General features: G+C 38.2%; 1 protein-coding gene across 1 annotated transcript; it reads left to right on the top strand.

Moving 5' to 3' along the window:
* The first annotated feature begins 408 nt into the window (after positions 1-408).
* Positions 409-91,995, top strand: LOC5575887 (scavenger receptor class B member 1). Its single transcript, XM_021854215.1, has 9 exons — positions 409-880; positions 20,993-21,137; positions 85,478-85,569; positions 85,647-86,153; positions 86,337-86,611; positions 86,674-86,954; positions 87,023-87,141; positions 87,205-87,327; positions 91,374-91,995. The coding sequence occupies exons 2-9, from the start codon at positions 21,095-21,097 to the stop codon at positions 91,665-91,667; spliced, it is 1,734 nt and encodes a 577-aa protein (XP_021709907.1). The 5' UTR covers positions 409-880; positions 20,993-21,094; the 3' UTR covers positions 91,668-91,995.
* The last annotated feature ends 52,184 nt before the right edge of the window (positions 91,996-144,179 follow it).

Raw genomic sequence — 144,179 nt, forward strand, 5'->3', positions numbered from 1 at the left:
TTTATTTAACAGAATAAGATTCATTGGAGACGGGCCGTTGTTATTCATTGATTGGAGTTTACTGGCCTGCCATCTCAATCTCAATGCGTGCGTAGTGGATTGCTTACCTTAGTTACATCTCGTAGGCACTCTGTCTTCTAAGAATATTTTACCTGGCCCGGTGGCGCTCAACTCTCTCTTGCTCTCGCGGTGCGGCTTGTCTGAAAAGCGTTGATCGCGTGCCGGGGTCGGAAGTCGTTCTCGTTGCTGGTCAGGAGATGACGCTTACCACGCCGACGATGATCTTACCTTACTGTGTAGCGTAATATACCGCGATTTGTGTGTTTTTTTTTGCTCGCTGCCGTTTGTAGATACTCGTATTCCTAGTAGTAACGACGATGCAGACGGAGCCTTCATATATAAGCACTGAGCTTAGTGATGCTGTGCTCCTATTTTATCGGGTACTTCCATTGACGAGGATCTCGCAGATGCTCGCGGTTCCGCGTTCTTCCGTTCTGTATATCCTGATTTGTAAGGTTCGATCGGTTTGTGTAGTGAGAATGATTATTGTTTAATTGATAGTGCTTTCTATTTTGAAAATGCAAATTTGCGCCGAAGATATTTTATAATGTTGATTATTTTCTTCGAGTGAAATGAAGAACACAAAGTGATCAAGTTGTGCTGGCTCTGGCTGAATAGTGAATAAAAGATAGCGATTTGAAATTCAACAGATGGAAGTGGAATGTGAAGAATCTCACGGTTTTGATTTGATTAAATCAATTGTATTCTTTACATAAACGAAACGTTGCGTACTAGTGGTTATCGATTAATAATAGGATAAGACAGTAGCAACCGGACAACGTACATGTGATAGGAATAGGAGCATTGTTTCTTCATTTGGGTAAGTAAAATCAGTTTACAATCAGATTTTTGTACGCTGTCACTCGGTGTGCACGCTCAAAAAAGAATTCTGGAAAACGTGAACTGTCAAAAATACACCATGAACTACCACAAATGGTCACATAAACATGATCTAGTTCACGGTGTATTTTTGTTGTTGACGAGTTCACGTCTGCTGTTCACGGATACGAGAACGGATTTTTTTCTGTGTGCTGAAACACACATATTATCGAACTTGCATGAACCTCCGATCTTTTTTCACTAAAAGTTAGCCTTGGTAGTCAAAAAAAGTGTGCATATTAAAAAATCTTTCATCGGCAAAAATTTGAAAAAAGTCGATTTTTGTATTTTTGCCCTTTCCCCGGGTTCATAGGAGAATATTAGAGTTACACTAATTTTGATGAATTTGTAACGGTTAAAGACCATTCTGACATATCTTGAACACGAATCAATTATCAGATGTTTCAAATTGAGCATCATATCTACCTGCGCTCACGCAATATGACCAGCCCAAAGTAGTATTCCGTTTTAAACGACTTCACTGATTGACATAACCTTATATAAATTTAAAGTAAACACACTACAATTCATCAATATAATCTAGGCCTATCTAATCTTTTAGGATCATTTTAGACATACATGGTTGATGCGTTCGCAATAATAGTCCGACCAGAGAAGTTATTACATTTAATGAAAGCTTGGTATTATGTCTGATTAATCCATGTATAAAAAATCGACATCAAACTCTTCGCTAGTGATGCAGATAAGTCGAGAAATTAGTGCGGCCCACGGGCCGGATTGATTGTTGCCTCCATCGCTAGCAAAGAGTTTATTTAAAATGTATATAATCAGATATGATACGATCATGTCGAAAAAGAATCGAAAAGGTTGGTCAGAAAAACTATTAATTGAACTTTCACACTTCACATCAAATTACTAGTAAGGCGAGCAAATACCTTCAAACTCTAAAATGTTTCTTATCATGACAGATAGGCCTATTTCGTCTGCGACTTAAAGACTTTTTCAGAGTCGAGTGCTCGACTTTGGGCAGGCATGATCTAACCAATGTTCCCAATTCTACTGAATAATTGGAATCATTGGAAAATATAATTAAACATGAAGCTTTCTCAAGATAGTTGAAATGTCAATAAAATTTAACAATTACACATTGTTGTTCCCTTAGTTGTGGGTGTTCCTATAATTGCGGTAGTGCCGTTTTCACTGATTTTATTACATTAACCACAGAACCGACGTATTGGCTTGTTGATACGCAGAATAGTTGAAAAAAGCTTTCAAGTTGCTTAAAAACTGATGAACTATCACTAAAATTGCCAAAACTTTACTTGCTTGTACCAATAGTTGCGTTAAAGTGTTCCTATAGTGGAGGATCCCATAAGAAACAACGAATACCACAACTATAGAAACACAAATTAAAAATATACCGCAACTAAAGGAACAGTGTACCGATAGTGGAGGTATTATTTTTCACTGACATGCTGTGGACTACTGCGATGAAATCATTTTTTCTCATTAAGTCAATGGTCGTTACCTGAGACGAGACTCGCGAAGACGGTCTTCTTTTTCTGTGATTGCTGAGTTTTTTTCTTATTCCACTTTGTGTTTATACTAATTATGCGCATGCTGTTCAAAACTTCACATGAACCTCTCAGCAAAAAATGATTGAGTTTGCATCGCATCGAATCATAAATAGCCGTTTGAGTGAAATTTCACGCCAGCAAACGTAGCAGACATTAGAAATAATTAATCTTCTGCTTAGATGTATCTGCAACTTTGGAAAAAACTGCTCCGCCGACTGAGGCTTTTAATAACAGTTTACTTTGAACACAATACTTTTCACTTTTTCAGCCATAAAAACGGTGGGCTGCATTTGACGTTTCGTGAGAGGGGAATCTGGGCTGCATATGACGTTGATATTTTTCCTCTTCGCGAGTCTCTCTCAGGTCGTTACTACCCGTTACAACATTAACATGTAGATTAATTGTGCATCTTGAATTGGGGCGTTTAAATGAAGTTCAATTGTGCTTAGTACCTCCACTATTGGTACATCTACCCTACAGCCAGAAAAATAAACAGATATACAAATATATAGCTCTGTTTCGATTTGGTATGACAGTTTTTTAAAGACACCCACACGTTAATGCTCCCATTGGGCATTTTGCCCTTTGAAGGAAGCACCACACTAGACAACGGACAAGCATGCAACGCCCAATGGTACAGTCGGACAACATTTCTCACGAAAAGTTTTCGGCCTGCAGCGGGAATCGAACCCACACTCCTTAGCACGATGCGGCTAAATGCCTGGTGACACTAACCGCACGGCTACGAAGCCCACAAAAATTATAAATTTGGCTAAAGTATAAATATCTAGCAATAGAATGAATGCAGAAATATACAAGTGATGCTGATCTGGATGCTGTTTCTCGTTTGAGTACTTTGTTTCCAGATCGGGAGTATCAACGCACATGAGAGGGGAATTACTGTTCGTCTGATTACTTTTTTGATGACATGTCATTGATATTAGATTAGAAACGGGTGTTGAGTGGCTCACCATGAGTTCGGTACATTAAAAGATAGTGAGCGGGACTTCCCTTCGGCGCAGTTTCACTCCTACTAGTCTTGTTTTTTTTTTTTTTTTTTTTTTTTTTTTTTTTTTTTTTTTTTTTTTTTTTTTTTTTTTTTTTTTTTTTTTTTTGGTAGGAGGGTGCTCTGCTGTTGGTCCAATCGATTTCCATAAGCCATAGTCCATTGCTCTCGCGGTGGTTCGTTTTGCCGTGTTCCTGAGTCGTTTGAGGCTAGCTGCCTGCGAAGTTTGTCTCAGTCACCATCTGATACTGACGGAGGATGGATGTGCTCCCCTCCTAAGCACGGTCCTCCGTGCGGCGTCTTCTGGTGGCTGGACGGGTTATTTTTTGGAGGGGCTGGGAATTGAATCCATGACCTTCCGCTTATGAAGCGAAAGCGTAACCTCAAGGCTACGGACCCCCCTCTACTAGCCTTGTTATACACAATTATTTTGAAAGAGTGAAAAATAGAGGAAGATATTTACGCTGAGCTCTATACGGTATGTCTACATTCAAAACTAGAGCTTATACAAATATTGCAAAATATCTTTACATGTACAGCACATTTAAGGGTTTTATGCAGAAAAATTAGAGTTTCAAAACAAAAAATCCCTAAAAGCCTTACATTTCATGTAAGTGTAATAATATTATTTGATATTTGTGAAGTGTTTATGCAGAATTGTATTGAAATCTTGCAGCCGCTCGTATCCTTAGTTCCATTCACCTATTTAAAACTAAATACTTAAATTTATGTTTTCATGTCTTACTCTATTATTCAAACCTCGATATTGAAAAGGTCATCGATTAAGGGAGGTATTGAGTTACAGAACACAAAACCAGTGCAAATGCAATCCAAGGGACCATCCAGGTAGCCATAAAATCTAACTTTCAGTATGGTTCTCAAACTCGACATCTTGATACGAAATATCAAGTAAGGGAGAGTTGACTATAATAGCTATTGAAATTTTTATGTCTGTTTTGCAAACTATCCCCTCCATGAGTTCGAAGTCGTAAATCAAAGTGCGGGAGTACGTTGGTTCCTATTCTAATTGGAAAACTCTGCCGCATACGTCAATATACAAGTACTGATTTGATTAAGCTATTATGATCAACTTCTTAGGTATGGGAACAATGTAGACACCTGATAGAAAAGAACTTGCTTAAGCTCACAGTCTTTGTCCAAGTTGGAACGTTTTTCCAGAATGAAGAATACATAGCGTTCGCATGAATAGTTAGCTATCCAGAAAAAATAATGATTTTTTATTATATTAAATGCGGCATACCACCATGGGCTGCTCATATTGTAAGAGTGTATGTGGGAAATGATGCTTAATTTGAAACATCTGATAATTAATTCGTGTACGATGTATGTCAAATTGGTCGTTAACCGTTAAAAATTCATTAAAATTAGTGTCACTCTAATATTCTCCTATAAACCCTTATATGAGGAAAAATCAAAAATACAAAAATCGACTTTTTTCAAATTTTTGCCGATGAAAGATTTTTCAATATGCCTCAAAGACTTTGAGGCTACAAACACTAACTTTTAGAGAAAAAAGATCGGAGGTTCATGCAAGTTCGATAATATGTGAGTTTCAGCACACCGTGTGTCATTGGTGATAAATTACTTCCCGCATGAGAAATATGTACGATCTGACGAACCGAGTTTGAACTTTGTGTTTGGAGTGGTAGAGTAAGGTGGTACAGTTTTTTTTTTCAAGTTTTCAATATTATAAATGCCATGGTAGTTCAAAAGTTATTTGAGTCAGAGCCTATAGTTTTAAAATGCAAAGAAATCGATTGAGATTTGAGAAAATCGTGGTTGTTTGTTGGGTAAAAAATAAATGAAAATAGTAATTTCAGATCAAACTTTTAATGCATAAAACTAAATAAAATATAAATCTAATTTGATTTTTGATGTTATGCTTTTCAACGAAAATCAAATCAGGTCCATTAGAACAGTGATGCATTTGAACGCGTTCAGTTCGCGTTCCAGTTCATATTTTAGAACGGAGTGATCAAGTAGGCTTGCTCATTGTTCAGTTCAAAAATTTGAACTCTAATGAGCCAAAATTTGAACGCAGATTGTTCTGACAGATTTCACGGCATCTTATCGTGCCAAAATTGTTTATGAGGTAAACAAAGCAAGACATAACATATTTATTTATGATTGAATTGATTTTATTATTGATTCAAGACATATTTTCTAAGTGGATACCTAAATCTATGCTTCAATTACCATTGTAGTGCATTGCGATCTGAACGGGGCGTTCAAGAGCAGCGACAGGCTCCGGCTCGCGAGTTCACTGTCTACTGCGTTCTCGTGCAAAATTTGAACTTGCTCCGTTCAGTTTTGGCTCGCGTTCAGTTCAAAATGCATCACTGCATTAGAAGGCAGCATTGATGTGTCATCATTTTTTAATTAGAGTAAAATGGTACAAAAGTTCAAGTGGGGCAAACGTTTTTTTTTTTTTTTTTTGAATTTGATAGCTCAATTGAAAACTAATGTTTTAAATATATTGGTCATCCAAATGCATTTCAAGTAACAGACTTTCACTCCAAGTATTATAGAAATCGATTGAGATTTGGAAACATAATAACCATTTGTAGGTGTTAGACGTAAAAAATGTATTTTTTGTTCGAACTTCCGTTGCATGAAACAATATAAATATATAACCTTGTTCGAATTTTTATGTGAGGGTGTTGCTAGGCCTATTGTTAGGATGTTTTGAGGTGTTTAAGCTATTGTATATAGCGAAATATGCCAGATCATGCGGACGTAGTCACTAAAATTTCACGCCTTAATTTTGCAAAAAAAAATCTTATCTCTTTGGGTACTAGAATAGGGTTCTGAAGCCTTGTCTCAAACGCTTGAGCTTATTTGTTTACTCAATTCTCTAATATTTTGTATCGGTTTTAGTCCAAACAACAAACTGTTTTATGTTCTGAGTTTATGCCACACCCCTCGATTTGGGTGAATTATGTTTATTGTGTATCCTTTGAAATGTCAGATAGGAACAACTCCAGTGTTGAAAAGCAAAACCATAGTGAATTTTTGTGAGAGAAGTAAACGTCAAACACGATCAAATATGTGAAGGTTGAAATTTCAACGTATTTTTTCTCAAATTAAGGTGAAGATGAATCGAAGCCAAAGTACAAATTTTCCAGACCACGGATCTGGAGAACCAAACATCCGTTTAAGCTGAAAACTTAATCGATTGGTCACTAGCTGGTGATGACCAATCGATTAGGTTTTCAGCTTAAACGGATGTTTGGTTCTCCAGATCCGTGCTCTGGAAAATTTGAACTTTGGCTTCGATTCATCTTCACCTTAAAGTTTCACGATGAATTTGTTTTAAATTGTCCATTTCCCATTTTTTTCGGCCGTTTGCTTGTCTCGGGATTCGAGACAAAAATCGATGCTTGTCCCAACATTTTCAATAAAACTAGTATTTTTGATGAACTAGAATTAAAATTTCAATTATAAAATTCAAAAATGAAATATGAAGAGAAAACAGTTAATAAATAATTAAACATTGATTGCACCATATTGTATTTAATTTATAGCTTTTTATTCTGATGGAGTTAATATTAAAACAATTTGCTTCAGACAAGTCATCAAAACTTCGAAGAACAAAAATAACATTTTAAGGTTATTGAAGGTATTACAGCAGTTTCTTGATTTTATCACTGTTCAGTTTCATCGCGCTTCTTTGTGCTTCTTGTTTAAGCACGGTTTTCTGTTTGATCATGTCACGCCATGATAATTTTATGATTTTCGTTTTCATTTTACATTAAATGATAATCCTAAAGAAACTCATATTTCTAATTTGATCCATTCGTTGTGACCTTTTGTCATTCGATTCGCTCGATTTCTGTTAAAGTTCAGTCATATATTAATGAAAATTGTATGGCAAGTTCACACTGTTCCATCACACCACGCTTCAGTATATCACATAAGTTTTTTTTGGATCCGTGATATAATCGAGAACTTACAGTATCATAATAGAAGTTAATTAATTAGAGAGAAGTTTAGGTGTACTTCAGGGTTGACTTTCTTATGTTGATTTTGCCTACTTAATGTTTATAAAAATGTTGAAAAGATATTTCTTCTATTCACAGAAAAAATCCGTTCTCGTATCCGTGAATAGCAGGCGTGAACTCGTCAACAAGCAAAAATACACCGTGAACTAGATCATGTATACGAGAACATTCATGGTAGTCTAGTGATGTTCAACAAATTTTACATTCATTTCGGGAATCCCGGAAAACGGTAAATCCTGAAATTTATCAAATCCCTGGATTGACTCTGACCCGGGATCCCGGGGTGGACACTTTAATTTGATGTTATTTGAGCAGGAAAAATTGTCAACAAAGTTGCAAGAACATGCTCTTTCGAAATGTTTAATAAAAACAAGATTCCATTAAAAATTTAAGTACCTCATTAATATAGTTTTGATCAAATTTCTGATCATTATTTTGTGTGTATATATCTGCAATCATCAGTTTATGGATGGTAGAAGATATTCCTGTCACAAAAGTATAGATATTTTGTGTTTTAATCAGTTTACTTTTGCCTCACACTTGTTTCGAAAGTTCGTCTTAGACAATCAATTTGGAAACTGTTATAACTAAACATGAATAAATATAATGAGACAAGTTTGTTTAGCAAATTAGTAGCCAATATGTTGAAGATTAACTGTGATGTACTTTTGCCTCACGTCCAGTTTTGTACCTTAATTTTGCAAAATCTGATATTTTTTGGCTACATTACAATTAATTGTCATTATGCCAATGATTCGACAAAAAATAGTTTTCATTTTTGAATGAAACGACTTTCAATGGTTTTGTCCATTTAAAAGTTGTACGATTCCCAAAGTTGGTTGCCAAAGCTTCAATATATCCGTCCTTTGCTTTGTAAATTCCAGATGGAATGATTATCTGATTAATTTTTAGATTCTTCTGTACTAGAACATCGTCGTTTGGCAATAATACAGGAATTTTTATGAATTTTGCAGAGTGAGCGTTAATGGTTTCTTCCGGTGGTCCATATTTTCGTATTTCGATATCAACAGTTTTATTAGGCAGAACAAGTTTTTTATTCAACAAATCTATGGATAGTTTCAATTCAGACATTGATTCGTAACCAAGAATTCCATCAAAGAACTTAAGGAATTTAAAAAGATAAAATGGAATCATTTGCTTCGTATTAAAAATATCGATCATATATTTCTGATTAGCTCTGTGATTATCCTTGATGTTTGAGATAAGTATAGGTTTGCATGGAATTTTCTTCAAGTCGGGAATCTTATCTAGTGAAATGAAGTTTTTGTTTGAACCAGTATCTATCAAAAGCTTTGCTTTGATTCCATTGTGTAATTTTATTCTAATAAATGGTAATCCATTTATTGCGTTTACCTCACATCGTTGTCGGTTTGAGAAACCTGAAAATTTACTTCCTCCTCAAAATGAAATTCATTGTGTACTTCAGTATCTTCATTTTCATCATCGTTAGAATTAGAGTGTCCATCCCGGGACATCCCGGGACAATAAAACCCGGGATTTGACAAAATTCGGGATTTCCCGTTTCCCGGGATTTTATTTGTGACATCCCGGGAATCTCGGGATTCCCGAAATGTACGTAGAATTTGATGAAAACCACTAAATTTCAATGAAAAACAATGACATTTTTCCCCACTATCAACCTTATTTGATAAAGTAGAAAGGCGTAATGAAAAAGGGAATAAACGTGTAACTATTTTCATGAAAAGATCAATTAAACCAGTAAGAAACACATTTTTCAATTTTTCTAGTTACAAAGATTTAATGCTTTAGCCGTTTTAATAAGCCCATGATGGGATAACAAATTTGAAAGTACACCTAAACTGCCACAAATCGCAAGTCAGTTCATTCTGTAAAAAGTAGGCATTGAGAAAATTGACTGAGAAGTTTTCAATCTCGTTTTCCATACAAATATTCAAAAAATTCCAGGAGCTTGGAACATGCGTCTTTTTTTTTAAGGCACTCCGTGCTCGTGGCCACTACTGTGCCGGAATCAGTTTATCTGTATCTTCCTTACCGATACAGTTCTATTTTTAACTAATCTATATTTACATCTGCTTTCACTCTCTTCTGCTCTTTTGCTCTCACACCGAGCAGGTAGGAGAGTGCTCTGCTGTTGGTCCAATCGATTTCCATAAGCCATTGTCCATTGCTCTTGCGGTGGTTCGTTTTGCCGTGTTCCTGAGTCGTTTGAGGCTAGCTACCTGCGAAGTGGGTCAGTTTGTCTCAGTCACCATCTGATACTGACGGAGGATGGATGTGCTCCCCAAAGCACGGTCCTCCGTGCGGCGTCTTCTGGTAGCTGGACGGGTTTTTTGTGGAGGGGCTGGAAATTGATCCCATGACCTTCCGCTTATGAAGCGAAAGCGTTACCTCAAGGTTACCGACCTTCCTTGGAACATGTTTCGATCTCAATGAAACTTTCATAATTTGCTTTTCACTCCGTTATCTTTCCAAGAAAAATATAAAGATGTCCAAATAACGATTCATTTTTGTGTTACACGATGCGAAAATCTGCAGTGGGACTGACGAGTGTCATGCTTTACTTTTCATTATGGGACAATTCGACTTGGTGTTTTCCCCAATTTTTCTGAACAAAAACTGATTTCTCATTAGTGCAGTTGAATGATCATTAGAAGATATAATAAAAACTGATATCAACTCAATTTTGACCAAAATGCAGATGGGACTGACTTGCGATTCACGGCACTGAACTTCAGTCAATAATTTTCAGTAAATAACTTTCAGCATGATCTACAATACCTTTGATGATCTTTAATAGTTTTCTTTGTTCTAAAGTTTTAATGTATGAAACAAATTGGTCTAAAACTATGACTTAAGTTTTTATCATACTTCCTTCATAAGTGTTATAGAGAACATGAGAAGGTTCATGGCAAACCCGTAATTAGTCAAGCTAAGTTTTGATTTTTGTTAGGTTACTTCATCAAAATAAGAAAGTCTTATCTAAAATGTGATATGCTATGATAAGCATATTATTTTGAAAAGTTACATTATCTGTTGATGCCATTGAAAAAAATGTCTTGTTAAATTTCTAGAAAGATTCGCGAAATAGGCGAAACTGACAAAATGTACACAATTTAGGAAACTATAGCGGTGAAATTGTAGCTTGATTTTCTATTCACTGCACTTGAACTTTTCCCCTTTCGATAATTTAACTATTCAAAAAATGCAAATTTGTAGAAGACGAAACTTCACCTCATGCAAAACCACACACTGTATTGATTACGCCTGTGTTTTTGTTTATCAAAGTGATGGGCGCATCTGAAATCGAAATCAAAACACGGCGAGATTAAACGGCGACACTGCAAACAAAACATAAACAAGGCGTACATGGCGGGCTTAATTGAAACCAGAATGAAAACACGGCGCAAAAGTAATAGGCGACACTGAAAATAATATCGATTACAGGCTCATAACATTGGGCGATATTGGCATTCTTGAGTGCGTTTAAGGCGAAACTTTATAATATGTTTTTATTACGAAATAGCTAGGAAAATTGAAGGAGATGTGTGTGGTGTTGATGGGGATTTTGGAAATAGGTTTATGAAATGTGTATTAAAGTGAAATAGTTAAAGTTGGAGTATATTTTCTCCAATTGGGATTAAAAATTGCACATGAAAATTTCATTGGTTATTTTCTCATTGTTATTGATTTGTCAGATAGGCCCTTATCGCGAATCCCTCTCGATTTATACTTCCATTTCAATCGAAATGCTAGTTTTTTGAAAATTTGATAAATCCCGGGATCCCGGGATTTCCCGGGATAAGCATAGATTTTTGTCCCGAGTCCCGGGACGAGCAAAATGGCCGGGAAATGGACACTAGACTGGCCCTTAAACAAAAAAGTTGTAAAACTTGACGGGGCACCCCCTAGATATGAGCCTTAGGGTAAGAAAAACCCTCTCTCAAAATTTCAACTCAATTGGTTGCTCCACCAGCTGGCGCAATCGATATGAAATTTGTATGGGATATTCGTCTCAAATATATTGAAAATTGATTCTATGTTACTGTTTCGTTCCGTATACTAATTGTTCGCGTTCAAATAAGCCCAGAATGACAAATACACTAGTTGATACCCTAATGAACATAATTGCAGAAGGTTGTATCTGGATTGAATCTCATTTTCATTACTCTTTCAGTTGTTGTAAGTTAGACTTAGATTAGCACTCCCGTACAGTCACTTATATGCATGCGACATGTGCTTCAGCTCGCCCAGCGTCATAGGTGGCTATGATGCGCTTAGTGGCTACCTCCAAGCTATGTTGAAGAAATACATGCAATATTGCATGATATACTTCATATGGTTAAAACACCAACTTTATTAATTTTGATCATGGTACAATCTTCTACAATATTCTTCGCTATTACATCAAGTAGTGTGTTTGACATTCTGGGTCCAATTGAACTCATCAATTTTCCTGAACCAAACAGTAGATGATGTGCTGTTGCTCATATGTTTGAGCTGAAAATCCAATATTAACTTCAATTCAAATGCGCCAGCTCATAGAACGACCAAATGAGCTGAATTTTTCAGAAAGGCTTCCTCTAACCCCAAGGAATAATCCTGGGGGGTGCCCCGTGGAATCATACAACTTTATTTTTCTCCCATACTGAGCTGGGCCAGTCTAATGGACACTCTATTTAGAATCTTCCACGGTGTCATGATTATTTATTTTGTTTCTATGGTTCGAACGTAAGGAGGGATCAATCTCCATTGAGGAAACTGTTTGTCTATCTGATTGTGGTTTCGTAAATTTTGGAGAAGAATTGGGTTGGTATTTTGTTTCAACTCTTTCAGTTTTGTTATTATTTTTAAAATTTCCAAATGTCAAACACAATCACTTTTTGTAAAGAACCTCACTGTCCTAGATCTAAACTATCACTGACTGATTTTCCCTAACTAGTCACCTAGTAACCTACCTAGCTCTACGGTCAGCTGGGAACCATCGATGACGGCGAGATGTTTCCCATGCGATCGTCACGTTCGGGAAGCTGAGGTCAGCTGGGAATCGTTGGCGCGCGATGTCTCCCATCCAATTGTCATGTACAGGATCGGATGTCCGTTGTTGTTGTTTTGCCTGCCGCTAACTCTGGCGTGGGAACTATGCTGTGTGGAAGAACTTGTAGAATGATAGTTTGGCAGGTTGGGACATAACTCTATCTCGCTTGAATGTTTGATCATCAAGACATATTTTATATCCTATTGCTAAAACACACAAAACATTTCAAAATGTGGAAATATTCAAATTAATACATACGGTAAAACAGGGCACTACAATAGTCATAATTGGTACAAATAACGTAGTTATATTTTCATGTAGTTTTCGAGTCACATCAGAGAAAAATGGGCTTAATGCTTTGTCTAAGCAAATGTCCTTTTTTTATTTCTTTATTAGTATCATTCCGAACAATACATTCATTTCTTATATCTAGGTGTTATGTGTTATTAGACAACACTATCATCCTAATTTGGTAAAACAAATTTAAGATATTATTAACATTTTGTTAACAACATATTACATTTCACTTGCCGTAGCAGTTCAGATTTTTACAGGTGAGTTTATTTCACCTGCTTACAAGAGAAACAAAAAAAAACACGTTTTCAATTTACTGAACGTAACTTAACCTAAATATATAACGCATTAATCGTGGCAATAGAAGATTGAATTCTCTGCAAAGCTTTCTTCCTGGTATTACAACAGCTAGTCCATATTGGTACAGCATACAACATGGCTGGCCTGAAAATTTGTTTGAATATCAAAAGCTTGTTCTTAAGACAAAGTTTTGATTTTCTATTAATAAGGGGATAGAGACATACATTTGGCTTGAATGCCCTCAATGTGATTTATGAAAGTTAAATTCTTATCTAGCATGAGCCCTAGATACTTAACTTCATCTGACCAATTTATTGGAACCCCTTTCATCGTGACAACATGTTTACTTGAAGGTTTCAAATTAAGAGCTTTTGGTTTATGTGGAAATATTATTAGTTGAGTTTTGGAAGCATTAGGAGAAATCTTCCATTTTTGCAAGTATGAAGAAAAAATATCCAAACTTTTTTGGAATCGACTACAGATGCCACGCAGACTTTGTCCTTTGTCAAAGAGGCCTGTGTCATCCGCAAACAAAGATTTTTGACATCCCTGAGGTAACTCAGGTAAGTCAGATGTGAAAATATTGTATAATATTGGTCCCAAAATGCTGCCTTGGGGAACATTAGCTCTAACAGGAAGTTTTTCAGATCTGGAGTTCTGATAATTAACCTGAAGTGTACGATTTGACAGATAACTTTGAATTATTCTAGCAATGTATGTTGGAAAATTAAAGTTTTTTAATTTTACGATCAAACCTTCATGTCAAACACTGTCGAATGCTTTTTCTATGTCTAGAAAAGCAACACCAGTAGAATAGTCTTCAGATTTGTTGGAACGGATCAAATTTGTTACACGTAAAAGATGTCCATGGCGAAATCCGAACTGTTCATTGGCAAAAAATGAATTTTCGTTGATGTGGGCCATCATTCTGTTCAAAATGACCTTTTCAAAAAGATTACTGATGGAGGAAAGCAAACTGATTGGACGATAGCTAGAAGCTTCTGCAGGATTTTTGTCTGGTTTTAAAATTGGAACAACCTTAGCATTTTTCCATTTGCCAGGAAAATATGCTAATTGAAAACATTTGTTAAATATATCAACTAAAATTGATAAGCTACTTTCTGGAAGTTTCTTGATGAGGATGTAGAAAATTCCATCATCGCCAGGAGCTTTCATATTTTTGAATTTTTTAATAATAGTTCTCACTTCTTCCAAATCAGTCTCCCAGGCATTTTCGAAAACGTTCACTTGATTTAGAATATTTTACGAAATCCTGAGTAACTTGATTTTCAATTGGACTAGTAAGTCCTAAATTAAAATTGTGCGCACTTTCAAACTGCATAGCAAGTTTTTGAGCTTTTTCCCAATTAGTTAGTAATAATTTGTTTTCCTCTTTCAATGCCGGTATTGGCTTCTTAGGTTTTTTTCAAAATTTTAGATAATTTCCAAAAGGGCTAAGAGCCAGGGTCCAATTGAGAAATCTCATTTTTAAAATTTTTGTCTCCTAATTGTGCAAAACGTTTCTTGGTACCTGCAAATCCTGCCATATAATTTTCATCGCAGGATCGCGAGTGCGTTGAAATTGCCTTCTCCTCACGTTTTTAAGGCTGATCAAGAGTTTAAGATCATCGTCTATAATCACGGATTCAAATTTTACTTCACATTTTTGAATTGCAATGCTCCTGGCTTCAACAATGCAATTTGTTAAAGTTTCAAGAGCATTGTCAATATCGAGTTTTGTTTGTAAAGAAATGTCAACATCAAGATTAGAGTCAATATCTTCTTCTTCTTTCTGGCATAACGTCCCCACTGGTACAGAGCCTGCTTCTAAGCTTAGTGTTCTTATGAGCATTAACTTGCTGTCCAGAGCATTCAAAAGGCAAATAGGCAGCTATGAAAGTAGGGGGAAGTCCTCTATGCCCTAACACTTTTTGTTTTTTGGTAATATTTCAAAATCTACATTAGTTTTACCGTTAATTTTTGTACAATATTAAAAATTCACATGGTTTTAAGTAAAAACTCACATGAAAACAAAAATAAACCTTTACAATTCATTTTTATATATGTAATCCAATTATGTCCCTAAAGTTTCAAAAACTTTAGTTTCAAATGACGAAAACAGTTGATGTTTTATACGCCTATGAATGATGATTGCAACTTCCCCACATCCCCCATCAATACGATCATTACGAAAAACAAAAAAAGTTAGGATCTCTTTTGAGTTTAGATCCAGGTTTTAAATAAGTTTCGGTAATAACTACTATATTAACTTAAGAAAATTAAACAGCTCGTCCTTTTTACCAATCAAAGAACGAGCATTCCAATTTCAAATATTTAAATTATTATTTGGATCCATTAGAAAAACGTAATCCAATAACAAATTGTTTTGTAAATTTAACACCTACTTGGACTGCGTCAGTCATAGTGGTGGCTTTGGCATCAATCATTAGATTCAATTGTTCAGTTAGAAAATTAAAATCAGAGGTAGACATATCACTTGAAGTGGGTACATTTGATGATTTACCGTCAGAATTTTCCATAGACGAAGAGGCGGTGTAGATGTTACCTGTGGCGGCAGCATTTTTTCCATTTGATTTGAAAGAATGGGTACTCATAGTACGAATAGGGGAGGAGTTCATATTACCTGCTATGATATCGGCAAAGAATTTTCCGTGGGTAGATACATTCGAAATTAAAAGATTCGAACGGCTACCCGACGGATTAAAATTAGTATATGAATGATCATGATTATGATCTTCCTGATGGGTATGATTCCTAATCGAGCGATCGTTAACTGAAAATGAGTATTGTTCGGCAAATTTTGGAAACGACCGTTATCGTAACGGATATTATCTTTCATCTGCCTGGCACGAGCCTCGACAACTCTCCTTCGCGAAGGGCAAGCCCAAAAAATTGACTTATGATTGCCACCGCAATTCGACCATATAAACTTGGTGGTATCTTCCTTCACTGGACAGACGTCCTTAGCGTGAGAAGAACCTCCGCAAATCATGCATTTAGCATCCATGCGGCAATTTTTTGTACCATGACCCCACTTTTGGCACTGGGTGGGGATCTGGTAATTTTCTCCAGGTTTCTGGAAATGTACCCCCGTCACACGGACATCAAACATAAGTTTTGCTTTTTCAAAAGCTTCAATATTATTTAGATCTTTTTTGTCAAAGCGAACTTAATACCATTCTTGAAAAAACCATTTCCGAACAATGCCAGATTGGGTTTTCTTTTTCATAATGATTACTTGGACTGGGGAAAATCCAAGTAAATCATTTATTCCATTTTTGATCTCTTTAGGTGACTTAAAGTCATTTGAGAGACCTTTCAAGACGACTTTGAACAAACGTTCAGTTTTGTCGTCATAAGTAAAAAATTTGTGCTTCTTTTCTTCAAGATGTTTGAGAATAAGTTCGCGATATTTAAGAGTTTCCGGCAAAACGCGACAGTCTTCTTTCTTTGCGATTTGGAAGGAAACCTTGATTCCCCTAATGGAGTTCAAGATCTCCTGCCCAAATCCCCCAAATTCGGAACAACTGACCACGATAGGCGACACCCTTAGCTTCCTCACTTGAAACAAAGAGCCTGGCCTTGAAGCTGCTTCGATTTGATGTTCGGAAAATTTGTCTAGAGTATCGAACTGATTGTTCATTTCGATGCAATTACCAACATTATTCATTTCACCCTTGGAAGAAAGTTCGCATTCCGGAGAAATGTCCTTTCTTCCATTCTTGCCAAGTTTAGTGACAGTTTTAAATCCCACTTTTTTGGAAGGAAGTTGTGAATTCAGAGATTCACCCTTCCTTTTGTTTGTAGTTGCAACCATGTTTAGTGAATAAACGAAAGAAGACGAGACCTCCTAAAAGGTTTTTTCCCAAGACGGTGTCCAAGAAGGATTACCACCGCTAGTTTTCGCCAACGGGTCCAACGAAAAATCGAAGGCACGGGTCTAAACAAGGATCGTAGAGGAATCAATAGTAGAAAAAAAAGTACTGTTAAAGAAGCACTGAAAAGCACCGTTTTTAATTTTAGCACTAAAAAGCACTGTTTTTGTTGCACTGAAAAGCACTGTTCTATTGCTTTCTGTGGTTTTTTAAGAAAACTTCCAAGAGCAGAGCGAATTCGTGTACGCACAGCACGAAGGTACGATGCGTACTGAAGCAAATGTCCTTGTTTACAAATAATACAGCATTTAAATTGTGTGACTCCATTTGAAATCCGAACTTTTCGACACGCGTGAATAGATCAAATAAATTCAATTAAACTTGTGAAATAAGTTTTTGTTAGCAACGACCTTATAGATTTAGATTTAATTTTTAAATAGTTGATTCTAACCTGACATGTTTGCTTTCTTTGATTTATTTTTCATTTCAGTACATATAGGGCTTTCAATATGCCAAATACTTTCTCTTACTCTGGTTAAAAGCGGTGCTTCTATCCTTTCAAATCAAATTTTTGAGATGTTTTAAACATTCCAAAAACAAGTTATGGATTTGGTATATGCAAACTCTATGAAGCAAACCGAGTTTTAATAAGAGCAAAATGCCCGCTTTGAGAGTTGGATGAGTTGCACAGCGTTCCATCGTCCTTGTTCACCAAGCAAAGGAACGGAGGAGGCGCATGATTCCTAATAGGTCAATGTACTAGAAACATAGCGTGATGGCTTAAATCCCTTGTGCCATGAATTAGGGTAACCAATATTGTGTATGTCTTTCACTACACTTGCATCAAACGTCTCTGCGTGGAAAATGTCTTTATTTTGACTGAAACTTATTAAATTCAATTGGTTCATCCATGCAGTCTTCTTCTTCTTTCTGGCATTACGTCCCCACTGGGACAAAGCCTGCTTCTCAGCTTAGTGTTCTTATGAGCACTTCCACAGTTATTAACTGAGAGCTTACTATGCCAATGACCATTTTTGCATGCGTATATCGTGTGGCAGGTACGAAGATACTCTATGCCCTGGGAAGTCGAGAAAATTTCCAGCCCGAAAAGATCCTCGACTGGTGGGATTCGAACCCACGACCCTCAGCTTGGTCTTGCTGAATAGCTGCGCGTTTACCGCTACGGCTATCTGGGCCCCATGCATCCATGCAGTCGTTACACACAAAAACATTTCGAGTGTAAACAAAAACTTGATTCAAATGTCTTGGTCCAAAACTGTAAAATTCAATCGGTTTTCCATTGTTGATCGAGCGATTGGACTATGCGCAAACATGTTAAACAATCAATCTTAAGCTTTGTCTCCAACCAAATGTAAATGCCGGTGGGCCAAAATATACGCTTTGAGGGGTCCATCCATGTAGAAAACATATTGAATATAATGGAATAATTGAAAAGTATTCTGCTCACGTGGGGCGTTTTGAGGCCCTTTCTTCTACAGTCTAAAAAAGGATCAAGTCTTTCTAGTTTATTCAATCAAAGTAGATATTTTATTGCCTCTCAATGGCAACGCAAAAGTACTAGGTGAAGGATACGGGGTTTTTGATCTTTGCTTGCATAGGTTTTTTTTTTAGATTTGTGGATTATTCCCAACATATTACTTAATTGTTCTCGTTTGCATCTACAGTACCTAGGCAGCGTAATTTGATTGCCTCTGTGAGATTATGTGACCAGCGTTCCTTTGCTTTAACCCTTCGTCATGCAGCAAATACGTTCGTCGTTGCTCTTTTTGCCTTTAGAGAACAAAAACCAAACTGGATTCAGTTTTATGAGGTTTTTTTTTCAGATCAGTTACAGTTCGGGGCGATACATTTATTACATAAGAAAATTTACAGGATGTTAAAACTTTAACAGTTAGAATTGTTGTAGAGAAATTAGAAATAAATTGCTGAATTGCTGAAATGTGAAGAGGCGAAATAGGGTTGATCTACTTTGTCATCATAAATAAATCCTTTGATCAACAGTTAGTTAGTACAGTTCGAAAATATTTGCTCCCCTGCAAGTAATCTTTAGCGAACTGTTATTCTTTCAGCTCTAATGTAATCGTATGGAAGTCAAGATTAATCAAGACTTTGAGAAGTTTTGGAAATGTTCAATGATTCGGAGTTATTCCGGTGAGTCACTAGGTAATCAATATGTCCCAAATTTGTCATATCTTTCACCTACATCAACTTGCTTTTGTCCACTTCAGGAACTGGAATTTGTACGACGCCAAACTAATTTATCTGCGTCATTTCACTAAGTTGCGTCGTTTGAGAATCGCGTCATTACATTGGACATCCTAATCATTAAAATCATGCGATCAAAGTGTTCAAATATTTACCTAAAAAAATGACCGCAATCAACGCATGTATTCATGAGATGCCTGATATGAGACCATGCATCGTGACGTGGATCTTTACTCCATAGTTTTTTGTCAATTTTCGAGAAAGCTATTGAACTAAACTTTCATTCATAAAGCTCTTTTTTTACGTCCGCCAATATGCCAACACACTTGTTCCAAATTACTGTGATTGCATCTAATAATGGGGTTCAAATATACTCCCCAAGGTAGTAGTATAAGATATTTCGGATATATTCAGCTAGCGCAAATAGGTAAATTCTGACACGATTAGTCTCATCAATTGTTCTTGGTATTGACAATCAGAAGTTTATATCAAAGCTGTGCCCGGCCACGTGTGATTTTGAATTCATTGTACAAATCCTTTGGCACGCGAGCCGTGCACGTTGAGTATCGTGTGCTATTCAAATACTGCTCTATTCTAGCTCAATCGTGTGTGCATCAGGATCGATGTTTTAATTCATAGCATTTAGAAATCCCAGTGCGTGTTTCACTCGATTGCATGTCTTTTAATCTCACATAGAATTTCGATTGTTTTGTAACGGTAAAGAATTTCTCAGAAGGGTGCGATGCTTTTTTTTGTGTTTCATACGATTTGCATGCTGCTTCGATACATTTCAGAGTTCAACTTTCAGTTTGCAATGGTAATACAACCTCAAATTATATAGTACTAACGTAATCGCAGCCTGGAATTGTGCTAAATTGCCTTAATGCATTCTGTTTATAAAAATTTTAGTTCTTTTCGTTTTTTTTTTAACTCTGTATATATTTAGGTGTTCTGTGCTAAAAAACTCCATCATCATAATTTCGTAAAACTAAATTAAGTTCATATTAACATTTGTTAAGGCCGCACGGGACGTCATCATAATCACCCTATCCATTTCAAGATTCAAATCCCAAGAACCCCTCCATATATCGATGCGAAAAAGTATCACTATGATTCTATATATGTAGTGCACAACCCGATAAATTTTCATCATCATCGGTTCACTAAAATTCGAGATTTGCTTCCACAAAGTTTTGATGATTATTGTTAGAATGAGATGAAAGATAGGGAAAATAACACGGTCTCCCGTGTCCCCTTAACAACACTCTTCTTCTTCTTTCTGGCGTTAAGTCTCAACTGGAACAAAGCCTGCTTCTTGGTTTTCATTGCTAACTCTATGGTCCCTTGAATTGCAGTTGCACTGGTTTTGTGGTCTGTAAGTCGATATCTCCCTAACTCGATGAGCCCTTCAATATCGAGCTAGGGAGAATATAAACATGTCGGTTCTTTGATTTGTATATTTAGGTTGTTGGTAGTGATAGTGATTCACACGAATGACACTTGTCAAGTATAGTATTTAGCAAATATGCACATCTAGTAAAAACTTACATGCCAATTCAAGCTACTTGAATTGCTCTTGTTTGCACGAAACCATTGAAGATCGTGTAAATGGCAGTCGTTTGTAGTTCCAGTAGTCAACGGAATTCAGTACTGCAGTTACTAATCACCGAGTCAAGTACTTTATGCAATACAGTCCTATTGATAATGTTTACTTTTTGTTTGCCTTCCCACAGGAGTCACATGGAAATGGTTGCCTAAGTGAATAATTAGTTGTGTTAAGTGCGCAGCTACTAGGACAAATCCGGCACTTCATTTAACAATAAAAAAAGTTCGAGATGACTACTACTCCCGTAATTCCGCTAGATGCAGGACGAAAACGTAAGTACTATTTGAGCTTGTTATGAATACACACACAGGCATTGCAGAATTCACTCTCATTTGAGTATTAAGCACGATCAAAGCAAGCAAAGAAAAACATCCCATCTGTTGTGGTCCACGATCGTCAATGTATTGCAAGTTGTAACAAGTCTGATAAATAGAAGCAGCGAGCGAGAGCCCCAAAGAGAGAGCGATGATAAAATCCATTTTTCTCGCTTGTTTACCGTTGGGGATAGGTGTTTTTCTTTACTGGCACGATAAACAATCCACGAACTTCAAATAACAATAGTGTCCCCTAGGATTGGAGCATGTTTAGAGGGGTTTTATCATGCACTACTATCTCCCCAATCTGATCAAAGTTGTAGCAGTATACGATAAACAGTCTCTCATAATGTGCAGCATGTTATGATAGTTACAGAGAGCGATACGTGAGAGATTCTCTCAATTTTCTCAGGATTCAATCCCTGTGTGTATTATAGAGTTCTGCAAAGATCATGATTCAAATATTTCCTATTGATTTTTTGTTCATATTTCAAGCGCATTTGATCTTGATGTTTATATTTTGATTTTAGCTTTATTTAAACTTTTATTATGAAAAGTAACAAGAATCTGAAAATTTGGCAACATTTGAGAATTTTGGAGTTACAGTCAACTCTCCCTTACTCGATATTCCGTATCTAGATATCAAGTTTGAGAACCTTAGTAAAAGTTGGTTTTCATGACTAATTCGAAGGTTCGTTGGATCGCAGTTGCATTGGTTTTGTGTTCAGTAAATCGATTCCTTCCTAACTCGATGATCCCTTCAATGTCGAGTTATGGAAAGTTGATCGTTATTACAGAAATTCATGTAAATATGATCAATGACTGTTCAGCAAGACTATGCTGAGAATTTTGTGTTCGAATCCTACCGGTCGGGAATCTTCTCGTAATATATCTTCGTGCCATTCCATACCAAGTGTCCACATAAATGTACGGACGTGGTATCGACCACCATCGATTCCAACCAAATTTTAGTCATATGTTCTTTCACTAGGTATGTGTTAAAACCAAATTTCGTGACCAATCCACGTGATTGTAAATTTGACAAAACCAATGATTTTGTTTACATTCTTCATTCCATATCTAAAATTTTCATTTTGCAAGAAAGCTAAACCTATTTATTTATATGTCCTTTTGTGAAAACCTATTTATTTATACAGTCGAAGCTCGTTATAATCACATTGTTGGGAATCGTCATCGTTGGCGCAATAAACCAATTATTGAGAGCAGCCTTCGTGATAGCAGCTTCAATGCTGTAATTCATTTTTTTTATCATTAAACTAATTTAGAACTTAAGATTATACATACAATTTGGTTTTTATTTCAAGCTTCCAAGATACGGCCTCCCAACATTTCGAGTACACATTTCACTACTAATATCTCTATTGTACAGTGTTGCCAGTTTCACTAAAAATGCCTCCACAACATACCCCCACCCGTGAAACTGGTAACCGGTCTGAACAGTGGTTGCTGTATTCACATGGAATAGCGATCATCTGGAAACAACACAACAGCGCTGCCGTTCATTGTTCTTTCTCCGTCCGCTTGCTCATACAATTGCCACCGGGATCAAATACAACGCACACGACGGCTACTGTTGAAATTTTAGCATATTTTAATCGACACTTGTTGTACATTCCGTGAAGTGCAGATCCAATAATTCTTCGCTTTGTTGGAATACATTCTACCCCTTTGGATTTATGTATCTTCTGATTAGCTTCTCTCACCAGCACACAGTCATAAACGCTGATCATTTTGTGATGAGCGAATGATGATATCTCTAGGAATATTCGTGTCGACGAAAGAACGATAACATCTTTTTCGTGGTTGCGATTTCGAATACATTTCATTTGTTTCGTACCTCTGTCTCTTGGTTCTACTGGAACGTCGGATAGACACAATTGAGACTTAGAATGAGATGCTGTTTTTTTTTTTTTTTTTTTTTTTTTTTTTTTTTTTTTTTTTCTTCTAAGCAATGGGGGGATAATCTGCTCAACAGACGCCGTGTGGGGTTAGGGACCATTTACTACATGCAAGCAGTAAACAGGACTACACCCCCGACCCACTAAACCATTTCCATTGCCGCCAAACCCTTCGTCTCTCCGGGACCACCAAGAAGGCATTGCTTCGGAGAGGGGCTATTGCACATCGCATCCTCCAGGTTAGCTGCGTAGCCATGCAGCAACGAACATCGATGACACGCTTAGGGGGGTCCACCAAGGTAGCATGCTGGCGCTTTGCCAGCTTCCCAGGTGGTCCTCACCTCCCGTTGTCCGCTGAAAGCGGGCAGGGTCGACCACTACGCCCGCGCCCAGCTGCACCGCAGGTATCAAGAACTGATACTGCGGGCTTCGCAATTTGACCTACTGAAGGCTCAGGCCCTATCAGCTAGCACCAGCTGGGATTGCTGACGAAGGGGCCTCCACCTGCCCCGAACAACCAGAGGCTCGTATCCACCCAGTAGGCCGGCGCCACGACAGCAGCGCTACCAGGATGTTCTCCCCACGGCCACTTAATCGCTGTAAGGGTCGATTTCGACCGTAGGGCACCGGTATGACCTACGTAGCCGACTGCGAACCCTTGGACCACCTGTTGTTTAGCGTCTGCACTAGCCACTCCTCGAGTCCACTCGCCACCTCCTTTGCAGTTCCGAGACGATGTGGGTGATAGCCGATGAAACGGCATTCCAGCCAAACTCGTCTTCACACATCCTCTGGACCAAATTGTCCGGAGTCGTGTCCCGACCGCATGTGGCTAACATGCGGTCACGCATTGTGCGGAAACGCGGGCACACGAACAAAACGTGTTCCGCCGTTTCCTCTAAACCTGCACAAACTGGACATTCGGGAGAACCCGCATGACCGAAACGGTGTAGATACTGTCTAAAGCAACCATGGCCCGAAAGGACCTGTGTCAGGTGGAATGTTAGTTCCCCATGGCGCCTATTGACCCAGATATCTAACCTCGGAATCAACCTGTGAGTCCACACTCCCTTGGTGGAACTGTCCCACGCACGCTGCCATTTGACCATGGAGGCCAGTCTGGCAGTCCTGCGTATGCCTCTTGTGCCGCGCATTTCGAAGCACTCTATGTCTTCCATGATAAGGATACCAATAGGCACCATACCGGTGATGACGCAGAGTGCATCGTGTGACACGGTACGGTACGCGCTCGCAACCCTCAGGCACATTAGCCTATAAGTACTCTCTAGCTTGCTACGGTAGCTCTTGGTACTTAAGGCCGTGCCCCAAGCCGGGCCACCATACCTCAGTATGGACGAGGCGACACTGGCCAGAAGCTTTCGCTTGCTGGCGTACACCGCAGAGCTATTGGACATCATCCGGGACAGTGCCACAATAGCTGTGGAGGCTCTCTTGCAGGCATAATCGACGTGGCTACCGAAGGTAAGCTTATCGTCGATCATCACCCCCAAGTGTTTGACGGAGTGCTTCGAAGTGATCGTGCAGTCGCCTACACTGATCACCGCTTGCTGCACCGACTTTCGGTTGTTGACAACAACCGCCTCAGTTTTGTGGTGAGCCAATTCCAGTTTCCTGGAGCTCATCCACTCCTCCACAATTGCGATCGAGTGGGCTGCAGTCAATTCCACTTCTTCGATCGATTCACCGTAGACCTCCAGCGTAATATCGTCGGCAAAGCCAACGATGACCACACCCGCCGGGAATTTTAATCTCAACTCCTCGTCGTACATGACATTCCATAACACCGGGCCCAGGATGGAACCTTGCGGGACTCCTGAGGTTATGTGAAAGCACTTCCGACCCACCTCTGTGTCATAGACTAATACCCGATTCTGGAAGTAACTTCCGAGAATCTTGTACAGGTACTCGGGTATCCCCAGACGCAGGAGCGCATCGGCAATAGCCGCCCAACTGGCACTATTAAATGCGTTCCTTACATCCAGAGTCACTACTGCGCAGTAGCGAATCCCCCTCCTCTTACGCTGGAGTGCTATCTCAGCGGTTTTCTTAACCGTCAGAATAGCGTCTACGGTGGACTTCCCTTTCCGGAAGCCGAACTGGTTGCTTGAGAGACCATTTACACTCTCAGTGTACCTCAACAGTCTGTTGAGGATGATTTTCTCGAGCACCTTCCCCGCCGTGTCAATCAAGCATATTGGTCTATACGCCGACGGGTCACCAGGTGGTTTCCCCGCCTTTGGCAATAGTACCAGGCTCTGCCTCTTCCACGCATCTGGAAATACTCCCTCGTCCAGGCATATCTGCATAGCAGATCTGAACATACCGGGAGCCTCCAAGATTGCGACTTTGAGGGCCAGGTTTGGAACTCCGTCCGGACCTGGTGCCTTCCCCATGCTTAGGGATTTTGCAATCCCTACAAGTTCCTCATCGGTTACTCTATCCTCATCGCCAGCCCCAATCCCCGGCTGTCCTTCAAAAGGAGGCCATGGGCTAGGGTTGTGGCGCGGAAAGAGCCCCTCGATGATCCCCTCCAGCATCTGTGGAGATTGCTCCGTAGGAGCAATTGCACCTCTTGTCTTCGCCATAACGATCCTGTAGGCATCACCCCACGGGTTCACGTTGGCACTCTGACAGAGTCTCTCAAAACAGGCCTTTTTGCTTGCCCTTATCTCGGACTTCAGCGCGACTTTGGCAGCGGTGAACACCGCCCGTCGTTCTTCACGCTCCTGCTCGGTACGTGCTCGCTGCATCCGCCTCCTGGCCCGTAGGCAGGCACGGCGCAGGTTCGCAATTGCTTGAGTCCACCAGTACGTCGGTGGTCTCCCATTTCTAGGGTGGACTCTCCTAGGCATGGTCGCATCGCACGCACGCGAAAGCACCGCTACCAGTTCGTCCCCGCTTAGGCCGAGTAGGTTACGCTCACGACGGAGCGCCTCCCTAAGTACTTCGTCATTGAAGTACGATGTCTTCCACCTACGAGTGCTTGGCCGTGACCTAGCCGCTTCCTCTACGCGCTGCCTGCTGTTGTTGTAGTCGATACTGTAGCGAACCGCCAGGTGGTCGCTGTGAGTGTAGGCATTGTCTACCCTCCAGTTCGAACTACTCGTTAGGCCAGGACTACAAAAAGTAACGTCGATAATCGACTCCGCTCCGTTTCGGCTGAAGGTACTTTTGGTACCAACATTAGCCAGATCGACATCTAGCACGGCCAGTGCCTCTAGCAGGATTTGACCTCGCTGGTTCGTGATGCGGCTTCCCCATTCCACGGCCCAGGCATTGAAGTCACCCGCTATTACTACTGGCCTTCGCCCTGTCAACACGGTCGTCATGCAGTCCAGCATCTGCGTGAACCGCTCGGTCGACCAACTCGGAGGCGCATAGCAGCTACAAAAGAGGACCCCGTTTACCTTGGCGATCACGAAGCCCTCGTAGGTAGTAGACACCAACTCCTGGACGGGGTATTTACCCGTCGTCCATATCGCCGCCATTTTTCCGGATCCATCCACGACCCAGTTGCCGTTGCCGGCGGGTACTCGGTATGGGTCCGATATGATGGCGATGTCCGTCCCCCACTCAGCAACTGCCTGGTACAGCAGTTGCTGAGCTGCATCACAGTGGTTCAGGTTCAGCTGCGTTACCTGCACTGTGACTTTTCGTTAATGGCTCGTTTGAAGGTCGGGCACCTTGAGCCTCCCGTTGGATGATTGTTGTTCACGGACTTGCCGGAACAAATCAAGCACTTAGGAGGGTTCTTGCAGCCTAGTGCCTTATGACCTTCCTCACCACAACGCCTACACAACTTGGTCCTATCAGGGCCTTTACAGCCCCAGGACTTGTGTCCTGGTTCCCTACACCTAAAGCAGATCACCGGTTGCTCATGTATGTTCAGTGAGCATACTGACCAACCAACCTTGATCTTGCCTACCTTAGCGGACTTATTTGCGTCCGCCACAGGTAGGTGTACTAAGGCCACCTGAGTACCTGCCGGACCTTTCCGTAGCTGAACGGCAGCGGTGGGCACCTGAATCTCGCACTGTTGCCGCAGTGCTGTGACGAGCTCTTCTGCGTTGGTGATCTCGTCAAGGTTCATCACCTTCAGAGTCACTGACTGCGTCAGAGCCCTCACTTCGACACCCTCGCCAAGGACCTCTTCCGCCAAACTTTTGTAGGCGGCGCCCTTGCGCTCCTTGTCGCGCTTAAGCTCGAGAATCATTTCACCTGTACGAGTGCGTCTGACACTGCGTACGTCGGCTCCAAGATCTGCGAGCTTCGCGTCACTGCGCATCGCCTTCAGGACTTCCGAGTACTTGGACTCTTCCGTCTTGATGATGATCGCATCACCCTTTTCGCGCTTGGCACCTACCCTCCTACTTTTCTTAGGCCTGGTATCCCTGCGCTCCTGAACTTCCTGCTTCTCCTTCTTCTTCTTTCTCACTACGGTTGTCCAGGGGGCGTCCCCCCCCTGATCCGCCCTAACCTGTGGTGATTGAGGACCTCTCAAAGGTCGCAACCCCCTGTTCCCATCACTCCGTGAGGGGCCAGCCTTTTCGGGCCCACCCTTCTCGGCTTTCCGGGACGCCTGGCTGGGGTCCGATTTTCCGGCACTTCTGCCGGTTTTCGGGGTTAATATCCGCCTGGCCTTGCGAGCGCCGCCGGGTAGCTCCTCCCCTGACGGCTGCCTCGCGCGCTTCTGCGATTGCTTGTTGTAAGCATTCGCTTCCGCACTTTTGGGGCTACCCGCGAAGACGAAGGGCTCCGTCTGGGTAGACTTCGGCACCTTCAATTTCACGGGTTCTGCCGCAGCCACAGTCGCCATGGGTTCAGCATGGTTCTGCTTGGCCGCGAACATCGACTTACGAAGTCTGAACAGGGCCTGCTTGAGGTCCTTGCTGATGTTAGACTTCGAGGACGCAAAGTCAATTATGGAGTCGAGCTGCTGTGCAGCCACTTCCATCGCAGAGAGCCCATCTCTACTTTTATTGATGGCCCTCATCAACCACGCTCCATCCATAACCTCACCCGATGCGTTAGCCGGGGATGAAATATGGGTTCCAGCACTGGCACTACGTGCACTGCTGCCTCCTCCTGCTTCCGCTCTCCTCAACGGAGACCTAGCTAACCCACTTCTTGCGAAGGGGTTCGCTTCCCTACTACTGCTACTACCTGCACTACTACTATTATTTTGATTTTGGTTTAAATTTGTATTCATGATTGGATCCCACGAGTAGCACGGGAAAAGAGGTCCACCACGCCAGAGCCCTGCATTAACGCGGTAAGGGACAAAATACTGTGAGGGGTGCCCAGGTGCCCCACAGGCTCCGTTAACGGCCGAACATCTTTTTCACCCCTTCGACCATTCATTCCTCAGCACGGTTTTTCGCATCACACCTTGAATTGGGGTTACCCCGTTTGGTGGACTCTTACCACCGGAACAGGTCGTCCGTAGTTCTATTCTATACGCCGGAACTACACGGCTAAATGAGATGCTGTTTGCGGCGATACATCTATACCACAATATTCATTTTTCAACGCTTCTTTTTTGGCATGAAATTCCAACTGAATTTTTCTCGCCGCTTCCTTGTACTTCGCCTCGATCTCGGCAAGTCCTCTGGCGTATTCTTCCACGACAGAACCTTATTCACGGCGGCGTTGTTGTTCTTGAAATTTTCCCAACTCTGATAGAATTTGCTGTCCTTGTGCAATTCCATTCCCAGTGCTTCCGTGTTCGCCTCGAAGACTCGATTTGCATCGGCTATGGTGACTTCGACTCGCTTCCTTAGTCTTTCCGGAGCCCGATAGACTCGAGCCGAAATGCCTTGACTGTCGATTTCCTGCCTCACGGCTTTCGTGGCTTCCGAAATTCCCTTGAAAGCACCCGTCTTTCCCAGCTCTTGACCCTTCTCGGCTATCGTTTCTCCCATTCCCCGAGCGGTCTTTCCCAACTCCTCGCCAATCTTCCCGGCCTTTTTGGCAATATCTGTCTTGGAAGCTTCGTCCAGCACTTCCGTAACCTTCCCCCGAATTTTGTCCAAGTTGCCCTTCAGCACTTCACTGCTCTTGGAGGCTTCCGATTCCACGGTGTTGAACTTTTGTCTCGCGGCCTTCAGCGCGTCGGACTCCTCCAGCTTCTGCGCTTCCTCTCGGAACTTTTTCAAATTTTCCTTCATCTCCTTGAGCCTTCGTATAGTGGACTCCATATTGCCCTCGTCGCATTGAATTTTACCTCAAATTCATTGAAGTTTGTTGGGAATCGTCATCGTTGGCGCAATAAACCAATTATTGAGAGCAGCCTTCGTGATAGCAGCTTCAATGCTGTAATTCATTTTTTTTATCATTAAACTAATTTAGAACTTAAGATTATACATACAATTTGGTTTTTATTTCAAGCTTCCAAGATACGGCCTCTCAACATTTCGAGTACACATTTCACTACTAATATCTCTATTGTACAGTGTTGCCAGTTTCACTAAAAATGCCTCCACAACACACATCTTTTATTGCGACAAAAGCTCTCTATAACGACATTTTTCGGACTCTTGAAGTATATTTCAGTGTTATAATCATTATCTATAACGACTTTTCTCTATTACGACTATACACTCTTGCGATGTCGTTATAGCAAGCTTCGACTGTATGCCCTTTTGATGTGATAAAAAGATGAAATTAGACACATCGACTAAAAATGCATCTTGTCATTTTTATCGAAATTATACGTTTTATTCTCCAATTTCCAACCTTTTATTAGTCCAATCTACAAGTACCGTACAAAGTGTGCGACTTATTTTTCGAAAGTTCTCGAAACCTAAAACACATGTGCTCTACTGAATTAAAAACATATAGAAAACAAAAAATTCAAAGTTTGAGCCAAACATATTCAAATATGGCGCAAGCGTCTTGAAGGCAAATTTTTCAGTTAAGTCACCATAATTTCGTTACTTTCCAACCAATTTTGAAACTTTTAGCTTAATTCTCTTCAAAATTAAACGAGTCGAAGTAAAAAGTATTTTAAAAGTATCCTCATTTTACTAAAACAAAATCGGCTTTGTTTACCATAACTTAATGAATTCTTAACCGATTTCAGATCATTTTACATGTATTTGAAGCTAATTTAGTTATTTTAAAACTGTGTGTACAATAAATTTAACTTACAAAATTATTTGACCTAGTTATTCAACAAAAACTAACCAGAAACGTGATTTTTCAATGTAAAAAAAAAACAAATTATTTTGAACTATCTGAGTTTCACCACCGTTGATTAAATTTTTACTGTAGAACTGAAGTTTATAAATCATCTTGATATAAATACAAGTTTAACGAGCATACGGTTTGTAAAAAATGTAAACATTATTGTTGATACAGAATCATTTGGTAATTTTTGCAAAGACAATTGTATTCTTCGTTGAAAATTCATGTTTTTGTGCAGTTTTTGTTAAATAACAGAGGTCAAAGAATTTTCCAGTCAAATATGAATTATACACAATTTGAAAACAACTGGGCTTCAAATACATGTAAAAATATTTGGAATCGGTTGAGTATTCATGAAGTAATGGCCAAACAATGATGATTTTCTTAGTAAAATCAGGAAAAATGGAGAAAACTGCTTTTAACTAAGGCTAGTTTTGATTTCAGACAAATTTGGTATACCACAAACTTTCCTTAAATTTAATTTTGAAGAGAATTATGCCAAAAGTTTCATAAAATGACAAAGTTATATAGACTTTACTGAAGGCCCTATTTTACAACTTGAAAATTCACATTAAGGTCGATTGCGTCACCACTATATGCTTAAATTTTTGTCACCAAACTTTGAGGTTTCTCATATAATGTGATTTGGATTCAGAAGAGCACACGAATTACTGATTCTGAGAACTTTTGAAAAATAAGCCGTATCCTACTGTAGGGTGCCTGATGTAGAACTTGAATAAATCTGAATAAAACCAGGAAGTTGTGGGAATGTTACCGTTTTGACTCATACTCCGAACACTTAAGGCCAACAGTGACTTCAAATGTATCTGATAGGCATGAATTAGCTTTTACTAGATAATATTTTAATTTCTCCGCAAATTCAAACTGTTGGCTCTTGGGTGTGTCGAGAAAATTGTTTATTTAAACATGTTTAGTATTGTTTTCACGTAAAACTTTAGAACAACATTATGATTCAAATGCCGAACACTGTCTTCATCCTGTCTCATATGCCAAACACCTTGATTCAAATTTCGAACAGCACGAATAAATCATATTCAATTGGATAATTTCAAAAATAAATTGTTCTGAGTTAGTTTTACTAGTCTCAAACCAGAGAATCACTACTACTCCCGAGGTATAAAATAGATTGGAAAACGTTAAAATTGAATAGTAATTCACTGTTATTTCCTTGCAATTTGATGACATATTTCAGTGAAACATTTCAACCGAGTCACCATACAAAAACCAAGTGTTCGGAATATGAGTCTATTCGTTTTCTTTGTTTAATTTAACAACTTTACCGAAGACGCTAATTTTGTAAGTCTACTGTAGCCCTTGCTATGGCGTTTTCAATGATCCAAGGTAGGGTGATTGATATTTTGCCCATAACTTTTTCATTTCAAATTCTATCAAAATTACGCTTTCTACAAAGTTTTAAAACTAGCATTTTGGTGAAAGAAATTAGTAATTCTATTCATTCGTTTATGAGATATGAACATTTTTATTCAAAAATATCATATTTTCAAACGTTAATATCTCAAAAAGGAAGAAAAAGGGGATGCAATTTGCGCAGGACCTGAATAGTAACACTTAGAAGTTCAAGTGGTATATTGCATCTATGAAGGATATTGGAAGATTTACAGAATAATTTAGATGTGAAAACGAGCATTTTTTTACTGAAAGTTCTTGATTTTAGCTGACAAATTGATGTGTGTTGTTAAAAACAAAGTCGAAACCATCGGAAATCTTCTCAATCGCATATTTATTTTATATCGTTCTCTAATAACATGGTTCAATTATGCAAAGAAATGTATTATTTCATAAATATCGGCTGGTTTTTGCCTATTAGTTGCATTTCAAGTCAGCGTCAGCCGCAATTGTTCGGAATATGAATCTAAACATTGCATAAATAAGTATAATATGCTGAAAAATATACACTTGAACAGTTTTCAAACAAATTATGTTTAGAACTTTGCCGTAATGTTCAATATTTCATCTAAAATCATGAATTTTCGTTAAAACCTTTTATCGTTATCACATCTAAATTATACTGTAAATCTTCCAATATCCTCCAATATACCATTTGAACTTCTACGTTTTACCTTTCAGGTGCTTAGCAAATTGCATCCCCGTTTTTGCCCCTGTTTGAGATATTGATGTTTGAAAAATATTATATTTTTGAATAAAAATGTTCATATCTCATAAACGAATAAATAGAATCATTAAATTCTTCCACCAAAATGCGCGTTTCAACTAGTTCTAAAACTTTGTAGAAGACGTGATTTTGACAGAGTTTGAAATAAAAAAGTTATGGGCAAAACATCAATTTTCCATAGATTACCCTACCATGGATCATTTGAAACGCCATAGCAAGGGCTAGAGTAGACTTACAAGGTTAGCGTCTTGGGCAAAGTTGTTCGAAATTAAACAAAGAACAACTCTCTAGACCACTTCAAAGCGCTAACTTGAAAAGCATAAAAGTTGGCAAAAATGTTTCCTTGTTTTGTTGGACCACCACAATGTCACTTAATGTCAAAATGTAGTCCTCATCATACGTATCATTTTTGCCGAAGACACTTTTGTTCTTAAAAAATCATCTTCATAGCCAAAATATTTTTTTCCTCTTAAAAAACATGTCTTGCAGACGTTGGGCCAGTGCATTGGACGTTTTTCCATACAAAATGATCAAGTTTGGAGGCTTTTATCTCGATTTCTAGTTGTCTGATTGACCTGAAATTTTCACCACAGCTTGAAAGTAACCTCAAATTTGCTAGGCTAGAAATTAGTTTTTCATTAACAAACTTTTAAGCTATCGGAAATCTCAAATTTTGATGAAAATGACAAAATTTTGAAATAGAATTAATTTTTAAATGAAAATATTCAGAGCAATATGTCCTTCTGCAAAAAAAAAAAAAATAAATGCAATTCCATAAGACACACACGCTTGCAGAACATCATTTTTCGGTTAAATTGGTTGTTATCACAATATTTTCAAAATTTAAATTATGTAATTTTTCGCAAATTGAGAAATTTTTAATAATTCAAAAGATTGTGTTTCACAGTGTTTACAGTGATATTTCAATTGAGTAAAATATATGGTATATCTAGGCTGTGGTGAAAATTTCAGATCAATTGGACGACTAGAAGCTGAGATTCAGATCTCCATACTTGACCATTTTGTATGGAAAAACGACCAATGCGTACTTTATTCTGTCCAGTACTGTAGCTTCTTCATATCATACAAATCGCTTCCCGCCACTCCTCGCGTAGATATCTTGCTCAAATGCTCTATTAAGTCTAAGGAATCGAATGAAGAAGAATGATCTTGCCTAAGTGTGCCTACACATTTGTTTAGTGAAAAAGTTGAGAGTCTCAAAATGTATGAAAAACCGCAATTTAGTTAATATTTTGTGCTATGAAAAAATAATATGTGCCCTAAACATGGTCAGCAATCCTGAAACATGAATTACACTTGTCATGATCAAAACTGGTCAATTATTGAGAAAACGTAATTTTTGTCATGAATTTTTGAATCTGGACCACTGTGGGGTGGTTTCATATGAATGAAAAATGAGCTTTCTCCGTTCCATTTTAACGAATATTTGACCGATATTTGGTCCCATTTCGGACGTAATGCCATAGAGATGAATAATCAGAATAAAGCAGAGGGCTGACACGGCTGTCATCTGCTTACTTTTCGACGATTCATCACATCGTTTTTGTACTTCGCATTGTGGTACCCTCTTTCTGGTCGGTTTACCCTAATTTGCGCCTGATTTTAGAGAATACGGCTTATTAACTGCTAGTGCTCGTTTTTGGCAATTGAACATAACGTATCAATTCGTAATGTTTGATGACGCATTTTTTATAAGCATTTTGTTTAACGTTCTACGCATCAGTGAGTTATCATTGATGAATCCTACCAATAAAAAAACATAATAAAACATGTTTTGTCCTTCCCAAAACAATCAAAACAAAAAACGCTGGATGCCAAGTTTAATCAATGTTGGGTTTCTTCTGGAATAGAAAGAGCGTGCATGAACATATCTTCATATTAGAGAAATAGAAAACGACCTAGGTTTACGGATTATCTAACACGTTCAACTTTTTTTAATTGCGTTTTAATTAGTCCCTTGATCTATAGATCAATTACTGCATCTATTATTTCGTTAATCCTGAGTGAATAAAAATACATTCGTTTAATAAATGTGAATGTATACTAGAAGACTGCAGACTTCGATAATTGCAAATCGCACACTCCTCCTCCTTCGTGTTGAATGGGCGTGTGAGAGACAAAATTCTTTCCAACACGAGCCAGCCATTGGTACGTATAGTGAATTAATCGTGATACACCCCCGGCCAAACTTGGACCGCTAAGATTCTCAACCCGGCCGGCATGCATGGCAAACACACAAAACACGTGACTTAACCTTCTGTGCCTGCGAAGCCAGCAGTTACTTTTAATCGATTCAATTATACTCCGGCCAGCAGCGCATCCTTGAAGCACCAACCCTTAAGTGTGAAATTGAAGCTTGCACATGCTTTTCTCAATGGACTACGAATCTCGCACTGACTTCTTAACTATTAGCGTCTCTTCGTCACACGTTCTTTTTCTACGATGCACACATGATGCAACGAATCTTGGCCCAACCGAATAAAGGTGGCTACCGCAATCAACGGTAATATTGAAGGTATCATGAAAGAGTATCATTTTTCAAATAGCTTGGTTTTGTCTTTTTGGACTGCTTGGTAATTGCAGGGACAAGGTCTGTAGGTTGAGCATAGTTTTGATTTTTAATCATGAAAACCGTGTGGATATTGATTAATAAAATAATTACGTAGCCTTGAAGAGTACATCTAAATGACTAACTCTTGATATGAGAACATTTTTGAAGAATAAGAATACTATAAGATATATACTAAAGAAAGGTGTAGCAATTCAGCTGCAAATATTTGTACTTTTTTGATCTAGTGCATTTTTCCTTTTTTCTTGTATATTTAATTTTTTTTTCAATTACAGCTTAAGATCATTCCAGAAGATAATTAATTATCGCGATACTATTCATACCTTCATAAATATGCGGGTTCTAATATTAATAATAATGATTTCCTCATGCATATTTAGTAACAAAACTCATTATTTCACTATATTTTTGACGCTTATATGGAAACTGCCCATTGTTCTCCCTCTTCTATCATGACGCTCTTTGTACCCCTCCTTATGAGAAGAAGTAAGAGATTAATATCGTCCGAGAAAGTTTTAGGGGGACTATAAATCGAGTTCCAAAGCCGTTTGAAAGATTTTCCAAGAGGAGCATACTAGTTTAAATGGGGAGTGGCCTGTTGTACAAATCTATTATGACACCCCCCACTCCAACTAAGACCCACTTTAGCAACCCTTTATAAGCACCATGAAATTTTGATTGCCGAAATCTCGGTAAAATAAGTACTGAGATTTGGCTTTGAAAATTAACGAACTCTTAGCTGTTGGGTTCTCGGCGATTTGTTTTCCTTTTGGTCGGTGAAATAATTTAAGTGTGTACACTTCCGCTTTGTTTCCGAATGTATATTCAATGATTTGTGCATTGACACCCACACTCTCGTCCAATGCATTTCAGCAGGAAGTTCTCGTTACTCAAAATGAAGCTGTAATACAGCTTGTTGTTCAAAGTTAATGCGCATCCTTTTAACGGTGTTTAGCTCCACGTAATTCCATTCATATTTCTCCTTTCCAATATTCCACGCCCGCGGGGCAATAATCAAAGTAAATTCACATGTGCGCAAACACACAATCTCGACAATCCTCTCCACGCGATCCGATCGTTAATAAGATTGACAAAAGGGTCAGCTGTCATAAAATTAATTCGATTTCCTGCAATGAACGCTTACGGCCAGTCAGTGCTCCGCGAATACTTATCGAATGAAATGAAAAGGCAAGGCGCAGTCCTACGAACTGCGAACTATAATTACTCATAACATGTAGTTAGGTTCTCCCTTCAGATATTTTGCGGCTTTGTTCTATTCATCGTAGCCGATGGAATTTGAATCCGGGGGACATCTCATGTGACCTTTCCTCGTGTGAGTACATCTGCTGTGGCAACTTCAGTAAGTAAACTTGAAGATGGCTTAGTGCTTTTCTGCATTTCTCGTAGCACAATGTAAACCGAAAGGCTGTAGAATTTCTGCAAAAATCAAAGCTAGAAAATTACTAAACAGTTCTTTTTGCAATGCCAAATGTCAAGATTTGTTAGAAATTCTTCTTTCTGGCATTACGTCCCCACTGGGACAGAGCCTGCTTCTCAGCTTAGTGTTCTTATGAGCACTTCCACAGTTATTAACTGAGAGCTTACTGTGCCAATGACCAATGACCATTTTTGCATTCGTATATCGTGTGGCAGGTACGAAGATACTCTATGCCCTGGGAAGTCGATAAAATTCCAACCCGAAAAGATCCTCGACCGGTGGGATTCGAACCCACGATCCTCAGCTTGGTCTTGCTGAATAGCTGCGCGTTTACCGCTACGGCTATCTGGGCATGGCTATTTGTTAGAAATGAAGTGTTTATATCTAGTTTTACAAAGTAATGCTACCCTTTGAATAATTCAATCTTTTTACCGAGTTAGACCCGGAACATGGTACACTGGGTAGAAGCATCAGTACGTGGACTATGCTTAAGAAAGATCTGCAAGCACTTAGGGTCTTCGAACGTCGTGTGTTTAAGAAAATCTTTGGCGATGTATATGACAATTATGTGTGGTAGCGAAGGAAGAACCACGAGCTAGCTTAAGGTGAAGATGAATCGAAGCCAAAGCTCAAATATTCAAGAGCACGGATCTGGAGAACCAAACATCCGTTGGAGATGAAAACCTTATCGATTGGTCACCACCAGCTAGTAACCAATCGATTAAGTTTTCAGCTTAAACGGATGTTTGGTTCTCCAGATCCGTGCTCTTGAAAATTTGAAGTTTGGCTTCGATTCATCTTCACCTTAACTCTATTTTTTTCCAGGGGGAAATTTGCAAACAGACGCCTGAGAAGGCTACTCAGGGAGTATGTAGACACCGCACCAACGACGACCCACTAAAACCAGCCCATGCATTATACTTGGCCGCAGACCCTTTTCTCCCTGGAACCACCTTACGGTATTTCTTCAGGGAAGGGGCCAGTGTCCAGACGACTTAAACAATGTTACAGGGCACCAGCCTCATCAGGGTAAACTACTGCATCCGGTTTCTTATCGGCGCACAATAGGCGCTGCAATTCTAGCAGGTAACAATCGATTGGTACCAGATATTGGTGTTAGATTGCAATTTGACACAATTGGTATTAGTCGATGGGTGGAGTTACCCCATTCCTGTTGCCAACCTCTGAGCGTTGTCTCTTTACACGCATGTAGACTCATTCTGGTACCTCTTTCGTTGAAGAATTGAACATCTTCTTTGATGATAGCCCGATGGGAGTCATCCCGGCTATGATGCTCGCGGCTTCTTAGGAAACCGTTCGGTATGCGCTTGCTACTCTTAAACACATGATTCTATACGTGCATTCCAATCGCTTTAGGTTTCTGCTCGTTCTAAGCGCTTTTGACCAGATTGGTCCTTTGTACCTCAGTATAGATAGCGCCATTCCTGCTAGGAGCTTGCGTCTGCTGGCAATTATAGCAGAGCTGTTAGACATTATCCTCGAAAGCGCCGCTTTAGCCGTAGATGCCCTTTTACAGGCATATTCAACGTGGCTATCGAAGCTAAACTTGTCATCTATCATTACCCCAAGATGTCTAAGGGATCGCTTGGACTCTATGATGCAATCACCTACCGAGATATGCGCCCGTTGTTCGGACTTGCAGTTGTTGGCCACCACTACCTTAGTCTTGTGACGGGGCCAGTCCTAGTTTCCTAGACTTCATCCATTCCTCAAAAATAAAGATAGAGTGCGCTGCTACTTCCTCTATCGATTCGCCATAGAGAGATGTCGTCGGCGAAGCCAACAATTTTAACACCCGTCGGATGTGGCAGCCTCAGTTCGTCATCATACATTGCATCCTGTAACATCCAGGCCCAGGATTGAAGCTTGAGGTATTCCCGCGGTTATTCTAACGCTTTTCTGTTCCTATTATCTTACAGTAGAGTCCTACCATCAAAATAGCTTTCTAAAAGCTTATATAATTTCACCGATGGGGTGCGTGGGCAATCGCTTCCCAGCTTACGCTGTTGAACGCATTTTTCACATCCAGAGTGACAACTGCGCAGTAACGGATACCGCTCCTTTTATGCTCGATTGCCACCTCAGCTGTCTGAACGACCGAATGGATAGCGTCCAGAGTAGATTCACCTTTCTAGAATCCAAACTGGTTGTTGGACAGGCCGTCTGCACCTTCCGTATACGGACTAGCCAATTGAACACACTTAGATTTTTTTCACGAGCTCGGCTGTGCGAATCTCGGTTTCCCGAATTTAACCGAGACTCAGCTAACAAATTGTCCGGTTGCTTAGCAACGGAGCACGATTTACTGATACTCGGCTTTTATTTGCTGAGATCCCAGGAAATTTGTTTGCCGTGCGGCTGTGCGGATCTCGGTTAAAATTAGCCGAGATTCGGCATTCTGAATTAAGTGTGAAGATCAATCTCCCCAACAACTTGCCCGTAGTATCTAGTAAACAAATAGGTCTATACGCCGACGGGTCACCAGGTGGTAGCACCAATTTCTGTCGCTTCCATACATCCGAGAAGATTCCTGGATCTATGCAGCGTTGCTTCGCGATTCTGATAATGTCCGGATTCCGGATATGCATCCACTGCTGCTTGTGGGGTGATGCGGAAAGAGTACATCGGTTATCGATCGCAGCCAGTGATGCATTTTAAACTGAACGCGAGCCAAAAGTGAACTGAACGCGTTCTAATTTTGCACGAGAACGCAGCAAACAGTGAACTTGCGTGCAAGATTATGACGCTGCTCACGAAAACGCACAGTGAAGCACAAAACCTTAAAACACTACTTTAAACAACATTGAATTCATATCACGCACAATGTATGGAACCTTAAGTGTTCCTTGACATCTTTTACAAGTCGTTCTGCTTTCAAACATGTTTTAAATCTGCCATGGAAACAATTTTCATTTCGCGTTCATTTTTCGGCTCCCTTGGGTTCAAAATTTTGAACTGATCAATGTTCAAGCCTATTTGAACTGGAACGCAAACTGAACGCGTTCAAATGCAACACTGATCGCAGCAGCTTCTCTTGGGGCGCCAGTTGGCACTTCGGCATAGACTATCAAAACATGCCTGTTTTCGATTCTCGATTTTCTTTTTGAGAGCTAACAGAGCTAACAGCTTCTCTGAGTGCTGCACCCCGTTCTTCTCTTTGTGCTTCTGTGCATGCGCGTTGCATTCTTCGTCTAGCCCGAAGGCAGATTGCTCGAAGATTTGCAATTGATTCACACCACCAGTATACCGGCGGCCTGTTCTCTCTGGGAGGGACTTTTCTCGGCATGGAAGCATCACACGTTCGTGATATCACAGTAACTAGCTCTTCACCGTTAAGGTCCAGAGTGTTCCGTTCGCACCTCAGCGCTTCAGTGAATACTTCGCCGTCGAAACGGGCTTGAGTCTGCAGTCAAGAATCTCACATTAACCTCGTCGTCAAGTTCTTCTTGTGCTAGTTGCTTAAGCTGCGCCCTTTTGCTTGAGCCTAGGATCATTTCACCAATCCTAGTCCGTTTTATGCTCCGCACATCTGCGCTCAATGGCGATAACTTCTCCGTGCTTCGCATCGCATTCAGAACCTCCTTTCCTTCCTTTCCTCCGTTTTGATAACGAGGGCATCGCCTAAGTTCCTAAGTTTCACTGTCCTCGGTTTTAGTTTCTCGGTCGCCGTTTGCGATTATATCCTTTGTTTCTGCTTTCCAACTCGTATCCACGGGTTGCTTTTGCTTTACGCCCGTGGTTCCTGTGGAAAGTACTGCCTGGTTTGGGCCAGGCTTTCGTGGCTATTTTTTTTTTGTTTTTCTTAGCTTTAGATGTGGTGGCTGCGTCGATCACCTTTCCCATAGCAACCATGCGTCTTTTCACCACGTTTTCATCCTCGGAAGGCCCTCTCTTTCCTGTATCGAACATCATCTGATATATTCGCGTTGCCTGAGAAGGGAAACACTTCAATCTGGCACGACTTACTGTCTTTTTTGCCTTCTATCTTGCCAAGTTGTACCTTGGCTTTCTCGTAGTCCTGCTTTGCAGCTAGGACTGTCGCAATTTCAGCAGACTTGTTTTCAAGTCCTTGCTGATATTGCTTTTTCTCACAACAAACTCAGTGTCGAACGCTGTGTTCAAAACTCTATGGCAAACGCAATATTCAAAAGGTTGCGAAATCTGGAAGAATACGATAGGTAGGACAATGCTGAAAATCCTGTAATGTCAGCGCTCATTTTGAACCTGGTTAGTAATGTTTTAAAATGAGTATGTAGAATATTCCATCATCACCTGCGGGTTTCAAGTTTTTGATATTCTTAATATCTTATTAATAAAATCTAAATTATTCCTCCAAGTATTATCGAAAGCCACCTTTACAAATGCCAGAAAAAAAAACAAATAAAAATTAGCAATAACCAAGTTAGAAATCGCTTTAACAGTTTATAACATCCACAAAATACAGGGAATGATTCCTTCGTGTCACACAGCAGCCTATATAGAAATCTTGCTTTAATCAAGAGCAGGGCTGGAAAGCGTCAATGTAAATAGAGAGTATCTTGCTACTTTTACATACATAGATACTTCCCTTACTGTCATCGGACGGCGTGACAATGAAAAAGATTTTTTTCAAATTCTCTCTCATTTTTCCGTCGCTACGACTTGTGAAGAAATCGTTGTCTTGATAATTTTTAGTTCATTATCTGGTATGATTGTTATTTATATCCCTGGAATCATGGAGGGATATCCACTAAATTTATTAAACACATTAATTTTCAGAAATTCTCCAAAATTAGATAGAAATTTTAAGAGCAAAACAACATTAAAATTGCTTTCGTGAGAGCTTCGTCATTGCGACGCGATGAAGTGAGCACATGGAATGTAGCTTCGTCTAGTGACAGTGAGAAGCCCCGTTTCGTCAGTGTCGCAAGTCCATCATGATACTTAACAGCCCTGATCAAGAGGGAGTATTTGAACAAAAAAGCTGACTAGTGGACAATACATGCATGATAAAATTTGTAAATTGTTGGTTCAAATACTTTGGTGCGAATTTCAGATAAAGCCAGTCTAAGAAAAAAAAGTAATGTAAACATTGTACTGATAATATGGGATATGAAAGCTTTATCTTCTATATAAATAAAAATGGAATGGTGTTTGTATGTCACGAAATGGCTTCCGAACGGGTCAACGGATTTAAATGATTATTTTTCCGTTTTGTTCGTCAAGTGTTCCGACGTGTTTGTGTGTATAAAAATCCCAGGATATTCATCGGGAAAGTCGTAAAAACGAGCTCAAACGGAACTGTCATTTTGTATGGGACGATCTGTAGTGTTTTTCAACAGCCTACTTAATGGCAAGACAAAGTTTGCCGGGACCACTACTGCCCATAACTGCATATTTGTAACATTCGACAAAAGTAGGCATTGGGTAAATGGGGTACCAAGTTTGCATTTTACTGCAGTATGTGAGGAAAGTAAAATTTCATAAAAACATTAAGAATTCAAAAGAGCTTATTTGAGGCTGAAATTTTGTACAACTCATATCGCATATTGGGTGAATAGACAGAAAATAATTCTGATAGAAATTTCGTTGCTACTATATTATGAGGCTCATATATAATCTCAATGTGACTGTTATGCGGTTACAATTGCCAATGTGACAAAACAACTTGGTATTTTTTTCGAATTTTCTAGAACAATCTCACAGATTTTAGTAAGTTGATCGAAAGTATTTATCATTTGATGACTCTCCATGGTATTAACTCCAATTTGTCAAAAATGTCGAATGTGACTGTTATGCAGTTATGGGCAGACTAGTATTCATATAATGTTTAAAAAATATTGGAACTGTCGCAGAAACATTTTTTTTTTCATTGAAAATCTCGTTTGGTCAAATCCATTATGGATATCTGGCTACCTCCTGCCTGCAACGAACTCATTTAGATGCAATTTCAATATTGTCCATGTTCCCTTGAAAGAAAATTTGCATTCTGGAGAAGAGACTTTCACATTTTTGCCATGTTTAGCGACAATTTACAAACCCGGTTTTAATGGATTAAAAAGTTGTACCCGGGATTAATGGATTAAAAAGTTGCACTGGAAAGTACAGTTTCTGTAGTATTGAGTCCTTGTTTTGTTTTTTAGGTAATATTGTAATCTTGACTAAATTTTACTCATTTCGTGGTTTCTCACATTATTTTTCAATCCCATTGTAAGAGGTGACGGTTTTAAAAATTCTTCATTTTTTATATCTATCACTTATTATTTACAATACTTGTATGTATTCCTTAAACATAACAGGTGTTCAAATATACACAGCAAGAATCGTTAAAGCGTTTTTGCCGTATTTTACGCCATTAATTTAATATAGTTTACTCTGGTCTCCCCCTTGAAAAAAAGAAGCTCGGACCATTTCAAAGTCTCACGCTGAAGAGGAAAAAAGTGCCATAAAACACACTTTAGCAGACGGTACCGCTGACGATGACTCAAGATTGACCCGAGTAAGTAATAAACTTACCAATCTACTTGTAAACCACAAGTGCTGCCGACTCACAAGGACAAAACTATCATAACTTGATGACCGTTGACTCTGAACCGAAGACTTTATTTTTTTCCCTTTTCGCTGCCTCTTTCTCCCGGTTCATCGGAACTCGAAACGTGTTTGTGAGATGGTAGAATGGACAGATTTGGAGTAAGGTATGCAGGTCCCCTTGTGACCCGGTATGGTTAATGCAGGAAGTGATTCCATTCGTCATATCGAGTGACATCATGTAGGTGACGAACCCTACGAACCGCATATAGGAAAGCTTATAAATCACGCAATTCACTGCACGTTCTAAGCATCAACTTAACAGTGGCTATCATCCAGGGGCATTCCTTCGCATTTGAACTCTCAGTCATTGAACGGAATAAAGACTGATAGCACCCACCGAGTACGAGTGAGGTACTTATAATACAGAGAGAGTACTAGCTAGCTCTTCTAATCAGGTCTAATTATATGCTAATTGTGGGTTCGTTCGCACAACTATCAAGAGATGCATCTGATTATCATAGAAAGTCATCATGCAAAGTGCGGTACCGTCTTCCTGGATCTGTTGTCTACTGGTGATGAACGTTATGGAATGTGTTATTGCATGGCATGGCGCTGTACAATACTCTTGTTAGGTGGATTGCGGAATAACAGAAACTTAACTAAATCACACGCACAATTGTTTAAGCTTCAAATTATATCATTTAGAGTGAAGTGAGGCAAAAGTTTGACCGTAGTGAAACAATCGCTGATACGAAGTTTTGCTTCACTGTGGGGCAATAATGGTTTCCAAGCATTCATGCAAACACAAGTACAGCCCAAAGCATCTTTCCGACAGCTATAGTTAAACCCTTATAAATACTTCGTACCGTCAAACGGGGCTTCTTTTGACATTATTTCCACATTCTTCAACTTTGAGGATTTGTAGTTCCAAGATTTATGCATACATTTTGATAATTCTTGTATAAATCTAAGTTGTATATGTGCTCAATAAATGTGCAACATATGAGACAAATTCATCAAGAAATAAAAATATTGCTTGAATAGCAAAAAAATTATCCGTTCAAACAAAAAAGGGCTACTTTCGACACCTATATAATTCAATACAATTCGGTAATAAAGTGATTTGTTTTCATAAATTTTAAACAGAATCTATAGATTATCGTCCACTATGATGTTTTTGAACGTTTTTTTGTTTCTAAACATAATTTAGAGCATTGTAAAGCTCGAAAAAAATACACACATACAACACTTTTCTGCGACACATGCTCTTCGCAACTTTTTTAGTTTAAAGTGCTTCCCAAACTTTTTTGACTTTCGCCCCCTTGAGGGTGATATATTTTTGAATCGCCCCCTGATTTCATACAGTAGTTTGATTACTTATATCGTTTATTTGGCAAAATCGGGTGCAATCGCGGTTTTGTCGACTTCATTCATACAATAGGGAAGGACCAATAGTTCACCTCATTATTTATCTTCTGGTGTCTACAAATCCATCTGATATTTCTCCTTAAATTTGTATAATGAACAAATATTGAAATGCTGTACTGGTCAATAATGTCTGATAGAAAATGTAATACAATCCTACGTGCAGCCAGGGATTGAATCCTGAGAAAATTTGGAGAATTTCTCACTTATCGCTCTCTGTTACAATCATGGTATGCAGCACATCGTGAGAAGCTTATCATCATATACTCTTACAACTATGATTAAATCGGGGTGATAGCAGTGCATGATAGAACTCATTTAAGCAAGCTCCAAACCTGGGGGACACTTTTGCTATCGTATGCTCGGGGATTGTTCATCGAACCAGTAAAATAAAACAAATATCCCCAATGGTGAACAAGCGAGAAAAATGGATTTTATCATCGCTCTGTCTTTGAGGCTCTCGCTCGCTGCTCTCGTTTATCAAACTTACTACAACTTGCGATACATTGCCGATCATGGACTCCCACAGATGGCATGTTTTTCTTCGCCCACTTTGATCTAAATAAAATGAGAACAAATTCTGCAATGCCGGCGTGCAGCAGATTTCACTGTACTGAGACCTTCAATACAGTCATGGCCAACTTTCAGCCTATCAAACTTATATGATTTGATTTGTGTTTCTGTATTTCATGCTAAATTATCTATTATAAAAAAATATATTACAATTATTCAAAAGTTTCAAAAATGATTGTAAATGTTTAATTTTTTTGGAATTTTTGAATACATTTAACGTTTTCAGCAATCAGTGGTTTAATCTTTTGCACCAATGTTTATCTGCCCAATTATCCAAAAGTTATTTATAAAATTATTATATATACATATAAGAAATTATTTGAATAGAAGTAATCAGAATATAAAAAGAACTTTGAAAGATTTGATAGTGAAAAATCGGATGTCAACAATAGTTCTTTTCTCCAATCCCTGGCGAGTAAACAAGTATTTATCACAGATTTTAAAAACAATTCCAAAGAAATTGAAAATACTTCCATCACTAAAATTTGGAAAAAAAAATCTACAGATGAGTTAGAGCGCAATCTGCCGTCATATGTATATTGTCTTCAACACTCCTATAATAGCATTTTCGCCCCTTTTTCAATTTATCGCCCCCCAAATTCAATTTTAGAAATTTTCGCCTTCTTCGATCTTCAAATCGCCCCCCGGGAGGCGAAATCTCCCACTTTGAGAATCACTGGTTTAAAGCTTCAAGTTTACCTTCTTTTAAACGGAACTGTCAGTTACAAATGCTTAGACTGTTTAAGTTGATAAACACGAATGATGTAACCACCAAGTACTGCGATGAAAAATGAGTTTTATTCAATAACATTCGTTCTGGTTCTTAATGCTATATGAATGATATGTGGAAGGATCTCATCGATTCCTGCGACTAAAAGTATTTTTTATTGAAAGTTCAATCCATAAAGTATAAGAATAATGTTGTAAATAATTGAAATTTTGCTTATCTTGCATGCATTTTGATTTTCAATAATTTTGAAATTACGTAAGAGTAGTTCATTTGTAGCTGATGAAGTATGCAATTATTTTGTACTGTGGGTTCATGTGAAATATGATCAAACATTTTTTTAAAGATACTATTTGGTAAGTTTACTTTTCATACGTATTGAAATATATATGTTTTATGATAGTTCACTTTTCTGAATCCTTAGTTTGATTTTGTTTGTGATGTAAGATATACAAACCACCACTCTAAACTAAAATAAAGGTCGTAAAACTTTCAACATTATATTAAAGAAAGTTTCTTAGAAATATGACTATTGTATAGTTTTGTAATGCTCCTAACAACTTTGCATGGAAGTTCGAACGAAAATTACAATTTCTACGTCTGAAAACAACAAATAGTCATAATTTTTCCAAATCTCAATCGATTTCTACAAAATTTGGTGCATATCTCTTACTTGTATAGCATTTGAACCACCATAGCATTTGTAACGTTTGATTTGAATTGAGCTACAAATCTTAACACTTCAGTCGTCGCGCTGTTGTATTTTGTACAACAGTGGTGAAAAAACCTCGCTTATCGTACACTGTATCAGCGTGGTGGTTCTGACGGTGGCACACCGCGCGACGACTGAAGTGTTAATAAGAAGGTTTACAGAAAGTATTAATCTTTAAAAAGCCTGGACTACTTATTTGCACTAATTCTCAAAAGTTTAACAGTTTTGGGCTGGGAATTAGTTGTACCGCTAAATTTATTCATAAAGATTTTGATATTCATAAATATTTGGATGTGATTCAAGAAGTCCAAGTTTTATCATTATCATTTATCACCCATTAAGCGAAACATAAAAAACACTGTTTCAGCAAATTTCAATTATTATATGTGAGGTTTGGACATTCTGGGCGTGTAGGTGCCATATTAGGTTTAAATCCTTCGAAACATCAGTATCAGTTTTAGAGAAATTTTCATCATGAAAAAAAATAAAGCTTGACAAAAGCAACGAAATTTCATTTCTTGATTTCAGAATATCAAGGTCTGTTTTTTCGGTATACTGTAAGGGTATTCGTGAGGATACTGAAAGGTTTCTATTGAGCATCCTGAATGGAAGCTCGTAAGAATCCTGGAAAGATTCTGATGAAACCCCTGTAAGGTTTCTGGTAATAATACTGGAAGAATCCCGAAGAGAATCTTGGAAGTATTATGATAAAAAAATCCTCGTGTCTGTTGAGATCCTTGCAAAATTTTTGATGAGAATCATGGTAGTTTTTTATGAGAATCTAGGAACGATTATGATGAGAATCCAAGAGTAATCCTTTTTCCTGGTTGCTGAAACAGTGTTGTTCATATTATGGATTATGGGTAATTTCTTATGATAAAACTTGATCTTTTGGACATAAAAACCGATTTCTGAAACTGGAAATAATAACGGTCACATGTATCCAAAACTACCAAATTTGTATTCGATGGTCATCTTTTGTCGAGTGAATGTGATTTTAGGGATGGTTTAATTTTAAATCCCTTCATTTAACCATGTCAAAGCATTTGTATGGAAAATTTAAACTTTTCATATGGACCGTAACATTATGGAAGATCTCCTCTCTCCCTCTATTGTGTTACGTAGTATAACAAATGGGCTCAGATAGCCCTAGCGGTATTGGCTCGGTAAATGCTGGGCATAGCGTACCATTGGTACCTCGCGTACCTGCAGCAATAAAATAAACCCCTTTGTGAGGACCTTAGCCTCTTGTTCAGCAATACCTATCCCTACCTCCTCGTGGTATTGGCTGGGGTACGAGCAACCTTGGAGAAGATCGGGTAATCAACCCCAGAGGGAACTTTGGTGGTATGCTTACAGGGAAGGTGGGATTTGCTTCTGCAAGCCTAGAGTATCTGTACTTCATGTTAGGAGCGGCTCACAGCAGCGTCTATTTCCCATGTTAGGAGCGGCTGACCATCGTCCGAGTGCCAGAGAAGGACTCTAAGGTAAACTACGTTCTATGGTTTTCCGAATATTTAGGGGGAGCGGTCCTCCAGAAATCTAGGGAGTTGGTGTCAGGCCATGCAGGTCAACTGTAAAAACACATCAGCACCGACGAGTCAACGGAAGAATATGGACCAGAACAATCGGCCATGATGGAAAAGGACTAGTGATTGGAAACGCGGTACATGAAATTGAAAATCTCAACTTCATCGGAGGCACACGCATACTCACCGATGTACTGAATGGTAGCGCTGCAGGATGTGTGCTGGACAGGGGCAATGGTGCGAACGTTTAGGGGTAACTGTTCTCGATAGTCAGAACAAACACCGTTCCTTGCAGTTGCCGACTTAGCAGCTTCAAAGCTGTAATTTATTAAATTAATTATTACAAAGTTCACAGTTACAGTATACAGTTTACTCACATTTTCAGTGTTCTTGTTATGATTCTTCGCTGATTTGTTCAACTGTTACACCGTCAAATACTGTCCTACATGTACAAATATTACAGTAACTGTTACAACTAATTCACGTGGGTATTTTAGGTTATCTCAAATTGGCAAAGAATAGATTCACGGTCCCTGACAGACATACCTCAGTTAACTACCGACTCTCCACTTACTGCGTGGGATTTTCGTGATTGATTCACTGTGCTATCTAAAGGAACAAATTCGATCAGTTTACACGACAGTTGTACAGTATTAAATTCACTATTAAATTTCACTTACAAATACAATCAGTTATGGAATTCACTTGATAATTATACTTTATTGTTAAGAAAGAACTGCTAACTAATGCTTTTGCTGTTTCTTTTTGACGCAAATATTGTTTTTCTCCGATCTGTCATTCCACTCGGCGGTTACCGCTCAGTTGCGAGGGATCCGACAGTGGTCTCACAACCGTTTCGCGGTCAACCGTGTTGCCGGTAACATTCCCCGACCCGTGAACCACTTCCGTTTCCGGAGCAACTTCCTCCGGCTTCGTCCTATCACCTGCAACGTCCAGAACTGCCAGTTTAACAGCAGGTTTGGCGAATACTCCTCGAGCTGTTTGTACAACTGCACGTCGCACTTGGCCAGATTTGTCCGGAAAGACTTCCAGGATCCGTCCTCTTTCCCAACTGTTACGGATCTTCTCGTCGATTATCACAACCAAATCGCCCGGCTCTAACGGCTTCACGTTCTCAAACCACTTTGTCCTTCTTGTCAGCATCGGCAGATACTCCAACACCCATCGACGCCAAAATTCGTCCATGAAATTCTTACCGATTGCCCAGCTGTCTCGGAGAGTTACTGGCTGATCAACTGTAACTGTTGGTTGCTTGACTCCACTCGTACCGTACAGCAAGAAGTGGTTTGGAGTTAGCGCTTCTTGATCAGCTGCATCCAACGGAACGTAAGTGAGAGGACGACAGTTTACAATCCCTTCAGCTTCCAGCATTATCGTTTCAAACACCTCATCGCTGGGATGGTGTGGACTGTCCGAAATAGCTGCCATAGACACTTTCACTGACTTAACCATCCTCTCCCATGGTCCTCTCATGTGGGGGGCAGCAGGAACGTTGAAGTGCCACTGCGTGCAAGCATTGGTGAAGGTAGATGCACAATCTTCGTTAATAGCCTTAATCCTTTGCATCTCTTCTGTTAACTGACGGTTGGCACCCACAAAGTTGGTGCCATTGTCTGAAAAGACCTCGAGTGGAGCTCCTCGTCGGTTTACGAATCTTCTGAATGCCATCACACAGGATTTAGTAGACAGACTGTGTGCTAGTTCCAAATGAACTGCTCTAACTGTAAGGCAGGTGAACAGACATATCCACCGCTTGACAATACTGCGTCCGACTTTCACTTCGAAGTGACCCATATAGTCCACGCCTACATACGTAAACGGCCGAATGAACGGAGTCAGACGAACCTTTGGAAGCGGTCCCATCAACGGTGGTGCTGGAGTTGCCCTTTTAATCTTACAGTACTGACAACTGCGACATACGCTCCTCACAACTGTTCGCATCCTCGGGATGTAGAACTGCTGCCTCAGTTCGTTACAAACTGTTTCACTGTTGGCGTGAAGGAAACGCTGGTGAAAACTGAGTACGATGAGATCCGTGATTTTATGGTTTCTTGGCAGCACTACTGGGTGCTTCGCTTCATAAGGGATGTTTGGGGCATTCTCGATTCTGCCCCCAACCCGTAAGACCCCATGATCGTCTAAAAATGGGGACAGCGCACGAATCACACTTCCTTTCGCCACACTTTGACCTTCGTTTAACAGATTAATTTCTTCAATAAATGCCTCTGCTTGTGCTTGACGCCACAGTGTTTCCTCTGCCTTTACAAACTCGCTTTGACTTAATATTTTGATTGGCATTCTCTCGTTTGACGAATGTTTCCATACTGCTACTGCTCGATGAACGTATGCTACTGCACGTAGTAGTCTGTTCCAGTTTGAGAAACGCTGTACATCTATCACTTCCTCCACTGTGCGATGGACTGAAACGAAGCGTATTTCTTCACATGTAGCGTCTGTTTCCACAGTAACTTCTGATCGTTCCGTTGGCCATTGACTCTCTGGATCTTGCAAGAATGCTGGACCTTGATACCAACGACAGTCTGGATCGAATGATGGACCTGCGCTCCATTTTGTCGCATCGTCTGCTACATTTTCACGAGAGGGTACGTAGCGCCATTCATCCACACTAGTAAGTGACAGAATTTCGCCGACACGGAAGGAAACGAATTGGTGGTAACGACGACTGTCAGAGCGAAGCCACGCAAGAACTGTGGCCGAATCTGTCCATAGGAAACGTCTTTGGATGGTAACTGTAAGCGCCGAGCAGATATTCTGTAACAGGCGTGAACCCATCATAGCTGCTTGCAATTCCAAGCGTGGAATGGAGAGCGTACGGAGCGGTGCTACTTTGGTTTTTGCAGCTATTAATGAACACTGATTCTCTCCGTCCGCTGTCACTCTCATATAAGCCACGCATGCACACGCAGACACACTTGCGTCCGTGAAGACGTGAATCTGGATATCACTGACTTGCTGCGGCCAGAATTTTCCGAAGAAACAACGGGGAACACTCACTTCGTTGATCTTTCGGTACTGTTCGATCCACCTAGTCCACAGCTCGTGTAACCGTTCTGAGATTGGTTCATCCCAGTTCGTGCCAGTGCGCCAAATCTCCTGCATCAGTATTTTCCCCTGCACAACAAAGTGCGCGACGAATCCTAGGGGGTCGTACAGTTTCATAACGATACGCAGCACCTGCCGTTTTGTTGGAATCGCCGACTCGATGCTTAACACTTCCTCTACTCCGTGCTGACTGAATGTAAATGTATCCTCAGATGGAATCCACGTCACACCCAGCACTCGTTCATAGGCTGCGTCTTTGTCGAGAGGAAGTTGCTTACTGGTCTCCGAAGTCGCTTCTCCTAGTCGGTCTAGTACCTCCTGATTGTTGGACAGTACTTTTCCGAATTGGAAACCGGCTGCTGCGTGAATGTCTTGTACTTGTTTCACCAGCTCTACTGCTTCTTCTACCGAATTGACGCTATCGAGGAAATCATCCACGTAGTGGTTCTTAGTTACTGCTTCTATTGCCCTGGGGTACTGATCACTGTAATCGGATGCGTTCCAATTCTTTACAAACTGCGCTGTGCATGGAGAGCTCGTGGCACCGAACATTGCAACGTTGATCACGTAAACTTGCACATCGTCTTCAGGACTGCTTCTCCAAAGAAAACACTGTGACCATTTGTCTTAATCTCGGATGAGAATACGTAAAAACATTTCCCGGATATCAGAGCAAACAGCAATCTTCCCTTGTCGGAATCGCAACAGAACCTCCATAAGAGACACTAGAAGATCCGGGCCCTTAAGGAGCATATCGTTGAAGCAAACTCCACCAACTTTCGCAGCCGCATCCCAAACCATACGGATTTTACTTGGCTTCTTGGGATTGATCACTACCCCAAGAGGTAAGTACCAGACCCGGTGAGGATTCAGACTGGCGATCTGTTCTGTTGATGCTTTAGCGATATACTGTTTTTGTTCGTAACTGTCGATCTGTTCGTTGACTCGACGTTTCTCTAGTCCCCGGAGTCGGCTCATCGCCATCTGGTAGCTCTCTGGAAAGTGGATGTTCTCCTTACGCCACAACAAGCCGGTCTCAACTCTAGATCCTCGGCGCACTGTGGTTGCTTCCAAAATACTTCGGGCTCGTAGATTTTGTTCAGATTCAATGGGCTTCGTCACAACGGCTTCCTCGACGGCGAAGAGCTTCTTCATCGAGTCATATAGGTCACTGTTACTCATCTCTTGCTCGATGTGGAGATTTAACTGTTCTACGGATTCATCGTTCCCAGAATTTCTTCCGTAGACACACCAGCCAAGGCGAGTTTTCGTTGCCACTGGATCACTTTTTCCACCCTCACGAACCTTCAGATTAGTGAGGAGATGTACATGTTCAATGCCGATGATAATACTAGGTTTTGCATTGGCATAACTGCTAACTGGTAGACCCTGTAGGTGCGGCTAGGTCTTAGAGAGCTCACTGTAGTTTAAACTTTGACTGGGAAGTCCCAACTCATGCACTGTCCTTACGTTGCTTATCTGGAACGATTCCAGCTTACCAGTTCCAGAAATTTCTACACCAACCCTTTTGGAGCTCTTTTCATGTCTGCCGATCTTTCCGGTCCATCCTAGCCAGAGGTTGTCCGGCTCTCCTTCAATCCCCAACTGAACTGCAATCGCCTCGTCCAATAATGTTGACGACGACCCATCATCAAGGAAAGCGTATGTTTCCACTTGTTTTCCATTTCCCTTAAGCGTGACTGGCAGATAACGGAACAGGGAAAACGACTTCGTGTGGTGGTAGTTGTGGTGTACTGATTCGGTCGGCTTCGTGGTTTCCACAGGTCCACTTCGACTAGGCTGGCTACTGTGCAGCAACGTGTGATGTCGGATACGACAGCCGTCGACTCCGCACTCCTTCTTTGAGCGGCATGGCCACTTACGATGCGGAACTAGACACAACCGACACAAATTCTTCTGGCGCATTGCCTTCCATCTCGCTCCGATATCCAACGATTTGAAACTGGAACAGTTCAGGATCTGATGATTATCATTTCCACAATAGGAACAGGTTTTTACAGTTGTCCATTCCGCAGACGTCTCCTTCGGTGCACAAGAAGATTCATTGGCATGTGTGAACAGCTTCTCCCTCTGCTTTGGCTTCTCTGCTCTGACTGATTTTTGATGATTCTGAGCAGAGTCTACATCGATGGTCAACTCTGAGGCCAAATTAACAAGACCCGCCATGAAACCATTAAATGTCGCCAGGTTTACAATCGCGAATGCTTGCTTATAAGTACCCCACTGCATCTTCAGTGATGTGGGTAGCTTGTCGACCAATTCTTGAAGTAGCATTGGATTTGACAAATGCGCCTGTTGATCGGCCAAGATAATATGGTCGACCAAGTTCTGAATCGCTAATCCGTAAGCGACAATCGTACTCAAGTTCTCCGCCTTGGGTGGTGGCACGTTTCGCACCTTCTTCAGTAGCGAACTGATCAGTATCTCTGGTCGTCCATAGAGCTTATGCAGCGTATCCATCACATATGGAACAGATGCCGGTAGTAGAAGACGACTGCGTACCGCCTCCAAAGCAGAGCCTCCCAAGCTTCGCTGCAATCTAGCCAAATTCTCCGCATCGGTGTATCCGCAAACCTCGGTAGTGTTCTTGAATGAACTGTAGAATATAGGCCACTCCTGTGGCTCACCATTGAACTTCGGCAGCTCACGAGGCATCACTTGTCTGGCCGCCAGTTGGGCACTTGTTGGTCCCACAACAGATCTGGATGGTGCCATATCTACGCCAGGTACGAATGCTCCAGATGGTAACATAGTTGGTACTGCTGGTGCCACTGAGCTGGTTGGAAATGGTTGCGGAAGAACATTACTAGTACCGGCTTGCGATGCGTTCACTATATTTAACGCATTCGTCGGTATCAGATGAGCCATGGGTGCTGTATAATATGGATGGTTTCCATAAACTGTTGTCATCAAACCGCTTGCGCTGACTGAAGATTGTGGCGCAATACCTGTTACTGCAGGAATAAACGTATTCTGCGTTGAGAAAGTATTACTGGGTAAACACGATGCGACGCAATCAGAAACTCGAACGTTTTGCATAGCTGAAAGAATCCCGTTCGAAATTTCAGAAACCGCTGGTCTAAACGGAACTGATATTCCACGCTGCTGTGATACAGCAACGGTTGGAACTCCTGTTGTGCCTTCGCACAATGTAGTGATCGTTTGCCCAGACAACAGCTGCTCATATGATTTCGCCAACGCTGTGACATTTTCCATGTTTGCTGATACAGAAGGACACAGTAAATCCACGTTCGGGGGAGCAGGAACCTGCAGTGAAACAGCTGGTGTTTGTGATTTGCTGACTACCACGGACTGTTGATTTGATTCACTGACTGTGTGAACCGGCAGGGCAACTTGGGGTCCTGACGAGGATGGCTTCGACTGTCCAGCTTCGTCCACCGTAGCTCCCTTCAACCACTTTTCCAACTGGTCGCGCTTACTCTTCACACTTACACCGCTCCTAACTGTGCTCCGCTTGCTTTTCAGGCTCACTCCGCTCCGTCGACTGGATGGATCCTTTTCGTCTTCAATCTGCATCAGTAGGTCGTACCTTTGCTTCAAATATTCCTGCTCTTCATTTAGTTGTTTCAGTTCTTCTTCCGATTGCAACTTTTTCAGCCTTGCTTCTTCTTCCTTCATCTTCCGCTCTTCCACAGCTCGCAATTTGCTCAGCTTCCGTTGCTCCTCCAGGTGCTGCAAACTGAGCTGCAATCTTTGTGATGCTCGACTACTGCTCTTGCTTACAGATGATTCATTGAACGATACTCCCGACTTCGATGTAATGTCGGTACCGTCCCAGTCGGCAAGGCAATCACTACACTTCCAACTTTTCTCCGCGATCGATTCGTTCACACCCGCGCACTGAAAATGTTCCCACATTTCGCATACATCACAGCAGACCCAATTATCGTCACCCTCCTTTTATTGCATTTCTTACACGGCTTATCAATACCCTCAGATTTTGTAACATTTTTACCGTTTCTAGGCATGATTAGGCTGTTCGGTCTAATTTCAGCTCTCTAAAGGCAAACTTACTTTACTACTAACTGTAGGGACACCAACTGTGGTGGAGGCAAATCAAAAAAAGGGAAGTGTTTACTGACTTGGTTTTTGCTGTAATCAAACCTCCAGTTTCCCGTTGGCTGTGATGACGATAGTGGTCTTCAGTCGTGGGTCGTTCGATTGATGGAAATCTTCCGGGTAATCAACTTATCCTCGGGACAGCGATGGGCAACAATCATCCAACTTCGGATGAAAATCTTTGAAGAATGTTCTCGATAGTCAGAACAAACACCGTTCCTTGCAGTTGCCGACTTAGCAGCTTCAAAGCTGTAATTTATTAAATTAATTATTACAAAGTTCACAGTTACAGTATTCAGTTTACTCACATTTTCAATGTTCTTGTTATGATTCTTCGCTGATTCGTTCAACTGTTACACCGTCAAATACTGTCCTACATGTACAAATATTACAGTAACTGTTACAACTAATTCACGTGGGTATTTTAGGTTATCTCAAATTGGCAAAGAATAGATTCACGGTCCCTGACAGACATACCTCAGTTAACTACCGACTCTCCACTTACTGCGTTGGATTTTCGTGATTGATTCACTGTGCTATCTAAAGGAACAAATTCGATCAGTTTACACGACAGTTGTACAGTATTAAATTCACTATTAAATTTCACTTACAAATACAATCAGTTATGGAATTCACTTGATAATTATACTTTATTGTTAAGAAAGAACTGCTAACTAATGCTTTTGCTGTTTCTTTTTGACGCAAATATTGTTTTTCTCCGATCTGTCATTCCACTCGGCGGTTACCGCTCAGTTGCGAGGGATCCGACAGTGGTCTCACAACCGTTTCGCGGTCAACCGTGTTGCCGGTAACAGTAACGATACCATCTATCAGAGCTGCGGCAACACAGGTGAGCTGGGGACAGCTTCAATAATAATGGGCGTTATGCAGAGACGTGTGATCGGGTAGTAGCCGATCAACGAAAGAATGTGGAAGTTGTGAATTAAAGGCCGATTCTTTAACTTTAGCATAATCAACGTGCATAGCCTACTCTCCGGAAGTACTGATGACAAGAATGCCTTTAACGCGCAGCTCGTACGCGAATACAATCGCTGGCCAAGCCACGACGTCAAGATCATCTAGGAGATTTGAACGCTCAGGTTGATCAGGAGGAGGAGTTCAAACCGACGATTGAAAAGTTCAACGGCTGACGAATGAGAACGGACTACGACTGATAGATTTAGTCGCCTCCAAGAATATGGCCATTCGTAGCAGCATAACCTCTCGTATCGGTGCACCTGGATATCACCTCAGCAGACAGAATCGCAAATCGACAACGTTTCGATCGATGGACGATAATTCTCTGACATAATCAAAGTCAGAACCTATCGTTGCGCTAACACTGACTTCGACCACTTCCTGGTGATGGTGAAACTGCGCCCAAAACTTTTCGTCATGAACGATGTGCAGTACCGACGCCCGCCCCGGTACAATCTAGCGCGGTTGAAACAACCGGATGTCGCCAATGCGAACACGCAGCATCTTGAGGGCGAGCTCGATAGGGCCCCACTTGAGGACTACTGGAGAACAGTCATGGCCGCTTTGACGAAGCTGCCGAAAGCATTGTCAGATATGTGGATCGGAGCTCAAGAAGCGATTGGTTCAACGAGGACTGCCAGGAGGTTTTGGAAGAGAAGAATGCAGAGCGGGCTGTAATGCTGCAGCATGGTACCCGGAAAAATGTGGAACGATACAGACTGAAGGGGAAACATCAAACCCGCCTATTCCGGGAAAAAAACGCCGCCTTGAAGAGGTGGAATGCCAAGAGATGGAGTTGCTGTACCGTTCTCAAGAAACGCGGAAGTTCTATCAGAAGCTCAACGCATCCGGCAACGGCTTTGTGCCACGAGCTGAAATGTGTCGGGATATGGATGGAAGCATCTTGACGGACGGACACGAGGTGATCGAATGGTGAAAGCAGCACTGCGATGAACACCTGAATGGCGCAGAGAACACAAGCAAAGATGGTCATGACAGCAAAGGCGATGGCTACGTCAGCACAGCGGACAGTAGAAATCAATCAGTTCCCACGATGGGGGAAGTTGAGGATGCCATTCAAAAGCAAGGTCGCTGGCAAGGATGGTATCGGAGCCGTTCTTATGAAGATGGGCTGTTTAGTCAGAACTTGGGCAACGGAACAGCTACCGGAGGAGTGGAAGCAAGGACCACTATGTTATATGCCGTATTTACAAACAAACTGGAGTGTGAAAATTATCGTGCAATTACTATCCTAAACACCGCTTATGCTATCCCAGATTGTCTTCCGTCATCTATCACCTATAGCAAACGAGTTCATAGGAAGTTATCAAGCAGTTTTCATCGACGGCCGGTCGACAAGGGACCAGATCTTTTCCGTGCGGCAAATCCTCCAAGAATGCCGTGTGTACCAGAACCCCACGCACCATCTGTTCATCGATTTCAAGGTGGAATACGACAGAATCGACCGTGTAGAGCTATGAAAGATCCACGACTACAAAGCAAAGCCATGCTGAAGGTGTCTGGGTTCAAGCCCTAATCAAAACCTACTCAGCCAGTACCACCAGAAACTCCCCTAAAATTCCTGTACAGAACGAAAAGATACCCAAAGCCACATTGCGTGCGGTATCTCCTGGTTCTGCCAAGAAACGAGCCTTAAGGGACATCTTACCTGACAGAGTTATAAACACACAAACCGTTTCGAAAGAACAGCGGCGGTCACTTCCTCGCGGTGGCCATGTCAAAAAGTCTTTATCGCTTTCCCCGCCAAAAACATAATTCAGACGATGAACGATCCCTTTACCACGCCCGAACACAACAGCAATACCGCTAACATTGACAAGCCTTTTTCAAACCATACACCAGACAGTCGAGGCACCTTTGAACCGGAAGTAAAACCCCAACCGGAACCTCAGGACCGACCTCGGCGTTCGCGCTGCGAGACGAACGAAAATCTAATCAGAAACAGTGCCTAGGGTAACCGGAGCACCGGAAGTCACGCCCCTACCGGAACGGCCGGAGCGACTTCGGTACCCGATGGCAATTAATGCGAAGAAAAATCCAACGATACCCCCAGAGAGCTGGAGACCTGACAGTGAGGACGCCCTTCCCACACCGTATAATCGTAGCCGTGACTCATCGATTTACAAAACCTCTCATCCTATGTCTGCTCTCCCAAAACCAGTCAACTTCTTACTTCAGTGGAATATAAATGGATTTTTAATAACCTTGCGAACCTAGAGCTTCTCACAAGTTCAACTACATCATGGTGTTTAGCTATGCAGGAAGTGATTAGTGTCACTACCGAACAGCTCAGTTGATCTCTACGTGGTCAATACTGTTGGGCCCTTTTTCGAGGTATCAACCTAAGACATTTCGTTGCAGTCGGAGTCTTGACCTCAATTCCTTTAGAAGTCCTCAGGCTCGAAACCGACCTTCCAGCCGTTGGAGTACGTTTCCATGGACCCTTCAACATCAGTGTAGTAAACATCTATATTCCCTGTTGTGCCCAACCAAATCATCAAGAACTGCTCCATAGACTCCTTGAAGCAACACCTGATCCAGTTCTGCTCTTGCATTGTTCTCAACAATGGATCAAATACCTTTCTCAAAGGAAACTCTACATCGGCTATTCACCTGGCGGGGGTTAGCCAGTCCTGCACCAATCGATTCCATTGAAATGTTGACTCCGATCTTCATGGTAGTGAACATTACCCTACCCAGACAACCAAAATGTACGTATAACGAAATCACCTGGAGGCTTTGTATGTGCAACATTTCACTTATAAGATGTCGCGAAAAGGCCTTCTACGTACAAAAGTGGAGGCGATATGCGTGCATATATTATGTGAAGATTAATAACATACAATGCGAGTGTGGGCCCAGATAGCCGTAGCGGTAAACGCGCAGCTATTCAGCATGACCAAGCTGAGGGTCGTGGGTTCGAATCCCACTGGTCGAGGATCTTTTCGTAAAGGAAATTTTCTCGATTCCCAGGGCATAGAGTTTCATCGTACCTGCCACACGATATACACATGCAAAAAATGGTCAATCGGCAAAGAAAGCTCTCAGTTAATAACTGTGGAAGTGCTCATAAGAACACTAATCTGAGAAGCAGGCTCTGTCCCAGTTGGGACGTAACGCCAGAAAGAAGAAGAAGAAGCGAGTGTATAAATATTCCACCGAACTAACCTGTGATATTATGCGACTCAACTTATGATAACAAATGTCGATTTGACAGCTGCTACGAATTGATTCGACTTACTTTGTACGAGTGTACGGGACGAAACAAAATGTACAAATGAACTCAGAAAAGAAGTGTTTTATGCGAGGAAGCTCATTAATCTGACGAGTTTATCAACAGTGTTTTGCGAGTTTGATGTAATTAGTATGAATAAACGAGTTGTAACATGAACGTTCATGCGATTTCAGGTTGTCTGGGTATTCACATTGCCACCAACGTCACTCCACCGGCGATCACTCGTCGTCCAAGATGGTTATACGAAAAAACCGATTGAGATAACTACGAACAAACTTTCCAGAAATCATCTGAGGGTCGCGAATCTGCTCATTTGCAAGAGCTCACTGGCATTATTAACAAAGCTGCCAAGTCTTCCATACCCCGCAGCAAAGCGCTACATTGGTGGACCGATCACACTCGGATAGCGGCAAAGGCCAGAAGGAAAGCATTGCGCGCCGTCAAACGCATTCCCATAGGCGATCCTAGCAGAGAGAATGCTTTAAACTTATACCAAAGCCGGCACAATGAATGCAAAAAGATGATTGCAGACCCCAAACGCAATAGTTGGAAAAATTTTCTGGATAGCATAAACGCATCTGGGCCAGAGTAAGTGCCCTCAATGGCAAACGAAATACAACGCCTCTGACTCTCCGTATTGAAAACTGGCACATCTCTGATCCCTCAACGGGAGCTAGAATCCTCGGCAAATACTTCGCCAGCTTGGTTAGTATACATAGCTTCTAGCGTCGTATGCAGCCCACCATCAGTTCAGTCACTACCCTAAAGTTTTGAGAAATGGTTCATTGAGTCAAAAGATATAAGCAAAAATGTACTACAAAGTCATCTACGTCTTTCTAGGGTCAATATGACTAAGAATTGTATTTCTGATCAAATTTGAATTCGGTGACATCAATCAAGTAAATACACTACCAGAATGCGTAATTTACGTAATTTCTTACAAACAACCGTTCCGTTAATGGATTTCCCAACAAGGAATCTGGTTACGTGCTCGAAGAAAAGATGTCGTACGAATCTCCTCACGTCCAAATCATTTGTAAGTAATCGCATCTCACACACAGGCGGCTTCTATCGAGAACGCCGATTGCCGTCTATGTTTGCCAAAGATCAATATGCTTGCTTATTCATTGACTCAAATCAAAAGAAGCTTACATCAAACGATCGCCAGCATCGCCAGTCACGATATATGTTTGACGAAGAGGTGGTCAACAATAATAATCGAAGGAATGCAGTATGCCAATGCGCGAATACACAGATTGGAGGATTGACGACAATGGCAATTGAGAGAACGTAGGCATAAGCGACAATCTAGGCGGGGATTTTTCGTCCGATGCTCATAACTTTCACTTGTTTGACCTTCACGATGTCTCTCCGAAGCTAGAAGAAAATATTTACTTTCTTACGACAAAAAAATATTGGTGCTGTTTGAAGATCAGCGGCACTGATGCTAGAACTTATTCTTTAGTATTTGTATTTAATTATTCAATTTGGTATAGCATGGAGTTGCAACAATATGCAAAATGGAAATTTTATCACTACGAGTCGTACATTCAAATACGACAAGTGCTGAAAAAATCGAGTTTTGCAACGAGCTGCATACAACATTTTTTGCAATACTTCGTTCAAAAAAGTTGCTCCCATTTAGGTATAAATTTAGACATTGGCATGTAGTTTAATTTGAATTTCTACCAAATATTTCGATATCAGATGTTGCAAATTGCGGAATTGCTGTTGTTAACTGTACGATTTCTATGCAGAGTAAACAATTTCTCAAGTAAGAAAACAAAGTGGATTCAACGTCATTTTTTTACGGTTAAATGTTTTTCAACTGGATCGTAGTTCAGTTAGTCCAGCCCAGACAACGCGCGTCCATTTATCATGCGAAAGCTGTACATTGATTGGTTAATTGCATTAATAAACTATCCTGAAATATGTGTTGACCATGTAATGATTTTTAATCACTTAATTTAAATATTTCAATTTTAATTTAAATGTTTCATCGAACACAACATCTTAAAGTGAAGATTAATTAAAGCATTATTTATAGTGTTTTTCCAAGAACAAGTTGATATATTCGAGAGCATTGGTAGAAATTCTCAGAAGTGTCGTGGAGCATTTGCCATGCCATTGCGGAGCGCAATCTAAAAACCGTTGCTCTAAAAAGTAAACCGGGACAACATAAAAACGCGGTGGTTCAAACAAATTGTTCAACACAATTCCCTAAAGGCAATAATCTAACTGCTTTGTTATGTTAGCAAAATGTTTAATTTATGAGGTCTCAAGAATGCTATTCAGATGGTAATCAAGGCTTGTAAAAATGATAAATTAATTCTAGGAAACCTAACGTAAGATTCTATTTAGGAGACTCATGTAGAAAAGAGAAAGATTTTTTTAATATGCCCTCAAGTGCCTGAGTAATTATTGAACGACATGTTGTGAACTGACTACTCGGCTGCTTAAATGTTTATTGCTTTCAGGACGAAGCAGCACAATTGTGATGGACACATGTTTTAGAAACGGCTCATTCAGGACCGAATTCACAAATATTTTCTTTCCGCCTTCAATGAGTTACATTAAGGGTGCAGAGTCCGTCATCAATTTTGGAGTTTTCAAGAGCAGTTTTTCGGTCAAAATCAACAAAGCTTACATGAAAAAGTGCTCACTGTATTCTATTCTCCAACCAAAATACAGTGAACGTGTTTTCATCGAATTAATTTCAGTTTTGAGCATAAAAACTGATTTTGCAATTTCGATGGTTGCGATGACGGATCGTTAAACGTTAACACCAAATGAAAAGTATAATTCATTATTGATTAATACCACTGAGCAAGAGAAACGTGATCATGAAGGTGAAAAATTGTTCGTTTCGAAAAGGTTATTTAATTAACCCAAGAGTTGACATTCTAAACTTAGTTTACACTACCGTAAAAAGGGGTAACTTTGATCATGCGAGACCCACAACATATTAAAAGAAATAACGAAGTTTCTGTAAATCAGTTAAGCAAAACAAATGCAAATGTAAAAAGTAATTGTATGACATTTCATGTCAAAGCTGTTTTCGTTGGAATCACGTGCAATTGAGGATTTATATGCAAATATTATATTAGGGGCCCAGATAGCCGTAGCGGTAAACGCGCAGCTATTCAGCATGACCAAGCTGAAGGTCGTGGATTCGAATCCTACCGGTCGAGGATATTTTCGTAAAGGAAATTTTCTCGACTTCCCAGGGCACAGAGTATCTTCGTACCTGCAACAAGATATACACATGCAAAAATGGTCATTGGCATAGTAAGCTCTCAGTTAATAACTGTGGAAGTGCTCATAAGAACACTGCTGAGAAGCTGAGAAGCAAGCTCTGTCCAAGTGGGGACGTAACGCCAGAAAGAAGAAGAAGAATGCAAATATTGAAAATTTATAAGATTTTAGTATTTTTGCAACGCTTACAAACAATCTGTTCTAAGATCACTATTTGATGAAGTCATAATGAGTTCGTCAATTATCCATGACAGCCTAGTTATAGTAGAACATGATTTTGGTCTCAAATCTTTTAGCGAAAACCATTTTTACAAACTGGGACCATTTTTGTAATCTAAGTCAGACATTTCCATATAGCGTTAAACGTCTAGAGGTATGCAACGCTCTGTTCCGTAATGCATTCAATTTTGTTCGATTTATACTTCATTATCAAAGTTACCCCAAAACAGAAAACCGACTTTCGATTATTTGAACAATAATATATCCATTCAGAATAAATCTTTTGGCAATGTATCAAGTGCAATCGATAGCTAGAATGTCAGTGCTTCTTTCAAAAATGTTAATTGTTATTCCTTGAAACAGAATGCATAAATCTTGAATCTGGATTTAAAAAGATTCCGATGTTCCTTGGGGGACCGACATTCTCCATATAAAATATATTTGACGGCCGTTTTGTTTTACGTCAATTTATCAAAAAAATAAAATGTGTGTTTTACAAACCTAGGTGATAAGGTGCTACCCTAAAAAAATCATACAAATCGGTTAAGTATTCTAGGAGATATCAGAAAATAACGATATGTTTTGACGTTGTTAGCATTATTTTCATTTAATTTGTTTTACTCATACAGTGCCAGGAAGTGTTAAAAAGGGCAAATAGTATGCATTTGCAACGCGCTGAGCACAATTCACAATTGAATTACAACATTCTCAAGAATCGAAACGAAAACCGTGATTAAACCGAGCGTGATATTGGAGAGTAGTATTAAAACCGAAAAACCACTGTAGCATATTTGCTGATGTGTGCACACGGGTAGAAATCAGAATCCAAAAACAAGATTATGGCTCATGATATCATGATTCCGGCGTGTTTTCATCTTATGAAAATACACCATGATTTGGACTCATGATATCATGAGTCAGATTGCCGTAACGCAACATACGCTGTTGCTGGTTGCTCGGAATCATGATTCCAATGCCAAAAAAGCTGAGTCGAGCATCCGTTTATGATCGACAAAATAAAAAAAAATAAAAAACAAAAACTGAGAATCAAACCACGATCCTTTCGATTAAGAGTCCTGTATCATACCACACTACCACTGAATCATGTTGATGTCGAGGTGATCGAAACGAATGAGTTGAAGCAAAGCGCACCGCATAGTGTTTTCATCCTGGATGTCACGCTTATGAAGAATCATGATTATGACTCCAGGAAACATGATTTGTGATCCTGATATTATGATCTAACCAATTTATGAATTTCATGATTTATAAATCATGGTGTGGGGATCAGATTTTTATCCGTGCAGAAAGAAATGGCTACAAAATTTTGAATTTTTTAGAAGAAGATATGATCAATGGGGTATGGCTAGCTCCATGGTGTAAGTGGAGCATATTCAGATTAAATCGTTAATCTGTCTCATTCCACGAAAAAAAAAATCGTAGTATTTCAATTTCACCACTTTTTCCGTTTTTCTTGGGATAAAGGTTGCTTTCAGTCTAGTATTTTTATGAGAATTAACAAAGAGTTTTCTTTGCAAGGTTGCCATTTTTGTAGCCTAAAACGAAAACCACTAGACTAAGGAAGGTTCCTATTCTATATGAATAAGGCAACAACCATAATCTACATGATGTTTTTAAAGGTAATTGTACTTTGGATGCAATCCCTCAATCAGTGCTGTAAACATTCGATACTTTGCGTGACGTTCGATTCGTTACCATGGTCAAAGCCATTTTAATTTCTCTGTATTCATCCGCTATCATCACCTCTCACGAGGGATAGAATAGAAGCGTGCATGGTATCGTCTCAAAACATTCTCCTTTTCTGTTCCTTTTTCACCACACTCAATTGACTGTCCTGCTCTTTGACATTCACATGAATCGTAAAATTTATATTTAATTCAGATATATCGGATCATGAGCAACGTTAATAGTTAAATCTTGCTTGTTATGCCCACGGCATACACAATTAACAAGGCAGGCTCTTTACTGACGTAAGCATCAAATTTGATTCCCAGTGAACCACACAGTTCGAACGAAACGTGTAAATTTCTGAGACATATAATGCACATAATTGGAGCGTGGCAAATCATGGATATTTACATGTTATGTCATGTAAACTTCAATTATATGTCATGTAATCGAGCAGGATTCTCTGTGATTACGTGACGTATAACACATATTTACATGATTTCAGACTTAAATTTACATGACGTCATGTTTACATCGCATAAATGAAGTTTACATGACGTGTAATCTTCATTATTTTTAACTGTGCACGTATCGTATAAGAATGTGCATCCAAAATCACATATTCATGCGTCCAAAATCAGAATCGCACAAGATGCCAAATTTGGCGTTATCAATGTCAATACAAGTTGTATATAAATCCCTAATACGATCCATTAACGACAATCTGTGTTGACAACAAAACATGTCGTAAATAGTGCAACATAGAATCGAGTGATGCTATATAAACTGACAGATCATATATCAATCCAGAAAGCATCGTATGAAATCGCAATAACTTAGCAAAAATTGCCACCCAAACTTTATATCTGCTGACGATGGGTCTCAAAGAGGAGCCCATATAGCTGTAGCGGTAAACGCGCAGCTATTCAGCATGACCATGCTGAGGGTTGTGGGTTCGAATCCCGCTGGTCGAGGATCTTTTCGTAAAGGAAATTTTCTCAATTTCCAGGGCATAGAGTATCTTCGTACCTGCCACACGATATACACATGCAAAAATGGTCAATCGGCAAAGAAAGCTCTCAGTTAATAACTGTGGAAGTGCTCATAAGAACACTAATCTGAGAAGCAGGCTTTGTCCCAGTTGGGACGTAACGCCAGAAAGAAGAAGAAGAAGGGTCTCAAAGAACAACAAAGTATGCGTCGCTGTACATGAAACATGTATTAACATTGGCAAATAATCGCTCATCGGATATGTAACCCCTGGTGGTACAGTGGTAAGGTGTCCGTTTCCTGATGTAAAGGTCCCGCGTTCGAGACTCGCTGTAAACTTTTTTTTTATTTCCATCCAAATTTTGTAGCATCGTATATCTGATCGCAGAAAGACTGAAAAAGTCGTGCCAAGTACGTATATAGCCTCCACTTTGGTAGGTATATAGCCTTTTCATGCATTCTATACGATTGAATTGGTTCATTTAGAATGATGTATAACAAAAGTTATACCAACCAAAATGTTGACTGGGTTGTAAACATATAACGTCATTCCTATCGTAGCATATAGCCCCCAGATCACTAGATCAATTCACACCGTGGTTAGGTCGAAAATGCGTCTCTGATGAAAATTCCTAATTAATGGCGCGTAAAATTCGTCGTAAAATGTTCATCATATATTTTCCCTTCTTTTATATGTCAGCTATTCTTTCGAAATATCTTGTGAACAACTATCTTCTTCTCATTCTTTCTGAGACAGTGCCTGTTTATCGGCTCAGTGGGCACTTTGACAGTTCAAGAGTTCATTCACAAATTTCATAACGTCAAATATTGCCATTTTTGACACCTACTCACCCCTTCGTACCATTTTTTGTATGGAAATTCTACATGGGCTGAGGATAACCACCCACAACATGTTTTGCCCCCTTCAGCGTTACGAAATTTGTGAAAGGGCTGTTAATAAAATAAGCCTTTTATTGACTGAGAGCTTTCCTTGTCAATTTACCATTCTTGTACATGTGCCTCTATGCCCAGGGACGTCAAGGAAATGTTCAATGCATAAGATCCGCCACCGGAGAAATTCGAACCCATAACCTTCAATATGGTCTTGCTGAACAGCTGCGTGATCACCGGTATTTGGACTCCTTAGTGGTGTTCAGATAGCCGTAGCGGTAAACGCGCAGCTATTCAGCAAGACCAAGCTGAGGGTCGTGGGTTCGAATCCCACCAGTCGAGGATCTTTCCGGTTTGGAAATTTTCTCGACTTCCCAGGGCATAGAGTATCGTACCTGCCACACGATATACACATGCAAAAATGGTCATTGGCATAGTAAGCTCTCAGTTAATAACTGTGGAAGTGCTCATAAGAAGCTGAGAAGCAAGCTCTGTCCCAGTGGGGACGTAACGCCAGAAAGAAGAAGAAGAAGTGGTGTTCATAATTAATTTTTTTTTCAAATATTTTCCTTTCTTATGAATATAGGTTGTGTCATAGCATCACGTTGTTACAGTAATCATTCACGTCATAGCTGCAAACATTTCACCAGAAATTTGCCCTTCTTTCTTAAATAGGCTGTTCTTTCAAGTTTTCGTTGAGCTCATCCAAGTCACTAATATTTCCATATAGAACAGCTTTTTTAAAGGAATATATCCTAAAGGCATTCACTAAAGTGAATCCTTCTATAATTCTAATCAGAAATTTTCCCTTTCTTTTATCTCCTTGCCATCATCATTTCTTCATTGTCTTGAATCGAAAAAAAAAAAAAATTGTTTTGTGATTATCTTATCGAAATTCAAATTAATGATCCCACAAACCAACGAAAGTTTTTACTGTAGTGGCAATCAGAGGCCGCCGTTTATCTACCATGTACAAGTGTATTAACGTTTCCTTGCTATAGTGGAACGATTGTCTATCAGGTTGGTCTTTAAGCGGGTTCCATAGAACAACACTTGCAGCGACTATCTCAGGGTGATCTTCCATTACCATCGTTTACGAAACAAGATCTTTAAGAAGATATTAATGCTAGTAGCCCTCCAAAATGAGGAAGTGGGTACCGTCGTCCAATAAGAGACTTTACTACATCTTAATTTTGTGCATATTATAGCTATCCTTTTCATAATAAATTCACCCTTCTTTTCGAAATAGGCTATTCTTCAGAGCATTGCAAAGTAGCTGTGTGAATCTTACCAAAATTAGAGGACAAATCCAAACAAAACATAGTATGCAAAAATTATTTGCTCAAAAACTAACTGCTTTTATATCTTCTAATATTTGAAAAATATATTGTTAAGCCACATTCGTTAAATACTTATAAGTAATCTTAGAATTATCTCCCCACTCTCTAACTAGAATAAGTCTCAAAATGTTGTGCATTCGGGATAATGGCGTTCGGGGTAGTGGCATTCGGACTAGTGGCGTTCGGGGTAGTGTCATAGAGTCCATTACACAAATTATAGCAAACAATTATTAATAAGGTTCTAGCAATCTATTGAATGTTTGGAAATCTCCATACAATAAGCTAACATCATAAACAAATGAAAAGTACTGAAATCACTGACGCTCCCATGCCACGCAATGAAGAGTCTCATAAAAACTGCAATACGCAATTCAATTCAACTACAATTCATGGAACTATTATTTAAAGAGTTTCTAATCGAGAAGCTCTAATTTGGGGAGGCTTGTTATGGCGTAAGTGCACTTTTGTTATTTTGATGACCCTTCTCAGTATCATTTTTACAGAACAAGAAATTTAAACTTTAGTTGAGTTTAGTGTTAGCCTTTTCGTGATCTAACGCACAGCTAAAATGCGAAGGTGGCTCTTTAGCATGGTATCCCAGTTCAAGTTACTAGTTATAACATGAGAAGAAAATCACCAACATAATTTTACAGCTAAGGTTTGGGCAATTTAAAGTGCTTGGAACTGTAAATATTCATTCGAGTTTACAAAACATTTGCAACCTAGCCTCACATTTAATCGTCAATCAGGTTTGGTTACAAATGCAAAAATGTACTCTTGCAAAATGCTGTGATTATAAGAACACTATTCTGAGAAGAAGGCTTTTTCCTGATTGAGATGTAATACCATTGAAAAGAAGTAGTAGTAGTAGTAGTAGATGAAGGATGAGGGTGCAGAGAAGAAAAAGAAGAATTTGTATCTTGTGGAATGTTTCTTGAAAAATAGAGCAATAGTCAAGTTGACCCACTTATAAAGTGTCACAGAAAGTATGGGCACGACTTTGATAACGAAATTCACCATATTGTTCCAAACAAATAAATATTTTTATAGTTTTGTATTTTTCCTTGGGGCATTTTAAATGCAGCATGTGAAAATTTTGTTTGATAAAATATATTGAAATTTTTGATTTAAGAAAATCAATTCTTATCTGGCCAGCACAGACCCTACTTTTTTGTTTTGTTGGAACTTACCTAGTAATGAATGTTTCTATTAATATCTTTCGATGTGGTGAGTTCAAGTACATTGTATCTAAGATGTTCCACAAGAATTTTTGTTCAAAATTCTATTTGGCTTTGCTAGGAAACATTTGTCAAAATGTTTGAATTCTGAAAAATCGCTAGTTTTTCCCTCTACATAAGATAACTTCACGAAATCATAGGTTTTCAGGTATTTTCAATATAAATGAAAATAATTCATTTCAATTTTACTTATTACTTTCCGATAGGCAACAAAAATTTTAGATTTTTACATGTTTTAACGGATTTACAGGGTTTGGTTTTGACCTTTCTAAAAATCGACCCCTGCTGAAACCGGAGTTTCTCTTCAAATTTCATATACTTAACTTTATAATTTCCAACAAAATAAGTGATAGTCTGACCATCTATCGTATCGGCAATGATAAAAATATTTTTTCATATTTTTATTTTACGTATTTTATGACCTAGCACAAATTTCGTACAACAAAGTCGCTCAAATATAATGCGATTTGTGCAAAACTGATAAGAGGAGCTTCCAGAAATGTAACACCATCAACAAACAGGTAGCAAAAAAATTGCCCAAAATTCACAATCTACTCTTGATAAGTGCTAAAATGAAATGTGGGAAAATCAGGTTTTTATTTGCGCTAGTCTCCGAATGGCAGTATGGTAAACTCGTGCCCATACTTTCTGGACACCCTATATGCGTTCGCGATTTTGTCATGATGCAAAGTACATTTATGTGATTACCGTTTAATATTCCATAACACAATTATCGTCATTCTGACAAAAAAAAAACAAAAACTAGTAATGATTTATCTTAGAATCATATTGATTGATAGTCTACAGTCAATTTTCATTACGAACCTATACGAATGCACAATCTAAATGCTTAACACCTACGGATAGAAAAATAGATTTTTATTTTGTTTTACACATTATATGGTACAAAAATTTATAGGCATCAATTTTTCAAAAATATATACAACAATATTATAGTGTGTATAAAAACAAGAAGTTAAGAAATTTGAGAGCATTGGTGAGAATTTTCAAAAGAACCGTGGAGCCTTTTCCTAATCTTCGTGGAGTACAAAATACTCCGGGGAGCACTGAAAACCGCTGTTAACCCATACTTTTGACCCGGAGTGTATATCCATTTAGGTTATCATTGCAAAAATCGGCAAGAATGAATAGAGAATCCAGCGCTACTACTGAGAAATAGAATTATTAGTAGTAGAACGCTAATGGCGTAGTTGTCACAAAACTGATTTCAATTTTTATTACCTTAAATTATGGTTTTTCATTGTTTGTTGTTTACCATGATGTTGTTTTGGTTCTTAAAAATAATCTGACACTTTGATGCCCGGTACTCACGCTGTCAGTTCGTGGCAAACTAGATGTTGGTAACACGAACAGCAGCGACATTAGCATTCTTAGGTTAATGCTTCTACTTACTGAGAGCACAGTTTCATAACTAAACGTGATTTATTTTCAATGAACTAGTGGTAGCTCTAATTTGTGTGGAATTCCCCAGTAACCTTCCCTTAAATATTGCATAACCAAATAGGCCACAGAAACTATTCCATGGGTCTATGAATATTCTGAGGTGTCGATCAGAATCAATCTACATTATCTCCAATGATCTAATTTTGCAATCTGTTCAAAGTTCAGCACAGGTTGACCCTCCCAACTTAATCTGGATCACCTAGCGGAGCGATGCCGTTCACTAACCCGCTGTTCTTAGTAAAACGTGCTGTCTACTGCGTAGCTTAGACAGTAGCAGTGAACAACAGTGAGTGGGCAATGCAGGCAGCTACGTAGCAATGGCACAGCCACGTCATTACATCACTTATTCGCGCGCAAGCCCCTCCGCATTCTCATTGATGTCGTGTTACCGTACGGCTGTTGAATCTTGAGATCTATCAAAATAATTTTCCTCAATACTTTGTCGATGTAACGCATTGTTGCGTGGCACTTTAGGTATTTCCGCCTGAACATAACTGTTTGATTATGTGAAGTTTAGTTATATAGCTAGATATTTTAAAATTGCCCCATGAGTTATAAACTGAACATATCTGTCCGGAACTCGTTACTTTAGCGGTTTGCAACAAACACTTATGAACGGAGACCAATTCCAATTCTAATGTATCAGGAAAGCGTAGCGCGAAGGATAACTGCAAGTTTTACAACTATGCACTCGAAGCAAGTGGAAAACCCGCTTGCCATCGCTGATTGTCTCAGGGGTGAATCACCAATTAACCATAATTAGTCGAATTCGTTGATGTAAAGAACGTAAGCACGCGGCATGGTAAGTAAACTCAACCTGTTACCATGCTGGTCTGTGATAAGAAAGGTAAAACCGGTCGATTCCTTATGAACGCCCATAAAGCATGTTTCGAAACCGTTTTGCTTGCGAATTTATTTATTTTAACTGTTAGGATGCTTAATGGATTGAAAGTTTGGAGATCTCCTGTATCGCTGACCGGGATGACGACGCGTGATGTACTAATCGACCACCACGCATTGAAGAGTGGCGCCATGAGGCCATGGTATTTCGTATTCCAACCGGCATTTGCCTTTATTTGCTAATCTTCCGTACGTACGACAACGATCATATCAACTTTCGGAAAGCCTGTTTCTTAGTCATCGCAGGTTCCCCTCGTCACGCTGTCATCGAGGGGATGATAAATATCAGCCACCGCCGCACGGAGATGAATAGGTACGTTGACAGCGCAATTCAACTCATGTGTACAAACATATACATATTGCACACTATCTTGGCAGGTGGCAGCGCGCGGTGCGGTGTGGGATCGATTTAATCTGCGCGCGACCCAACCAAGTTCAATGTCAGGTGCGGTTTTTCGCACTGGATCCGGTGGGTAATTGGCGGTGTTGGTTCTTCCGCTATTAATGGATGCTGTTACGGTAAACAACGCGTGACAACCCCGAGCGGATACCGTTATGGGGAGATCAATTTGCAGATTTTGTTTTTGGTGGGTGTTTGTGGTAACTGAACACGCATTAGGAAGCAGGAAATAGCGGCATTTGAAAATGGCAAATTGTAGCTGTCATAAGGTGACTCGTTGGTAGGATACGATGTAATTCATCAAATTGGTGTTTTCATTTGTAGTGTTTTTGAAAGTTCATTGAACTTTTTTTATTCACGTAATATTCCATCATTTTTGGATGTATTGTTTGTAAAACACAGGCAATCAGTTAGGACGAAGTCTTTTTTTATTATATCTTTATAACCGAGACTTTTAGCCCTGGGCTAGTGCATCTCGTGACCAACGGCTTTACTTTCCTTCCGAAGGAAGTCGTCACTATGACCTTTTGCGTCATAAAAGACTCTCTTCTTCTTCTTCTTCTTGGCATTAACGTCCCCACTGGGACATAGCCGGCTACTCAGCGTAGTGTTCTTATGAGCACTTCCACAGTTATTAACTGAGAGCTTTCTTTGCCTAAGTTGCCATTTTCGCATTCGTATATCGTGTGGCAGGTACGATGATACTCTATGCCCAGGGAAGTCAAGGAAATTTCCATTACGAAAAGATCCTGGACCGACCGGGATTCGAACCCAGACACCTTCAGCATGGCTTTGCTTTGTAGCCGCGGACGCTAACCACTCGGCTAAGGAAGGCCCCAAAAAATAAAAGACTCTCTCTGGGATGGGATTCGATCCCAGGTCCTCAGCGTAAGAAGCGTGTGTTCTAACCACTACACCAGGTCCGTCCCCAAGGACGAAGTCTTAATTGAACAATGGTCCGTCGAGACATTGGTCCGAAGAAGGGAGAACAAAAAACAAAGGATTGTCTAAAAGGTGGTCCGGAGAAAGTAGACAAATTCCTCAACGAACAGCACCCTGTCGAGGTTGTTTCTACAAATCTGAAGCGTCTGGTCTCCATGTTAAGAACGGCTCAAAATATCGTCTTTTTCTTACATCACCGTAAGAGTACCGGAGGACTCTGAGCTAAACTGTGAACTTTGGTCCTCAAGCAATTCAGGGAGGATGGTCCTCCAGAAATCTAAGTTCTGCAAGCCAGCCATGAAAAATGATCAAGCAACGGAATATCAACTAGAGAATTGGGAAAGAGGCAATAAGCGAAGGCCACAGCGATTGTAAATCTGTCAACTTCACCAGGAGCACACGCATACTCGCCGATGTGCTAAAGCAGTGCTTCCCAAACTTTTTCAACTTCCGCCCCCTTGAGGACAATATTTATCTGGAATCGCCCCCCCTGATGGGTAATTCAAATATTATAATCAAGCGCTGTACGTCAAAAAACATCTTCGACTCGCATATCTATAGAATGATAATACAATAACTAGTATGTACATTTTAAAAATATTTTTTTAAATATCGATAACCCACAACTATAAAGTATGATTAACTTGACTGCAATTTATAATACAAATTTTTACAATATTGCGTGCATTACAGGCTACTATATCAAATAAGTTTGGCCCAGTTTAAAATATTTAAATGTAATATATGCACAGGCGCCAAAATATAATGAAGTTGGGGCGAAGCTCTCCGAAACTAAGCCAAATGCAATGTTTTTCCAGCAAGCCCACAGGAAACTGCATTGATTTTGATTGCAATTGTGCGTTTTTAGAAGGTCTCGAACGACCTTCCCAATACGTCACTAGTTGACGCTTATATGTAATCTGATTCGTTAATTGTGATTTCATACTAGAAATGTGAATTCAATTCTAAAATTACTGCAATAATTTTCAGCAATTGTAAATAGAAAAGGTTTGACGTTTCTGGGAACGCTTTTTTTTAGCCAATCCAAAAACACTGAGAAAGTATTTGAAAATCTAGAATGTTTTTCAGCTTATTTTCCAATGCAATGTAAAAAATGGTAATTTTTCTAACAGCACGAAAAACTCAGATTTTTTCGGACGTTCTGAAGGTTCAAATCCGACGCATCTTTGATATTTCTACAAATTTATTTTTAAATAGTGTGTTATTTGTCCTTGGCATCAAGCAGTTTTATCACTGGAACCCGATTTTTGTCTGCTAAATTTTTCAAAATTTGTCTCCAAAATGATTTGTACCTTAAGAAATGATAAGAATGAGTGCTACCGATACATCAAAATGATTTTTTTTTTCGTAAAAGGCAGGATGCCAATATAAGCAATATTCGCTTACTCACTTCAAAGTTCCCACAAGAAACAAAAACTTTTATAAAATATTGAGAATTCCCAAAAAAAACCTTAAAATTCTCAGGTTCATGTTTTGTACATCCAATATATGTTGTGTTTTGAATGTTATCTGTGACTAATCATCCTTCCTGAAAAACTCAAATACCGACCATTCTTAAAACTCACTTGATAATGAAAAACCTGAAAATATAACACAAACATTTTGTGTTTGACAACTATCACGTGTTGTGTATCATAATTTTAAAATGACCATGATTAGAGATATAACGATCTGAGGTAAACTATTCCTGGAATTAGTTTAGTTTGGAATTGGTTAACCTTCAGATGTGTGTCCTACAAAGGTAATAATTTTCAAATACTGGATTTTTGCCCCCCAAATTAAAAACATATGGGAAACAGCACATCTTCCACTGTTTGGTTCACAAAAATGGTTGATTGTGTTCAATTGGAAGCAAGTTGCAAGAACACTACTTGATACCACAGCGAAGAATATTGTACTGCTGCTTTGTATATACTTTGCAATACTGCTTTGTATATACTCAACATAGCGAGTTGCTGCACAAGCCGCATGCATATATGTGATTGTACGGGAGTGCTGATCTAAGCTAAATTTTCAACAACTTAAATATAATGGGACATATTGTTTGTCATGATAATATATTTGGATTGACGTGAATCATAACGCATTCACTGAATCGATTCTTGCTCAAACCATGTCGGATTGATTTTTTTTTAACAAAAGCGGTATATTCGGAGGCAATTCACAAACCGAAAGTGATAAATCCTCCTAAACTTATGTCTTCAATATGCTAACAACTTACTTCTTGATAGTAATTATCTCCTTTACCGATTTATTTTAGCCCCATTTTTCCTGTCAGAAGTTTTACATATTTCCCAACTAATCTGAGATTTTCCTCAATTTTTCAACTTTTTATGAAATGAAAATATAGATTCGACCACTTTCATACGAAATTGTTCCATACATATAAAGAAATTATTGCGAAGAATAGCTGCAGCATAGATCTGTTAGGGTAGAAGCACCGGTTATGGCATATCAAAAATTATTTTTAAAAAATATATGGAAAGCTCTATGTGTACTGAAAATACTCCAAATAATAGCTTGCAACTCACATTTTGTATGACAAATAACGAAACTGAGCATAAAACTATTTTCGTAATAAAAATCGCGTTGGTCAATAAGGACTGTTCATTTTATGAAGTGGACGCCTTGTGCATGCTGTAACTTTTTAATTTATTTTTGAAATTTCATTCTGTTTTCTGTACATTATTCGACCAGTATTGTACAATGTTGTGATAATAAAAATTCTCCAAAATAAATAAATTTCGCACAAATATGGAACAACGACTAGAACGGTCGATTTTTGGAGGTTATAAAAATCAATGATTATTAGAAATTGGCTGGAAAATTCCACAATTTATATTTTTTATTTTCAAAAAAGGCTTGTTCTTCAAAAGCATCATATATCAGACGTCTGATGGAAGAAATCAAATTTTTTTGGAGCAACAATTTTACAGATATAATTAAATCATTTTTCCGTTATATTTTTTAGAGAAAAATATTTAAATTTGAAGGGAACTTATATGATTGGATTTTTCTCGTTCAAAGTACGTCCTGATGGAAGTGCTAATATAGTATTTATATGAAAAAACTTATGCCTTCATTGAGTTACTTATATAGTCCCCACGTCACATTTAAAGCACAATAGAAAAACAATTGCTTTATTTTTAGAAGACCTTTCAAAGTACATTGGAAATCATCAAAATTGGCAACACTGCTGTAACAAATTGATTTTATTTTCCACATATTATTTTCATAATATGTTATTCTGAGATTACCAATTGAAATATTCGGTGAAAACCGTTTAAAATTTGCTGTAGATCGATAAATATGCGTACATGATTTTAAAAGTATGAGACTTTTTAGTAAAATTACCATAAAGAGTAAAAATTACACTTAAGACTGTGGTTTAAACTCACGATTTAGCTCTCGGTTATACAAATATAGTTTCTTTAGTAATCTAATTTTGTTTTGAACACGTTTTTTACTTTTCTCTTTTGCTGGGAGTCAAAAGATGGTGTATTAGCAAATATGCCATAAATGGATATATCACTAAAGGGGTGGTCCATTAATTACGAAAGGGATTATGGGGCGAGGGGGGGTTTGAGATTTCTTACGCGTCATATAAATTATTTTCAATTGTCAAACAAAAAATCTTATCATGGGGGTAGGGGGGTTCTGAAAAACGTCAAAAATGTCTTACGTAATTAATGGATCACCCTAAACTTACCTAGTGCTAGAGAATGGTAGAATATAATTGATTTTTCTAACGCTATACCTTTTGTTTTGCGAAAAATAATGTTAAACTTTGACGAATAGCTTTTCTTAGGAGTTTTTGAAAAAAACTATTTAGCTGTTCAACCAAAAGCATTCTCTAAGATCTCATATTTTCATAGCGTTGTAAAATAATAGTTGAATGATTCACAGAAAACTGATTACGATTTGATCAATAAATTCAAAAGATACAGTATGAACAAAGTGTCTAATTTATAAAATGAACAGTCCTTATAAGCTATCTGAAACAGTTTCGGCCACATTTTTACCTTCGGTTCCTAAAGTGATCAATCACATTGATTTCCTATTAAAGTTGCCAAATTAGGAAAGCCTTACTAAATTGGCAATTAACAGTATAAAAATAATGATTTTTCTTTAATTTTTTTAAAATAATTCGGAATTGAGTGTGACCAATAATGCGGGTTGATCGCCTTTTCGAGGTACGTAATGTGGTAAAGATTTACCAATGATCCCTAGTTCCGACCTGAGACGAGACTCGAGAAGAGGAAAACATTCAACGTCATACGCAGACAGATTCCGCTGTCACGAAATGTCAAATGCAGCCCGTCGTTTCTATGGCTGAAACAGTGAAAAGTATTGTATTCGAAATAAATTGTTATTTAAAACCTCATTCAGTGGAGCAGTTTTTCCGAAGATGCTGATAAAGCAAAGCACAAGACTAGTATTTTTTTATGCCTAGGGGGATTAGGGGCATAATGAACACCCGGGGCGAAATGGACACCCCGTCTATCTCTGAGAATATGCATACTTCATCAAAAGTTCATACACTGCATGAAATCTGTATTGCATTTGAAATGTTTGACGGTGAAAAAGTTTATGTTTTGCATCAATTGTCCTTTGGAATTTAACTTAAAGTTTTTCTCTGCTTCAAATTGGCATATAAGCAAGGCGGTGGGAAAATCTAATTTTTGAGTAAAATAACAAAAGCAAAATAAGGAGAGCCCTTTTATACATCGGAACGACTGACAGACATTTAATATTTTGGAATCATTAAAATTTCTGCAAGAGTTCATTTTGCCCCGTTTCCTTTTTACTAGCCTTGTTTTGGACCTAATTTTCTATCTCACTTTTCTGGCATATGATATGATTTTTATTACCATTAATGAATGTAGCACGTCGTACTAATATCAAACATGAAAAATAGCTGGAAATAATTTGAAACAAATTTCATTGCATGGTCTTAAAACAAGCATTTCTAAGAATTTCTTTCGAGAAAACTCATCACTAATACCCCGTGAAGTCAATTTAAGAGCTATGTCAGAAAAGGTTGTGCTACTTTTCCCCGAATGTCGTTTCCTCGAACGTGAGTTCCTCTAATGCCGAATCCCAGAATATGCCGTTTGCCCGAATATCCCACTACCCCGAAAATATGTTAGCACTCATAGTTGTCATATCTTCATTTACGAGTTTTACCGTCCTCAGGATTGTTGGCAACATGTGTATAATCGAAAATGACCAAATACTTCCTTCTTTTTATTGCTTATTGTTCTTTTTTCTTCACCAACCTGCCACTGAAAACTATTGTAGCATCTATTTGAACTGCAGCCAATTTTCAGGGAAACGGGCCATTCGGGGAAACGGGTAATTCGGGGAAAGGTAACACAATCGCTAGGAATTGCCTTTTCAAAATTTTCCAAAATATTTGTAAATATTGTTTTAGAAATCTCTAAAGATTACAATTCTATTGGATATTGCTCCATTGCATTCAAAAACTAGTTAGGAGAAACGCTTCTTCCAGTAATGTTACGAAATTGTTGTTATTTTTAGCAGCGTTTAATTTATAAATGAAAAACTAATTGAATTTCAGCATCTCACTTCATTTTGTTAAAACATCATCTTCTCGTTTCGCCAATTTTTTTTTCGGAAAAAGTTTCTTCAATAAATAGAGCAGGAAATTCCTTAACTTTAAGTTTTCAGAACCGTAGGATTCAGAATAAGAATTCTCCATTATCATGCAAGCTTCACGAATTAGCCGGAAACCCACTATTTAGCTTTACAGATATTATTTTCAAAAGTTCTCTTTAGAGAATCTTAAAAGAATTTATACTAAATTTCATTTTCTGGAAGAAGCATTGCTCCATTGCATTGCAAAACTAGTTAGGAGAAATGCTTCTTCCAGTAATGTTACAAATTATTGGTCGATCAATTTTTTTAGCAGCTTGTATGAAAAAAAGTTGGGTTTCAGCAGTTCACTTTATTTTGCAAAAAAATACTGAAATACTCCCTTCAATACTAATATTTTGCTCATTTTGTGACAGAGCACTCGACATTGAAGAAGTCTGTAAGCCGCAAACGAAATAGGTTTATTTGTCAAAAGAAACTCAAAATATTAAAATTTATCAAAAACTATTAGCTGTTCTTCCAAACATATTTTCGTACTAAGACTCTTCGTTGAATTTCGTACTAGGACTCTTCAATGAACTGTACAAGGCATTCGTCTAAGAATTTTTCAAGGATTTTTTAAAAGCTTTCAAAGCAAAAATCCATTTCAGAAAATAATCATTGGCGGAGCTATTATTTTTTTCTGGAGGAGCCTAGGGGGGGCTGGTAAATACTTGTTTTCAGAAATGATGTCGGTTGCAATGATCACGAATTTCACAAATTTCGTTGTTTTAACAGAACTGTATTGATTTCATTTATTTGTTATTTTGTCTCATTTCGCGGAACATCAGTCATATTTGTAAAATTCAATTTTCGATATGGAAAAGATTCATTATTTTTGTAATCCAGCCAAAAATACTTAAATGATCCTAGCAAAAATATAGAAGGAATGTCCTTTGTGATTCTCCACGATTTTTTTCAGGTTCAATCATGTGCTTTAAAGAGATTCTTCTAATTCCTACGGAGATTTCTTCATGATTTTTTCGTACTTTTTAGTGATTTCTTCAAGAACTCACTATGTTCTTCCTGTGATTCTCTCGGAAAAGCATATCCAGACTTTCTAATCTCACGAGAAAATTACTCGAAAAATCTCTATCGAATTGCTTAAAAATCTCTTGAAGAATTCCGCCAGAGAATGCTTTAGAAATTTTCGAAATCATTTCTCCTGGAAGGTTCTCATCGTACTCTTCTTCTTCTTCTTTCTGGCGTTACGTCCCCACTGGGACAGAGCCTGCTTCTCAGCTTAGTGTTCTTATGAGCACTTCCACAGTTATTAACTGAGAGCTTACTATGCCGATTGACCATTTTTGCATGCGTATATCGTGTGGCAGGTACGAAGATACTCTTTGCCCTGGGAAGTCGAGAAAATTTCTAACCCGAAAAGATCCTCGACCAGTGGGATTCGAACCCACGACCCTCAGCTTGGTCTTGGTGAATAGCTGCGCGTTTACCGCTACGGCTATCTGGGCCCCGTCTCTTCATACTCATTGCATATAAATTCTAATTGTTAGTTTAAAGTATCCTCCAGTTTTGTTCATTAATTATTTGTTTAAGATAAAAAATAGTACAAAAAACTCTAGGAGTCTTACCTTAAACGCCTTCAAGATCACCAAGCAAGGATTCATTCGACGAATCTTCATAGAGTTCGCCAACAGTTTTTACAGTTGGCGTTTTTAGTTCTCGTAATATTTCACAATAATTTCATGAGCAATAAAAAAAATCAATAGAAAAAATTCATAATTTCTCCAAAAAGTTCTTCGTAGATCTATCTGCATTTTTATACATAATTATTTTTAAGATTTCTCTAAAATCAAGAAGCAACTTCCCGCATTCTTCAAAAATGTCTCGAAAATATTATTTTAATATTTTTCCAAAAATGCCTAACCAAGAAATGTTTAAAAAATTCTATTTTTGTCATAAAGTTCCAAGTGGAACAGTTCAACTGTTCTTTCAAAAACTCTTCTGCGAGCATACTTAAAGATTTCACGAGTGGTTTGTTTAGGAATTTCTTAGAGAATTATTAATTATTTCTCTACGATTCTCCGAAAAAAAATACCAAAGACTCGTCTAAGTATTTACTAGAGATTTTTTTTAACCGCACCAACACCACCACTTTTGGGAATTTTACATCAGATTTTGCAATTTATTCTTCAACTTCTCGAAAAAAAAAATCTCCATCAAGTATTCTCTCAGGTTTAAGAAATAACTCCGAATGGTATTCTCAGGATTCTTCCATATATAACATTTTAACATTAATCCACTCTTTATTTTTTGGTTCAAAAAACTACTCCAGGATTAGCTCAATATTTTTATGGATTGCTTTACAAATTCCTCCTCCTAATTTTTTGAATAATTGCAGCTTAAAAATAAATCGGAAAAAATACTAAATTCCTGTCGTAAAATGCATAAATTAAACCATACAATTTTGGAAATTTGATGACAATGTACAGCACAGAAAGACTTAAGTGGTTCTTGCAGGATTTAATACAAAATAATCTTGTTGTTTTTTCTTCGTGTTTTATAATAGAAAATAATTGGCGTTAAACGGATGGTATTTGTAACTAAAATATTGGATAATATTTTATATGAACTCCGAAGTTTCATGATACTATTGTGAACATATTGATGCAGAAAGAACCAATTTTTTCCTACCTCCAGAAATTCCAAACTTACATTTTAAGGGTCTATTACTGTAGAAGTTTAACGCAAAATTCTTGCCGGTATTTTTTAAGAACATTACCAAAGATGTTTTCTGTTAAATTTCGTAATGTAAGACATTAATTAATTGAAATCTTAGTGGACACTTTTGCATTACTTTGAAAATATGTTGAAGAATTCCTCATGGACTTTCAGAAATCAGGAACCATACAAATAAGATTTCTGTATTTTTTTATTAGGCCAATTATTAATACGCTTAATTATTAAAAAGCTCGTTGAGTGGTTGGGTGACAAAACTTCGGAAGACAAAATGTCGAATCGCAAAATATGCCTTTAAATGTTTTGGCATTCAACATTTTGTCCCGTAACCTCAAGGTTTTATCCATGAAATTTTGTCTGGTATTTTTCAGGGATTCACCTTCAGGGAAATTTTAAAGAATTTATGCAAGCAATTCGGTAATAATGAATTTATTGATGAATTTCCATAGAAATTATGATGGTATTTTTCAAGATATCTAAACATGTTTTACTTTGACATTGCATGTTTTGAAGATACAGGATACAGGTATGTTCCGTTTGTATCAACATGTACGGAATAGTTTTCTTAGACAAAATATTTCACAAATCTGAGGCAATCTTCATTGAAAGGTGTAAGACTTGACACTTACAATGCATATACTCAACACAAACATAATGTCGAAAATTCGATCCTTAGACATTTGAAAAGCTTAGGCTTGCTTCAAAACTAGTCTTTAGTAATATTATAAGCACACACAAAAAATAAAAATACAAAATTTTTTTTGTGTTGATAAAAACGAAATAATTTGTGGAAGAAATCTGAACACGGAACATATCTGTAATGATAGAAAAAAATGTACATACCTGTATAACAGAACTCCAAAGTAAGTATTTTGAGAAATATTCATCTGAGTACTTCAGCGATTTCTGACGTAATGAAAATTTCTTAAGAAACTTTTGAGCATTACTAACTATTCCATGTTTTTTTAAATGAAACTTCTGAAATTATAACCAGTGGCAGAATAAGAAAGAATTCTTGACGAAACTTCAACCAATGTGTCTTTGAAAATTGATGGCATTATTTTCGAAGTGATAACTGACAGGGTTTAGCAAGAAATTCGGAGATTTAGAAATTAAGATTTTAACCTTCTTCCGAAAATTCTTGGTTATCTTTTTAGGTGAAATTTCTACAGTGTAAGTTATGCTGCTAATATTTCCAATAGTTCATTGGGATTGTTCAGAAGCACGTAAAAGTTATTGGCGAATTTTTGCAGCGAACTTTTAAGGACTATTTTTATATTTCCTAATAGGATATTCGTAAAGGTACCTTTAACATATTTTTGCTGCAAGTTTGGACAATTTTTTATGAAAAACTTACTTGTAAGAATTCCTGATGAATTTGAATAAATGAAATTCTGACAAAATTCCTGGGGTTTGTCTCACAAAAATGAAATAAGTGAAAGAATGTCTAGTAGAATATGTGAAAAATATTCAAAGAAATACAGAAATAAATTTCTATTGGAACAATTTTCGTTGGAATTCAAAAACATTTGATTGTAAAAAAAATATTTAAAAAATAAAGCTGATGCCTAGATAACTGTAATGGTAATATCGCAGATATCAAATCCCGCAAATCGATTTTTTCGTAAGGGAATTTTTTTCGACTTTCCAGGGCAAAGATTATCATCGTGCCTGCCGAACGATATTCGCATGCAAAATGCTTTGCAAAGAAAGGTCTCAATTAATGAATGTAGATATGCTCTTAAGAACACTTAGTTGAGAAGCAGGTTTTGTCCCAGTTGGGACGTAACGCCAGAAGGAGGAAGATGTTTTGTTGTTCTGGAGGGATTTCTGGGAGAAGTTAGAATAATGTTTCACAGAATTAATGGAAGAATTTCATTTTTTGAAAAGCTTCTGATGATACTGTGCTTAAAAAAACAGTGTCTTTTCATCTAAAATGGACACTTATCGGTGCGGGTTTCCTTTAACAAAATGCTAAGAAGGATGCATTTGCGTGATGCAATGTTCAGATATAGGGTGTCCCAGAAAGTATGGGCACGACTTTGATGATGAAAATCATAGTACTTTCCAAACAATATAAAAATATTTGTTTTATATTTTTTGTATTTTTCTATGGGCTATTTCAACCAGCATATGTGATAAATTTGTTTGATTTAATAACAGATTCCATTGAAAATTTTGATTTTAGAAAATCAATTCTTATTTGGTCAGCACAGAACCTACATTTTGGTTTTGTTGAAAAATAACTAGTAAAAAAAGTTTTTATCAAAATCTTTCGTCGTGGTGAGTTCAAGCACATTGTATCGAGGATGTTTCACACAAATTTTTGTTTGAAATTGAATTTGTCTTTGTTAGAGAACACTTGAAAAAATGGTAAAATTCGAAAAATCTCGAACTTTTCTCTCCACATAAGAAAACATCACGAAGTTATAACTCGTCAGGTATTTTAAATAGCAATAAAAATAATACATTCCAGATTTACGAAAGCTCAATCCCCAATCTCTTGGATAGACAACTTCAATTTTTAATTCACTCATGCTTTACGTAAATATAAGGATTTGTTTTTTGACCAATTTCGAATCGACCACGGATGGAATCTGATTTTTAGTTCCAATACAAATTTACATGTTTAAGTTTAAAATTTCAATATGAATAAGTGATAGACCGATCAATTATCATAACGTGGCTGATAAATAGTTTTTTTTCAGATTTTTATTACACGCACTTTCTGACTTAGAAAAAAAAATTGTAAAACAAAGTCGCTCAAAAATAATGCGATTTGTGCAAGACTGATAAGAGATTAAAAAAAATCCGTTGAATTTAATATCAATAAAGATGCTTCAAAGAAATCTTACGTTATCACACATTTATAATTAAATTATTAATTAAAAAATCGCAATCTACTCTTGTTGGGTACAGTAATCAATTGCGTAAACATCATATTTCTATCGTTACTAGTTTTGAAGTAGCAGTATGGTGAAGTCGTGCCCTTACTTTCTGGGACACCCTATATGTTCGTTTATAGATACGTATTGCACGAATGATCCTATCAAGTCCTAATTATCATCAGAAACAAATAGTTTTATCATTGCAGCGAATAGCCTTTATATTCTAGTGGAACAATTGCACAAAACGCTGCTTGTTCCCACTATTGCCACAATTGTCATAACAAGAATTGATACTTCCACCCTATAGTCTTATAAAATATAGTAGAAATTGTGACCCTATGGTTAAAGTGTAGTTTGTAATTTTGTACTACCCAAAATATCTTCACTACTGGTGTTATTGGGCTTTCAGTGTGTTATTCTCTCTTATGCTCAAGTCCCGGTTGCGGGAAGTTCCACGGTGAATCTTCAATATAGTCTCCTCATACACAGCAAAAATAATTAAAACGTTTCCCTTAAATAGGTAGTAACCTGACTGCATAAACGACGCAGATTTAGTTGTCAATTCTGACGCATAGCATCCTTGACCACGACCTGTAGATATGCGGCAAAGCACAAGGCATAATGATAATGAAGCTTTCCCTCTACCTCTCTTGCGCAGATCCCGTCGCATATGTTCAACGCGTGGCGTGAGGCGCAATCCTCTCGCTGTAGTCGATTTGTTTATTTACATTCAAAGAGCACGTTTTGCACGATGCGGACTTGTTCGCGGTGATGTACCTATAAGAAAAAAAAAAGTCCGGTGAGAGAACATCAGCGCAGCGAGAGATCTTCTGTGACGTAACATTGTTTATGGTTGCACGCGACCGCGATCAGCCAATCGCTGAGCCGGCTAATTTGCTCTCAGATCATAGGCCGTTGTTAGCAGTGTTAACCGCGGAACTCTTCCGCCTAGATTGCATTGCACTCGATCGAACATTGTAATTAAGTCCTATACCTATAGGTGCACTAACAAGATTAATTTATGATCACGCATTGTCTTGGGAGGAAATCCCCGCTGGCGCCTGCCAACCGTGTAGTGATGGGACATGACACCGCAGGGACAATTCGATACAAACCAAAAGAGATGCGTTGCTGTACTTTCGAGGTTATAGGTGCGTGCACCTTTTCCTTCAAGTGTTGAATTGCTTCGCAGGGCGTGAAAAGGTTAGAGTACCGGTCGCACACTCAGGTCAAAATACCAAACAGAACGAGTTTTGAATGAACAAAACGGCGCTTTGTTGCTGTTGAGGGTTTAATGATCGCTAATGTGACATTGAGTACCTATACATGCGTTTTGCACCTTTTTCGTTTTGTAGTTTGCGATGGCGTGACAGAAGTAATAAACAGCTCATGTTGATTTACGAGATCATGATCGTGATCACTGACTATTTGTTCCACCCATTTCGTAGTAGCAAATCTGATGTAAGTTCATTATTTTCGTTACAGGGATCGTCAGACTCGGTTTCCTCGGCATGTTATTCATCGTATTAGGCTGTGTCATAGTGGTGCTTAACCCAACGGATCTGGTCGTGAACAACGTAAGTGGTGATATCCTGACTAGATCGGGGATTCCCCTCTTGAATTATATCTCATTGCTAATATTGATTGGTTCCAGATGCTGAGTATGAATGAAGGTTCTTACTTGCACAGGCTATGGAAGAAACCACCACTGGAAGTGTTCATTAGCATTTACGTGTTCAATGTGACTAATGCGGATGCATTCATGCGAGGAAAAGAGAAAATGAAGGTGGAAGAGCTTGGTCCGTACGTATACCAGGAGTACCTGGAAAACCATAACTCAACCTTCAACGCAAATGGAACGCTGAGCTTCACTCCTATCCGCCGGCAAGTATTTGTCCCTGGACGGTCGGTTGGAGATCCAAGGCATGATCTAATAATCGTTCCAAATATAGCGTACTTGGGCGTGGCCAGCGCTGCTTATCGAATGTCTGCATGGGCATCTATTGCTGTTGCTGCCGCTTTGAAACCTCTCGGAATGAGTCCATTCCTCAACATTACTGTCCACGATCTTCTGTGGGGATACGAGGATCCACTAGTTCAAGTGGCTTCAACACTCCTTCCAAACATCATTCACTTCAAAAAGATTGGTATCCTGGATCGCGTAAGTCTATTTTGTTTGGTAATCATCATCACATCAATCAGCTCTTCTGCTTCCGACGTCAGATTCTCATCTGGAAACTCTGTTCTCTTTCTCTTCTTCCCTCCACTTGCGATTACACCACTCGTTCTAACCCATGCCATAGTCAGTTTAACCGTATTTCCCCCCTAATCCCGTTCGGAATAGATGTTCGACGATGGGTTCGATACCGTAACGATTAATCTGCCGGAGGCGGTACAAAAACTGCACAAAACCAAGATAGTGGCGGACGTTTCCGAGGAAGAATTGGACTCCATCGAGGAAGACTACTTTGCGGGTGATGCACTGCAAGTTGCCGCAGAAGAGGAAGCAGAGGAATCAGACGAACCTATTCGGAACTACTCGATCGATCTGTGGAATGGGTCACCTGGGCTTGCGCATTGGGGCTACGTGGGAAAGGACCATTGGGATGCTGAAAGAAGGTAATATTTATGCAGAATGCCAAATCAACACATTTATAAATATGAATCGTCCTCAATTTCAGGAACACCCCATGCAACACGTTACAGGGATCGTACGATGGAACGGTGTTCCCTCGGAATATATCCAAAACGGAAGTTTTCAAAGTCTACCGAAAGGCTTTCTGCCGAACCTTGCCAATTGCGTTCGAAAGGGAAGGTATGCACGACGGAATCAAGGCCTATTGGTTTTCCATTCAGGAGAATGCGTTCGAGAGTTCACTGAACGATCCTTACACGGCGTGTTATTGCCGTAATGGACATTGCCTACCGAAGGGCTTAGGTGATCTGAGCCCCTGTTGGTACAGTAAGTTCGAAAAGAAGTGTGAAATAGCGAACAGATGAACTAAATTGTTTAATTTTTTTTTGTTTTAGATATTCCGGTGGCTGTATCGTTGCCCCATTTCTACAAAGGAGATCCAGCGTTATCCCAAGCAATCGAAGGGTTGAAACCTCAAAAAGAATTACACGATGCAATCATCATCATGCAGCCCGTAAGTAATTGTCTCATAAAAAACATTTCAATTTATGCTAATAGAATTATAATTCTATTGTAGCAACTAGGAATTCCAATGACCGCCAGCATCCGAGTGCAGATTAATCTGTTAACCAATGTGAAATTCATATCTGATTTGAAGCCGCTGGACAAAACTGTGATTCCACTTATATGGGCTCAAATGGTAAGTTGTCTGGAATTATAACAAAGCAAAAACAATCTTCGTATTTTGATCATCAAAAATATTTTCATTGAAATAAAGTAACATATTTTGAAATGTCTATGCAATCTCCAAAAACGATAATTATTGTACTGGTTGAACATTTAGAGAATCTGTATTTTTTATGTTCAAAAAGCAATAAGGGCTGTTCATTTTATAAAGCAATCCGGACACTTTGTTTATGATAAACCTTTTTATGAAAGGTACCGCGGGGCAAGTGGGTAAATGGGGTAAGTGAAAATAATTGGTATATTCTACTGAATATGTGAATTAACGTTTTAAACTCATGCGTAAACCTTTGAGGCCATTCAAAACATTACGACTGATTATTACCTATACAAAGCTTTCTGTGTTCTCGCGTTCAATATCATAAGGGTATATTTGCAATGATCGATTTCTCTTCATCGATTTAGGCTGATTTATCATTGCTATGGAGAACAATTTTCGAATTTCTTACAAGAATTTCAATAGATAATACTGAGAATTAGCCTTAGGAATTTTCAATTTTCGGATTATTTAACATCTTCTTACATGATTCTAACAAATTTAAAAAATATCTATCTAGACTTTTGTACTAGTTCATGCATTGTATATTATTTCAATAAACTGTGGCTTCATATGCGGCTTTACTGAACATGTATCTTCAAAATTGTTAACACCTTGCGTCATGCATTTTGGCGCCCCTTGAAGGCCGGTGCCTTTGGCGGGTTGCTAGTAATATTTCTGATCGAATCCTTGTAAACTTGTTAGATTAATTCCTTCAGGAATCATTCGATAGACTTAGCAGATTCTGGATAAATTGCTCGAAATTATATGCAAGAATTGCGATTTGTGTAATTTCTGAAGGGATTGTTAGAGTTTGTTTAACCCGTAGGCTACGGGGCTGACATACAAAATTCAAATTGCTCGTATCTGGGCATAACTCCATATTTTTAATGAAATTTTGAGGATTGCTTCATTATTAGTTGTAGTTTCATAAGTGATGGAAAGGTTTAGCTCCAGTGTATTGTGGACAAAGTTGTTCCAGAACATCTCTTGGTCAGGTAGGGTAAAAATCACATAAACTTCCTTTTAGAACTCTTTTATCATTTGGAAACGAGATGTTTTCATATAAAATGTGAACAGACCCGTTATTTGTAATAAGTTACGAAGGTCCAGGATATTTTTAAAATTTATAATCAACCTAAAGTAAGACTAAGGCCTCCAGAACATTCTGGAATTTTGCCTTAATCAACACAGCTTCATTAGTTATATTTTAGAGATTGATGTCTACGTGTGTTGGCTTACAGCACTCACTTAGCCTTAACAGAAGTGTCCACAAATTTTGACAAGAAGTTGAATATTGGAAATCGTCCTGGAATTCAGGTCCTTATGATCTACCCAATCTACTACTGTCTATACTAACCCAATTCTCTTGAAACTTTCTCGTTCCTATCCATAAAGCTTCATATGGTGCAAAGAGTGTACTGCTATGAGTATTGATACTCCCAAGGTCATCAGAACATACTGAAGTTGTGGGCATCAATTTCTAGACGCAACTCAACTTATTATTCAAATAAAATGTTTTTAACATATCATATGATGCTGGTGATCTCTAATGGTGCGGTCTTCAAGAAAGTTGTTCATTAGATCAAGGACTTCTGGGAAGCATATAGTTTGGTACGCAATTTTTCCGCTAGGCGGCGCTAGTGAGCGTGTTAAAGTTAGCGTTTTAAGCATGTTCCTGCTTCTCAGCTTAGTGTCCAATGAGCCCTTCCACAGTTATTAACTGAGAGCTTTCTTTGCCAAAGTTGCCATTAGCACATTCGTATATCATGTGGCAGGTACGATGAGTACTCTATGCCCAGTAGTGTGGGACAAAATTTAGATTCTCGCTCCAGTCCACTTTTTGGATTGCATTTAGGTCCCAGAACAACTGTGCAAAATTTCAGCTCGTTCGGTGAAACTATATTTTAGCGCCAGCCCTTCAAAATTTGTATGGGATTTACTATGGGAAAACTTACTTTTGCAAACAAAAATCGCCAGAGGTCGCCCATTGACCTCTATAAAAATTCTGAACGCAGACCTCGATAGGTATTTTCACGATGAAGAATATTGCCGAAGACCGTGAAACAATCCGACACTTGTGAAAAAAGTTATTCAATTAAAACCTATTGGCAAGGCAACGTTGATTAACACGTAAAGGAATAACAATAATAACAAAATCAGGCAAAATTTCCAAAAAGTCTATGCTTAATAACTTTTTTCACAAGCTTCGGATTGCTTTGCGGTCTTCAGCAATGTTGTTCATCGTAAAAATACCTATCGAGATTTTTGAACAGAATTTTTATAGAGAACAATTTTTCTTTGCAAAAGTAAGTTTTCCCATAGTAAATCCCATACAAACTTTGAACGGCTGGCGCTAAAATATAGTTTCACCGATCGAGCTGAAATTTTGCACAGTTGTTCTGGGACCTAAATGCAATCCAAAAAGTTGACTGGAGCGAGAATCTAAATTTTTCATATAACCGTGTCCCAGGCTAATGCCCAGGGAAGCCAAGGAAATTTCCATTAGGAAAATATCCTGGACCGACCGGGAATCGAACCCAGACACCTTCAGTATGGCTTTGCGTTGTAGCCGCAGACTCTAACCACTCGGCTAAGAAAGGCCGATTATGGATGGTTAAATGAACCCTAAATTAAAGTGACCAGATATGTTTTGCTTCAATCCGGAACAAAAATAAAAGTTTTTAAAATGTATCATATGTATCACATGATACGTGATATTTGTCTTCCTTTTGAGGTCATAACCTAAGAAAATCACGGTTTTATAATCTAATGTTTTGAAACGAAAATCATTAGATTTTTTTTTCCAAATATCTATCCTTTTGGTGTCGTAAAACAGGGTGCGAAATGATCATTTATTACAACTTTTTTCAATATTATTATGAATTTAGATATTGTGAAACTAATTTAGACAACATTGATTTACAGTCAATGGCAAAAGCTAGCAATCAACTGCTGTTTTTCCATGCAAAATGCACAAATTTGAGGGTCTGTATCTCAGCTTTTGGTTATCCGATTTGGCTGAAATTTGAATGACGAACTACAAACAACTTGAAGTTTTGTCTGTAGTGAATTCAATACATTGCAGTTATTTTCCAAAGAGTTTCAGAGGGTTGTCAAAGGTAAGTACACAAGAGACTTTAAAATTTAAATAAAAAACGATAAGTTTTGGGTGGTTGGTTTGTTGGGCAAAGTTGTTTACTTTCAGAAGTTACACAATTTATCAGAACACACCAATCACCTACAACTGATCGTTTTTTAATTAAATTTTGAAGTCTCTCGGTAGTTCGATACTGAAATTTCAGCTTAATCGGACTACCAAAAGCTGAGATACAAAGCCTCAAATATGAGCACTGTGCATGGAAAAATAGCACTTGATAACCAACTTTTGTCACTGACTGTATGTAAGTTAACGAAATTGATTTTTATAAAATATTTAACAAGTTATAGAAAAAAAAACTTAAGAAATTCAAAATTTGAAATGACAGCCAGGGGTGAAAGTGTTTCCATGCTCTAACACATTTCAAAGATTGAACATCTGCCCTATACACTAAATGTTGGTCCCCTGTTACTGGAAAACTTTAAACTACTTCTTACGACTATGAAATGATAACATTTAATTGCAAGAATAAACTTTGAAATCCTTCTTCATTTGCCTGGATTTTCAAATGAATGTGTCGTATATTGTACGTTTTTTGTAAATCATCATCACATTTCAATTAATATTTTCGAAATATGATAGAAGCCGACTGATCGAATCCGGGACGTTTTCCGGGACGCTCGATAATGCGGGACAGATGTCTTGAATCCGGGACTGTCCCGCACAATCCGGGACGTCTGGTCACTTTACCCTAAATATATTTTTAATCAACATGCAATCCATTCTCCTAGCCTGTATCTACACCACACTAGACGAGCTTATTTAGCTATTTTATCTTTTCTTTTTTATTACCGATACACCACAGGAGGTCGAGAAGCTTACGCCGGACATCGTGATGCTATTACACCTGCTGTTCGACGTTGCACCGTACCTGCAGACCGGGTGTGTGTATTTGCTGTCGCTGTTGGGAGTTTCGCTACTCGCCACCACGGCGCTAATGTTGCTCTACTCTCGCCACGCAACGCTCGAGTACGATCCCCGCAAATCGATTCGGTACTCAACGGTCAGCATGATACCGTTCCCGCTGCGGAAGGAGCTGGAGAAGTACGGAGAAGCAGAAATCCGACGGGAGGCATTACTGATTGAAAATGAGCCTTGACGAGAGGCCGTTAGCGCTTGTAGTATTCGGTAGATGATTTTGCTCGTACGGAACGGGTGAAATCGGCATTGTCTATTATTCTTATAGAATAAACTGAGCATTGTGATATTTACATCTTAGTTAAGGATGCGAGTTCGAAATATGAAGTAATTAAAACATAAGTAGGATGATAAGTACACTATTTAGAAAGCGTGAATGCGAGTATACATGGGAAAAGTACATTTGAAATCCATGAACTGAAATTATAAGCTACGAAACGCTGTGATGTCAATTAGCATTGAAACATGACTATACTTTATCTCTAACAGTTCTAACGACGGGTTTCAGATAATAGGACTCTTAAAACTAGGATATGGTGCAGTAAAAACGGGAATGTGATGAGAACTGGCTTATATTGTAATATACGAATTGAATAGTTATTTGAAAATAAACAATTTACACTAATTGCGCGATCTTATGTATTTACTTAGGCTTACGACAGTAGAGAAAAAAGTTGAACATAGGGGGAAGTCCTCTATGGCCGAACAGCCTCTATGCCCGGACAGTTTGATTTTTTCAAAAACGAATGATGATATTAGTATTTAGTATTCCAGGATTACACTAAAACACATTTTGCATACCACCTTCAGCAGTTTTCATGCCAAAACGTAAACAAACAGTAGCTGTCAAAAGTGTCATCCTGATTCAATCTATTAAAAAAATGTGAAACGAGAAAATTTCATACAAGTGTAGCCACAAATGTTTCTTATAATTTAAGCTGAATTGTCTCCGTACTTCAGTGAGTTTTGCATCAATCACAATGGATTTCCAAGAAAAGCAATGCTTTTATAAAACCATTGCAAGTCCTCTATGGCCGGACACTTCTCGTCCTCTATGATCGGACAGTGGAACTATTAATCTATTAGCTGGGATAATTCGCTTTTTCATAAATGTAGAATATAAAAAAACGAACAGCAACAAACATGGAGCATAAACAACGAAACTTTCGGTCCTTGGAGGCCTGCTGTGCTGTAACCAAGGCAAAATATGAGCTTACGAGGAGCTGCCACAAGATATAATGTACAGTCTTCTCTCCATAACTCGATAATGAAGGGACCATCGAGTTAGGGAGAAATCGAATTACAGAACACTAAATCAGTGCACATGTGATTCAAGGGACCATCGAGGTAGCCATGAACAACAAATTTTATTATGGTTCTCTAACTCGTTATTGAGATACGGAGTATCGAGTAAGGGAGAGTTGAGTGTACCTAAGAGCACACTTCAAGACCGAATAAAACCTTCGAGCTGGCAAGAAAAGGTCAGGAACTACAAACGCGGTTGGTTCCCGAAGACATTCTCAAATGAATACGAGCAACCGCTAGCGCAACCTAGACTTATATGGCGCTGACCAAAAGGAGTTTATGGAACTGATCAATAATCTCGCTAATATGCTTCATACGCTGTACATCATGCAAAGATTGAACCCACAAGGCATGTGTTGACATACGAAGAACCCCTTGGCCTTTCTGTAGGTTTGGTGTAAATTTTGACGGTGCAAATCATAATGTCCGAGCATAGAGCACACATATCAGTGTATACGATTTTTGATACATAATGTAACCCATCATAAAAATGAATTGTATAGGCTTATTTTTTTCTCATGTTATTTTTTATTCAAAATATCGTTAATTTTTTATACTGTACATAAACAAATTTATAAATATCACAGAAAACCAGCATAGAGTGTGTTCGGGCATAGAGGACTTCCCCCTAGATATACCATAAAACGAGATATCTTTGATAGTGTGGGGCCCACAATATAACAAACGAAATAACATAATTTCAGTAAAACAGTTAAGCGAAATGAATGCAAAAGTGAAGAGTATTGCTATGACACTTCACTTCAGAGCTTTTTTTTGTTGGTATTAAGATCATGCTAGGCTTTCAATTTAAATAATAAAAATTGATATCTCGCGTTGATTATCATACAGGCGTATCTGCAGTGATCGAATACACTTCGTCGATTTTCTCTTTAGCTTAGTACATGAAACTTAACCGATTTTCGGAATATTTTATGATGCTGCTCGATGAAGGACAATTACTACTTTTAACTTAAACATGAAATCAGTCAAAAACAGTCACCTGGCCGACGCCCTTATTATGAACGCGAGATACGATTTTAGCATTTTTGAAACTCACAAACAATCTGTTCAACTATCAATATTTCTGTAATTTTAAAGAATTCGTCACTTATCCTTGACAGCTTAGTTACAGTAGAACTTGAATTCAGTCCCAAATCTTTTATCGAAGAGTATACTTTACGTATTTCTTTTGACTTTGTTTCGAAATAAACTTATTGATTTTTCAAAAACGATCGATTTATGTTGAATTCAATGTCAAAATATGAGAAACAATCAATATTTATTCAGAAATTTAATTTCATACAAATTCTTATTGACATACAATGGTGCAAAATTTGTTTCAACTTGAAACACTTTTGCTTATTTTTTTTTCTATAAAGTCCGTTCTTTAATGCACAGAACGGATTCTATGTTCTCTACCAACAAACTGCGATGCAGTTCCAACTGCATTCAATGTCAAACAGTATTTTGATTGAGGAATTCCATGGGATTAGATACCCATTAACGAAGTTACCATAAAACCAAAAATGCACTTTCGATTATATGAAAAATAATAGGTTTATTTCAATTGATATGATATGTTTTTTTAAGAACAGGTTTTCTTCCAAAAAGCTATCAAAGTTACCCTGGTTTACGGTACTGTTCATTGGACTATCATTAATCAGTGAGGTTACTTTGATCGGTATGACCCATCTTGTAAAAATTTGAAAATCGAATTGTTTTTTGAATCATTTTGAAAGCATTAATGGTGCTTTTCAACAAGATATCGTGATGCTAATAAAAACTTATTTTTTTTCCGACATTTGGTTTTATTTCCGTATTTATTTTGAACTTTTCAAAACAATTATTTGCGTGATATCATCTTATCAAAGATTCATGCCTCACATGAGTGCCGAAAATAATGTAAGCAAAAATATGTTATTTTACTGAAAGTGGAATCACCGCATTGTCAATTTGTTTAAGACGTGCCATAATCCGGGGTAAATTTGATCAGTTTTTTATTTATATTTCTTGAACATTTCATTTGCAAATGCAAGTATTGCAAATTTATACTTTTTGTCTATCCATCGAAGCCATACATCAAATTTTCAAAGGCACCTGTCGAGAAAACCAGATAACTATTCGCGCTGAAAATTTGATTGAGTCGTTACTCGCTGGTGGTGACCAGTCTATCAAGTTTTCAGTGTGAACCATTATCTAGTTCATTCTTCTTCTTCTTCTTCTCTCTGGTTGCAGGTTGACGTTCGGCCGCCTGCCAGTTCAGGGCCAGTTACAAAGACTATATGCCCCCAATCTAGTTCATTAGATTTATGCTTTTGAATGTTTGAGGTTTAGCTTCAATGCATCTTCACCTTATAACAAGTACTGGTATCTACACCCAAAATAATTCGGATGGCGGATTTCCCTCCTAGCGTATTAGGTGCTAAATCCACCTATTGATGGTAAGATTCGCCTCCTAAGCGTAGACGGGCAAACCCGTCAATTGAAATCGAGCACATTGGACTTGAAAATTCGAGCAATCTAAATGTTTACGCCCGACCCACACAATTGCACAACCAATCCGAAGCCGAATGATGGCATCGGAAACGCACACTTAGGCAAATGGTCACGCGGCAAATGCATGGTGGACATGTCAGAGGAATGGGATGAATATTGCAGTATAAAACGCTTTATATATTGCTTTTGTCACTTCTCCCATCAAACCGTCGACAGGTGCGTAGAGATAGCACTGGTTGTGAATCGGGAGGTCCTTGGTTCGAATCCGAATAAGTGCGAATATTTATTTTGTTTTTATTTTTTGGTTCTTCAGGCAAATTTATGAAATTCAACCCGATTTCTTGTGGCGAATTATCATAATAGATTCCGGTCCCTGTATTTAGATAATCATTTTGCTTGAGTGACTATCGAAATAAGGTACCGTGTGACAAATGGGTAAAGGAAATCGTACAGAGATGGTTCTTAAAAAAAAATAAAATGAATAAGATCTACTATATTTTTCAGGTTGTTTCCTACTAAATCTATGCTATATTTAAATTTAATGTTTGTGCCAAAGTTCAAGGTAAATATTGAAAATTTTGGAAACTAGTGGGACAAGTGAAAATATTGTCGTTTTAAATGACTGAACTGAAACTAAAAAAATTACAGTCAGATCTGTGATTTCAAATGGCCTCATTTGTTAGTGTATGAATACAAAAAAAATCACACATAAATACATAATAAACATTTTGTTCTTTTTAAAACAATTTTCTTGAGTTAAGTTATTTATTTAGCAACAATGTTACTTTTATTAAAAGTATTAACATCATCGAAAATCAAACACCATTCTATTTTACCGATTTTCCACTACTCATTTTATGTAAAGTTAAGTTAGGCTGATACAAATATTAAATTTCTTCTATGTCCGAGACCACTTGGAAGATACGAGGGGGGGATAAAAATAAATAGGGAACAAACAAATAAAAATGAAAAAAAAAGTTATTTTTTCGAATTTTTTATTTTTAATGATAGTTGTTAAACTGTTTTTAATCGTCCTCTGGATCATTTTTTTACTTGTTTTTTACTTGTAAATTGAAAAAACCTAACTGATGTCAAAAAAATGATGAATCTTTTTTTTCTCTCCTTCAAAATTTTCGGATTTTCGAAGGGGGGGGGGGGGAGTTTGACATAAAAGAAAATTAATATTTGTATCAGCCTTATCTCTTTTCCAAATAATGTATTCATTGCTATTATCGAGCGGATTTAACCCGGTCAAAAGTGTCAACATTCTTGTACCTACTGAATAAGTCATTATTTGAATTTAGTATCCAAACTCATGCGTCATCCGTTGAAGCCATTCAGAACATTACGATGTTTTTTTTATTTCTTTATTAGTATCATTCCAAACATTACATTCATTTCTTCTATCATCCTAATTTGGTAAAACAAATTTAAGATTTTATTAACATTTTGTTAACAACATACTACATCTCCCTGGCTCATCACCCGAAAGGCTTTGGGGTTTTACATATTTCGACATGTTGAATCCAACAAAAATAGTCCGGTTGAAAACCCCGTGTAACACCATTGTGACCTTCCCTTGTTAGCTACCCCATATACCCGATTGCCCCAAGGCTCCGCCACAAGAAATTTGCCTTAGACACCAATATATGAAAAACAAAAAAATAATAACAAAGACTGGATTCGAAACCGCAACCTTTGGATCCTTAAACATAAACTTACACCACATGCCTATCATAGTTTCCCATGTATGGGTCTCTACATCACACAACATGGAACCATCTTGTCACGGAGAACAACCTGCAAGAGGAGCAAAATACAACACCCGTTGGACAGCCAAGTGCGAGAAGGGGTGAGATGATATGTTCTATAAATATATTTAAAGTACCAACGCGGTGCTGCGGGAATTTCTTACTTATACCAGAGTCAAAATCTATATGTTTGTATATCTATATTATCAGCAATAACTTATACATTAGCAGTGGAAATAGAATTTCATGCCTTGCGTGTTGGATTGGGTAATATATTAGGGAGAAACAAATAAACACACTTGACTATAACAGTCGGGCGCTTTATAAGCAGAATTTTATCGTTGACGTTTGCTGATTGATTTACTTTTCATTTATTTACATTTTGGTCTCCTATTAGTCGCATGGTTGGGGACGGTATGAGACTCCTCGAAGTAGGAGACCCAGGGTTTGTGGGATTCGATTCATTTGACGATGTAATATTGTAATCAAACATCTAAGTGTGCATACAGCAAACTGGATTACCGTAATTCTTTCGCAATATTAGAAGTGGAACAATTATCACGACATGGATGTTTTATGTATCTTTTAACAATTACTTATCAAAATAGAGGCCGTTGATAAACCATGTGATCATTTAGCGGGGAGGGGGTATCTAGCCAAAGACCACGGTCCACCCATTTGTGTTTCAAAGAAAATTCCACCATCAACTAAACCTGAAAGGTTTCATTAGCAGTCGGATGGTTCAAGTTTAAAAAAAAAGTTTTAAAATTCAATATTTCATATCTTCTTTACCAACAACGATTAGAAGACGATTAAGATTTCTATGGAAATTACTATGACAAAATTTGAAAAAAATGTTCCCACATGTTAGTACTGTAATGTTAATACAAAATTATCTTTAAGTGAAAACTAATTCCTCAAACAATAATAAGGAACACTGCAGTAGAAACAAATCTTTTTTGAGCTATTTCTGTTAGGGATTTTTGCAGAAGTTTGTCACACTATAATCTCACATTTCGCTTAATAATAGCAAACCAATTCATAAATATCTCTTCTCCCATTTTTCAAATTTCTGTTTCATTTATGAACAAATGAAACACATGATCATTGGGCGAGCGGGGGGTTATTCGTCAAAACCACACAAAAGCACGAGGGGGGAGGAGGTGACTGAAAAGTCAGGAAAATGTTCACGTGGTTTATGGACGACCCCTAAGAAAGATATGGGGATTTGAATTTCAAACTTTTTTTAAATTTTAAACCGCTCTTATTAGCAGTCATTTACATTTACCGTTATATTATTTTTTGTAAAGAAGATGCAATAGTACCTAACTGGAATTTACAGAAATTACAATAAGGTTTAATTATCGCACTCAACATTTTACACCAAAGCCAGATTTTCTATATTTTTGGAATTGATATACATAAATAATAATTCTCAAAAAACTTATGTGCACAACATAATCGCAGGGGACGGACCTGGTGTAGTGGTTAGAACACTCGCCTCTCACGCCGAGGACTTGGGATCGAATCCCATCCCCGACATAGTCACTTATGACGTAAAAAGTTATAGTGACGACTTCCTTCAGAAGGGGAAGTAAAGCCGTTGGTCCCGAGATGAACTAGCCCAGGGCTAAAAATCTCGTTAATAAAGTCAAATCAATCAATCAACATAATCGCAAAATAATGGTGAACGCATCACGAAATGATTTCGTATACCCTTAAGTGGATTTTTTGGTGTTGGTGTTCGTTCAGAGGTTTGCCAAGCCGCATATCTAAATAAAACTCGTGAAGATCTTTTCCAAACAATAATTTTTCTACATCCCAGAAAATAGGGTGTCTTTGAGCTGTTGTGATATACATATTTGAAAATAGTAAATAGGCAAAGAATGTTCGCAGTTAATAATAAAGGGAACGCTCATAGAACATCCGCCGACATTCAGGTATGATAATAAAACATTCATGTGTCATTCATGTTGCCCCCAAATTTAGTTTCTACTGCATAAGAATTGATGCAGAGTTGCAGTTTTGGTGAGAAATTTCAAAATTCCTTTTTTTTTGTTCAATGTGATGATTTTGTGGGTTTTTATACACATTTATCTGAATTCACAGCATAATAGGAGAGGGGTCAGATTTAAATTTCTTTTCGTTTCAGAGAGCGAGTAATGGCGCTTAAGCCAAGGCTCTAGAGCCAGGAGTTACGGGGGAAATACCTGTGTCCCATCCCAGGAAAAGGAACACAGCGATGAAGTGTGCATTAATTTTCTTAGCTACGCCACTTCCAACGATTTTACCTTTCCCTCTTAATGAAACGGTCGGTACGGTGGTCCCCATTTCTTCACTTATAAAATTGAAAAATGTTCGTTCACCATGTTATTCATTCGTGAATAATCTGATGGTCGTAAATCTTTCAATTATCTTAAAACCCAAGTCTGCACAGTGGGCCTGGCCATTTTAATGTTTGTGTCATATTGTATACGATATGCTGCAAATATGAATGTCGACAAGAAAATACTGGAATCATTTCCAGTATTTCCAGGATGCTTTTCAATATTGGTTGTGCAAGCGCTTAGATAGATAGATAGATATATAGATAGATAGATAGCTTTACAAAATTTTATCTTATGATCTTATATGAAGAACAACCTATTTTTAAAAGAAGGCAAAATTTATTATTAAAACATTAGGTTATTGGACATCAAAAATTATTGTGACATAATAAAACGAAAGAACATCAAAAAAATGCGTTCAGAATCATCGGAGTAACTGCAGTAATCGATTTCTCTTTTCGCTGATAACTTGAGCAGATCAATGTTATCGATTGTTGCTTTTATATTAGTTGGAAACAAAAAACAATATCTAAAAACAATAAAGCTCGAAAGAACAGCCTATGCATAAAAGAAGGCGAAATTCATTTTAATTTTAAATCTTGAGTTTTTATATTTATGATTACATTATATTTCGAAATGTTTGAAGGAAGGGTAAATTTGTGCTAAATATTTTATTTATTGATAATATATACCAATAACGAAACTCAATAAGGTTTGTTCATAAATTTCATAAGACGAAAAATAGTAATTTTGGACACCCACCCACCCCCTCGTAACGCTTTTTGTATGAATATTATAAAATTTTTGTATGACCTGTAACAACTTACTGACCCCCACCCACCCCCTCAAGCGTTGTGTGAAATTAGCGAATGAGCCCAAAGAAGAATAAATATTTGAAAGAAAGGATTTCTGGATAAGTAATGAAATAGTTTTGGCAATAACTTTCCCAATATGTTTTAGTTTATTCAAGAGCATATCATTGTTGCATTAAGTGCCTTTTTTAAATCAACTGACTCTAAACAAGCCTGATGTCGTCAGAGGGATTCAATAAAAACGTAAAAACGAATATCATCTTGAGACGTCCTTGGTTTCAGACTCATTATGCCAAACGACTTTATGTCAAATGATTATTATGCCAAATGACCTACCACCAGATCAACTCTATATTCACTTATAATAATAATGCTTAACATATTGTTGATTTAAAGTCATGCTTTAGAGCATTCATGATGTCAAAACTATGTATCATTGCTTGACAGTTATCGAATGAGTGCAATAAAACTTATTTTAATCTGCATTTTATTATGCATATAAAAATAAACACACATTTTTTGAAAATGTATTGGAAAATATGAAGTTGGTGCAGTCCCATATTGAAAAATAAAGGCATACCAGTCTCCATATGAACTTTTAATTTAAATTTCAGCTGCAAAACGTGAATTGTGTTCAAGTTTATTATTTTTTGCTGATCATTAGAAGCAAAATGAGTTAGCTATGCGGTTGTGTTAAATATGTCAGGAAGAAATGTGAGGGGTCGTCCATAAATGACGTAGCTATTTAGGGGGAGAGGGCTCTTTACGGGGCCCATATAGCCGTTGCGGTAAACGCGCAGCTATTCAGCAAGACCAAGCTGAGGGTCGTGGGTTCGAATCCCACCGGTCGAGGAACTTTTCGGGTTGGAAATTTTCTCGACTTCCCAGAGCATAGAGTATCTTCGTTCCTGCCACACGATATACGCAAGCAAAAATGGTCATTGGCACAGTAAGCTCTCAGTTAATAACTGTGGAAGTGCTCATAAGAACACTGAGATGCAAGCTGAGATGCAGGCTCTGTCCTCTGTTTTGTTTGACTTATAAACTTGGTTTATAAAATGATGATTCAGCTTCAAAACATTCATCAATTTTAGATTTTCTTGATAAATGCAATCAAACAGATTTTTCAAAGCTTTAAATGGTTATGTAAATATTATATTATATTCGAGTCTTAATTGATAAATTTATTAATAAACAAAATCAAAATTGAATAAATAAATTAAAAATCAATGCTTTAACAACTTGGAGTACATTGTTTTCTCATTTGTTGACAAGTCATAAAGTCAGCCGTTTTCAAGACAATAAAATATGCTCTTTTCGGCAAATATTACATGAAACAAGATATTTATACCGTGTATTATGCATTCAATGTTGCAGGAGATCTCACTTAATCAACTCATCGATTTGTTTTGATGTATCAATGCTCTTGATGGAATAGCCTGAATATTAATGAGGACAACAGATTCGAGTGATATCGAAATTTCCCTATCATTCAATTTTATTGATAACTTGGTAATTTGATATTTTTTTATTATTTAACTGTTTCATTATAGGTTGTGTAGGTTTATTTTATTATGAAAAAAAAATAATGAAGTTCAGCTCAAATATTAATAGAGATAAATAATTTGTATAATAGTCGCTAAAATTTTCTAAACATTCTAAATATATCAAGTGTAATCTTTTCTATATCTGGCCACTGAATATAGATTTGAATGGATTTGAATTTGAATAATAATTCATTTCGAATTAATATATTTTATTGTTCATTTTCATTGAAATCTATTTCCTAACAAAGAATAATTAAAAAAAACAATCCTCTAATAACGAAATTTCTGTTCTAACTAAAAATAAACTAGAAATATATTGTACCCTAACTCAACAATAACAAGCTTCATCAATCCAATCATTTTTTTTCACATTTTCTATAGTAAACTTGTTTGTCTTGGTAACAACAGCAAAAGTAATACAATTTAGCCTATATGAAACTAGATACCAAAATTATGTAACAGCAAACTGTGTTTATTTGAAACTGTTTTCCAGATAACTTTCGAGCGCTACTGTATATCATACTGTTAGATTAGATTATCCTTACATTTTAGTCAGTAATTAATATCAAATTTTGTATTGAACTTCTGAATTCTAATTTTTTGTTTCAACCCAATCACTGAGGAAAATTAATAAAAAATATAAAGGGGAGCCTTCCTTAGCCGAGTGGTTAGAGTCCGCGGCTACAAAGCAAAGCCATGCTGAAGGTGTCTGGGTTCAATTCCCGGTCGGTCCAGGATCTTTTCGTAAAGGGAATTTTCTGGACTTCCCTGGGCATAGAGTATCATCGTACCTGCCACACGATATACGAATGTGAAAATGGCAACTTTGGCATAGAAAGCTCTTAGTTAATAACTGTGGAAGTGCTCATAAGAACACTAAGCTGAGAAGCAGGCTCTGTCCCAGTGAGGACGTCAATGCCAAGAAGAAGAAGAAGAAGGGGGGGGGGGGGTGCTTGATATGCTACGTATTTTCCAAGGGGAAGTATCAGCATTTGTGACGAAACGGTACGAGAGGGGAGGGGGGTGTAAAATATCAGTGAAAAATGCTACGTTATTTATGGACGGCCCCTAATAGAAAATTATAAACATTTGTATGAAAGAAAAACTTCAAAGTTTGAGCGCTATTTTCTCAGTGCCTACTTTTTTCAATATGGGCCTTTATGGGCAGCATAAGTTGCTCTTAGAAAAACTTTCTTATCGAAAATGTCTCCATCATGAAATTTTGTCCTGAACAACTAATTCCTATCACAATTCATAGATAGTCAAAATTAAAAATAATAAAAAAAAGATTATTGCGTTTTATAAAAATAAAATTTTGTTTTCATATTTTTCATGATAAAAAAATCAGTATATATGTTCTCTTGACTTCTCCAAACGGTTTACTACAATCTCCCCACTGAACGTTCTGTTCTAAAATCAATATATCGGTGCCATAATTCTTAAAATAAATTGCTTGCAAAAACTCATAGCCAATTTGCAGAAGTTGTTCTTGGGTCAAAATGATCGATTCATCTATAGAAAACTCTTTTACTATTATACTAAAACCATGATTAAAATTTAATCCCATATATGAGGCACGGTTTCTTATAATCGGCTCATTCTGGGTAGCATTCATCAGCATTGGATCAATATTTTTTTTATCAATGTGAAAGTAGAACCGTGATCTTGTTTTCTTTGAATAGCACCAGCAAAAGATACCACAGAGTTTTCATGTTTTAAAGACTATTCATTTTATAAAGAGGACACCTTGTTTATGCTATATTTTTTTATCATGTAAATAAAATCCCAGAGTATTCTGTCTGTCAGTAACGCTTTGAAAGGTTTCATTGAGCAGCATATACCAGCAATTTAAGAGCACAACAACAGTCAAATTAAGAGCACTGCAAAAGTCCATTTGAATGTTACAACATTACAATAGGGTCCTAAAGCCCTGTCCCAATTTGAGTGCCAAACACTTACGTTCAGGCCAAAAAACACATGTTTACTCAATATTTTAATGTTTTTTATTTGTTTAAGTACAAAAAACATTTTTTTATGTTTTTATAGATTTTGTCACACTCCTTGATTTGAACTCAAATTTTGGGTGTATTTTGTTTTCCGTGTCCCTTCCGAAATGTCAGATAGGAACAACCCCAGTGTTAAAACTAAAACCCCTGTGATATTTTTGTCGACTAAGCGAACGTCAAACATGATCTCAAGTGTCAAGGTTCATTTATGGATCCAATTTTGAAATTCAAGTTTTAATATGATATATCCGTTATTTGAGCGAGAAAAATTGCTAAAGTAGTTGCAGTAATATGATCTTTCGTGTTATTAAATGAAAACAAGATTTCATTAACCATTTTAGGACCCTATTGCAAATTGTGGAGCACTATAACAGCTATTGCACAGGGTGTTCTAGAGTTTTCCGGAGCTTTGTCCTTCCTAATTCGTATAAAAGTCACGATCTTTTTATCATTGTAGTTTTCCGGTTTTATGAACTTGTACGGTAATCAAAATGTAAACAAACCAACTTTATGCTGTTAGACCGCACTTAAATTCCGATGCAAGTTGAAAATGTGATTCATTACGGGTTTCGTCATTTCAATATAAGGTTCAAAAACAAATAAGATATATGCAAAGGAAAGATAAACATGATTGTGGGCCGAATATTCTAGTTTTTTTTTATTTACACAACCTTCTTGAGTCGATGTTCCATGGTTCGATATCGACTTATGAAGGCAAAATAAAAATATTTTTTTATGGTAACTATAATGGTCCCCTAAAAGAGCTTTTTTAGAGCAATATTTTTCACATACCAAAATACCGATTTTTTATGAATGAATTGTGTTTTGGTATACTTAACTATTATACTTGGCTAAAGACCTACCAATCTTTGAACAATCTAAACATTGTTCCTTATTCGTGTGAATTATAATTATTTTGATGGCTTTTTTGTTATAACACCATCGTGCAATAATATAATAGTCGAACGATACTATATACAGAAAACCGATTACGATTTTATTGATATATTATAAAGGTATAGCATGCACAGGGTGTCCACTTTATAAAATGAACAGTCCTTAAGTAAGTTGTACAATAGAGAATGTGGCTACTCTGGTAGGTGATAAATTATTATGAATATACATTAAACTTGTTCAACATACGATGATTAACGCTTTAAAGGAGACTTGACTGTATATCTTTATTTTGCTGGGGATAACACATGTTCACATGTTTATCAATAGCATGAGCAATCATGCATATGAAACGTAAAACCACATCGACTTTGGTTACACATCATTTCAGGAGTAAGTTTGGAGCAGTAGATACATAGTGTGCTAGTCAATCCGATGATTATGGTTTGAATCTGGTTTGCACACTTTCGGTTTTTTGCGTATTTCCATACTCCCAATACATGCACTTAAAAGGCATATGTGTGGAAGTTTTAATTTTTAATACATGTGTTGGTGATCTACGCACATGAAAAATAAATACACATGCGACATCAACCAGGATCGATCCATGGTCATGAGCGTGAGAGCCAAATACTATACCACAGCACTAAACCCGCTTGTTGGTATGCGTGGTGCAAAAAGCATATCAAGTTGTACTTCCCCATTTGTACCGTAAAAACTGCTCGACTCAATGACCGGATTATCTGCCTATCAATAGACGCTCAAAAACGTCATGTCGCTCAGAAGAACACTTTTCCGCCATCAATAGACGCAGAAAACGCCTATAATGACGGTTTCAACTTTTGGGTGTATCGATTGTGACTGTATACTGTGCCTTGCTTTCTGAAAGTTTTAAGCATGTTTAAAACAAGTGTTTTCAACGATTTGTTCAACCCAAGAATATTGAATGTTGTAATGTTTGAAATAACTCAAAAAATAAATACCATATGATAAACACTACTCGCCATAAGTATGGAATCATATCACCTAGTATTACAACACCCCAGTTGAATATTGCAGCACCCTCCAAAAAGTTCAGCATCACCTAAAACAGTAATATTTATGATGTAATACCTTTGTCGGAATCCTTACTTTCTATAAAGTTGCGGTGTTCGACAAAGTTGTTCAGCAGTCTTATGGCGTTTATTTGGTGAAATTTTTAATGTGTAATTAGGCACTACGTTGCGCTAGTGTGCATGTAACTTGGTCAAATTCATTATACTCTAGCTCATGATCCTGACCACCTAGAAAGTATGTGTTTTCAGAAAAGTTGTTAAGAAGCTTGAAAGCAATTTGAGAAAGCACTGTTTAGTTAACAACTTTGCCGCTAGCGTGCATGCTATTTGGTTATGTTCTAGCAGGCTCTAGCTCATGATCCCGACTACTCAGAAAGTTCGTGTGTTTAGCAAAGTTGTTAAGAACCTTGAAAGCAGTTAGAGGTAGTGCTGCTTAGTTATAGCAAGTCCTAGCTCTTGATCCCAACCACTTAGAAAGTTCGTGTCTTAAGCAAATTTGTTCAGAAGCTGGAAAGCAATTTGAGCTAGCGCAATTTTGTCGCTGCGTGGCCCTAGTATGCATGTTATTTGATCGTATTCCAATTAGCGTTGGGCAAATTTGCCCAGAACATCGATGTTACTGAATCGATTCACATTTGAGCTGCTGAATCGATTCACCGATTTAATCGAATCCTTTGAATCGATGTTTTCAAATCGATTCGAATCGTATGAAAATTAACATTTATGAAACTTTAAATGAGACCAAATGCATTTGCATTCGATTTCAACATCTTTCTATCACATCAGTTTCGAAAATCAATCGAACAGATTTACTACTTCAAGATTAGTTCTGAATATGTTTTTTTTCCACAAACTCATTAAGAAATATTTAACGATTCCAACAAAATTAATCGAACAAAAAAATCGAATGAAGAGAATCGATTCACCCGATTCTAGGTGCTCCAAACATCGATTCAAATAATCGATTAATCGGAAAGCAAAAATCGATTTGCGGAACATCGATTCAAAATCGCCCAACGCTAATTCCAATAGAGTGTAGCTCATGATCCCGATCGCTTAGTCTTAGACAGGTCGTATCATCATTGTTTAGTTCGCAACTTTGCCGCTACGTGGCGCTGGCGTGCATTCTATTGGGTAATGTTCTAGCAGGCTCTACCTCATGATCCCGACTATCTAGAAAGTTCGTGTCTTCAACAAAATTGTTAAGAACCATGAAAGCAATTTGAGGCAGTCCTGTTTAGGTTGTACTTTGGTTGCTACTTGGCGCTAGTATGCATTTGGCCATATTCTAGCAGGGTCTAGCTCATGATCCCGATCACCTAGAGAGTTCTTGTCTTTAACAATGTTGTTCAGAAGCTTAAAAGCAATTTGAGGCAGCACTATTTAGTTAGCGATTTTGCCGCTACGTGGCGCTAGTGTGCATGTTATTTGGTCATGTTCTTGTAAGCTCTAGTTCATGATCCTGACCACCTAGAAAGCTCATGTCTTCGGCAAAGTTGTTTGAAAGCTTTAAAGAAATTTGAGACAGCACTGTTTTGTTATTTATTTTGCTGTTAGCATCACAGGGTGTTGAAAAATATTATTTTTAGAGAAATAACTAAATATACGAATAGAAATATTTTTAAAACCACGAATGTTTAGAAGAAAGTATATTTCCACAAACTTGTACACATAGGAAAATTTGAAACATGGTGGAATATAATATAATAAAATATGAAATGATGTATTTGTTTGTTTTAAAAATATGCAAATATCAAAATTACCAAATACCAAACAGTGTTTCCTCAAATTGCTTTTGAACAAATTTCTAGATCAGGACCATGAGCTAGAAAGCTGGAATATGACCAAATTTGCATGCACACTAGCGCCAGGTTGCTGAACAACTTTGCTGACCGGTGGTCCAAATCACTGATTTGGTAAAAATTTTTGGACCATGTTTAAAATTGGAGCTTGCACCTGTGTTGCAAATGATATTCCAATTTTATTTTATTTCTCTGGTCTGTTTTTTTGGAAGAGGCTAACTGCCTTGTGCATTTTTGGTCGGATTTGGACCAAGGAAAAAGGAAGGCGACCATCAGGTTTTTTCTCCGAGGAATCCTTTAGGAATTTCTGCAGGAATTTGTCCCACGATTCTATAACGAATTTATATGTGAATAAATATGAAGGTTCCTCAACGAAGTCCTCCAACAGAAATTTCCAGCAGCTTCTTCAGGAATTCTACCGTGGTTTCTCCGATGTGTCAAACAGGATTCCCACCAAAACTTCCTCCGGGGATTTCTTCCTACAAGTATTTCCATCATTAATTTATCCGTGGATTTCGTCCTGAAAATCTTCTTAGAATTTCCACCAGGAATTTTTCAGAGGATTCCCTGAAGAAATTCCTCCAGAAATTTCTCTCGAGATTTGCGCTAGCAATTTCTTCGGGGCTTTCGTTCAGGAATTCCATCGGGCATTTCATCCAGGAATTCATTTAGAAATTCCTCTGTGGATTCTCTCCATTTTCAGAAAATTTATCCGGAGATTTCCTTCAGGAATTTCTCTGGGGATTTGTCCCAGATTTCTTCGAGAGATTCTATCGGGGATTCCAGAGATTCTTCCGGGGATATCCTCCAAGAAAATCCCCGGGGATATTCGCCAGGAATTCTTTTGATGATTTCGTTCAGGAATTTCTCTGGAGATTCCACCAGGAATCCCTACGGGTATTTTCTCCAAAAAATCCTCTGAAGATTATACCTAAGAATCCTTCCAAGGTTTTCCCTCAAGAAGTCTTCTGGGGATTTTCTCCAAGAATTTTTCAGAGGATTTTTAAAATCATTTCCTGCGCGGATTTCGTCCAGGAAATTCTCTGGAAAATTGTCCCAGAAATTACTCCTGGAGTTTCCTCCAGAATCTCCTCCGAAGATTTTCATCCAGGAATTCCTCAAAAAATTGCTTCGCAGATTACCTCCAGACATTTCACCGAGGATTTCTTGCAAGAACTCCTCCAGGAATTACTTAAGGAGTGTATCGAAAAGTAGTCGTAAACATTCAAAACGGTATATCTCAGAGCATAGTTCATCTTTTTAAAAGCTTTTTTCACGCAAATCTTCATCATGTCATCAAATATTGAAGCAACTAAAAAAATATTGAATAATATGCAGTCTTAATATAAATACAACAAGGTTTATAAAGCATAGAAAATAGAATCTTGCACAAAATTACATTTTTGAAGTGTCTTCTGAAGATTCGATGATTTGTATTGAATAAAATGTATATCAAACAAAATAGGATGAAAAGCTTATTCTATCGGAAAATATGTTTACTTCACACAGAACGTAAAACGGATTTCAAAAAAAATGAATTATTGCTCTAAGAAAGCTCAATTATTGCAATAAGGTCGGTTTTAGGAAATCACTTTTGTATAATCAACTTTTGAAGCTCTGTCATACACAGCGGTAATTATATAGAGTACAATTTTTTGCTTACGTTACTCCATAAATATGTAAACAAACTTTTCCAATCAAAAAACAATTTTTTATTCATTACAATCGTTCGATATTGCCATGAACGTGAATAAAGAAAAAATCAAAAAACGAGGTCCTTAAAAATCGACTTTTTTCAATTTTTGTATTTGCTCTCAAATGCTTGTTAATGTATTTTTCAAAATATTGTTTACACTATGTCATGAGAATTTTGGCACAGAATATATTAGCATAAACAAAAACAATTTTTTCTTAAAAATTGACACATTTATTAACATATGAATTTTTTCAGAGGTGTGCAAGATTTTCATCGACATCTGTTAGTAATTTGCAAAATTATCATACAAAATGCCACTTTATTGAAACAATATCACCACATCATTATTTTTAAATACATTGTAAAGCATTTCTGATCAAAAAATTGTGTGTAGGTTCCACCCAATATTTTTGAGACTGTTTTGAATATTTGCGAATACTTTTCGATACACTCCTTAGGGAATTTCCAAAAGCAATTCTTGTCCAGGAATTTCACTGGGAATTTCGTCCAGAACTATTTACGTGGATTTCATTTAAAATTTCCTCCAGTGATTTACTGTAGGCAATCCTCCTGAAATTGCTCCGGAGATTTCCTCCAGAAAATCTTACATGGATTTGTTCGAGGAATTACCCCAGGATTTCGTTTGGGAATTCATCGGAGAATATTCTGTCACTCTTCCGTCGATTTGCTCCAGAAATTCCTCCGGTTGTTTCTCCCAAAAACTCCTCTTAAGGTTTTCACAAAGAAGTCTTCCGGGGACTTCCTTCAGGTATTTCCTCCTGTAATTCCTCTGGATTTCATCCAGCAATTCCTCAGAACTTCCTCCGAATTTCCTCCAAGAGTTCTTCCAGAAATTCCTCTGGAGCTCTTCTAGTGATTCCTCTGGATTTCATCTAGTAATTACTGGAAAGTTCCCCCATAGTTCCTCCTGGAAGTCCTCCAGAGTTGATCTGGGTATTCCTCCAGAGCTCTTCCATCAATTCCTGGTGGACCCTCTGGAGATCCACCGGGAATTTGTCAGCATTTCTTCCGGTAAAGTCTCCAGATCTCCACCGCGAATTCTGTCGGAGTTGATTCGGGAACTTCTTCGGAGTACTTTCTTTCCATAAACTTAAAAATTCGGCTGTTTGTTTTTGTTGATCACATTAGAAATGGATCGAAAAAAAAAAAATAAAACGCAACAACCGTTCATGCGCGTGGTTTGTTATTTTTTTGCTGGTCTATTTAATTTTGATAGGTCCAATTTTGGTGCAAATTTGGAACAAAAAAATAAATCACCGGGGAAGTTGCCCTTATGTTACAAATTCTATGTATTTTATTTTAGCGTCACTTCATTCCAATATAGCTCAAAATTGAGTCACTCTAATTACGATGAACACTTTTTAACCACTCCTGTATGAGGAAATATTAAAGTGGTCTTGATTATTCCATAGTTGGAGCGCCCTAATTGTTGGCCCTCCAAACGCATGGTATCCCTAATGACAATTTATACAAATATTAGTGTGTAGTTTTATCTAATTGGATATGCCTTAAAACATGCGAAATAGAATCAACGATGATTACTTCAAAGACTAGTCACTCTGATAATTGACAATTTTTTTTTGGAAAAAACTTAATGTTAAACCTTTTAAATTCTGCATTATAATTACGTTACATCAACGTTATGTTCCATTCTGTACCATAGTCAACAATTCCCTACCAAAATTCAATATGTTTTTTCATACCTTTTGTACAGACTGCTATAGGGTAACGTGTATAAACTTGGCAGTAAACTCAAAGTACAGTGATATATTATTTTATAATTCAGTAAATCAATCGCCGTTTCTAGACTTATCAAGTAGGTACATGATATACCCTACGTTCCTATCAGTGTTTTATTTTTCTGTGACCATTTAAAATTGATTGCATATGAAGTATTTTACGGATATCAGTTGGTCGGCGTTAAGTCAGAGGGGACCAAGTACAAAATTTGGGAAAATTAGATTATTCTATTATTAGATGCGAAATTACCATACCTTTGTTTCACTTTGATCAGATTTGATGAATTCTGTAAATTGCGAGAGATATGTTACAAATTTACTTTGGATGATCAATAAAAATCGATAAAAGTGTGCAGTCATAGTGGACCAAGTGCTTATTACCATATCAACGAAATGATCAGCGCGCTGAGGAATGCGAGGACATGAAAAACATTTCAAGAGATTTGTCAGATTTTTCGACATCGAATGATTCTTCTACTTATTCATCAATACAAATTTATAAATATTACTTAATTCGATGCATTTGATTTTGATTTTTGACCATTTACCATATTTGGATGGGTGGTCAGAAATTGCAACGATTTCTGTGCAGACAGAGTGGACCAAGTGTTGAAAAGCAATTAACTGATTGATTATTTCATTTTTTTGAGTCAGTTTCAGAGTCCAATAGAAGTTTATGGTAGTTCTATGGTGTATGTATGGAATGTGCTAGAACCCGCTTATTGGACCAGTATATTTTGGTCGGTACTCCAGATTTTCACTTCGTCCACTCTGACTGAACACATATTTGAATATTTTTGGCCTTCAATACCCTAACTCTGCAAAACCCTAGCTATCGTTATGCCACTGATTTCGGTATTGATGATATGGATTATTAAAGAATGTACAATACTGGTGTCGAAGGGTCTTCATAATTTGCTTATCTAAAAGATATGCACCCAGTTTGACCATGCAAGCATTGAATGATTGTTATTTTCCTATAAATTGTTCAGTCAGAGTGAACCAACTCACTGAACGGTGGTCTTTAGTTCAGTCAGAGTGGACCAAGTACACATAGTCCATCAAAAAATCGTTCTATCAGAGGTTTGGATTATGATTTTTCATGATTATCATTTTACATTATATTGTTTGAAAGTAACACAAAGATGTGTAAAAATATTGAACCAAAATTTAAGCGAGTTCAAAAATTACAGAGCGTTTAACTTTAAACCCAATTTTCTCAAAATATGAAAAATGTCACTTGGTCCACTCTGACTTAACGCCGACCAGTTGTAAAATTGACATTTCATCTATGATTAAATAAGTTACACGGTAAAACCAAAACCCGGCCAAAAACTTCCCAGCTTTCCTTACTTGTTTTGAGAATATAAAACTTGCAATATTTGTGTTTTTGCATGGAATTTTGAAAAAAAATTAAAAAAAAACCGATCAATGTTACCCCGAGTTACGGTAACCTTCTTTTCTTTTCTTACATTTAATAGAGGATAAAGGTGAAGATAGAAGTGGGAAATACCCCACAGTCTATCGAATTCCCACATGAACTTGGACTACTTGTTGCGTCTGTTTCGTTTTGTGGCCACTAATCGGTAGTTAATCAACAGTAAATTATGACCATAAGCACCTAGAAAAATGCGACGCTAAATGGGAATTTCACCAATCCTCATGACACGATTCGGCACGTGCGATTTCGGCGATGCTCGGAAGCGTGCATCATCAGCTTCACGTACCCACATGTGAATGGGTTTGGCACTAAATTATAGCTCGAAAGATTCCAGGGGTTCAAAGTGCGTCAATGGGAAATTGTTTAATTGGTTCACTTGGTGCACGAATCTGCCACATCAGGAAGGGTGAGACAGAAGTGGCTAATTTAATTTGTTTAAAATAATCGCTTACGTGTGGAATTATGTATGAAGCTGACGCGGAAATTATGGGCTGAAATGCAAATGAGCAACATTGTTGCGTAGTCGCTCGTCGGTAGATTCGGTAAATGGTGCTCTGGTGTTGCCTGAACTGGAATGTCTGTAAATCATGCAATTTTATTTAGTGATAAATACTTTACCGACCCAATCATTGATTGCTATTTTTTGCCCAATTTCTGCATAAGACCTTCGTTTGAGGACTTTCTCAATTGAGCGGTAACGTGTGACTACTGAACAAAATTATACTGAAATATTTCTGTTCCATTTCTTCTATTTTTTTCTGATCAAAGTTGCAAAGCTTCGACGAAAACCCTAAAAAAATAAGCCAACCAGTAGTGAAAGTATCTCTTCGGATTTAAACATGGAAAATCACGATTGAGCAGTAAAACATCAAAACACAAGCAAATTTATATTTCTGCAACATTTCATTTGTGTAGTACAAGGTCCAAGTGTCTTTCAATATTGTGATATCAACAAATCTCAATAATTCGATAATTAAAGGACAATAAACTTATGGAAATAATGACTTATAGGTAATGCATTTGCAAATGTCAAAAAATATTCAAAATTCGTTTGTTTTTTGACATTACAAATAAATTACCCATTCTCACCCCATTGAGGAAGTGACATCGGGTTCACAATACAAATAAAGCAAAAAATCATTTGGGAATAGAAACAAAGCTAAAGCAGAAGAAATTTTTGGGAATGTAACTCTTGATAAATATGACGGGATTTAAGCACAGCACCCTTGGGCATTAACGGATTATGAATATTTTTGCTAGTGAAGGACTCTGCGCAAGGTTTCTTTAGATTAAAAGCTGTCATGAATGAATTTATTGTATCGAATAATCAGCGATTGACAGGGGCCAAGATAGCCGTAGCCGTAAACGCTAGGCATAGAGTACCTTCGTACCTGCCACACGATATACACATGCAAAAATGGTCAATCGACAAAGAAAGCTCGCCGAATCCCGGTCGGCGAGTATGCGTGTGCTCCCGCTGAAGTTGAGAGATTTACAGTTCCACGTACCGAGCTTCCAATCGCTAGTCCCTTTACATCGCTGTGTTCTTCGCCGATTGTCCCAGTCCGTATTCTCTCGTTGACGTTTCTATGCTGATGTGTTTTAACGGTTGGCTTGCAGGGCCTGAGACCAACCCCCTAGATTTCCGGAGGACCATTCCCCCTAATTGTTCGGAGGACCATAGTGCGCAGTTTAGCTTAGACTCCTTCTCTGGCACTCGGACGATGATCAGCCACCCCTGACATGGGGAACAGACGCTGTTGTGAGCCGCTCCTAACATGGAGTACAGACGCACACTGAGGCAGAATCGAAAAAACGCGGAAACAACCTGTAGTTTTTCGGAATGAAGAGATAGTCGTTTGGTGTCTTCAGCGAAAATGGTCCTTTCAATGAGACCGATTTTTTGACATAAATATATATATTTTTGTATTATTCGCATAAATGGCTTATATGCCATTTCGGCCAAATGACATTTTAGGTGTATGGTTTCTTCGGCAAAGTTGTTCATTGTTTTATGCTGAAAATTATTGCTGAAGACGTCAAATTTCCAAGGCCTACTATTTTTAAAATATAGACAATTTTTGAGAAAATGGTGCTAAAAACCGTAATATTTGAGTTTTGCATGTATTTTTTCAATTCAAATGCCATATATCGCCTATGGCTGTGTCATTAATTAACATAAAGCAGGTCTGGTACAAATTTGAAGGTAAAAATAAAATTTTGTTTGATTTTTCAAAGAATATTTCCAAAAAACAGGGATATTGCGTATAGGCCATTCTTGCCATCGGGCAAGTTCGGGCAGTTGTTTTCATCGTCATCCACTTACGAAAGGTCAAAGCATTATTGTCTTTTAATTTTTAGGATATGATATTCGATATATTTTTTCTAAGCGATCTGAAAGTATGCTAAGCTTATAAAAAGGTTAATAATTATTCTACATCACAATGAAGCAGTTTTCCAATAAAAACAAGAGTTCAAAATAATAATTAACATTCTTGCGGTTCACTCGTAGCTAAATTTACTCAAATTTGTTTTATATACATTGCCTTTACATTGCTCTATTCGCAAAAATGCCATAAGCGCCATACTCATATCAAACCATTTCGGTCAAATGAAAATTTAGGTATGTATATGATTTCTTCGGCAAATTTGATCGTTATTTTATGACATTAATTGCTCATGATGTAAAATTTCCAAAGCCCACTATTTTTGAAAAACTGATAAAATTGCTTTGAGTACTTTATTCGGTTTCTCCGTACTACGCTTATGGCATTTTTGCGAATAGAAAATACATAATCAATGTATGTAATACATATTTAAGTAAATGTAACCACCAGTAAACCGCAAAGATGTTAATTATTATTATAAACTTTTGTTTTCATTGAAAAACTGCTATAATAGTTTTGAAACTTTTTATAAGCTTAGCATACTTCCAGATCGCTTAGAAAAAATATATCGAATATCATATCCTAGAAAATAATACACAATAATGCTCTGACCTTTCGTAAGTGGATGGCGACGAAAACACCTGCCCGAAATTGCCCGATCGCAAGAATGGCCTATACGCAATATCCCTGTTTTTTGGAAATATTCTTTGAAAAATCAAACAAAATTTTATTTTTACCTTCAAATTTGTACCAGACCTGCTTTATGCCAATACATTTCATAGTCATAGGCGATATATGGCATTTTATGTGAAAAAATACATGCAAAACTCAAATATTACGGTTTTTAGCACCATTTTCAGAAAAAATGTCTATATTTTAAAAATAGCAGGCCTTGGAAATTTGACGTCTTCAGCAATAATTTTCAGCATAAAACAATGAACAACTTTGCCGAAGAAACCATACACCTAAAATGCCATTTGACCGAAATGGCATATGAACCATTTATGCGAATAATGCAGAAATATATGACTTTATGTCAAAAAATCGATCTCATTGAAAGGACCATTTTCGCTGAAGACACCAAACGTCTATCTCTTCATTCCGAAGAATTATAGGTTGTTTCCGCGTTTTTTCGATTCTGCCCCAGTGTGAGACGCTCCACGTTCGCAGAAGCAAACCCCCCTTCCCTGTCAGCATACGACCAAAGTTCCCACCGGGGTTGGTAACCCGATGTTCCCCAAGGTTACTCGTACCCCGGCCAGTATTACGAGGAGGTAGGGATAGGAGTAGCAGGGCAAGAGGTTAAGGACCGCACAAAGGGGTCTATTTTATTCCTGCTGGTACGCGAGGTACCAATGGTACGCCATGCCCACCCCTTTACCGTTAATTGCGCAGTGAATGTTTTTTTTATTATTATTAAAACCATAACGAATTCATTGAAATCAAGGTTTCTAGAAGGGAGGTAGTTCAATCCATCAATTCTGCCATGTTGGACAAGTAGTTGACAGTTGGAAAGTTTGTTTTGCACGATCAAGTCAGCCATGAAATTCATGAAACATCTCCCCCCACCTCCAAATCATTTGTTTTTCAATATCTAATCCTAATCAGTTCCGATTTACGTTGTTAACTTATTGAAAATCTTGCTTTAATTATCCTTTTCGCAAAACTTTACATCACTAGCATCCTTCTTACGTCTAGAGATTACATAAAAACGCTTTGAAGTTTAAAGTGCAATATTGTTTCCTAGTTTTGCTACGTCGTCCATTGAGAGATACCAGCGAGAAGTCAGTTAGAACAATATAACGTAAGAAAAACTCTCACTAAAGTAGTACATTGATTTATTCATTTATCAAACCTGAAACAACATAACATTTTTTATATTACAAGCAACAAGAAAATAGTTTTGAACTTAAACTATTACATCAAAGAACATGTAACTATATGAACTTAGAGGTAGAAGAGAAGACAAAAAGGCCATTGAATTACCTCTATGCTCTTTTAACAGATGGTATTCGCAAATCACTGGGAACCGAAAATAACTTCAAACTGATTGAACTAATTGAGCTCAAGTGCAGGGCCCTTTGAATGGATACCGAATAATATAATTTAATCCGAAAGCTAAACAATTCGACTGCTGTGGTGTCCATCAAGTCTATGTTGGATTATCCATTATAGAAAACAACATGCAAAAATATTACTTATTTGAAACATATATAAAACTTGAGAACTTGAGCTTTGAAAATCTTGAGTTCCACCTCACCAATATATTCGGATGTTTCATAACAAATGAATGTTCACTGATTTGTCATGAATTGTTATGTATTTTATACAACCCCATACTTGCTAAAGACGCCTTAGGAAAGTGCTGCATTAGGTAACTCAAAAGTGATAATTTTGTAAGTTGGGTAACTTCAGTCGTGATTGCATTACATCATTTTAACGAATGCTTCAAAGTTTCAGCTCATTTAAATCGATTCTCTACATCTGCATTGCACAGCTGTAGCAGAGGGTAATTGCACATTCAAATCCGTTGTTCATAGATTACTATCTCCTGTGCTCAATAGCTACTAACTCGCAATCAAAACACTATCCGTATTTCTTGCGCATTAAAAGTCCTCACGTGCAAAAAAAACCTTTTCCACTTCCACACTCGGTTAATATTGGTCTTCAAGCACTGCACATCGGCTTATTTCCGTCTTTGAAGTGTAAATTTTAACATAATCACTTACAACCGGTTCCTTAGGTGCACTTTGCAAACCACTCTACAAATCGGAAGGTAAAAATAAACATATCCCCACAATCCACCATCAATGAGTTCTTGAAGTACGTCTTGCCAGACAGACGTGTACCGAGCCAAACTGTACGTTGCGCTGGAGGACGAGAGAAAAGAAGGCAGACAAAGCTCATGCAACTCTTGCCGAGTTCCTCCCACAATCGTGTGCCGTCTCCACGGCTGTGCACAGTGGTCCATTATCGGACAAAAAAAATTAAGTTCTCAAAATCGCCTGTTAATATTTTTTTATAAATTACTTCACTCATGCCCACTTCAAACAGCTTCATCTTAACGAAGACTTTATCAATTTGATTTCTAAAGGCTTCATTTGAAAACATATTTCCAACCCAAGCAATCATAAAGTATTAGGGTGATCATTTGCTGAATATGTCTTCGCCTGAATTAATTAAAAATGTTATCTGGAGAATATAACCCATAAATGATTTTGACGTTAACTACGTCTTACGGCAATATACTGGGTGTAAATTGAAAATCTATAATGTGGCGACCGTCACGAAATTATGTAAGATTTTAAATACTAATAACTCAGCCATTTATTGGTAGATTTTCAATATTTTCCCAACAATCGGTCGGAAATTTATACAAAATTTTACTTAAATAGAGAAAACTTTTGATTTTTGACGATAAACTGTCGAAAATTGGGAAAATGTCGACCCCTTTCTTACGCAACCAAACTTGTTCATATTGTCTTCCACGATCCTTTGGGTTGGCTAGTGCACTATAAAAGCAGACCGATTTCTGCTTCTTCGCGCATTCTTCTTTTGACGTTAACTACGTCTTACGGCAATATACTGGGTGTAAATTGAAAATCTATAATGTGGCGACCGTCACGAAATTATGTAAGAATTTATATACCAATAACTCAGCCATTTATCGGTAGATTTTCAATATTTTCTAACCAATCGGTCTGAAATTTATACAAAATTTTACTAAAATGGAGAAAACTTTGGATTTTTGACGATAGACTGTCGAAAATTGGGAAAATGTCGACCCCTTTCTTACGCAATCAAACTCGTTCATATTGTCTCCCACGATCCTTTGGGTTGGCTAGTGCACTATAAAAGCAGACCAATTTCTGCTTCTTCGCGCATTCTTCTTTTGACGTTAACTACGTCTTACGGCAACATACTGGGTGTCAATTGAAAATATAAAATGTTGCGACCGCCACGAAATTATGTAAGATTTTGAATGGTAATAACTCAACCATTTATCGGTAGATTTTCAATATTTTCCCACCAATCGGTCGGAAATTTATACAACATTTTACTCAAATGGAGAAAACTTCAATTAAAAATCTAAAATGTTGGGACCGTCACGATATTATGTTAGAGTTTGAACTAAAGGAAGGCTGTAACTATGAAACTCGACTAAAATTCAAATGCAAAAAACCACTTGGCGTAGTTAACGTCATGCGGTCGTGTCTTGTACACAACCCCCTCTGATTTTTTGTTTTGTTTGACATTAACGTTCATGTCTATGAAAGTTACTTCCGTTATCGAATAATCATTGTAAATTATCATTTCCAATCAATTTCGCAAAATTTTAAGGTTTTGTTCGACCTTTGTATGAAGGTGCGCCACTATGCGTCAGTGGGACGTAAGCGAGCAGCGAAGTAGTTGAACAGCTGTGAATAAAAGTATACCTACTAAATCGACACGAAACAGAGCACCGAGCATCGTCCAATTGATTGTGGTGCTGCCAAGTCAAGATTAAGGGTGGGTATGGGGCAAAGTAACCATACATAATCATCTTAGACGTACTCTGGAGAGAAAGAAAGTGGCTAAAAGCGACTTTCAATGCGAGGCCCTCTTTACCTGCGTAATCCAACATACATGGCATAATAAAAAGAAAAGAGTGCTCGTAATAAATGTCGCAACTTATTATTATTCTCCATTGATTTGCTTTGTGACATCAGTATGGTGTGGAACGTGTCAATCCAGTTTACCATCTATGTTATAGAATCGAGATTTTCAGGCCTGGTAGGATATGGGTGTCTTGAAAATAGGATACGATTTTCTCCAGGAATCACATGAGAAATTAATTCAGTATTCACCCTAAGTTTCTTCAAGACATTACAACAAAATATCTTCGGGGCCTATTTACTGATTTTTCTAGGTATTTTTTTTCAAGCATTTTGTTTCAGATATCTTCAACACTTCAATCTGCAAATTGTCGAAGGATACATTGAAAATAGTATTTCGTATTTTATCCAATATCTCTTTCGTGAAACAAGATAACATTTGCGTTGCTGCTGTTCAAGGAGTGCGGTGGCTAAAATCTGGAGAACGTGAATTTAGGAAGATCAATCTCATCACCAACACCGCATTCTAATACACAATTTTCCACAGTGTACATTAGTCAATGGAAATTTAGTGGAATAAATTTATAACTTGAAAAATATAAGAGATAGCGTTTTGTTTTTTTCTTTATTTTAGTGTTTTTTTTTGTAACCAATCGCTAGCTCACCGGAATAGTGCCTCTGAAAAAGTAGAAAAGGACCCTTAGGGGGTGTCCCTTTCCAGTAAAACCAAGGGGTCACACCAAACATAGAATAAAGCTATTTTAGCTGACTCGCTGGACAGTCGTCCCGTCGTTTTTATGCATGCAACATCAACGGAGAGTCTTATTTTGAAATATCAAGAGGAACCGTGTCTTCGAAACAAAGAGAAGAATGGCCAGAAACGGCAAGGTTATAGGCAGCTACATTTCCGGATATCCCACAATGTCCAGGAATCCATGCGTAGGTTGTGTTCGTCAAAGCTTTTCCCAGGGATTCCCAAATCATGAGTTCCTGGAGTCATAATCATGATTCCTCATAAACGTAACATCCAGACTGACAACACAAAATGGGGTTCATTGCATCATTTCATTCGATTCGATCACTTTCATTTAAACATGATAAAGTGGTAGTGTGGTATAATACAGGACTCTCATTCAGAAGGTTCTTGGTTCTCATCTCGCTCTAGCTTTTATTTTTTAGCTTATTTTTTTATATTGTCGATCATAAACGGATGCGCGACTCATGATTTTAGGCATGTGATTCATGATTCCGAGCAATCCACAACAAAAACATAACGCGTGTGTTGCGTTACGGTAATTTGACTCATGATATCACTGCCCATAACTGCATATTTGTAACATTTGACAAAAGTAGGCATTGAGTAAATGGAATACCAAGTGTGAATTTTATGGCAGTATGGGATGAAACTGAAATTTCTAAAGAATACCAAGAATTCAAAAGTGCTTATTTGAGGCTGAAATTTTACACAACTCATATCGCATCCTACTGGGTGGATAGTCAGGAAATAATTCTGGTAGATATTTCATTGCTACACTAAAACCTCAATTTACGAAGTCTTTTTTTACGCTACCTCAATTTAAGTCACTTTTTTACGAAGTAAACTCAATTTAAGTCACTTTTTTACGCAGTGCGTAAATTGAGTTTTGACAATTCTGTGGGAAATCATTGACCTCCGGTTTGGGAAAACCGTTGAAAACCCATACAATACGGGTATTTTTGGATCGGGCACGACAAGGGCATGACAAAAATCGATGCCCGACGCCATTTTGAAATCCAAGATGGCGACTTCTGGTTTGGGAAATAAATAAATAAATGAAATGACGAAAATCGATGTCCGACGCAATTTTGGAATCAAAGATGGCGACCTACGTTTGGAGAATATTAATGACGAAAATCGATGTCTGACGCCATTTTTAAATTAAATTCACCTAAACCTCAATCAACGAAGTCTGTTTTTATGCAAATTCAATAGACGTCACTTGTTTAACGAAGTATACTCATGAACATCAGTACAGATCAGTACATTGATCCATTTGTTTATATTAAGGCGAAGTAGGCCGTCATTGAAATTTGTAGTGGGCATCGATGATTGTGGGTTTGGTCTCACGATTGCGAATTAAAGAAAATCACTAGGTTTTGCACTGACATTGCTGAAAATGTATCAGCATATTTTCTATATGTAAGTGATACTTTTATGAATCAATATTACTTAAGATGACTGAGTTTTATCACTTTGAAATTGCAATCTGGAAAATCAACAAGGCTACCAAACCGAATGACGGGCTACTTAGCCTTAAGAGTTTATATTTTATGCTATAAATAAGTATCATCAATGTACAACTACTTAAGTTTGTAGATACTCAGGTCTATATATCGTGGAGTCCTTGGAAGTACAAACACATCGACACAACTCAATACAACACTTCGTTTGCAAATATGGACAGTAAGAGGCCTTTGCAATATTGAAGAACTATCTATTGGTGATTGGTTACGCTTGTATATCCTAATGCCCATATTCGATAGAGATTTTAGAGGACCAAGGACATCCGCACAAATTCATACAACATATCGTTTACCCACATAAATGGTAAGGGGCCTTTGGAGTATTTGAAAACTATCTTCTAATTACTAATTATGGCCGTAGATCCAAATGCTTTTATTCAATGGAGTCCTTGGAGCACCAAAAACATCCGTATTAATCAATAAAATATTCCGTTGACTTAAATGAATGCTTAAGAGACTGTGCCATAATAAAAAACTACCTATAGACCATTGATCACGTTTGTAGATTGAAAGGCCGCTATTCAATGAAGTCTTTGGTGGACCTAGGATATCGGTACAAATTATAACAATACTCATTTTACTGCTACATATAGATAAGGGCCTGTGCCATATCAAAAAAGCATCTATTGATAATTGGCTACGCTTGTAGATCCTAAGACCTATATTCGATATAGATCTTGGAGGACCTAGGACATCCACACAAATTCATACAATACACCGTTTACTCACATGAATGGTTAGGGGCTTGTGGAGTAATTGAAAAGTAACCTCTAATCTCTTATTACGGTCGTAGATACCAAGGCCTATATTCAATGGAGTCCTTGGACATCCGCACAAATTATTACAATACTCCGTTTACTCACATGAATGGTTAGCGGTTTGTGGAGTAATTGAAAAATAACCTCTAATCTCTTATTACGGTCGTAGATCCCAAGGCCTATATTCAATGGGGTCCTTGGAGGACCTAGGACATCCACACAAATTATTACAATACACCGTTTACTCACATGAATGGTTAGGGGCCAGTGTAGTAATTGAAAAGTAACCGCTAATCTCTTATTATGGTTGACGAAGGAGCGACTTACTGCGGCCACGTCGATGGCTGAGGAGGTATGCTCGTTAAAGAGGGTAAGTATTTGCACCGTTGTTGAGGACAATAAGGTCATGTTCCTCGAATATATGTAGTGGGGCAATTCCTCTGGTATCTGAATGCTGCCCGGCCAAAATGGGGTGATGAGCATTCATATCGCAAACAAGAAGGGTAGATCCGGGTATCACTTCGAGGATTTGGATAATCCGCTCACGGAGATTAAGAAAGGCTCCACAAGGGAGATAGAAGTTCAAAACGGAAATCCTGATAGGCCCGTTGAGGCGTGTTCCAACCACGGGTAGTCCAAGTCGAGGACCTCAAAATGGATGCACGTCAATACACCCAAAAAGACTGAGTGTCTCAAGTTACTGTCACGGTGCATAGTCCAAAAAGCTTCAAAAGCCTGGCCTGTTGTGTGTAGGCACGGTTTGGGACTCACGTTAGGCGTGCTCAACCTCTAAAAAACTTTTCCTGCTGCTCCTGTGCCTCGATTCCCCCTGAAACTACATCAGGCAACTTCATCGAGGGAGGGCTGTGCTCATACACTTCGTCAATCTCAGCCACTAGCTGTTCTGCTAGTTCGCTGTTGGAGCTCACGTCGTCAAAAACGTTGCTCACTACGACATTTCTACGGTGTCTCTGCGACTACTCGTTTTGCCCAATTGGTGGTTGAAGATCTCGCCGGGGCTTTGGACAGCTTTCTGTGCGACGACGCATCCTTCCCTTGGGCTGGTCTCGCGTCAGAGCCCTGTTGAACTTCTTCTGGACGCTCATGTGCACTTCGTTGCTCTACGACGACTCGTTCTCCGCTGCTGCTGTTAGAGCTCTCCTGGTTGACCAGTTGGATGCCGAAGTCAGTCCAGCGATTCCGGTTGGAAGAAGACTTCCGGTTCACTGGCGCTACGACGACCCAAAACTGGTTTGTGACGATCGATGCTACTCGGCCTAGTCCCCGACGGTGGAGCTAGCCCACTCCGACTACGCGCTTTTTCATGCTTCGATACTGGTCGGTGGAGTGCTGAAGTTGGTCCAGCGATTCCGGTTGGAGGAAAGTTTCCGGTTTACTGGCGCTCCGACGACTCAAGCCGGTGATACGCTACGTACTACTCAGAGTAGCCTCGGCGGTGGATCTATCCTACTCCGATGAAGAATTCCCCGGTGGCGGAAGATCTCCCGAACCGATGCTATCCGGGCAGATGCCGAGGTTGGTTCTGCGATTCCGGTGGAGGGAAAGTTCCGGTTCACAGGCGCCCCGACGATCATTTGCCGGTGCAATAACGCGATCTACTCAACTAGTCCCCGGTGTTGGATTTAGCCTACTCCGAAACTGGCCGGGCAGATGCCGAGGTCGGTCCTGTGATTCTGGTGGAGGGAAACTTATGGCTCACAGGCGCACCGACGATCATTTGCCGTTGCTGTTTCGCGAAATACTCAGCTAAACCCTGGCGGTGGACTCAGCCTACTCCGACTCGACGTTGGTCGGCCAAGTGCCAGGGTCGGTTTTGCAATTCCGGTTGGAGGATGACTTCCGGTTTGCAGGCGCCCCTGCGACTTTTAACCGATACCACGCTACGCCCGCTCTACTCGGTCTGGTCCCTGACGGAGGAGCTAGCCTACTCCGATTGCGACCCGGAGCTCTCTGGTCTTCAAGCCATCTCCTTTGCAGCAACGACATAATCGCCATTTTTCTCCTGTTCATCACATTCCAAGTGTATTCATGCTGGCACATGTTCTGCGCGATGTTGTCCGGATTTAGGACGCTTGCGGCTACTGGCATCATCTCGCTTCGTATATCCTTGAATCGAGGGCAGTCGAATATAACATGCTCCGGGGTCACCTTCCTTTCTCCGAGTTATTCCACTCCTGTTGCCACCTCGCCATTGTATCCATTCTGATGGTATTCCTCACATTCCTTGTGTCCCTTTGCTGGTAGCATGCTATGTCCTCAGCCAGAGTGATGCAGAGGGGGTATCTATCTGCTGGAACCGGTTGTCCGAAAGGGATGATTCGGTAAACCCTGACGATGGCATTGAAGGACCAGTTGGTGACAGGGAAGTTTCGACGGAATATGAGTAGCGTTGCTTGTGATGTCTAACAGAGTGTGCAGGTACTGTGGGGTTGGAAAAGCTGAGAGTACCGGAAAAGCCATTGATAGAGTGGGACTTAACACCTGCTTCGCGAAGGTGCCGGCAGAGATACTGGAGGGTAATAAGACTCCACAGTTGCTGGTCTTGGTTGCTTTGGCATTCGTTTGGAGTATGATGGCTTGACTTTCCAAGTTAAGCCATTGGGGTAGCGGGTGAAGCCCCACGTGTCTCGATTACTTGAAAACCTGCACCTCCAACATCGTCCAGGGAATTATGCTCTAAGGCTTGGTTTCCCTCTTACAGGTCTTCACCCGATAGCGTTACTTTGAAGTAGTGTGCATATTTTTGGGACATTCCAAATAATTGAAGACTGAATTTTTCTTTAAACTTTACCTTCTAGGTTCCAGCTAAGAATATTTTTTTTATGAATGCATTATAAAATATTCGACTACAATTGAACTACAATCTCACCAAGTTGAAAAAATCTGTTTTCTAAGTAAAGATAAGAAATAATTCAAAACACATTTATTGAAGAATATAAAAAAAATACCTTTACAAAAGTTATCTAAAATACACTGTAAGATATGCTTATTCAAGTAGCGGGAAAAGTTTTTGATTTCGCTTGCGCCATTTTGAAATGTTACGCTTGAAAAAGTGGATGGAAAAACTACAGAAGCGCTTATATCTTTTTATAGGAAAATTTTTCATGTATGACGTCTTCAGAGAAAATGTGTATTTTGCTCATATCAAATACTCTTTGGAACAGTATTGAGTAAAAACCAATGTATGACCATAAAATTCTAAAGTGACCTATATTTTCACCTATATCTATTAAATATATGAAAAAATGATGTGGAACTTTTCATATTTTCAATAATCGACAATAGTGTAGAACATTTTTTATGCTATCCTTTGAAACAAAAAAAAAGTTTGAGAAAGTATTTCGAAAACTATGAAATTTGGCGCTTAGGACACTTTTACATATAACGCGCCTTGATTAGACAAACAAATGTTCAAAAGACACCTTATATGCTATCTATTTTATTTTTCAAGTTATTTATTTATTCCACTTGATTTCGTTCCGTAGACCAATGTGCATTGTTGCCTAAAAATAGAAGATCATCAGTATGTATACACTGAGGATGTATGTTAGTTCCAAGCAGTCTTTCGGTTGGTTTCTTGTTACAATGAAGCTAATCTGGCAATACTGGAGTAGGAATAACGGGCGCCCAATCAAGCTCAAACAAATAAGGACTCCTGTAGAAATCACTCCAGAGATTCCGCCAGGAATTCTTTCAGTGAGTATTTTCTTGAAATTTGAATACCAAATCGAAGTATAAAGCTTTCGAGAATCTACTCGGGTTGAAATTGTTCTTGATTTCCTACAATATCTTCACGATTGTCAAACGATATACATATGCAAAACTGGGGTTTAAGGGAGTCGATGCTGGATGAGGACCCTTTGCGTATTATGGGCCTCTTGCAGAAAAACATAAAATTAACACTGAAAATAACCTTATTCCTAGGAAAATCCACCGTGGAAACTTCTTTTACACTGTTTCTTCCATAATATCTGGTTTGTGATGCCGAAATAAAGATATTTTAACAGTTTTGTGAATTAATCGCACAAGGGAGTCCATAACTAGCAATTCCAGGTGGGTCCATAATAGGCACCAAGCTGTCAGTTAATAACTGTGGAAGTCCTCAAAAGAACAATGAGCTGAGAAGCAGCGTCTGTTCTAGTTAGGGCATAAGGCCAGAAAGCAGAAGAATCAAAGAAGTCTTTCTTCACTTGGTCGAATATGGCAAACGAAAATAAAAGTTCACCCATATAAGCACATGTAAGATTTCCCTTTCTTTTGCACTGTTTGTCTATCATGCTCACTTATGCTTCATTTTCCGAAAGGTCATCCGACAAGCGACACCCCGAAAGGTCAACACACAATTCGTGAAATAAAACAAACTTTCGATGTCATATTTCCAAACACGACCAAAACGAGCTGCAGCGAACAATGAGACAAAAAAAAATGTGCAGCTAAAGACGACATCGTCTACAAATAAATGTGTCGAAAGATAGCGTCGTCGGCAACCATTTCGCCAGCTATGAATGCAATTTTCGTTCCTTCTTTGCATCGCCCATTGTGCTGCCCAGCTTTAGGGGTCGTTGGGGCAGTTTTGCCTATGGAGTGCAATGAGCACCTTTGAGGGGTGCATAAATACTTGAAATTTCATCATAAACAGCATGCAGCACTAAAGCTGACAAGATTATGAAATATTAGATGAGTTATAAGTCAGTGTTCTAAGCTAAAAAAAAACTGTTTGAAAAAGCAACCCATAATTCCTAAAAAACCTGTAATAACTTAATTTGCTTTCAGTTCAAGCAAGCAAAATAACAAAAACTGATCTCTATCTATATAAATAAAAATGGAGTTATGTTTGTATGTCACGAAATGGCTTCCTAACGGATCAAACGATTTGAATGATTACTTTTCTGTTTTGTTTGTCAAGTGTTCCGACGTGTTTGAGAGCATAAAAATCCTAGGATATTCACCGGGAAAGTCGGAAAAAACGAGCGTGAACGGAACTGTCATTTTGTATGGGACGATTCATGGCGTTTTTCAACAGCCTACTTGATGGCAAGACGAAGTTTGCCGGGTCCATTGTGCTATAAACTTCTGTTATTCATTCAATTTTTCCATTGATGACTCATTATGTTAAAAAATAATCTTCGAGCTGTTTAGTTGAATACCCATAAGTCAATGAAAAATCAGATTTTAGTACTATACCATTTGATTCCACTAGAGTTTGTATATTTTGACAGATACGCGTATTTCGACCTCAGCTGTAAGGCCGTCTTCAGTGTCGTGCACTAAACTAGTACAGAGGTCGAGTTTAAAACAACATAATTATATCATGATAATTGTGTTAATACCGATGTTTTTGGACATTGCTCGGAAGTATGATTTTATGAGTTAATTTATCAACTAAAAATAGGGCGCTTATGTCATATCATTCGTGGAATCTACAAAAAAAAATTACAAATTTTGAATTATTAAATTAATAATAGGGGTATTCACTTAACAGCGTAAAATGCTGCGTAAGCCTTGCTTAAATGATTAACTAAATATTTCATGATATTGCGAAAAACTGCATATGAAACATTTCAGACTATCAAATTATCAATCCAAGAACGCTTTGGTAAACTGACAAATGTCAATAATTTGTTTTCTTAGAACGGATACGGAAAAACCTAATACAAGACAAGTTTGCATCTGTTTGCATTAGGAACCAGAGCTTAATGCAGCAAAACGGTTGCAACTTCAAATTTCAGTGATAGCTTCATTTCGACCTGGAACTACCGTTTTGATTCATATTACGGACAGCCTCAAAATCCGGACACTCTCGTTTGTATAGGAAACATTTCACACGAAATGTTTCAATTTTCGCCGTCCAAAAGTTCTCATTTTCGAGGCTCGTTTTATTAGGTTTTTTCTATAAATATCATTGCAAATTCATAATGCCCAACTACCTTAGACGTCTCTTAAGTAGTTGAACGATTTCAATTGATGATTTGACTATTCCATTAATGATAATCATGAGCTGTCCGTAATTCGAATCAAAGCGTCCGGAATATGAGGCAAAAGTGAGGGAGCGTCCGGAATAAGAATCATGAAAAGGCCACACCCCGCATAATTATGAACTATACTTGTACTGTTTCCGAAACTGTTATGAACCACTTCGAACAATATCTGAATAGTTTCGAATAACATCCATATTAACAATAAACGCACCGTACCATAGTTGGTTTTGACAGTTTGGCAAATAGTAATTGAAGAAATAACAATGTGGGGAATAGGCGGTTAAGTTATGTAACCATACAGAAAAGCCGATTTTGTCGAACAAAATTTTTCGTTTACCGTTTACAAGATGGTAGATGTATTATCCATTTTTTTCACAATCCACCTTACGAGAAACAGTTACAGAACAGTATAACAATATGTTGAGAACAATACACGTTCACTCTTTGTGTAATTATTTAATTATGGTTTCAAATGGTTCCACATCCGCATGCGATACTGTACATTCGTGATTAAAAAAATGAAGACACAAACAAAACAAATAAAATATTTTAGCATTACATGTATTTAAACGATCTAAAGTCAACATTTTAAAAGCCAAGCAAAATGAAACAAAATTATTTCAGCTGGGCTCGTCTCATTCAGCGGCAAGGTTCCTTATCTCCGGAACTTTATTGCGTCAAATGAGCCACATCAAAAACATCACTGCTCAACTGCTGAAAGCTGCGAATCGGTCTAAAATCAAGTTCAGCGATCCATTTCTTGCTCTAAGGCCCAGCATTGATAGACGTAATAATGTCCCGCAAAGTTTTGTGGCATTGTTGTATCGTATTTATGGAATTCTGAAAAGAACAATTGAAAATTTGTCAACTCTTAGCCCAGCAAAAACTGAAAATTTAACTCACCTGAGAATATTTTGCAACAGCATGCTGGAGTCAAGTAATGTTCCGGCACCCCTAAAAACACAGAAAACAAATTAAGAACTTTATTTAGACGCAATATAGGATGAAATATCTCTCCAGGAACTCCCGAAATGCTTTTCGAAGAAACGAAAACAAATATGACAACCGACTGGTGAAAAAATTTCACCGAACTAGCCAAACGCACACAAGCGCCACATAACCATACCACTTACGGTATGTTTAATCTGAAACCATAAAATGTTCAATGTATGTGTGGCAACTGTTTCAGTTTTGTGAACAGTATGTAACCATCAATGAATGTTTTCCCAAAATGTTACCATCTGTGATACAACCCACGTATGTTTTTATATAATCGATTTGTTCATAATTTTCAAATGTGGATTATATGGAACTAATTGATGACATCAAGCTGTACGTTAACCGGTAATGGAATAGTAGATGTAGGGTGGGATACAGTAAATAACTGACAAATATTTATAGTCAAACAAATAGGCTACAATAACGGAAACCGTTAACGTATGACTTATGTTTTACATATTGTTTGGACAACCTATCAAAGCGTTTTTTGCTATGCGGGACGTTTTGATTAATTTAAAATTATTCAAGTTGCGGATGCGTATTCTTTACCCACCATCCAAAAGTTAAGGGCTTCCGACGCTCGATAACGCTAAAAAATCATACTATTATTATTCAAATTCATTGGCTTTTTTCGGTGAATACAATATCTATACTCAGAGTGAAAGGGAGTAACGAAAGTAATGAAATGACAAGATGGATAGAATCGCAAGCGAGCGACGAGAGAAATGAATAGAAGTTGAAAATTTGTTTTAACAGAGGGCCATATATGTGAACAACACAATCGAAACGACAAATCGTTGCCTAACGTCCTGGTCTTGAACGGCTAGATGTTGTAGTGTTGGTCACTACTAACACTAGACAGGCAAAAATTTGTCGCCTCGACCTGTTAGCTATATTGTTCGGCGTATGTAACAGTTCTATCGATCGTTGGCATATTTTCGGAGATTGATACGAAATTTTTGCCTGTCTAGTGTTAGTAGTGACCAACACTACAACATCTAGCCGTTCAAGACCAGGACGTTAGGCAACGATTTGTCGTTTCGATTGTGTTGTTCACATATATGGCCCTCTGTTAAAACAAATTTTCAACTTCTATTCATTTCTCTCGTCGCTCGCTTGCGATTCTATCCATCTTGTCATTTCATTACTTTCGTTACTCCCTTTCACTCTGAGTATAGATATTGTATTCACCGAAAAAAGCCAATGAATTTGAATAATAATAAAGTCATGCGGTGATTAAACCTTATAAATGTAAAAAATCATACAGAATGATTTATTTTGTATGGTCCAAGCTGGGTTATACTCCACTGAGGCCTTAAGTGTCCGTAATATGAATCAAAACGGTATGTGTCCTGATGGCAGAGCAGGATACCTCGATCTTGCCCGAGTTAATTTACGATAGGTTTAGCGACATCGGAAAGGTGGAATTTGTTCAGAGCTAGTTATATTTATTATTAACACAATGACATAGACTTTAAGCCCAAGGCTGGTTCATCTCCGGGGCATTGTTTAGCCTTTCTATTTTACACAGTTGGGTGAAGACAAACAATCAACTGACTTCAGTAATTTGAAATCGTTTTTGTGATGAACTTAAAGTTAGGCTTTCCATCACATGATTTGGAATCAGCTGCAGATCCTGGTGAAAGCAGTCTCATATGAAATCTTTAAACATCAAACACGGCTTTTTTTTACTATAATGATAATGCGACAACCATTTGTATTATCAATACGTATGACGTAATATTTCCAAACGAACCCTCAAAACCCTTGAAAAATTGATCAGGATTTCAAGCTGAAAAACAGATTTTGGCACACATCACATTATTGACGTTTACAGCGCGATGCAGTTGCTAGAACCGTGGGCAACTAGATCATAATTATCCCATTTGACGTTCCTCCGAATCAAGTAAGGAATATTTCATTTGAAAAGTTTCATCGCTGAAGTTACGCAGAATTATAGATTACGCGACTTTAAGTGAATACCTCTAATAATACAAAAGGGGTGGCCCATTAATTACGTAAGGGTTTATAGGGGGACGGGGGGTTTAAGATTTCTTACGCGCCATACAAATTAATTTTAGTTGTCATACAAAAAATCTTACTATGGGGGGAGGGGGGGTCTAAAAACCTCCAAAATCGTCTTACATAATTAATGGACAGCCCCATTAAAGTGTGTCACGTTTCTTTTCTAGATTTTTACTCATGATATTCGAGTTTTCAAGGACAATGGAAATCATGCGGATCTCGTGCATTAATCAATGAATTGTTGGAATTTATGCAGAAATCCGAAAACAGCATACTATTTTCAGCAGTTTTATCAATGTTTCCTTAAGGTGGCCATACTGTCCCACTCTACCCTATCCATCCTCAAGCAACAATCGGCGGACTGCAAAGTACCAATGATGATGACGATTGAAGTACTGCTGCAGACTGTGTTCTTCACTCGTTTGAAAGTAAACGATATCATAGCACTTTCCACTGGTGCACAATATTTGCCACTAACGAGAATAAAACATTTTTCATCCGTCTGCTTCCTGCTATCTGTACAAGTCTATTTTGAATTATATTGTATATCTATTATCCCAGTGAGAAGTGAAATAATCTTATGAAACGTTCAATTAAAAAAAAGTATTTTTAGACAGTTCAACGGGAATTAAGGTGATTTATTGATTGATTGTGAAAAAAATAGAGTATCATTGCGACTGCCTTCGACAAAAAAGCTCTCAATTCAAAACTGTGAAAGTATATTCAGAAGACTAGGCTGAAACGGCTATGTCCCAGTGGGGACGTCATGCCAAGAATAAATGGAAGATGTTCCAAAGTTGTTAAGCTAACGCTGGCACTGAATACAATAGTAAGAAAGAAATCTCACTCAACAAGGTGGATTACACACTTAATCTGTTTAATACTGCCTTTTGCACATGCCTACTTGAAAGCGTAACTTTTATTCGAATGATATCACTAATTTGAGCACGTTTTCGTTGTCACTTTCGCCGTTTTGTTGCGGTCGATCATTCGGAAGCTGGATTTATGTTTATATTGGGAATCAAGCCATAACCGAACGATTCGAACGAAAATGCACGGCACAATAAATACCATTACACATCAATTAAGTTTTTCAAACAGAAGCCCAGCTAAATGAACCAGCAAACCGCAATACACAGCGGTGCAGCAATGCTAGCGGCAAGTGTCGTGCATTTTGCGGCTGGATGAAAATATAATTTAAAACAATGAGGTATGAAATAAAAAATAATCGGTGTGCAACTTATTAATTTATTTTGACGCTTCGTTCATCGTCGGTACTGAAATTGATCGTCAACAGTATCGCTCATGGACAGATCATGACCATAGAAAATAACAGATATTACTAGGGTAGTATAAAATTACAAAAAGATTGCAGGGTCAACGTTCATAGGTTGATCAATTAATACTTTCATGTTCATGAGAAGAACGAAATTCAGATGCAAAATGCATTATAAATGCATGTACGACATGAAGAGATTCCGAAAACCCACAATGCAGATTCGCTTGTAGGGTCTCATTAGTTGGAGTGATTCGATGATTGAATGTTCTCCAAGTGTGCCAGAACATTCAACTATAATCGACTTATTTTAAAAAATGTTCAAAGTTATTTCCATGTTTGCTATACCAATAGACACAAGCAATATTTCGATATAACGTTACTTAATTTTTATCAGTTATATCGAAATAGCATATTTTTTGAATTGATTTTGTTTAAAATGTTTCGTCTAAAAGAACGTAACTACAATTTGTGTTCTTCACAAAGCATCTGTTTTCAGTGTTTCTTACAATATGTTTTTATTGTTCTATTTCTTATTTTATTTTAGTTTTTGTAATATTTATTTCACTTTCTTCATTTTTTTCTGGCGTTGTATTTGGACAAACCCTATATCTCAGCTTCTCAATATTATGATCATTTTCATAATTGTGATGTGATGATAGTCATAGTAGACATCATAGTGGTTACTATATGATATACTAGGGCGAATCAAAATTATAAAATGTTGGGAAATCCAATCTCCCATATCTTCCTTTCCATCCTTGCCATAAAAATAGAGTTCTGTGAGATTTTCAGCTTTCTTGGTGGTGATTTAAAGGTGGCCCAAAGACGATGTAGATTTATATGGAAATTACCATGGAGAAATTTTGAAATATGTTCCAAACAGGTTAGCATTGCAATGTAATTAAAAACTCAGTCTTCCAATTGTAAGTGTTTGGTTTGTTAATTGATAGTGTAAAGGAGATTTTTGTATTTTGTTTGTACGTTAAAACGACAGGAAATGCTCGTAGTAGTTGTCCTAGTTTTCCCTAGTAGCACAAGGCATACAACGAGGCCAAATGTATGTCAGCTAACCATAACCATGCAGGCTATCACCCACCGAGCTCCCAAAACCCACCACCAGATGTCCGGTAGCATAGCGTTTGGGCGGCCATTAGGGGTGGTGAAATGGGGGCCATCGATGAAAACCCGAATGGAAAAGGGTAATGACCGACGACCTAGGTCAAGAACCTCTACGGTTGAAAATTTAATTACTGGTCGTTCACTTGCCCGGATACTGCTGAAGAAGCTATTCGCAAAAACCCAAAGGTAATATTTAAAAAAATAAAGTTGAGAGAGAGCCAACAAAGAGTTGTTTGAGGAAGACCGTTGGCCGAAGACCGATCCGTCAACATATCGATAGCCTAGGAGGCGTAGAGGGTCCCAGAAGGCTGCAGCCGAAGTTCCCCAAGCCAACCCGAAGAGAGCGTGGCCAGACGTGGCCGAAGGATACTTGTGTGGTAGGAGATCACCGGCGGCCGATACCAGGCCGAAAAGAAGGAGTGTACAGCTGGTAGCCGGAAGAAGAAGGGGCCCCAAAAAGTGAACAGGTCGAATTAGTCTGTAAGAAAGTGGGAAGAAAGTGTAGTAAAGTAGATGGTAGAAGAAATACAGCCTGTGGAGGAAAATAAAGTAGGAGTTTTAAATAGTGAAGTGCTGTGGGTTTTCCTGAATTTATAGTACGAAGATAAAGGGATAAACTTAGGTGAGCGTGCCGACCCTGAGGCAGTTGAGTCGAGGAGTCTCTAAGACGCTCCCGATTGGCTGACCGAAACTTACACAATCTTAATGAAGGATGTTGCTGAAAAAGCAAATTCCATATGAGCTATTTTTGTTTGGGATTTTTGGAGATGTTTGCAGTGCTATAGTCCCATATGAAGCTAAATCATAGCAAACAAACTCATGAATACTTTTTCTCCTATCCGTCGGATTGAATTGCTCTCTCCAACAAATTTCTTTATTATGGTTTGAAGAATGAGTTATGACTATGGGATGATAAATCTGTCTTCACACTCAAGTACTAACGTGTTTGGAACATCTTTCAAAATTCCTCCGTAGTAATTTCCATATAAACCTACATCGTCCTCCAATTCATCACCTAGAAAGCTGAAAATTTTACTGAACACTATTTTCATGGTAAGCATAGTAAAGGAGATATGGGAGATTGAATTTTGAAGCTTTTTTTAAACTCTGTTCAGAGTTTACAATATATGATATACAACGTATACATTGCGACATTGGTAAAATAATTCTCAGTACCATGACCCCACAGTTATGGATCAAATAGTGTGGAGTCCAACCTATAAAATTCAATAAAACGACATGGAAAACGTAAAATTGTAATTTAAAAGCACGAATCGAATCGTTTCAAATTGGAACTTTGGTTAGTAAACTGTTTTGGGTGTAATATTTACATAGGATTGCATAAAAATTAAAAATTGTGTCGGTTCCTGAAAACCATATTATGGATCAATTTTCATATTATGGATCAAATTGTGACATATTACGGATCAGTGCGCAAAATCAAGAGATTTTCAACTCAATGCATCTGTATTGCATGGTATGGCGAAAGTTAACAATGTGTCATTTATTACTGCAAAAAATAGCAGTGTTAGAGCAGGAAACAAGGGTAAAATGCCCGTTTTATTGTGATACTGCATTGTAGTAATTGAGACATGAACTGTTTCCGCTCCACACCAAGTTTTCCTCCCATTTTTGCCTGCTAAAATATGAAATTTACAAACCTTGATATTTTATTAGTTTTATCCTTACTGCTATTGTCTGAAAATGTCGAATCCAATGCATAACATAGCAGAAATCTACATTCTTTGGAAGTGATCCATAACCGTGGTAAACAATTATTTTCTGGTCCTTATTATGGATCACTAGTTAGAAGTGCTAACATTCGGTGTTTTGAATAAAAATTCATGTAAAATGTTTTCCAAAGATGAATTCATACTAAATCGAAGCGAACGAGCATAAAACATGCTATAACATTTGAATTCCACCACCTGTGGGAGCTTATGAATGCTGACGGCACTTCTTACAGAAAACGACCATATAATGATAGCTGTGTGGTACCAACTAAACATTTGTCAAAAACACCGTTATTAGGCGGTTGAATGTTGTGCTTAACATTACAAATGGTAGAAGACAAATAGTATAACATGGGAAAAATATGTTTTTCGTCAACATTTATGTTTTGAGCGAGTAATCCGATGTTGAACGCCAAAGTGATCCGTCACTGTGGGTGATCCGTAACTGTGTGGGCATGGTATATCACTGTTGCTCAAGCCTAGTGTGTATATCAACTAAACAAATATAACACAATATTGATTCACATCTAATCGGGCTTTAGTGGACCAACACAATATTTTTGTATTTTTTACAGATGCTGAAAAATCACTCCTGTGCTGGTTTTTGCTTCTTTTCTTGGGCGGCATCCACAAATTACGTAACGCTCTATGGGAAGGGGGAGAGTAGGCTCAAGCGTAACGGCTCATACAAAAATTTGAAATTTTTCATTCTAAAAGCGTTACGGTGGGGGGAGGGGGTCAAAAATTTCCAATTTTAGCGTTACGTAATAAATGGACGCTGCCTCACATATAATGACACACAGGAGTCCGATATTGTCAATCATCTCAGAGTGGATTTAAATAAAAGTGACGTCAATGTCAAAATTAGAACAGCAGAAAACTGTCATTTCCACACAAATCCACGTTCCAATAGGCCTGGAGAAGTGGATGAACTTGTCATTCATTTACCTGTCAATTTTCATTCAAAATCTACTTTTTCTCTGCTATAAATTCACTCTAGGTGAACCACTTCCTCTGGCCTATTGCTATTAACCTTCGGGCTGTCGCGCTGTTGTACTTTGTACAACAGTTGTGATTTATATGCTATGAATTTGTAACAAAGATATCTATCGACACCAAACCAAAATGAATCTTCTTAAGAACAATACTCAACAGTTTTTGTTTACAGTACCGTCAAACGGGGTGACTTGCAACGGCGGGGTGACTTGCAACACATTGCAATTTACAACTAAATTTCACTATAAAACACAAAATTCAAAACAAAATTTGTTTTAAATCGGTGCTTCAATACGTGTGACTCACAATTCAAGTAGGGGCTACGAAAAAGCTGTTATTATAAATATGTTTATACATTAAACATAATTCTTTTGAATGTCTTGAAAACTGATATTTGATGGAGGTTCAAAATCGTGGCCTGAAAACATGAAATAGATTTAATTTACAAAAGTAATACTCTGCATGGTATTTCTATAACTAATAATTGATAATATGACGAATTTTATTTTACGAAATTGTAGCAACAAATTTTCAATAAAAATCATTTTTATTAAAATGTACCTATGAGGGGTGACTTGCAACACTTTGTTTCTAAGCAATTTTGAGTTTTATAAAAGTGAAAAACTATGGTGTTAGGTCTACTTTACAATCAAAAGAGTAATAATTCATCAATCAACTACAAACACTTGTTAAAAATATTGTTCAGTTAAGATATTGGACTTTGATGATTTAACGCCTCTTTTTCCCATACAAAAATAGCTCAATTATTTTCTTACAAAAACGTATTCTAAATGCTCTTGTACTGGTTCTTATCGTTCTAATGTTTTAAATACATGAATAACAATACTTAACATGTGTGACTAATAAAAAATATCAACATTTTGTTGGCAAAAACAATATTAGCATTGAGTGTTGCAAGTCACCCCGCACAAGGACGTTTAAAAAATTTCACCTTTTTGATGACTTTTTATATGACAAAATAATTCGACTCAATCTTCTGTCATCCCATTCTGTAGGCGGGCCAGCCATTAAAAGTTCTACAGGGAATTTAAATTTTTTAATGACGTTTAGATCATGGTTTTGGTTGATTGAAGTTGAAAAGTGTTGCAAGTCACCCCGTTTGACGGTATGGCTCTTTATAATGCGGTAAAATCAACAAATGTACATAGAAATCGCATAATAATGAGTAGACCACAAATTTAAATCGTTATATCTCGAAATCCAGATATTTTAGAAACATGGGGTCTTTAGCAAAGTTGTTCTGGTGGTGGAGCGCTATCTGATAGTACCTCATTGATTTCGGAATTTGACCGCTCTGTGGCACTAGTGGGCATGGAACTTGTACTGTCGTGCTGCAGATATTTCAGGATCCTGACCATTTAGAAGGATGGCATCTTAGACAAAGTTGTTCAGTAAGCTAAGGACTATCATTGTTCGAGCTAGTTGATTCAAAATTTAGCCACCAGGCGGCGCTAGTGAGCATGAAACTTTTGTTTTGCGGATGCTTCAGAACCCTGACCTTTTAGGAAGATGGCATCTTCGACAAAGTTGATGCGTGGCTCAAGGATCATAATTATTTTAGCTCATCTCGAACTTCAAGGATTGAACAAAGAAAGCATTTGAGCTACTGAACAACTTTGCCGGAGATGCCATCTTTCTAAGTGGTCAAGCTCCTGAGATCTGCAAAACAAATGTTTCATGCTCACTAGCGTCACCTGTTGGCAAAATTGAGAATCAACTAACTCGATTAATGATAGCCCTTGAGACACTGCACAACTTTGCCGAAGACGCCATCTTGCTAAGTAGTCAGGCTCCTGGGATATTCGCAAAACCAAGCGTGTTATACCATTTGGGACTGAAATCCGTACAGCACCGAAATCCGTACACTTTATTGAATTTTAATTTTTAAATATTAAAATGAATAAATATACAGTTTTAAAATTACACATCTAATTACAATAAATTATAAGTTGTTGTTCATACTAATTTACTATGATTTGAAAATTGTAAAAATCAAAATGTGACCGCTCATCATTGTGATGATTGGTTTGTGTGCCTTCTTAGTGATTTGCCAAGAAGAGTGAAAATAGTTTCTAACATATTAAGGCGAAGTAGGCCGTCATTGAAATTTGTACGCGTTGTTGCTAATACATCTCACGATTTCGAATCAAAGAAAATCAGTTGGTTTTGCACTGACACAGCTGAAAAAGTATCAGCTTACTTTATGCATGCTAGCGCGTACAGTGATACTTTTTCAAGTCAATATAAACTATCAAGACTGAGTTTTATCACTTTGAAATTGCAAGCAGCAAAGTCATCATTGCTATCGAAACGAATGACGGGCTACTTAGCCTTAATAGTCTAATTCGCACTTTTTCTGAACCCACCGTTGATCATGATGACTTCTTATAGTGAGTATTTGTAATTCCGCACGAGTAATGCTTTTTCTGAACAGCACAATAACTATTTGGGAGAATTATTGTGCTGCACGGATTTTGATTTATAATTGAAAATTGAATCTTACTCCGTACAGTGCAAAACATTAATATATTTCATCACGTTTTAGCCAATATTGAAGCTGAAATATAACGCTGATGATTCAAGAAAAAGCGTTGAAGCAGTGTACAATGGCCAATACTTCCCGATAGCAACGAATGCTTTAGGTATTTTCGAAATAACCATCAGAGATGCGGTAATACAGGGGATTGGCAAAAAAAATATATATTTTTTTTACTAGTTCGTTTATTTGGGGCTCAAATGCGTGTAACGCTTTACGGAGCCGTAGTTCATTTTTGTACTATTTACAATTTATTTACTTTTTCATTACCAAAGTTAGTATGGGATGGAGCCAGGGTACTCGTGGCAACTCGAGGTTAATGGTCACAATTTTGAAAGGGAAGGACATGGTAAGGATTGGGTTTAGGGTTCTCGGCACCTCATCCGGGAGGTATAGCGTGGTAGCTCTATTATCGTGTCATGGCGTTGGTACCAATTTCTTGCCGGTATTCGTCTGCCGGATGGCCAGGATCCTCAATCCAACACAAAAGGGACAACACAGAGAAAAAAAAACTGGAGAAGAGAACACAAGAGAATTAAACTTTTATACAAGACAAGCGAAGGAAATCGTAAATTGCGACCATATAAGTGAAATCGCGGGTGCCCAACACATCTCTAACTGGAACATAGGGTTGTCTACCTCGGGCCGCAAGGGTATCCAAAAGTTGCGCTCTGGAGGCGTCCATATCCGGGCACTGCCAAACTACGTGATCGATGTCATCATAACCGGAACCACACCTAATACAAATATTGCTCAGCGCGAGGTTAATCCTGTGTAGATGTGTATCTAGCGAGTAATGGTTGGACATAAGTCTTGACATCACGCGAATGAAATCTCGACTTATGTCCAAACCTTTCCACCAGGCTCGCAAGGAAACTCTAGGAATTATGGAATGTAACCACCGTCCCAGTTGGCCATTTAGCCAATCGCTTTGCCCACCGTGAAGAGAATTTTGACGTACTAAATGAAAAAAATCATCGTGTGAAATTCGTCTATCATAAATCTCACCTTCCTCAGCGCCCACCTTTGCGAGAGAGTCCGCCTTCTCATTGCCATAAATTAAGCAATGTGAGGGGACCCATACAAAGGTAATCTTAAATGATCTTTCGACCAGTGCACACATCTGCTCTCTTATTTTTCTAAGAAAGTAAGATGCATGCTTTACAGGTTTCATCGATCGGAGTGCCTCAATAGAACTGAGGCTATCCGAGAAGATGAAGAAGTGGTCTGCGGGCATGTTTGAGATCATCCCCAAAGCGAAGTTGATTGCTGCCAGCTCAGCAACATAAACCGTGCAAGGTTCCTGAAGTTTTCGGAAGGCGGAAGAGTTTTCATTGAAGACACCGAAGCCAGTGGATCCATTTATACGGGACCCGTCAGTGAAATATCTCCTGTAAGAATCGACATTCTGGTACTTTGCGTTAAAAATACGTGGGATAGTAATACATCGAAGTTGATCTGGAATTCCATGAATAGCTTGTTTCATGGACAGATCATATTCAACAGAGGAACTGTCATTGGTGAAGCGTACACGTGGGGGGTTGTAACATGGAAGGCTAATGTCAGATGACATGTAGTAGAGATAAACTCTCATGAATTTTGGCTGAGCATTCAGTTTGAGCAATTCTTCGAAATTTTCGATAACGAGTGTGTTGCTCACTCCACACTTAATCAGTATTCTAAGCGAGAGCTCCCAGAATCGGTTCTGTAGCGGTAAAACCCCTGCCAGAACCTCTAGGCTCGCATTATGTGTTGAGTGCATACACCCTAAGGCGATACGCAAACAACGATATTGAATTCGTTCCAATTTAATCAGGTGGCAGTTTGCTGCTGAGAGAAAACAGAAAGAGCCATACTCTAGAACAGAGAGAATGGTTGTTTTATAGAGTTTTATGAGGTCTTCCGGGTGAGCACCCCACCATGTTCCGGTAATTGTTCGTAGAAAATTGATCCTTTGTTGGCATTTTTCCGTTAAATGGGTTAATATGGGTTCGCCAAGTGCCTTTTGAATCAAACCAGACCCCAAGGTATTTTGAAGTCAAAGACTGATCGATGTCTGTTCCCAAAAGCTTAAGCTTCAGTTGGGCAGGATTCCGCTTCCTAGAAAATACAACCAGTTGAGTTTTTTGCGGAGCAAACTCGATCCCTAAGTTTCTAGCCCAAGTGGATAGATTATCAAGGGAATTTTGCAATGGTCTTTGCAGGATTTCCGCTCGTGGACCCTTCATAGAGACCACAGCATCATCTGCAAGTTGTCTAAGCGTGCATGGTTCTTCCAAACAGTTGTCAATATCTTTAACATAAAAATTATAAAGCAAGGGACTTAGACATGAGCCTTGGGGAAGACCCATATAGCTAATTCTGGAAGTTGTCAGTTGACCGAGAGTGAACCTTGGCAAAAATTTGAAATGGGCAAAATATTGTCTAAACTCAAATGCTTATAGCTTTACGAAAAATGGATTAAATATGATGCATTATTTTGATGTTTGATTCTCACTTGGAATAAAAAGACTAAGTTAAAATTGACGCCTTTGGCATTTAAGTTTTGAATTTTTAGGCAGCTGTACGGATTTCGAATCACGGGTGTACGGATTTTGATTCAATCTTATTAGAGTGTATGGATTTCGATCCAAGACAAGAGATTTTAATTCATGTTTTTAAGGTTTCTACTCAACTTCAGGCTCATTGTGGGATTAATTATGTCTTACAAGATCTGAAAGTCATAGAAAAAGAATGATCAATTACCTTTTACAAATCCAATTATTATTAACAGAGGTTTTTATTTGGCTTAGTGCTCAGGTGTACGGATTTCGATCCCACACGGTACGCGGCAACCGAAAGGTTAAGCAGGAGATCTTTCAAAATTGGAACATGACGTCATTGTAAACTGTAACCTTCCACAAAGTGTTCATAGCATCCGTTGGTTCCAGAAGCATCGCCTTTAAAAGTTTGGATGTTACCATATCGATAATATTTTCAAACATGTTCCATATTGACCACTTTCCCTAGAACACACAGTGCGTTGCTCCGTAGCCAAAAATCAAATTGCAAGTAATTTTATTCGGCAATAATAAGTACCCAGAAGTGTTTATAAATAGCATCTCTTATGAAAACAAGTATTGGTAAGCTATACGCATAAAACAAAACTATTACAACAAGCGCCGAAAGTGGCAGTTGTCACTTAGAATAGATAAAAAAAAACTGAATTTTGTTGAATATTTTTAACATTCTTTCAACTAGTAAGGAGTGGATTGAAACCAATCTAAAGTATGTTTGATGGGAAAAAGACACCTTTTAAATTTGAGGAATCGGCACGTTGAAATAGTTGGACCTCATGAAATACTTACATCTTTGACTATTATTTAAAAAAAAGTTTTTTAGTTCCACTCTAAATCATGCATGGACTAGTGTCTAAGAGTGTCCTCCTAGAGGTCTGAAAGATACAGCTGCAGCTATTTGCAACTCTTTTTATATGTCGTATAGGGTTTCTTCTTGAGAAAAATTGTGTTTTGTACCTAAACTAGGCAATCGATGGATCAATGTCCCACAATAGAGAGTAAACGATCACTCGGGTTCATATTGGTCACCAAAGATAAAAGCTATATACTTGGGTGTTTAAGTTTTAGTACCAAAACTAGGCATTTGATGATTCCATCCTCCCAATTTTCAGTTTTCATTCCAAGACTAGGCATTCAATTTCTCAATCTTCTAGGTTTTTTGAGAATGTGAATCCAGGCAATCGACAGCTCAATGTTTTTAGTTTATTAAGCATGTGTCTCATCGCAAACAATAAAGAGTGGATGACCTGTCTGTTTCTTTGTTGCTATAGAAATAACCCAGGAGAACCCAAACGTATTGAGGGACATTTTGGTTCTAGTGCCAAAACGAAACATACCCTGGTTCAATCTCCATGTTTTTTGAGCATTTGAAATAATACTAAAAAACCATGGAAATAGAGTTGTCGAATGCTTAGTTTTGGTACAATAAACGGAAATCTTTCACAATGCGAGTTCCTCCAGTGCTCATTCCTGGTCTATTTCTGTTTGTAGGGCACAAGGATTCAAATTGACGGAAAACGTGCACCTAGGTCCGGCTTTTCAAGATGGGTCACATGCTTAAAAAAAGGAAAATGGAACCAAATGTCTAGGTTTGGTACAAAAACTGAAATGTCACACATCACGGGTATCTTTGATGACCATTTCTGGGCTATTTCGTTTATCAAAAAATACCAAAGTGGTCATTCATCTATAATTCAATTAGAAGAAACACAGGTTATAAAAATCATAAAGATTGAGTCGTCGCATGAGCATAGATGACCGTACAATTCGTAGTTGCTACTCCGTGATTGACCAGAACAATCGAAATTGCTCAGAGATCTAATGAATGGGCTTGGGATTAGCTTATGCTCATCGGGGAAGGGAAGGAATGTTAGTTAGATCAACATTGTTACTAGAGACCGAGTATACCTCTGCATCTCCACAGTTGTCATGGAAAGGGTATTCGGTTAGTGGGATGAACAACCCATTACTCCGAATTCCAATATCATGGGAAAATGTTATCAATATCATCATATCAATATAATTGTAAATTCGGAGAAATGGCATTCGGGGTAATTGAACTCTGGGTAATAGGGTAAAATCCAAACATCAATAGGCGCGAATTTGTTTCGAAATTTTGGTTTTATAAGGCAAATTTATGAATTTTAACCCGTTTTCCTTCGGCTATTTTTTTTGTATTTCAATTGTCTATTTACGTGGGTGTACATATTGTCGTATAATAATGAATTCAACAACAGCAAAAATTGCATTTTTTTTCATGAACATATGGAACTTTTTTTTCATATACTATATACCTATTAGGTACCACTGACAAATAGACGTAACATTTGAATTTATTTTATCGTGCAGCAAAAAAACGCTCAATTTCAATTTTTGGTAGTTGGCAGTGGTGCTTTTGTTCGTGTTTGATGTTCGCGCACTTCCGCCACCTAGTTAACGCTTGGCCAAACACTATGATCGACTATAACTATGTTTTGAATTGATAATTGTTTGTTTTAGCTATTACGTTTGTT

Source organism: Aedes aegypti, chromosome 1, assembly GCF_002204515.2.
Source record: "Aedes aegypti strain LVP_AGWG chromosome 1, AaegL5.0 Primary Assembly, whole genome shotgun sequence".
In the NCBI taxonomy this organism is placed as follows: domain Eukaryota; kingdom Metazoa; phylum Arthropoda; class Insecta; order Diptera; family Culicidae; genus Aedes; species Aedes aegypti.

What these genes read in the sequence shown, in the direction of transcription:
- LOC5575887 (XM_021854215.1), top strand. Translation starts at nt 21,095, where the DNA reads ATGACTACTACTCCCGTAATTCCGCTAGATGCAGGACGAAAAC. An exon ending in GCTAGATGCAGGACGAAAAC is followed by an intron (nt 21,138 to 85,477) that starts GTAAGTACTATT and finishes TTTTCGTTACAG; the next exon opens with GGATCGTCAGACTCGGTTTC. An exon ending in CATTGGGATGCTGAAAGAAG is followed by an intron (nt 86,612 to 86,673) that starts GTAATATTTATG and finishes CCTCAATTTCAG; the next exon opens with GAACACCCCATGCAACACGT.